This window comes from Megalops cyprinoides, chromosome 16 (genome assembly GCF_013368585.1).
Source record: "Megalops cyprinoides isolate fMegCyp1 chromosome 16, fMegCyp1.pri, whole genome shotgun sequence".
Taxonomy (NCBI): Eukaryota; Metazoa; Chordata; class Actinopteri; order Elopiformes; family Megalopidae; genus Megalops; species Megalops cyprinoides.
This window is the reverse complement of record NC_050598.1, coordinates 118,938-261,732: the sequence shown is the minus strand read 5'-3', so window position 1 is coordinate 261,732 and position 142,795 is coordinate 118,938. Positions and strand designations below refer to the sequence as shown.

The window sequence follows — 142,795 nt, the reverse complement described above, 5'->3', positions numbered from 1 at the left end:
GATATAAACTAACCAATCTACCGCAACTGCCTGGCCTGTTTGTCTATCGGAGCTGAGCTGCCAACCTGGACTACTCACTGTGGATCTATTGCGACTCTACCATCTACCACATCTGTGCAGATCCTCAGTGCTGTTAAATATTTTTATGAAACCCAATGGACTGCTGATGCCCTGCCCTGCCTAGCCCTGACCGTGTTTACACCTTCTCTGCCTACGGGTCTAACGGGGCTACTACCACCCCATGCTACAAACTGTGGATCTACTACGTCTCTGCTCCTGTTTCTGTGCGGATTAGATCGGGGACTGTTTGCTACCTAACGTGACGGTTTGCTGGTATGCTTACCCCCTGCCTGCCCTGTACTGTTATGTCCAAGCCCTCTCAAGGGTAGCCTACTCCATTGTGGCTGCTTAGCATTTGCTTAACTAGACTGATTGGCTGGCTCAGCCTGTTCCCCATCTCCATCCTCCTCAATGCGATCAACAGCCGTGTTGCTGCTCTGGCTCTTTGTCCATGAGCTTTGGCTGACGCACTGGTTTCGTCGTGAGCCCTGTCAACATCCGCACAGCAGTCAGAAAACCAGGGAAGCACAGCTAACAATACCAAAAAACCGGATCCAAAAACATGGTCAAGAAAACAGGCAAGAGATCAGTAAAACAGCAGGCAGGCAGAACAGGAAAAACGGCTTGTAGTGACACAGACGGACTGAGACAAACTAGCGACGAGACATGAAACAAACGGGGAATATATAGGGCAAGGCTGATGACAAGATGGGGTTCAGCTGTGCAGGTAGGCGGGTGAAACCAGTCAGGTGACCAGGTGGGCGGAGAGCAGGGCAGGGCTGGAACACAGGGAAAAACAAAAGCACATGGACAGGAAAACAAAAACAAAAACCTTGACCCTGGAGACATGGAAAGTTGGGTGGATGCGGCGGAGAGATGGTGGCAGTTTGACTGCGGCAGGACTGATGACCTTGGTGATGGGGAAGCGACCGATGAAACGTGGAGCCAGCTTGCGGGACTCTACTCGGAGAGGAAGGTCTCATGTGCAAAGCCACACCCACTGCCCCTGGACGTAGCGGGGAGCCTTGGACCGATGCCGGTCAGCTGCCCGCTTGATTCGGGCAGTTGCACGCAGAAGCGCGGTCCGGGTGCACTTCCAGGTCCGCCGACATCGGCTAACGAACACCTCCGCTGAAGAGATGCCAACCTCCTCTTCCTGAGCCGGGAACAGGGGGGGCTGGTAGCCGAGGCAGCACTGGAACGGGGACATGCCGGTGGAAGAAGATGGCAGGGAGTTGATGGAGTATTCCACCCAGGGCAGCAGCCAACTCCAGGAGCTGGGGTCTTGTGAGGCCAGGCAACGCAACACCGTCTCCAATTGCTGGTTAGCCCACTTGGTCTGGCCGTTGGTCTGCAGGTGGAAGCCTGAGGACAGACTCACAGATGCCCCCAACAATTTACAGAACGCCCTCCAAAAGTGTGAAGTGAACTGGGACTCCCTATCCGTCACCACATCAACTGGCAACCCGTGCAGCCTGAACATGTGGGTGATCATGAGCTCAGCAGTTTCTTTGGCTGTGGGCAGCTTTGGCAGCGCTACGAAGTGCACGGACTTAGAGAACCGATCAACCACTGAGAGGATGACAGTGTTACCGTTGGATGGGGGCAGACCAGTGACAAAGTCCAAGGCGATGTGGGACCAGGGTCTCTTGGGCACCGGCAGCGGACACAGCAACCCTGCAGGAGGGTGATTGGAGGGCTTGTTCTGGGCACAGACTGAGCAGGCGGAGACAAAGCTGTGTACATCCTCCTCCATAATGGGCCACCAGAAGCGTTGCTCGCTGAGGGCGGCAGTGCGTTTGACCTCTGGGTGACAGGCCAGCCTGGAGGAGTGTCCCCACTGCAGAACCTGCGAACGAACAGACTCGGGAACAAACAGATGGTTAGCAGGACATGCACTGGGACCAGCCTCACCCCGCTGGGCTGAGTGCACCAGGGACTCGATATCCCATGTTGCCGCGGCTAGCAAGCAGCGAGCGGGCAATATGGTGCTGGGTTCAGGCGGCTCCTCAGGTGAAGAGGACTGGCGAGAGAGAGCATCGGGCTTGCCGTTCTTAGAACCTGGGCGGTAGGAGAGGACAAAGTCAAACCTGGCAAAGAACAGAGACCAGCGAGCCTGACGGGGGTGAAGGCGTTTAGCTGCACGGAGATACTCCAGGTTTTTGTGGTCCGTCCACACCAGAAACGGGATACTAGCTCCCTCCAGCCAGTGCCTCCACTCCTCCAACGCCAGCTTGACCGCCAGCAGCTCTTGTCTCGATGTCGTAGTTGCGCTCGGACGCGGAGAGCCGGTGGGAAAAGAAGGCGCAGAGATGAAGCTTGTTGTCCTGCACCAACACCTGAGAGAGTACAGCCCCCACTCCCACCTCAGAGGTGTCCACCTCCACCACGAATTGTCAGGCAGGATCAGGCTGGATGAGCACAGGCGGAGTGAAATGCTTCTTGAGCTCCTGGAATGCTTCAGCGACAGCCGGAGTCCAGGAGAAGCGTCTGGCGGGGGAAGTCAGGGAGGTGAGAGGAGTGGCGACAGAGCTGTAATTCCGGATGAACCGCCGATAAAAATTTGCAAACCCCAGGAACCTCTGGAGCTCACGATGGGAGGTCGGCAGTGGCCACTCCTCAACTGCCTGAACCTTGCGTCGGTCCATCTGGACCCCCTCATCAGAGACAACACACCCCAAGAAGGAAACAGAGTTCCGGTGTAATTCACACTTCTCAGCCTTAACGAACAGATGGTTCTCCAATAGCCTCTGCAGCACTTGGCGGACATGGCGTGAGTGTTCGGCAGGCAACTGGGAGAAGATGAGAATGTCGTCCAAGTAAACAAACACAAACCAACCAAGCATGTCCCGGAGAACATCATTAACCAGGGCCTGAAAGACAGATGGGGCATTAGTTAGACTGAAGGGCATGACTAGATATTCGTAGTGCCCCGTCGGAGTGTTGAATGCAGTCTTCCACTCATCCCCCTCTCTGATGAGGACCAGGTGGTAGGCGTTGCGGAGGTCGAGCTTCATGAAGATCCTCGCTCCCTGCAGGGACTCGAATGCAGCGGACATCAGAGGAAAGGGGTAGCAAATCTTGTGATGCTGTTAAACCCTCGGTAGTCAATGCAGGGGCGGAGCAAGCCGTCCTTCTTGCCCACGAAGAAGAAACCCGCTCTGGCAGGAGAAGACGAAGGGCGAATAATGCCGGCGGCCAGCGACTCCCGGATATACTTATTCATGGCCTCCGTCTCCGGTGGCAACAGGGAATACAGGCGGCCCCGGGGCGGAGTGGTGCCGGGCAGGAGATCGATGACGCAGTTGTAGGGCCAATGAGGAGGCAAGGAGGTGGCGCGGGATTTGCTAAACACCCCCTTCAGATCCAGGTACTCGGGGGGCACCCCAGACAGGTCGGGGAACTCCTCTGCAGTGGAGAACAGAAGAGACAGGAACCGCAGCATCTTTGAGGCAGTGAGACGCGCAGAAGGAGCTCCACTCCAGCACCTTATTCTCCACCCAGTTTATCCAGGGGTTGTGCTTGCAGAGCCAGGGGTGTCCCAGTACCAGCGGTGCTTGCGGCGTCTCAATGATATGAAGTACGATGTCCTCACGGTGGTTGCCGGACAGCAGTAGATTCAGCGGGGGAGTGATGTGGGTGATCCTGACAAGGGGCCTCGGCTTTAAGGGGAGTCTGGAGCGGGACCTGAGGCAACCCGAGCTGCTGGACAAGGTCAGCGTCAATGAAGTTGCCGTCTGCTCCAGAGTCGATAAGAACTGCTACCACCTGAGGTTGACCATTCACAAGGAGAGAGGCAGACAACAGTGGGCGAGTAACTGGGGAGTCAGACAGAAGGGTTGCACTCACCTGTATCTCCCCGGCTACAGGTGAATGCTGGCTTTTAACAGGCAGTTGGCGACAAAGTGGCCAGGGTTGCCACAGTACAGGCAGGATCGGGTCTGGATCCATCTCTGGCACTCAGCTGGAGACAGGCACGTGCGGTCGATCTGCATCAGTTTTGTCGACAGACCTTGGGCAGCAGGGACTGAGGGCATTGCCACAGAGGGCGCAGGGGGCCCCTGGAACTCCTCCACTGATCTCCGGGACTCTTCTCACTCCCTGTGACGAGCAGACAGGTGGTGGTCAACACAGATGGCGAGGTCAACTAAGGTGTCGAAATTGGCAGGCAGATCCCGGGTGACAAGCTCGTCTTTGATCTTATCAGACAGCACATGGAGGAACGCGTCGTACAGGGCTTCTTGATTCCAGCCACTGGTCGCAGCGAGGGTCCGGAAGTCAATGGCGTAATCGGAGACTGATTCCACTCTCTGACAGATCTGCAACATCTCCCGAGCAGCCTCACAACCATGTTTGGAACGGTCGAACACCCGCTTCATCTCACAGAAGGTGGCGTAGGAGGAACACACAGGCAAGCGGGCATCCCAAACTGCCGTTCCCCACTCTCTGGCACGTCCAGTCAGCAGGATGATAATGTAGGCGATCCTTGCCCGATCAGCGGGGAAGGTCGACGGCTGGAGCTCGAACACCAACAAGCACTGGGACAAAAAGGAGCGGCAGGTTCTGGGCTCACCGGCATATGGCTCAGGAGGCGGCAGACGGGGCTCCCGTCCAGGCTGGAGGGCAAGAGGCTGCGGAGGAGGTGCAGGGGGATCTGCTGGGGAGTCTTGTGTGAGCTGGAGCTGCTGCAGTTGAGTGGAGAGGTTGTTCAGGCTAACCGCGAAGCTCTCCAGGGTCTTGCCAACCGACTCGAGCTGGTACTGATGTCGGCTGAGGAGAGCTCCCTGTCAGTCCAGCACCGATCGCAGCTGGCCACTGTCTGCTGAGTCCATTCTGGCTAGTTTGTACTGTCAGGGCTCAGGCAGGGACTCAGGCGCAGACAGCGGGATAGGGTGCACAAAGCGTGTAGTTTATTAAGCCAAAAAACGTAGTCAAAACAGGCAAAGTCAGAAAGCCAGGAAAGCACAGCTAACAATACCAAAAAACCGGATCCAAAAACGTGGTCAAGAAAACAGGCAAGAGATCAGTAAAACAGCAGGCAGGCAGAACAGGAAAAACGGCTTGTTGCGACACAGACGAACTGAGATGAACCAGCAACGAGACATGAAACAAATGGGGAATCAAATAGGGCAAGGCTGATGACAAGATGGGGTTCAGGTGTGCAGGTAGGTGGGTGGAGCCAGTCAGGTGACCAGGTGGGCGGAGACAGGGCAGAGAGCAGGGCAGGGCTGGAACACATGGAAAAACAAAAGCACATGGACAGGGAAAACAAAAACAAAAACAAACCCGGCTAAGGAGCCGCAGTCCCGACAAAAATATTCATCGGCGTGTCTCCACAGCTTGCGAAAGAACTTTTACAACCTTCCTGATGCCCTTAAAGCACACCAACACCTCAGCATACTGCGTCATCGCCCGAAATACAGCCACAGGGGCTCTCGTAGGAAGTTTGCCCGTTATCACCATCCAAACAACATTGACTCTCTCTGGAGCTGGACTCGAAACACAAATCAGAACGTTGTAGAGCGTACTGCTGACTTTAACAACCTGTGTTCCATAACGTTAACGAAAATCCCTCAAAATTATTTTGCTTCTAAGAATGCATCCTTTGCTCTACTCAATGTGCGATCTCTTAACAACAAAGCACCCTTCATTGATGATGTAATTACCGATGTTGACTTTGACTTTTTGTGTTTAACTGAAACCTGGCAGGTACCAAATGAGTTTATCACACTAAATGAAGCCACCCCACCTGGGTATGAATTTATTGATAAGCCACGCTTGACTGGGCGTGGGGGAGGACTTGCTGTGCTCTATCGCTCCTGTTTTAAGGTTGTGTGTGTGTCTCTGCAGGATTTTTCATCCTTTGAATGTCTTGCCTTGAAATTCATTGGTGGACTACCACTACTCCTTTTACTTATCTACAGGCCTCCTAAAGCATCTCCTGTTTTTGTAAATGAGTTTGCTGAGCTGCTATCCTCTGTCTGCCCTATGTATTCATCTATCTTGGTTCTGGGTGATTTTAATATACATATTGACTCAAACAACTGTAACTTTGCTGATAATTTTCTCAATATGCTAAACTGCTTTGATCTTACTCAGCATGTACACTTTCCCACCCACTCAAAAGGTCACATTCTAGATCTTGTCTGCACCTCTGGCATCTCTCCGTCTGACCTATGTCCTAAGGATCTTTCTGTCTCTGACCATAAAGCTGTTCTGTTTAATATCGTTGTTCCTGAGCCTCACCGTCGTCTCTGTGCCTCATGCTCCATCACCTATAGGAACACTAAGAACTAGCTCATGTCCTGATGATCTTGTCTTACTTTACAATTCTCACCTATCTAATATGTTAAATCATTTTGCCCTCCTGAAAACACACACAGTCTCCTTCCTACGCTCTGCTCCATGGTTTACACCTGAGCTGCGCAAAATGAAGGCTGCTGGCCGCCAACTGGAGCGACTTAGCAGAAAGATTGGCCTAACAGTCCACGCGCAGGCTTATAAAGATCATGTATTGGCCTACAAGGAGTCTCTTAATGAGGCTAAATCCCTGTATCATTCCACTATTATTGCCAGAGGTCAGCGAAACCCTAGAGCCCTTTTTTCCACAGTCAACAAGTTACTCCAGCCTGCCAAACCCTTCCCACTTACTCCCTCAACTGATCTCTGCTGTGTGTTTCTTAATTTTTTCCAGAGCAAAATTAATGCCATCTACAGACAGCTTCAATTACTCCCTACTGCTACTACCTTGAGTGACGTCCCCACTCCCCTTGCAGCTCAGTCCTTCTCTGCCTTTACACCTGTTGATGAGCACTTTGTCCATGACCTTGCCACTAAGGCTAGGTCCACCACCTGCCTCCTGGACCCTATGCCCACCCCACTAGTTAAGACCTGCCTGTCGGTTCTCTGCCCCCTCCTCGTTCATATTATAAATTCATCTCTTCTCACTGGTTCTGTCCCTCACTCTCTCAAAACTGCAGCCATCACTCCTCTTCTAAAAAAATGCCAACCTGCCATTTGTTGCCAAACTTCTTGAGCGCACTGTAGCCTCACAACTCCAGGAACACCTGACCCTATGGGAAGTGTTTCAGTCCGGTTTTAGGGCTAAGCACAGCACCGAGACGGCCCTGGTCAAGGTCGTAAATGACTTACTCATTGCTGCTGATACAGGCCATGTCAGTATTCTTTTACTGCTGGACCTCACAGCTGCCTTTGATACGGTCTGTCACAACACACTGCTCACCAGGTTGGAAACACTTTTGGGTATCACTGGCATCCCACTCTCCTGGTTTAGATCATATCTCACGGGTAGGGAACAGTTTGTCTCCATTGGTAATTTCAGGTCCCCCAGCTCACCCCTCTCACATGGTGTCCCCCAGGGTTCTGTCCTAGGTCCCCTGCTCTTCATCATCTACATCCTCCCCCTTGGTCACATTTTACGTCAGTATGGCTTAAACTTTCACTGCTATGCTGACAACACACAAATTCATATTCACACAAAGCCCTCCCACACACTGCCTCCCTCCAATCTGGTCACCTGTCTCAATGCCATCAGCAACTGGATGACACAGAATTTTCTTAAACTTAACCATGACAAGACAGAAGCCATCCTCATTGCCACACCAGTGGTACTGAAAAAGCTTAAACATTCACGTTCACATTCCATCCCTGGCTATTTCACCACTACTACCTCTGAAGTCAAAAACCTTGGTGTCATAATTGATTCTACCCTCTCATTTGATTCTCACATAAAATACAGCACTAAAACAGCCTTCTTCCACCTCAAAGACATTTCCAGACTCTGCCCCTCACTTAACTCCACCAATGCTGAGACCCTCATTCATGCTTTCATAACCTCCAGACTTGATTACTGTAATGCCCTGCTCTTTGGTGTCTCAGCAAAGAGAATAAACAGACTACAATACATACAAAATTCAGCCACAAGAGTTCTCACCCATACTAGGCCCTGGCAACATATCACTCCCATACTCCATCAATTACACTAGCTCCCTGTACAATACCGTATTCAATTCAAAATCATTCTGCTCGTTTTCAAAGCCCAACATAATCTAGCACCCTCTTATCTTTCAAACCTCTTAAGCCCATATCAACCAAACCACACCCTATGTTCCACTGATGCTCCTATCCACCCCCTCTGCCCATCTTCGTTCCATGGGTGACAGGGTGCCTGGCCCTAAACTCTGGAACACCCTCCCACTTGCACTACGTCAACTCGGCCCGGACCTCAATACCAGGCCTCACCTGCGCTCCAAAATAAAAAAACAAAACCCCAAAAGAAAAGGACGGAGTGCTGCTGGTGTTCTTGGTCCCAACTGCTGCCTCCAGACACTGACATTTGCTGCTTGCCCACTTCGCGCAGCTCTGGAGCAGGAACTTCGACCGCACTGGGGGGGAAGATTACACGCAGCACAGATCACCCTCTCTGGTAGTCTGGGCAGATTTAAAAAAAAAAAAAGGGCACACACACACACACCACTGTAGCACCGCCAGTCACGTCCCTTACTATGCAGGGACACCACCCCAATCCGCCTCCTGCCCAGCCTGGGGCTCTGCTGCTTGGCCGCTCTCACGCCTCTCTTCCCCTCTCCTTTCCCAGCCGGCCTCCGTTGTGTGACGCGCATGGTTCTCAGCAAAAACAGACAGTCAGGGGTGGGGCCAGAGGGGGGGCTTCGGGGGGCACGGGCCATCCTGGTTTGCCACCCAAAAATCGTAGTCTATGATTGGCCATCAACCAGGTCGAAGATGGGACTTTTCTTGATGTACTCGGTGGTTCAACAGCGAGGGAGTCGGGACTGACTTCAAAAATTTAAGTACACGTTTTGATATAGCCAGAAACAGCTAGAAACAGCAGTTCTATACGTGTAATTGGTTGTTAGTATGTGAATTAGTTTACAACACTATTGCTCTTGCTAGCAAGCAGTTATCTAGCTAGCTACAGTACCTATCTGCCTATCTAGCAAGGTAGCTAGCTAGCTAATCTAAATAGCTAGCTAGCTAGCTAACATTATTTAACTAGATAGCTAACATCACCTAGCTTGATAATGAACTACAAAGCTCACCAGGCAGCTAGCTAGTTAAATGTAAATCATTAATGTAAAAAAGCCTTGTAGGAGTAGAATCTTTTCATTATTTAGTTGGCATGTATTTGTTGATATGTATTTGAATTTCTTCAAATAAAAAAAATAATATGAGAATATGGTGTCTGTCCTTCTTTACAGTTTCATCCTCTGAATATGGTGTTCATATGGTTAGGTCATGGTTTATGGTTTAGCTCCTGTATTGCATTTGTGCTAATTTCACATCTTAGTGTTTGGGGGGCATTATAAATATTCGTTATCCACCTATTTCTGTTATTGTGGATGTTGCGTTATCCTCATGCCACCCTTGAATGAATCAGTGCTCCACTTGGGCCACGTGGCCAAGAAGTACAGATAACAATATAATAAAAATACAATGCAATAAAAAAATACAATAAAAATACAGTACAATAAATAAGCAATAATGTGTAATGTAGTAATAATAAACAATAAAGAACAACAATTAAGCAAACAACTGTACATGTAGTGCAAAAAAAGTATAGTGAACAGTAAAGGGCGGTTTGGAACAGTTTGGGGGGGGCAACTATGGAAGAGGCATTGGCTGGGGGGTCTTTGGCACTGTTGCACAGCCTGATGGCTGTCGGCACAAAATAGCACCTAAATCACTCCGACTTGCACTTGGGGGAGATGAGCCTGTGGCTCATCATAGAGGCGATGGGAGGGGTTGCCCAGGATGTTCCTGATTTTGTCCCTCATCCTCCTTTCCACCACTGCCTCCAGGCTATCCAGTTTTTGTCCAACAACAGAGCTGGCCTTCTTCACCAGCTTGTTGAGCCTGTTGGTCTCCCCAGTTATTCTCAGTGCTGTTCTGTGTATGATGTAGGTATCACTAGCATACATTTTCAAATGCTCACATAGATTTTCTGTAGTCTACTGTATTTCTTATGGCTTTACTCCTTTTCCCATTCTCATTCTATGTATGTGGATGATTGTCCGTTCATGTTTTCTAAAGGATTGCCATGTGTGTAATGGCCCTCATGTATCATGTCTCTTCTGTAGGACAGGTGTTCATCAGGCAAGTCAATTTCAATCAGTTCCTCCCTGCCTCACCAAAGGTATTTCAGAATGCTATACTGTCTTGGACATTGAAAATAATTTATAGTAATAAAGCCAAAGTAACCTTTGACCTCAGGAATCCTGTTTGTATCAGTGCATATACCTACAGTCTTCTTAAGGGAGATTCAGGTTCATGTAGCACAACATAGTGAGTGAACCTTTATGTTGATGCCTGTGTGTGATTGCTGCTTTATGTTTGGCCAGCACACTGAGTTACCTTGTCCCATGATGGTGCTACAACTCTCAATGCCACACAACTTCTTTCAGCCTCTGTCAGGGGTAAGTGAACACTCCAAGAGGAAAGTGATTACCTATGTATTTCATGTTTGAGTATTGTGTTAATGGAGCAAGCTAATAGAATTACTCACTTGTTCGTATACTCTCTCCTTTAGTCAAGTTGTTGAAACAGGGACCAGATGTCATTGCTGCATAAAGTAAACCTATGGCAAGTGAACTTGAATTAGAATGCAAAGAATGAACACCATATTTAGAATTGGCTGCAAATGATCATTGGTATCCCTCATACTTTTACCTGGTCTTCTCTCTGAGCAGCAAGGGGAGAGCACTCTTGCTGGAAGATGAGGAAAGCTTGCAGGAGAAATTCATGGCCAGGAGGCTGGAGAGGCTGAGGGCCTGAACGGAGTGCTGCGCAGGCCTAGATGTGTCCACTGCCAACTGTGCTGCTTTACTGGGGGGCTCGCATATATCATGGCGACAGCAGATCTTCATAACATGCATGGTGTCTTTTCTGCAATTGTTGTAGTTGCCTTAGCTGGGAGATTTTGATGTCATTCTTTCCCAACTTATGACAATTAGGTTCACTAAGGAAGAGCTGTGGTTGTCTATTCTGCAGTGTTGTGTCTCCTGAAGTGTAACTCTCTTAAAACACTCACCTTTTGATCGCATTTACCACTTTCATAATACCTGGAGCACATATTTGCATTGTGTGAGATTCTACAGTGAAGGCTTTGGTCTTCAATACAAAAAATGTTCACTTATGTAAATAGTGTTGCACATTATCCACTGATTGCCTTCGTACTTTGTTGCTAGCAAAGAATGAAAGACTAAATGATATTCGAAGTTCAGTGAAGTAAATTATTTATTAAAGTCCAATTAGTGTAGTTGGTGTTTGGTGTGAACAGAAATACTGCTTTTCTAACTGCTTTTTTAGAGCATATACATCTCTACAGATCTCTACAGATGTTTCTGCAGATGAGAAAATTCACTATTACATCCTACAGATCTATTGCCATACATTTGAGGTCTAAGACATATTGATAATGGAACTCCCAGCTTAAAGTTACTGTCTAATTCATATAAATATATTAACCATACTCAATGATTGTCATTCTCAGAACAATAATACCATAATGCACCATAGTAAAACCATGATAGTAACAATTACATGTTAAACTACCATGTTTTTACTATGGTACTTAATAGGTAATATGGGTGTTATGCTCTTACCCTTGTTACCACCTTGGTTTTAATATGGTACTTCATAGTTACTATGTGTTTGTTACACCCTAATACTACCATGGTTTGTACAGTGGTACTTAATGGCAACAAGTCATTATATTGCCATGTATCAAGATCTCTGACATGTAGGTGTGCTGTGAGGGTTCGGACCAGTGGTGAATTCACATGCTCTGGTTTATTATTTCATTTATGAAAACTGACTAAATATCCAGAGGTTTGTATATAGACATTTACACCACAACTTCAGAAAATTACCATGTATTAACAAAGTGGTAAATTGTACTTCTTAAAATAATGCAGGCTATTATTCATTAATAGGCTATAATTTATCCGTATACAAATTTATACAACATCTTTTTCAAACATTTTTATTTTATAAATGTTAATTCTCCATTTAAACCGACCAAAAAGTACGAATAAATTACGTTGCCGTTTCGTTGTGTGCTAGCTGGGACCCCAGTCAAAAAAGTTTAGAATCGCCACTGTAGACAGTGAAAACGATCTGTTGATAGTCATATTGATATCATACCAGCAACATTACACCACCTTTAGTTTCAATGTCTATATCTGCAGAATGTCACAGACATGAAAAAAATGTAACTCAACACTTCCTGTATCCGTTTAAAATTCTGTCTAAAGTAAATATAAATCAAATTTATAATGAAATCCAATCAAACATTATTGATGGCCATTATCAACGGCAAACTCAATGTGGAAAGATAGGGCTGGCAGTAGCAGCGCCGCAGCAGCAACGCTGGCGGTGTGGACAAACACACGCACTCGAGCCGCAGCGGTTAAGCGACGTAGCCATCACGCACACACGACGCAACTGATATCTATTTATTTTCTTTTTCATATATAATGTTACTTTAGATAGTTTTTTATTAGGCTACCTGTCTATTCGCATTTCCTAAATAATATTACCGTGGCTAATTCATTTTTTGGTTGGTTTTTAGTGCGAGTTATAGACAGAAGGAAAGCCATCGCGCTTTACCTTTTGCTCCGAAGGAGAAACCGGCGAAGAATGTGGGTTAGGAGGCAACTTGGAGCTTTTCACCATCTTGCTGCTGAACTGCGTGTTGATAAGGACAAACACCTTAAATATTTCATAATGAGCTCTGAGAAAATGGATCATCTTCTTTCCTTGACTATATAGTACACATGTAGCCTCCACTTTCCCCTTTAATAACATGCAGTAGGCGATTTGAGGCGGGGTGCTATCCTCCTTGTTAGCAAAATGACCAAAATGCATCCCCCTTTTAACCTGCCATCCCCCTCCTCTCCATCCCCTAGTAGGGTTTTGTTAAAAAACCGGGACACTTGGACGTGGACGAATTTTTTTTTTTTTTTTGGGGGGGGGGGGATTAAACCATATTTGCAAATATACTATGTTAACAGTTGTAGGACTCCCTGTTGCCTCTCTTACCTATATTTGTCCTGATGCAGTTGCACTCACTCTGGACTTTGTCTGCTACTGTCCCTTTCTACATTAAATAGATGTTTTACTTTAACGTGTAAACATATACTGTCTAATTATAATCTACTATAAAATCTAATCATATGTCCAAAGGTATAGGCCTACTCCCTTTAGAAATGAAAACATGATTAGATGTATTATAATAGATTACAAACAACTGTTTAACTTCATGAATTTGGGCAACCTAACACTGACATTTCTCACCTCTGTTTCGCACTTGCCACAATCTGTAGTTAAGCAGCTGTGGCCGTGAAGCACTCCGTGGTATACACTGCTAAGCTCTGCTATTGCTATCCTGTCTTCCTCTGGTGAACCTTTTTTGTCATAAAAGTTAAAATGAATAGGTTTTTTTACGTTTTACGTTTTTACGTTTGCTTAATACAAAACTGGTATACTGGTGCTTCTTTGTTATTGCATGATTTCCAGCGCTGTTTTTCCTTGATATTTAACTGAAATTTTGGCTCAGGTGGCGGAGAACGGGTCTCCTTGGGTGGGCCTTACCCATTCAGAAAAGTTTTCCGTTTTCAACCAGTCTGAGTTGTAGCCTACTGTCAGTGCTCCCGCCCCCTAGCTGTTGTGTTTTTGTTTTTCCCTGTCCATGTGCTTTTGTTTTCCTTGTGGTCTAGCCCTGCCCCGCTCTCCACCCTGTCTCCGCCCACCTGATCATCTCCACCTGCCTGCCTGCACACCTGCTTCCCATCACCTCATCAGCCCAGCCCTATATCAACCCTGCTTGTCTCTGTCATGTTTGCCAGATCGTTACAGTGTTTCTGCCTGTCTCGGTCTTGCCTGTGTTTTCTTGTTTGGATTTTCTGGTTTTGCCTTGCCTGCTCCTCGACACCGTCTTTGCCTGCCGTTCTGCCCTGATTGCCTGATCTGCCTGTCTGCCTTCTCGGTTTGACCCTGCATGTTCTGGTTTTGATCCTTGTTCTGCCCTTGGACTCCCTGCCTGGTAATTTGACCCTGCCTACTTGTTTGACTATCCTGTAAATAAACGCCTGGAATCTGAGCACTCGTGGTCCACGTCTGAGTCCGTGCCTGAGCCCTGATACCTACGTTGTAAATGGTTTATTCTTTGACGCTGGTGGCTCGTCCGATTCTGTTTTGTTGTCCTCCTCGTCCGTCGCCGCCCCCCCCCCTTTCACAAAACCGACATGATGAATAGAAAGTTAATAACGTTACTTCTAGCTAGCAACTGAACTCGTGGATGTCAATGCGCGCGGCAGACCGACAGCCCGGACAGTTGCTAGGCAATAAGGTAAGCTTTCGTATTTCCGCTACCAATCAATTAAAAGTAGTGGCTAATCGTCGCTGTGTTTTACCCGTTTACGGGCACAGGATTGGGTGTATAAACATGACTAGGAAGAAAACGGAATAGCAGTAGAAGGAAGCCAAATGAGGTTTTGAAACTGAAATTCTAAATTAGAAGTACATTTTTACGAAAAAACGGGACAAGTTCCGGGACAGTCGCTCAAAAAAGGACAGTCCAGGCAAATCCGGGACAGGTGCCAACCCTTATCCCCTAGTTAGTAGCAGAGAGTGATGTGCATCTGCCATCATTTCCCATTGTGCAGTACAATGAATTGTGTGCCAAATGGTGGATAGGAGCAAGTTCACTGACAAACTCAAATAAAATCACATTGTGATTGGAGGAATACAACATAGTGCTGTGATTGGATAGGTGACATCATTATGTAACATCATCTTGCAGTATGAGAGATTTTAGAGCGGTTTTAGAAGAAAACCACCTTATCTGTTTCCCAGTGGCTGGACCACTCGTTCATGAGCAGCAAGCAGAGAACACAGAAGAGAGGAAATCTGTTATTGAAAATAATTCATCTGTAGTGTGTGTGAAAATCAACTACACATGAAATACCCGTGCAAAATTAATATGGTTCAGTTTTCATAATGCATTTTATTTTAAAAATAATACCAATAAGGATTTTGCTGTCCTAATGGGGAAATCATGACTAGTGGAAATACAACTATTGTGAATGGGGCTGTTGTGAATGCTCCCGCTGTGAATGCAACAAATGTGATTGTGCCTGTTGTGAAAGCGATAACTGTGAATGTCCCTGCCACATGTTTTTCAAACAGTACTGTGTACATCACGTCCTGTTTCAAGTAGAGCAATAAGACACATTTAAATCAAAGCTGTCAAACCTACCTGCAAATATCCCCTGAACACCACTGACAGTACACAGGCATCTTAATTTTAACCGCAAGTGCATCACTGTGGATTTACTCTAACACTGCCTGTCTGTCACCCTCAGATGTTCCCCTGGTTAGCCATGTTCTACCTGGAGACCAAGATACCAGGCCAGCGTTCCCCCCAGGAGCTGGTCACCAACACCCTTATGCTGGAGCTGGGGGCTCTTATGAAGTGCAGAGCAACTTTGCCAGCAGAGGATGGTAGAGATGCAGTGCTGCAGCTCCGGTGTAGACTGCTGCCCTATGAGCTTACCCCAGGGGAGGTTCTATGTCTGTGGGAGCTCTGCTCAAGGATCCCGCCCTCCCGGTGTGGCTCAATCATCTTGAGGTGGGTGGACTCACACATATTCAGCTCCTGAGTTCCTTTCGTCTTCCACACTCACATGTCTATGAGGCTCACAGAGGTTGTCTGTGTTACTATGCACACTGAGGACATTCTGTCTTTGACAACACTTCTTCAAGAATATTCATGATGGCAAATCATAACACTTTTAGCCTCAACAATGGCAGAGGTGGAATTTTGGTGCTCTCACCATGCAGTGGAACATCTGCTCAGTACATAGAGTATCAAGGAGTTGTTCATTCAGATTATTGTGCTCAGGGGTAAGGATGTAAAGTGTTGGGGATAGCAATGCATTTGATGCACAAGAATAAATACAGCATTACACATTTAGACCTCCAATGGCACATTTGGGAGTATTTTGGTAGTACTTTGTCATAGTACAATCATACAGGCCAGCAGTAAACTGCTGTTATGATACTTCTCACTCATTGGTGTCTGAGCAAACTACTGCAGACTGCATGACTTCACTTCTGCCCATACAACACTGAATGCAGTCACTGTTTAGAGCCAGCAGTTAGTACCATTCTCTGCAAGGCCTAGAATGCAAATATCCCAGTGCACACACGCTTTGCTGATCATTTATAGCAATTTCTTAATTTAAGTCTGATAGTTGGATATATAGTTGTATAGATTCATTTTCCTTTTTCACTTAATGTCCACGCTGTATGCATTTTGAAACTTTCAGAAAAAGGTGTCTTTTACATACATAAATGTTAGACTTCAGCCTGATCCATAGCAAGTATGTTGCCTTGCAAAGTTCCTGCCTCACAGAAAGACCTCACTGTCCGATAACTTACTGTGTGGTCATAACTTACTGCATGATATCAATGGCTCACCGTGTGATAAAAACACTGTCGTAACAATTACTGTTATTACAATGATTCACTGTGCGGTAATGATAATCTACAGTGTGATAACAACTCACCATGTGCTAACAATGACACACTCTGTGATTACAACTTGTAACTATGACTCTCTGTACACCGAGTCACCGTGTGTGAACAGTAACTCACTTTGTGATAACAGTAACTCACCCTGTGGTAACAGTAACAGGTAACAGTAACTCATAGTGTGGTAACTAACTCCCTGTGGTCACAGTAACTCATAGTAAGATAACAGTACCTCATAGCAGTAACTCAGTATGATAACATTAACTCACAGTGTGGTGACAGTAACTGAGTCTAATAACAGTAATTGATTAACTCTGTAATTCATTAGCTATGTAGTCCTTCCATTCATTTTCACATTTTATTAATCAGCTGCGCAGCAGATGTAAATCCACAGCTGTCCCAGCTGAACTGTGTTCCCTCCAGGTTCTGGAAGTTGGTGACAGAGTTTGAACCAGAGGTCCATGAGGTGCCATGCCTGTTCTGTTCACTGCTGTGGAACTGCGTGGACAAGGAAGAGGAGGGTGACATCAGCGAAGAGCAGATGAAGGTGTGGGTGAGCCTCTGCTTCGACACCTTCTGCTCCAAGCTCCGCCTCACCCCCTTCAGGGGTGGGGCTAGCAGGGCGTCTGGTGACAGCATGGCCAAGGAGGAGGTGTGGTCTGAAGAGGAGGAGGAAGAGGGGTTTGTAGGGCTAGTGGGAGGGGTGGAGAGGGGGAGTGGCAATAGCATGCCAGACATCACCCCCTTGAGCAAATGGCAGAGAGCTGAATGAATGCAGGGGAGAGGAGGGCAGTTTAGAAGAACAGATGACATACTGGGTATACAGAAAGGAAGAAAGTGACAGATTTACATGTTCATTTATCAAAATGAAGCCATTTTCTGTTATGGCCCCTGTGCAGTTATGGCACCACCCCTGGGCCAATAAACATGCAGCATACACGCTGCAGGAACACATCAGGCCACACCTCTACATTTTTTGTCCTCAAAATAGCATGGGCTTCTTGAATGTACAAATCCAAAATATGAGTAAAACAGAGCACACATTTTCAGCACAGTGAGAAAACACGGCCATGTGCACCATGCAGTTTAACACTTGGGAGACCATAAGCCATGCTAAGTTGTACTTTAAACAGAGGAACTTTACAAGCAAATTGTAAACTGGATAATAAAAGATCTGTAATATTGGTGTGGTACATCTACCATTCTTGCTTTCCATTCTAGGGTGTATATGTGCATCATTTATATATTTCTATATATTATATATTTATCCTGTTAATATTCAAGCATACAAATGTGTGAGAACTGATGTGTGTCTGTAATGCAACTTCAAGTATGTATAACTAATCATGACATTATATTACAACCTATATAATAACTGTAGGACTTTTGGAACTAACTGTAGGAATATTAAATACATGGTTACTGCTGTTAAAATGGCACTTGACTCATCTATCAAAAAAGGTTCACAGTCTGTATTTTGTTACATTGACAGTTCATTTTTTAATATTCACTTCTCAAAACATTTGCAATTTATACAATAGAAGCATTGGGCTAGAAAGACAGAAAAAGGAGTTTATGATAAAGTGTCAACAGACACACCATCCTGTAAGGTTTACGCCATTCTCTTCTTCACATTAGTTCTTCAAAGAGGGAGAGGTAGAGACAATGGTGGAAAGAGTGGCAGAGAGGGACTAAGCCAAAGTGTGAGTGACAGCTGGCAGGGCGGGACTGACAGCATGGCTAGAGGAGACAGAGGACAGAGTCTCTAAGCTCCACTCCCACCTTCCGCTCATAAAGCAGGCGACTTGAAACAATTTTTCAAGGCATGTGGGGAATCGTAGGAGTTTGCAAAAAAACATGCAGTGACCAAAAACGAGGACATGGGGCCACATAGACACCCCCCCCCAAAGCATCCTATTTGGCACTGAACCCCACCCCCCCACACCTCATTGAGGAAAAAGAATTTTCTTTCACTGTTATCCAGACATCAAGTACGCCCACCCTTTTAGATCACCTGACCAATAAGCCTAACATTCAGTCCTTCCACTTGATGGGAATATTTTTATATATTTACATTTCTCTTATGGTGAATTTGGCAGTCCAAGTCATGGGGCACAAAAAATTCAAATTCAATCTTCAGTCAAACACTACCTTGCATGTGTGATGTCGAGAGGAGAAATACTTAAGAGTGGGACTGGGACACAAGAATTTTACTTCTTTTACAATAATTGCCCAAAACTATTAGTAACACTGGGCATGTGTCATAGAGGCCACACACTTATTTCTGACAGGAGTTACTATAAGCAGTTATGACGCAACTGTTACAGAGGAAGAACAGAGAAGATTAGAAAAGCTTCAAGCTGTGAAAAAGGAAGAATCGGCTTTTATTGCACTTGAGCAGGAGTGAGGTCATAGGTCATTATCTGGTATGATGGGTAAAATAAATAACTAAAAAGAAACTCTGCTGTCACTCAGGCAGAAGAACCACCAGCAAACATTGATCCCCATTCCATTCAAAATTATTTGAGTGCCCTGCATAGGGTGTCAGATCACTTTAACCGGTTCAGGAAAATCAGCTGCTGATTGGCAGGTGTACCACCAATCTACTGGAATGCACACCACTGGCCCCAGAGGATTCAGGGTGAAGACCCAAGGCAGCAGAGTTGAAGCGGGGAACTCTCAAAACCCTAAAATCGAGTGTCACAAAATGCGAACACTTGCACATGTGTCTGTTCACAGAATGGAGAAAGTACTTGTACACACAAAGCATCTTATTCAGGTAGCTTCTCATTAAGGGCAAAGTCAGGTGCCAATGCCAGAATCACCTTTTCTCGCTCTCTCCTCCTCTTCCACTCTCTCCACAGTCTCACTTTCTTTGACAAAGCAGGGATGTTTCTTAATACAAAAAATGATTAAATAAAAAATCATCTGTATTAACCATCTTGTCAACAGATTCAATCACACCTGGGTTGTTTCTCCATTCTTTTTTCTAATAAAACCGACCTGTTTAAGAACTCAGTTAAAAAATGATATTCTCAGATCAGCTGTCGGAAAAGTAAAACATTTTTTGCATTTTTACCTCAAGACCAAATGATGCCCTCAAACAGACCTTCCTTTCACTCAAGTCAGATGGAGGATGGGAATAAGCTGGAAAGTCCTTAAAAAGACACTGCTGAGTTTGTGTCATCGTGGACAGATAATGCTATTGATGGAGGTGCACAAGATAAGCCAGTAGTCATTGTGAGCTCACATGACTACTCTGATCTGCACCAGCTTCCACTGTCCCTCTCAGGAGGGGGTGGAGGGGCTAATCAATTAAGGTAAAAAACAAATTAAAAAGGGATCAGGCAGGGATTACCTCCATCACCCATGCCACAAAGTTCATATTGACTGTAATCACTTGTGACATATCTGGTCAGGAAGAACTGGGAAGGACTGGGAGACTGCAAGGCTTGGCAAACTGCTCTGCTGATGACTTTTAAAAAGAACTGGTCAAAAGATGACATTTTCACACCCTGTGTTCCACTCTCTAACCAGACCTTGGTTTCAGAAAAACATATTCACTTCGCAGAAAAGCTTTTTTATCCAAAGCCAGCATAAAATGTGGTCCCTGTCACAGTGTCATGCTGAATATTTTAAACAGAGCTTTGCACTGCATACTGAAGATGAGTATAAATCTGGGACAAGGCCAAACTAAACATCAAAATAGGACTTCCTTTCAGAGGTTTCAATGAGGCCTCTCTGCAGCTCTCCTTAAAACACGCCCCTCAGTAGAGAGACAACCTTGAAGAACAGCAGGGAAAAAACTGAACTGGCAGTTTTGACATTTTGTAACCTCTAAATACAGATGTTTGACAGCTGTGATCACTGCTGTCGCTCCAATCTTCAGTAACAATGTATGTGTCTAAGAAAAAGTACTACACTGTATCAAATGACTTTAAATATGAGAATTTCACTTCTTTTTCAGCATGCCATTAATGGCATACAAGGGCTTGTAAAGTGGTAACAACAACCAGACTCAGGCTGTGCAACTTGTGTCCCCAAAATAGTTGCATATAAATAAATAAATGCAACCTTTGCCTTTAACACACACACAAACGCACTCATACGCACACACATGCACGCATACACGCATAGACACACACACACACACACAAACACCCACTCTAAGGGGTTTACTCCTACTCCACTCATCAACCACACCCCTAGGCCTGTCTGCTCGTCTGGCTGTCTCTCCATCTCTCCTACAAGACCAACCTCTGCCCCTCCTCTTCCTCAGTCTCCAGTCCGTGCTCAGGCAAGGAAAACAACAAAGACAATGAAGAAGACTATGAGGATGAGGAATATCTTCACCAGCAGCCAACGGTGCGAGGAGACAGCCTGGAAGTACTTGAGGATCTCTGCATGTGCAGCCTCCACATTCAGCTGTGTGTCCTCCACGTTAGCATCGATCCTGAGGGGAGGGCAGGAGGCCGTCAGAGCTCAGCTCACTCATCTTACACACAGCATTACCCATTCACATCCCTGGATTACTACCAAACTTAATCACATTAAGCACCTTGCCTGACAACAACACTCCAGCCTGAGCAAACTGTGATAACACGGTGAGTGGAAAACGCATTCAATAGTGTGTTTATTCCTTAGTCTGAGAACTGGCTTGGAGTATTTTGTGCCATTTCTAGACTTCAGATAAACCCATTAATGGAAGCCAAGCACAGAGTGAAACACAACACTAGGCCAAACAAACAGAAACTTGACGGAATGAATGAAAAGCTTCACACAATACCACCGAGTTCAATATGTTCCTTTCTTTGCTCTCCTGTTTCTGTCAGTGGCACAATGAGGTGTGAAATGCAGACAGCTTGGTATCTATGAAAGCAGTAGCATGAAAAACACTGCTCATTTCTCTTCACCCTCTGTCTGCCCCTCTCCTCTTTCTCTGTCCCACTACCCTCCTTCTCTCGATCCCTTTTTCCATCTCTGTCCCACTATCCCTCTCCTCTCTCAGTCCTTCTGCCCCCCTCCTCTCTCTGTCCCTCTGCCCCCTCCTCTCTCACCTCTGCACAGTCTCCTCCTGCTCCTTCACCATGTGAGCCAACTGTTGGAATATGGAGCCCAGCTCCACAATGGTTGACTCAATGTTCTGCATGGTGTCTGCGCGGCTCTGGATGTAGGAGTCCTTAGGAAAAACAGATGGACAACAAATACCATCAGTAACCATTTAAACTGTTCAGCACCATAACTGAGTCTACTATATATCCTATCACTAACCAAGGAAATTATAAAGCACTGTTTATGAGACAATTGTACATAACATCACTACCCAAGTAAACTATAAAGCACCATAACTGAGACTATTGTAAATACCGCCAGTAACCAAGTAAACATACAATTCTTTTACATGAAAACACACATATTAGCAAAACTGATACTTGTGTGTGGGTCTTTGTGCCAGGTAAGGATCACAGTGAAGAGCATCACCTGTTCGTCTACCAGCTGCAGCTGCTGACTGGTGCGGGAGTCCATGTCTATGGAGATGTCGGCTGACCTCCTCGACTCATCCTGCATCAGCACAGAGCTCTCTGAGGGATTGGAGAAACACATTACCCATGATCCCCTATACCCAGCATCACCATGTAAGCTCAGCCTTTGTGAGCTGGGAGGCAGACAGGAGCTGACAATGACAGGGGACAGGGACAAAGGGAGTGCAATCGCAGGAGTGGGGGGCGTCTTACTGAAGTTGTTTGTGTGTAGAGGAGAGGTGTGGGTGGGAGCCTGGGAGAACTGCTCTCTTCGAGTACGCTGCTGCTTCAGGTTCTACGGGGAACAAAAACAACACCAAGTCTCAGATCAGCCCATCAATGAGAGAGCCCACTGCGTGATGTGCCACATGCCGATGAGAGAACAGTTGGAGCAGACGGCTCTCTGGGAGACGCAAGCAGCTAATAATGACAGATATACCTGCAGGTCTGGAATGGGTAGGTGACCAGTGGTGTGATGTGAGAATAACTCAAACACTGAAATTCCGAGCATTATTAGATGCACGCCCCCTCTGAGCCTTACCTCTGTCCTCACTTCTAATACCGATTTGAAATTGTTTGACATTGATGCCAGCTTGGACTGCGAAAGAAGAGAGAATACATTTTCAGTGAATGGATTCACCTCAGACAAAACGCAAACGCAAAACAAAGACATGTTTGGAAAACTCAAAGTAGAGAGCAGATAAGCAAATACATCTCAGCATCCAAGGAACGGTAATGCTCTGAAGGAACAGGGCCAGTCTACCTGTGAGGAAGGGTTTGCGGTCATCACCGCACTCACGCACCTGCAGGGAGACGACGATGGTGTTGGAATGTGTCTGCTCATGTCTGCCGTTTTGACCACTCCGTGACCGCACCAGCTCCTGGAGCTGAGCAATCTGCTTATTCAGGCTGTTAATGTCCTGAAAGAGACATTAAGAAAGAAAAATACAACCTTAAAAATGTATTTAGGCACACTGTGCTGACAGACACCCACCACACACAGGTGCACAATGTTACCTGCCTGCTGGTCTACCTGTTGGTCACAGTCAGTCCCAGTAAGGTAGACTGGGACTAAGTCCCTTTGTGAGGGTGATATTAAGACTCTGGCCACCCTAGGGTGAGCATGAATATATTTGGTTTTGTCTCTTCACAACCAAAATGACACATGTATAGTGTCATAAATGCACACACATTCACTCAAAAGCATGTGTACTGCACACACTGGACACACAGAGAAAACCAAAGTTTCACCTGCTTAATAATGTAGGTTAACTCTTCAATCTCCACTGCTTTGTCATCAAATAGGGATTTCCTTTTGGCAACTGTAAGTAAAGATGGAAAGGCACTGTTATATTTTCTGTGGACCTCCAGCCCACAGACCCTTGCTGATTAACTGCAACACCAGTCAACGCTGGGAGACGGAACTCTTACGTATTGTGAGCTTTTCCAGTTTGGTGAAAGTGTTACTCAAGTCTTTTCCAATTCTCCTGTGTGAAGAGGAAACAGACACAAGGTGAGAGGGGACATGCCGGAAAAAGCTGTTCCACCCCTATTAAATACATAATATTTCAAACATATACTACACTGTATGTTGAATAGTATACTAGATAATAAAAGGAAGTTTTATTTAAGACACACTTACACCAACCATTAACCATGATTAACATACTGCAACTATTAACCATGGTTTACATGCAATAACCATTAATCAAAGTTGGCACACAGTAAGCAATAACCATGGCTAATATGCAGTAACTGTTAACTGTGACAGAGTAATCAAAGCAGGGACTGACTTTGCCATAAGTGTGAAGTCACTGCGTTGACGTAGAACATTGAGAGCTGGCATATTGGTCTGGATCCCATTCTGCAGAGTGAGAGAGAGAGGGAGACAGACATCATTTATCATGCCACTCCTGCTGTACGGTCTTCTCGCAGCTTACGAGCTAAAACACACACATTTATTCACATGTGCTTTTATTCGTTATTAGCCTGCACCATTTTGTTCCATTATTATGTTTTGAGAAGCACTAATTTATTTTTCAGAAACATATGCCGACATAACACTGTGCATTCTACTAAAATGACAAATCCAGGAGAATTCTGTGTCTATCGGTGCATAACAGGTGGGGCAGATTTCGGTGTGCGAACAATCCGTAGCAGGAGAGGCACTATGCTGAACCGTGCTATACCTGCCCCATTCGTCTCTCACCTGACTCCCCTGCAGGGACTTGCAAGCTGACAGGAATTCCTGGGTGCGGTCTCGGCACGACATGTCACTGATATCAACTGGTGGAGGGAAAATGAGAGGTGGGGGCACTGCTGCAAGGGGGGTGTCTTGCAGAGGGATCAGCTGCGACTGGGTCTGGGAGGGCCCAAGGTACACCCCCTGCTGACTGCTTCTAGGACCGTGGCGGCGGCGCGTGTTCATGGAGACTGCAACACATCACCTAAAAGGGGAGCAGAAGACCGCTACAAAAAGTCCCTATCTAAGAGGGGGAGTGTTATAGAGCACCCTCACCTGCAGGGGAGAACACAGTGTTACAGCAAGCCCCTACCTGAGAAGGGAAGAGAAGATGATTATAGAGCATCCTCAAGTACCAAAAAACCGTAATCAAAGCAAAAGGGTGAGGCCAAAAGCATAAGCCTAAACTTAACCATTGATACTACATGTGTAATAAATTAACATATGACAATTATGAGTATCACAAGGTATCATCTCAACAGAAACCTACAGCATGCTACAGTGAGACGGTTCTGCTACTTTCCTTTATAATTCAAAAGGCAACATTTCTGGCCTTATTTTCCTTTTTGTTGGCCGTTTGATGAATGAAAACAACACAGATAAATGCAGGGTATCATCACAAAGCTGGAGATGAATATGACTATCAGGAGACAGGATGGGATTGTGATTGCTTGTATCTGAGACTTGAGCTCCTCCTAGTAAATGACCTACAGGGAAAGAGTCGTCTTATTAAATGTGCAAAATATTTTCTGTTCCTCATGTTTTGAAGAATTTGGTTATAAATTCAAACTTAAGCAAAGCACAGAAGTACTGATCGGCAACAGTGTGACACAGGCACACATTATTGCAGTGCAGGCTGAGCCCTATGGCCCAGGCTCGAAACTGGCTGCATCATTTGTGAACAACAAGCAGGAGAGACAGGTTTAGCTCTGCTTGGGATAGGGGTGGCATAGGGTGGCCAGGATCTCTCCACTCTTGACACCCTGAGACTCACGTGGGTGCCTATAAATTACTCAGATAGCATCAGCTGGATGAGCCTAAAAAAAGTGTTTGCCTTGTAGCATGTATCGGAGGATACTCCTATGTGGATGCAGTGGTTGTTGTTGCAGGGGTGACAAGTTTAAACTGGCAACTACTACAGATGAATGAAAAAGCAACCAAAAAAAAAGCACCATCTCTAGAACTACTAACACAACAGAGGCACATACTGTTGAGCATGTATTCTTGCTGGAAGTGTTTCTGAATATCTCCTCTGAATCAATCACTTAAATAGTATTCCCACTTTTGGAAATAATCTTCAATATGTACAATATAGCCAATTCCACATGCTGCATTATACATGCTAAAGACACCCTGAGAGAATTAATCATATTTCGGCCCTGAACAACACTGGTGCAATGTTCCAAATATATGTACCAAATATGTACGAAAATGTGAACAGGACGAGACGACAGAACCAAATGTGAAATTTTACAAAGCGAAAGCAAAGCACTGAATCGCAACTGCACGCACGATATGTAATACTGCAGCCAAGCAAGAGTAAATTATTACCAATCAAAGACGGATTTATAAAGCTAAAGTGAAACGTACAAATAAAATCCTCGAGAAGAAAGGGGAGGAGTGTTTAGGTGACTAAACCTTTAGAATCGTAATCAATAACTAGCTATTACAGCTGTTGCATGCGTACCTAAAGTAAAGATAGCTATGCTAGAAATATAACTCACGATAATGTTAGTTAATGCATCAGTTTTAGCGCAGCCAGATTGTAAAATGTACTCATAATCTGCGAATACAAAGCGTGAGAGATGTTCACAATTTCTGTACCTTTCAGTCCAAATTGTGATTCGGCCCTAGAGTACAACGCCACAACGGCTAACTAGCTAGGTCGCTTGCTGTACGTAAAACTTAGAAATGAACAACCTACGCACGCCGCCTATTCTATACTGCCTTTTGTCTCGCCCTTACTTTAATCCTCTGTTTCCTATAGGACGACAACATAAACTCTTCAATATTGGGCTTCGTATCCTTATTTTATTGGCTACTTACTCCATCAATCGGCAATTACCGGCTTCCTTCTTCTATTACCTGATTAGATGAATTGCACGTCAATCACATATTCGCAACCTGATACTAACTTCACATTGGTGGAATGAGCCATCAACAACAATTGTCTACGTCCCGTTGAAGCTTGAAAACGTATTTAAAGCACGTCTATAGATGACAGAATAGAAAAGAATAGAAAATCGTAGTTTTTTGTTAAGTCGATTAACAAGCATAACAATATATGCATAAAGTAGCAACCTTCAATCAATTATAATGAATTTAGAACTAGCTAAAGATGCTGTTAAATCAGCTAGTTAGCTACCTAGCCGAAGCTAGTCATTGCTATTATTCGACGCCATTAACTGATCGAATAAATTTCGTAATCCCACCTTCATCGTGCCACCCGCTATATTCCTACCAGTACTCCTTTGTAGGCCTATGTCTGTTCTTACCGGCAATCCGTATCTTTCTATCCGATCTTCCTCATAGCCTCTCAGGCCGTCTGTTTGAGGTTTCGATCCGGGTCATTCCCCTGACGCAGACGTAGGCGCCACGTCTCCCAATCCGCACACCCTTTACGTCCTTACGCATCATGACGTTTCCATGATGCGATAACGTAGAGGTGCGGCCAGGAAGGCCGAGGCAAGTGCATTGTTGAAAATAATTCACTCCCAAGCCATACATCACGACAGTTTACCTGTTTACCTGTTTATCTAATTAGTGATGTGAGTATTTAATGGGGTAAAATACTGCAATAACTTTATTTGTATTAGGCCGCTAACTATTATGTCATTCATTAAGGTGAGACAAGGTTGCTTGAGTTTTTCTATTTTGTTCTTTGCCTTTGAAGCATGTCCTTCCTCTGTGAAAGTGTGAAAGCAGCAAAATATTAATTAATGTTTTGAAAGTTTCGTAGACCTTATCAAAAGTAGGTGTATATCATTCTAATTCACATTTTCTTTTTTCTAAAACCACTTTTACATGGTATTGAGAGAAATGTCTTAAGCATTATCACCAGAACAGATAAAAATGAAGAGTGATTTTTGTATGTGTTCAGCAGATAATTGCAATTATTGATATTTATTTCCTCATCAGGATATTGTTTTTTAAACTAATATGCTATAAAAATGTTTGGTGGTAGATACATGTGCATGACTGTTTAATGGAAATAAATGTTTGTTCTACATATTCAAGTGCTTGTGTAAAAGCTAAAATGGTTTTGTTGAATCAAAATATACAAAATATTTTGAAAATGGGTCTTCATCAGATATTTAGAATTCAAATGATCCCAATTGGATTAGATTTATATAATTTACATACCTATCTGTCTGACAAAAAAGTGTCTGCAAAAATGTTTGACTCTTAAACTGAATTAAATTGATTTGGTGAAATCACTTCATCAAAGTGATTTGGTCTTAAATATTCCTCAAATCATAACTTACTGTTTAGCTACATAACAAAAGTGTTTTAAGGCAGCTTGGACTTACTTGGAGAGACAGTGGTAAATGGCCTTTTAAATTATGTATGTGAACATTTATTATGGAGGGATTCTCTTTGAGTCCCTCCACTGGATCAAGTTCAACGTTTACAGGACTTAATGGATCAGCCCCCACCCCCCGATGTATACAGGACATGATCAAGGCCTACAAGCCAGTAAGAGTGCTGTGCTCTGCTACCTCAGGTCACCTCTGTGTCTGGAAATACAAGGGCAGTGTCTCTTGGACCAGCCTCCTCTCAGAACTTGCTCCACACTGGTGGAACGAGCTTCCTGCTGATATTCATACAACAGACTCCCTGTGTGCCTTCAAGAGAAGCTGAAAACTCGTCTTTTCAAGCTGTATCTCTAGTCTACCTTCCTCTCTATCTATCTATCCCTATTTTCTATTTTAAAAAAGCACTCCACTAGTTTAGCACTCAAGTCAGTATCTTACTGACCTCTTGTAATACTTCTCGATAAGTACTGGTAGCATAGTGATGCACTTATGTGGAAGTCGCTCTGGGTAAGAGCGTCTGCTAAGTGAGGTAATGTAACTATGGGAGACGGTAAACGACGAAAAAACATAAATTTAGACATCTCATTAATAACGGCCACCAGATGTCACCATTTTGTATATTTGTATGTTTTGTATATACTGTATATCAAGAGGGTGTCATGGTTTAGTTTTCCAACTACAGTACTGTTGTTCTGAACAAGAACTTACATACTTTATATGGTGCACAATCGTATGTGTTCATGTTAATCAGCCTCCATTCAGTGTGAAGGGTTATTAGCCAAAATGATAGTGTACCCCTACTGTCTTCAGGATTAGCTGATGTAACATTAAAAAATATGATTTTGAAGAAAACTATTGCTCTGTACAGGGCTGTTGGGCGACGGTCATGTAATAAAAGGCTAGACAGACACATGAAATAGCCAGAAAGAAAACAGCCGAAGAGAGGCCAAGCGAGAGGAGACACAACCTCAAAATACCAGACCCACTCCCTGTGATTCCCTGATACAAACTTACCAGCACTGGCATCCCCCAGCCCAGCAAGAGCTGGCATGTTCAGCTGGGAACCCCCACCCACCCCTCTCCTCTCCATCTTGAAGTCTAGAACCTTCTCCAGCCCACTCTCTTTCTATCTCCTGCAGCTGTCGCCTTACTGTGTGGGGAAACAGAGACACCCTGGTACACTGATGGAGCTGATCATGGCCATACATCTATTGGTATTCACATTGCCAAGACCTCCCATCTGACACAGTACTTTTTTATTACTGTCATCTCCAGTCAGACAGTAAAAAAAGCAGAAATACATGGGCATTTTTATGACAGTACCGTTTGTTTTGAGCTTTTCTCAAACTCAGAAAACCTTATATCAACACTGATTTTCCACCTGGATCGTAATACCTGTCTATTATCACCATGCATACACTCTCCCTCACCTCTTCCTCTCTTTTTCTCTCTCTCTCTCTGTGGTAGATACCATCGCATACACACACATTTATGCTGCCTGATGGCATCAAACACATACACAGCTGCTCCAACAAAAGGCAGAGGGGGAAGGGAAAAAACAGACCTGGAGTTTTTATCATCAGAAAAACATGACACTTCACACAGATAGTGGGAGCAAACATGGGGCAGTGTTAACAAATGGAAATGAAAGGAACAGGAGAAAAAGATGTCTGTAGAGAGAGATACAGACAGAGGAATGGTGATGGGGGAGGCAGGGAAAACAACTGAGGTATTCAGCTAAAAGAGAGGAAATATATCCCTGTTTGCACAAGTATTTCATAATTTTTTCTAATGCATCTCAAAACTTTTCAGTTGCATATGTAATATGTTTGGATCACTGTGACCAGGAGCTCTTTATGCCAGAGAGAATTGTCATTTTTCTTTGTTTTTCTCCAGGCCTCTGTGCTCTCCTGCTCTGATCCCTAATCTTGCGTCAGCCACTATATTTAGCCCTGGCAGAATGCCCTGAATTCACAACAAACAGGTAGGATCGCACATGCTCAGTCACAGTCGCAGTCAGCCCTTCAGTGCAGAAGCACACACGCACACACACACACACACACACACACTCTGTATTTCTCAGACATTGATTCAGCACTGTAAAAGTATGGGGAGCAGTGACAGTATTATTTTTCATTTCATCACATTTGTCAGCCCTGCCCATCCCTCACTCCCTGTGAGCTTAGTTGATTGCCTTGTTTGTCTTTCATTACAGCTAAAAGTGCTGAGAGAGTGAGGGATGGAGAGGGAGGATGAAGGAGTGAGGTAGTGGTTGTAGTGTGACACACAAGAGGTGAAGGGAGGAGGACCCAGAAAGTGCAAGGACTCAGCACAGCACAGGGCAGAAACAACTCTACCGCTTTAAAAATAATCTGTTTCCTTTAATAACACGTAGGACCTTGTGTCACTGTCTAATATTAACATCACCATTACCTATGGATCAACAACAATAATGTTCTCATTCACATTCACATTGAAATGATTAATATCACCATCATAATGTAACAATATAACTGACAAACACAATTTTTACACTTGCAAGGACAACAGATAGGGCACAGATGGTGTAGCAGCAGTAATATTAATCATCATTTTACACATATATATATACTGAATATACAGACTGGAGTTTTGGGGTAATTGAAACTGAGCTAGACAGACATCATCTAAAACCTGTTCTACTCAACACTTCTATATCAGGGGTGGGTAGTAAGACTCACAGTATACAAAGATTGAATTTAATCTACGTCAACTGGATACTAAGCCATTGGGTGCTGGATATATGCTACATTGATCCACATTTTAAAATGGGAGGCAAAGGAGTGATCAGTACGTTCATATTATGAAGCCTTTGTCCTCATTTCTCAGCACAGTTCTTCCCGCGATGGTAATCCACTGTGAGCTGTAGACCGACGCACTGCATAAGGACAGTGTTGGGCAAGGGACGCACTTATGGTGACAGAGGGACAACGTCAATGCGTTCCACACATTCGAATGTACTTGACCACCATATGCATGCGAACTCTGCACTGTCATGTGTACCTATATCAAATGTTGCATGTAGATTTATCCAAATTATTTCTAACAGGTCAGACTTAGTGACTGACAGAACATTTTATGCTGCTCTTCAGGAACAACGTGGTTTTTCTGAGGCTCTGGAACAAAAAATAAACAAAAAACAAAAGTTTTGCTGAGCAAATGAATGAAATAAATAATTGTAATACATAGATGGCTCATCCACCCCAACACTGGTATAAAAACACACCTTTCTTAAGTTAATATAGACCCCTGATCCACCCTGATGCTGCTTGCGGAAGTGACTCTCTCTCTCTCCCTCTGTGAAGTTAAGGCTCAGAGCAGAGGGCCACGAAGCATAAGTCAAACAGACACCCTATAGTGCTACCTTAAAGCCAGCTGCTTGGACTCGGATTAGAACTTTAGCCAGATTAATAAATTATGATGTAGAAGGTGGGTTAAAATGATGATGCAAATCGCCTGCTCCTTGTTTATTCTGGTGGTGGAGGAGATGTTTAGCAGTCCCGCAGATGGATGCAGAAATGGGGTTCAGGGTGGGAAGAGGAGGCCAGCAGATGAGATACTAGGAATGAGGGAAGAGACAAAGCCGCTAAAAAGAGGTCCCTCGGGTTACTGTGAAGAACCTCGGAACAGTGGATCAATGCGGGACGGACAGGAGTGAACAAACAAAGAAGGGATCAGGGCTAACATCTGGCCACCTCTTCTGTTTAATCTTGCAAAGGTCGGGAGGCAGGGATGGAGACACAACACAAGGGCTCATCTTCACACAGAATTCCCAGGTCACAGCACCACCTGCCCTGAGACTCCTGTTGATTGAACAAATTTCCTCTAATTAGATCTTAGAGAGTGAGCCTCTGGCCTTGTTTTCTCAGTGCTCAGAACATGCTGGTTATCGATGAGTGTATTGCTGGTCCAATGTGGCCTGAGCTGAAACTCAAAGTGTATCATTACACATGAGGGCAGTGGCAGGTAGAACACTGGACTCTGGACACAGGCAGCAGGAGCTGCAATCCTAGCTGGGTCACTGGATAGATACTGTGTCTCTATTGCTCCAGTAAAAATCCTGCAGCAGAAATGGATTACAGAGGGTTTAAGCATTAAGAGTTGCCCTGGATATGGAAAACGGCTTGGTGTTAAGGTGTAAACGCAGGCGTGCAGGAGTGCAGCACCAGTGCTGCTGAGCGTCTTGAGTTTTATCACCTATATTTCTCCCAGAAACTCCACCTCAGGGGGTGCAAAGGGAACCAAATCAGGTGTCTTGTTTTTCAAATTAGTTTACTTCAGTGAATGGGTTCCTACTTCCATTATTAACCATTTCTTTTATGCACATGGGTTACTACCAGTATGACATACTCCTGCATGGCTGTGTAAATATGCGTGCGCATGTGTGCTTGTGTGTGGTCATGTTATAAAAGTAGAAGTTCATGGGAAGGGCCCCATGATCAGTTGAAACAGTCTGTCACACATCGTGTATTAAACACATAGTGTATTAAACAGGAGGCTGTTTTTTCACAGCTGTTGCCAGAATACCTTAAGTTTCTTCAAAGAAACTTTAAGTCCACGCCTAAAATTATCAGTGCAAGAACACAATTACCCTGCACAACCCTGAGTTGCAAACCATTACTGCCATGTGTCTTTACAGGCCCTTATCAGGTTCTGGTAGCTGACCCCTCTGCACCTTGCTGACACAAGGATCAAAGAAAAGCTCCTATTGTTGCAGGCCACACAGGGGCATATTGCAATAGCTACGAGTTACATTTCTACAGGCTAACTGGGAGTTTTTCCATCTCTACCTGAACCTGCTTGCTCTCCCAATGAGGTGTACAGGTGGCAGCGTTCAGTGAGATGCTCCATCCTCAAATGGATTGCCTGTGTTTAATCAACCAAAACTCATATCTCTCTGTGAAAACACACACACACACACACACACACACACACATATATATATTCTCCAATGAGAAAAAAGCTTCTGGTTGTCTGTATGCTGTGTTTTTTTTTGTCACAGTGTTTCCAAGTCATAGACAGAGGTCCTGAAAGTAAAATGGCTTTCATTTCAGTAACTGAGAAAGATGCTGTGTTTCTTTGTATTTGCCCCACTCGGAATTTCTTCATTTATCATAACAGGAGTTTAAATACAATGAGTCAATGAGAGAGTCAATGGGAGAAGGAGCCATATTGCTGTGTACACGTGTCTCTGTGAGTGAGTGTAAGTTAATGTGTGTGTGTGTGTGTGTATGCGTGCGTGTGTGAGTGGAAGGCAGCCAGTCTCCCTCACCATTGGCATTCCTCTCACCGCTCAGGCGAAGTAAAAAGTTCTTTCACTGGCACAGGGAGGAACAAAGAGACAAAACCAAAATCAAACAAACCCCAAACAGAGATTCATTGATAGACTTTGTGGCCATTTTGATGGAGTCATGCATAGTGACAAAAAGAATGAGGGGGCAGTGCACACTGTGGGAGCCATGCAGATGCCTGCTTGGATCCTGATGATGCAATCTGTGCATGACTATGAGCATATGAATGTGTGCGCCAATGGCATATCTATACACTACAGACAGGGCATTTCCTTTTTTAAACATCAGTTTTTGTTTCTCATTATAAGACCTGCATTGGGGCTCTCTGCTGGAGTGAGACTGCTCATGCAGTACTTTTCTCATGCCATTAACTGTGCCTCCATAAGCAATTATAGACACGTTTCCAGAATGAGGGGGCAGTGCATACTGTGGGAGCCACGCAGATGCCTGCTTGGATCCTGATGATGCAATCTGTGCATGACTATGAGCATATGAATGTGTGCGCCAATGGCATATCTATACACTACAGACAGGGCTTTTCCTTTTTTAAACATCAGTTTTTGTTTCTCATTATAAGACCTGCATTGGGGCACTCTACTGGAGTGAGACTGCTCATGCAGTACTCTTCTCATGCCATTAACTGTGCCTCCATAAGCAATTATAGACACGTTTCCAGCATCCCCCTCCTCCCCCCCCCCCCCCCCCCCCCCCCCCACACACACACACACACACCACACACTCCAATAACTCTCACTTTCCCAACAAGATGAGACCATCTAGTAAAAGAGGGTTGGGCTGAGATTGACTTACTTTTGGTTCCCAAATTAAAAGGAAGCATTTTTGCCCTTCTGACATCTGGCCCAAGACTTCAGTGCAGTGGAAAGAAGGGCCTTTTCCCACTCAGACTGAAGAATACCATCCCCAGCGCTCATAATTCTCCTGACAGATTGTCATACTGCTACTGCAGGGTTATAGAGTTCTCTCTGCCATTTCTGCTTTGTGTATGCATTTTTCAACACGCCTCCTTCCAGTTAGACAGCACAATCAGGTTAAATGTTGATCTGACCTCCTGACACAGTGCTTGACCTGACTTGGCGAGAGCCTTTCCTTCACTTGCACACTTGCTTATTCGGGTAATGTTGCTACACTCTCTCAGATTGGGGCGTCCACCTGGGTCAAGACTCAACTGTGGCAACTCAGTTTCAGGGACAGCCTCCTCTGTCATCAGGTTACCATGCCCTACACCTGTCCCAACAGTGCATTGCCCACACCCCCCCGCACTCCTCCCAGGAGCTGGCCAGAGACACCCAGGATATGACAGGGGAGCCAGGATCTGTGGGGGGCAGAAGGGTACAGAGGATTTTCACACAGCAGGATGTGGCGTGACATGAGCTTCTTCTCAGCGTTCCCTCGGTGTCCGGTCTGCTGGTGATCTCATGGTCCCACTCCCCAAAACCCCTCAATTGCACCTCATGTTCCATCCTTCCATCCACACTCAAGAGAAAGGGGCACAGTTTAGCAGCAAAATGCTTAGAAAGCTTTGTGATGAGTGTAGGTAACGTACACATATATATTTATGTAGGACTACTTGTAGATGATGTTTCAGAGTGGGAGGAGGGGGCAAGAGAGGGACGCAGCCCGTCTTGCTCTGGGCACACAAAACCCTCCCCCCCAGCCTTCCTCATCAGTCTTCTCCTTCATCACTAATCCCCACCTCCATCATAGAACAGTCATCTCCCTGCCTCCTCGAGACCATCATGCGTGCGAGATGGGAGAGAGGGCTCATCACTGCCTCATTGACTCGCATCTGAGAGAGAAAGCATAAGCAAGGCAGGAATTACTGATCTCTGCTCAGTGCTTAGAGCACACGCCAATCACATCGTACAGCCAGCCACTAGCAGCACACTGATCTGAGTTCAGGACTGGGACACTACAGGAAAAGGGTGACTGGAATATACCCTTAGTGTATTCAGCCCTGAATCAGGAGAGTGTGTGCATCGGCATTAGTGTGGTAAAAGGGCTAGCAGAGCGGAGAGGGACGCTGCTGTTCTCCCCTAGACTATCACACTTAACCTAGACTACTTCAGTAAATATCCAGATAAAATGCAGATACCACGGCCAGTGAAGGGGTCTTGGGGTTGGCAGGATGGAGCTGGGGGCCCTCACCTGCAGCTGTGCTGGTTCAAGTGCCTCCCTCTCTGTCTGCAGCTCTCCTGGCTTTGGCTGCAGCTGCACTGGCAGGATTTGGGGTCCACCACCCTCCTTCGCCCGGGACAGGGGGGACACTGTGGCCTCGGTGTGGGGGCAGGGGGCCTGAAGGGGAGAGAGAAGAGGAGAGAGATGGAATTAAGACACGGAGCTGTGCATTCCTGAGAGACATGGAGCTTGACAGTTCTGTGGAAGCCTCTGGCTTGCTGGGGAGGGAGAGCACAACCTTTTTGTTCCCCCAATTTGGAAGTCAAGTAAAAGTAGGCTCTGAAAGGGAGACTGTGGCCAAGTGACTTAATTGGGTGGAGAATCATTCTTTGCCTGGGCAGAAGTGTCTGCTCTTGGAGATGACAAACAGTGACTTTTGGACCAAATTACCCTGATTTCACACCTAGGAACCACTTCAGTTGGGGCACCAACAAGTGATGGATGGGAGGCAAGCAATATGCCATCTGAAGAGAGTCACTTCTGTTGGGACTGTCTCAGAATTAGCTACAGAATGAGCTACAGAATGCCACAGACAAAGGACTTGAATTCTCTCATTCAGCCACTTGGACGGGGATCAAAACAGGCAAGACCATTGCGCAACCGCACATACTCAACATTTGGAATTCAAAATATTCAAAAATCACTTGGGGAAGAAGGACAAAAAGACTGATACTACTGTTAGAAATGGGTGTGCAGAGCATCGATAAAGCACAGATTCATGTTTCAGAAGATAGATGGTGTGTGATGGTGTGAAAATTGTATGTCACAGTAACGTCACAGTAACGTCACAGCAATGCTGAGAGAATGTTATGTGTCAGCTGGGTGAACACATCGAGCATGAGAAACACACAGGAGAGGACATGCATGATTAATTATTCAGACAAGGCGAGGGCTGCTGACTTTTCACCATCATTTCTAGTTCAGCACTGTAAAATGACATGACCAAACAGGATATGTGATGAGACATTTTAAGAGCTTTTAAGTGCTTTATGCAACCTTATTTTTGGAATAGCCTGTAGTTTACTAAGGTCATCTCACTGCAATAACATCTGCACTCGCATAGTTGAACTGAAGTGAGAGAAACACAGTCCGCCAATACACTCACTTGTAGCCAACGGCTGTTTTCAGGACAAGTCACACAGTGCTCTACAGTGGAGCAGGCGCCCACTGGGGGACAGGCATAACTCCACAGATAAGCTGCAGGATTCATGATCGAAGTGAACCTGCTCACCCCTATCCCCCTATCCCCTGGTGGAACTAAACCAGTTTTTCCCACCACTGGCTCCTGGATAAAAAACATTACATTACATTATTGTCGTTTAGCAGACAGTCTTATCCAGAGTGACTTACATAGGTTACAGTTTTTTTTCAGATGTTGTCCATTTATACAGCTGGATATTTACTGAGGCAGCTCTGGGATAAGTAGCATGTCCAAGGATACAGTAGCAGTGCCTCAGTGAGGAATGGAACCAGCAACCTTTCAGTTACAAGCCGTGCTACTTACCACCATGCTGCATTGCCGCCCCTCATTATCAGTTCACAACACAGCCACAGTTGAACCCGGGCTGTCAACCTGAAACCCGCACTGAAGGCAAAAGCCTTAAACACTGAGCTGCTCAGGAGCCCTTCCATGGCTTGTTAAACTTGAATAACATATTTTACCACAGGCATCAGCTTCTTGTCTTTAATTCCCTGGAATGTGAAAGTGAGCAGCCCCCTCTGTCTTACTAAGGTATTGAGATCACCGTACAAGGGTTTGATTTTTCCACTTTTCTTTTGTTTGGGTTTGTCTCTCTCCCTCTGTCGCCCTCTCCTCTCTGGTCTTTCCTCCTGTCTTTGAGACAGAAACACTCCCTCAGTGATCTCTCCATCCCTCTCTCCAACCAGATGTTCTTTGCCATTTTTCACTCCAAACACTGCTTCTGAGCCTCTAAATACATTTCCGGAAGTAAGGAGCCCATCAATGCAAATCTGAGGAAATTAGACTCTCACTGCATTAAGTGTTTAAGTGTTTCTGGACTTTGCTGCTACAACCAAACTTTGATCTTGGAAATGGCTTCATAGCACAAAGCTCACAATGCTAACCCTATTGCAAGAGGCAAACATGCAACTTATATATAGCACTTACAGAATTCTTTGACAAATTGACTGTGATATCTTTTGGTCATATTTTTCATTTTATCTTAGGTGGTTCAGAGGATCTGTTCACTTCCTGTAGGCTTCACACAAAGTCCCTTGACGTCTGCCTGAAAACTCTGGTGTTGAGCAATAAATATGGAAAAACAAGTAGGAAACTCATTCCCACACACACACTCTCCAGCATCATCGTCACACACACTCCCTTGGACAGAGCACATACCTGCCAGCTGCTACCTTAAGGTCTTTCTTTAGTCTGCAAGGAGAGAGAGCAAGAGACAAAAACAGAGTGAGAGAGTGTGGGAGAGAGAAAAACAGAGCTAGAGCACTTGAACAACAGACCCATAAAGGGATGCATGCCCAGGGCATAGCCAGCCTGCTTAAGAGCAAAGAATGCTGTGACATGCCCTCACAGGTAAACAGCAGCATGTGAGTGTGTAAACATCGTTGCTCTGAACATCTGATAGGAGCTGATATTGCTATATGACATTCTAATGCTGTATGACATTCTATAATGGATGTCATCCCACCATCTGAAGCTGAACCTCAGAAAAACAACTGCTCTTCATCCCAGCCGGCCCTTCCCCCCTGCAAGACCTCTCCATCACCGTCGATGGCACCACAATACTATCCTCTCAGTCAGCAAAGAGCTTGGGCGTCATCCTCGACAGCAACCTGGACTTCAAGGAGTACGTTGCTCGCACGTCACAGGCCTGCCGATTCCTCCTCCACAACATCAGGAGGATTCGTCCGTTCCTGACAACATACACGACACAGCTCCTTATCCGGGCCACAGTGCTCCCTCACCTGGACTACTGCAACGCTCTCCTCGCAGGCCTCCCAGGCTGTACCACCCAGCCTCTGCAGCTCATCCAGAACACAGCTGCCCGACTAATCTTCAACCTCCCCAAATTCTCCCATGTTACTCCCCTGTTTAAATCCCTCCACTGGCTTCCTGTCGCTGCCAGGATCAGATTCAAGACCCTGACCCTCGCCTTCTCTGCAATCAACAGGACAGCCCCTACCTACCTCCAAGAACTCATCCAGCCCTACACACCAGCCCGACCCCTGCGCTCAGCAGCAACTGGACACCTCGCTCCTTGCATGGTCAAGGCAGGAGGTGTTCGTTCTGCCAGACATCAGCGTTTCACCTACATCGCTCCCCAGTGGTGGAATGAACTCCCTGTCCTGCTACGGACAGCTCCATCATCCCATTCCTTCACACGGGGTCTGAACACGCACCTCTTCAGACTCTACCCGGACTGACCCAGCACACAATTGCTGCCCCCCCCCCCCCAATCAGTGCTGTTGTAAATTGCTGTGTGCTTTTTGAATTGTTTCTTGTCGCCGCCTTTACTCTGACACTCATTGCGCTGTTTGAAGTTGTTGAAGTCTGCTGTTTGAAGTTTGAAGGTGTATCGTATTAGTTGCCCTATATGCTGTAGTTGTACAAATCAGATAGTACTGTGTCCTCAAACAGACCTTGCTCTCAGCTGAGAACTACTGTCTCATTGTGGAACTGTACACATCCTGTCCCCATACTGTGGACTATACTTACTGTATGCACTTTTGTATGTCGCTTTGGATAAAAGCGTCTGCTAAATAAATAAATGTAAAATGTAAATGTATAATGGGGCCCAATACAACAATGCTGCACAGAAGCAGAGAGTATGTGTATGTGTGTGTGTGTGTGTATGTGTGTGTGTGTGTGCGCATGCTCACCTGCACTCACACTGGCTGTGCTCAGTGAAGGGGAGCTGGACCAGCTCGTGCTTCATGTAGGAGGTCCTCATCAGCTGCAGGGGATAGACGGGGACATGGGGGCTGTTACAGCATCCTACGACATGGCACAAATTATGGGCAGACTGAAGCTGGCTGGTGCTCGCGGGAAGAGCGTGAACCATGATTCAGCAAACCGACTTCCCCTCACGGGCACCACTGTGTGAGAGGAGATAAGACCAGCGCTCTTCCGCTTCCTGCCCATCCCTTTCCCGCTATTCAATGACAACAGCGTGTGTGAGCATACCGTGAGGGGATGTGTGTGTGTACCTCCACAGTAAGGGTGTGTGTGTGTACCTCTACAGTGAGGGTGTGTGTGTGTGTCTGTGTATACTTCTACAGTGAGGATGTGTGTGTGTACCACTACAGTGAGTGTGTGTGTATGTGCATGTGTGGTGCACCTCTACAGTGAGGGTGTGTATGTGTGTGTGGGTGGGTGTGTGTGTGTCTCTATAGTGAGGATGTAGGTTTGTGTGTTACATTCACAATGAGGGTGTAGGTGCGTGAGCGTGTGTACTTCCGCAGTAAGGGTGTAGGTGTGTAAGTGCGTGCACCTCCACAGTGAGGGTGTATGTGTGGGTATTATCACAGTGAGAGTGTAGGAATGTGAGTATGTGTACCTCAACTGTGAGGGTGCAGGTGCATGAGTGTGTGTACCTCCACAATGAGGGTGTAGGTATGTGAAGGTATGTACTGCCACAGTGAGAGTGTAGGTGTGTATGTGTGTGTACCTCCACACTGAGGGTGCAGGGGTGCAAATGTGTATGCCTCCATGGTGAGGGTGTAGGTGTGTGTGTGTGTGTGTACCTTCACAGTTAAAGTGTAGGTATGTGAATAAGTGGACCTCCACAGTGAGGGTGGAAGTGCGTGAGCGTGTATACCTCCAAAGTGAGGGTGTAGGTGTGTGAGGGCACACACTCCAGTGCCTCATCGGAGCAGCAGCCCCCACAGCGGCGCAAGGCAACACAGGAGGGCAGGAAGAGGTGTTGTGTCTCCCGGGGGAACTCCCTCCATACCTCCACCAGAGTCTCTCTTGGCTGGCACCCACTCAGACTGTACACCTCCAGCCACTTCAGCACTGAGGGAGAGAGAGCTGTTACACACTTCACTAAAACACATACTCACTCTCTCTCACACACACACACACACACACACACACAGCTATTACACACTACACACCGCACAATAGTAGTCCAAGAGTTGTGCATGACTCAAAGATTTTAAGTCAACTGATAAAGCTACATAAACAGCATGGAAAGCACATATACAACACTTTTGGTTTCATTTCCATTGAGATGGCCAGCACTAACTAACCTGGTTGCTTGCTAATCATTTTATCATTTTGCTTGATAAATTTGCTCATTTGCTGTTACCCTTCATGTTCTTTCATTATACAATCTTACCTGACCTTCTCCCAGTCATCAGGTCCCTGATCAACACCTCAGCTACCCACCCTTTGTGATTCCTCTACCTTCAAGCAAGGCCCATGTCACACCCTTCCTCAAGGAACCAACTACCACCCAGTCTCCCTGCCCTCTTTTCTCTCTAAAACCCTTAAACATGCCCTTTCCTATCATTTGTGCCAGTTCCTCTGGCCTCAGGGTTCCCAACTTGTTGAAAGCAGTTCTTCTGTAGGCCTTTATGCAGCCTTCAACACAGTGAGGCATCATGTCCTTCTGTCTACCCTGGCAACCACGGCCATCTCAGGCACTGTTCTCAGCTGGATGTGATCCTACCTCTCTGGACACTCCTACCAGGTAGCCTGAAGAAGGGTCAAATCAACCCCTTGAAGTCTTTTAGCAAGAGTCCTGAAGGGCTCTGTGCTTGGCACCCTTATGTATATGAGATTGTTTGATTCTGTTATTTCTTTGCAGGGTTTCTCATATCACTCATATCATCTCATATCTCATATCACTGTTATGCTGATGATACCCAGCTGTGTCTCTCTTCCCTCCATCTAATGGTCATGCATTTTAGCTTGTCGAGCTAGAGTCTAATCATGGATGTGTTATCATCACCTGGAGTCACAAAGACATGGAGCCTCTCCATATCCCTGTCAAATCCTCTTTTCCAGGACCTGTCCATCATATGATGTCAGCCTTTTGGATAGCTGACAGCCTTTGGGTGACACTTCACAGTAGGCTGACTGCAGAACCTTCCTCTACAACATCCAAAGAATCCATCCCTTCCTCTACACTAATATAACCCAGCTCCTGGTCCAGACCCTGGTACTCTCTCATCTGAGCTACTGCAATTCCCTCCTTGCTGGTTTCCCTCCATGTGAAATCAGACCCCCCTGCAGCTCATCCAGAGTGCTGCTGCTGGACTGAATCACCATCCAGCCACATACTTGCATCTCCTGATCTCCCTCCACTTCCTACTTGGTAATGGCTCAAATCAGTTTCAAAATAGTTTCATGAGACTGATGGCCAGCGAGGGGAGTGGATCCCCTTTATCTTCAGTTGTTCATCAGACCCAGGTCATCCAGGTCACTCCATTCTGCAGTCCCTCCATACCTGGAAAATCCTAGCACTTAAAACTTTATCATATGGAAAGAAAATAGAACTGGGGAAGCAACAGTGATAAATGCAAACACTTCCAGACTAAACTATCCTCAAATATTATACCGCTCTAGTTGGGACTGGGATGCCAAATCTGAATATTCTCAATCTTTTTTTTTTCTGAAAGCCAAGCAACAAGTGGAACATAATGAGCTCTCCAGCTCCTTTCTGCCTCATTGGTTTGATGCTCAGATATACCAGTGCATTGCTGTATATCACATTTCCCCTCCTGTAATCCTTCTGTTCCACAACCTCATCAAACTCACAGAGAGAGGGCATTCTCTGCCACATGCACACAGGCACTCCATTCAGAATATACATACACACACAGATTCAAACTTTACACTAACATAGAACATATGGCTCTAACATAGCACAGCCTGCTCTAACATACTACACTATACTAATGTAGCATACACTGCTCTAATGTAGCACACTGCTCTATCAAAGTACATTATGCTTTAATGTAGTACACTGTTCTAATGTAGTGCACTAATGCTCTAATGTAGTATACTATGATCTAACATAGCACACTCTGCTCTAATATAGTACTCTCAGTTATTCATTATTCATTAAATATCCACACATATATACACTGCTCAACACAAACACACACACCTGTGCACACTGTCTATACTCACTACTCAACACATACATACACTATGCACTCATACATGTGCATACTCTTACTACTCAACATATACATGCACACATAATCTCTCTCTCACTCATGTACAGACATGCTCACTACACAAGAAAAACATACACACTTGGTCCTGCACCCTCTCTGTAACACTCATTATGTGAATGTAGAATTCAACACACACACACACACACACACACACACACACATACACACACATAGAGTACTGCAAACACAGTGAGGAGAAGACCAGCACCTTCTCTGGATCTGTGATTTTCGGCAGGCTGCCAGTGAGCCAGCTGGAAGAGGGCAGAGAGGAGAAGTCAAGTACGGTGGTGGGGGATGCACAAAAACAGCACACAGTCAAGGCAGTAATGACAGTATGGAACTGACAGAGAAGATGGAAGTTGTCTGTTTGAGATAAAGGGCTGTGATCTTGCAGAGGCCTGCCAACATCAAGGTGACAACTGCAGGCAGTGAGAGGCAGCATTACAGAAAGACATAAAGCTATCATAGTGAGGTTTTTTTGCAAAGCAGCTCATTTGGAAGGATTGGTGACATTGACATATGCATATGTTCATCTGTGTGGGGGGAGTCATGGCAGAAACAGGAATGAAAAGGACAGAGAGTGTCAAGCTGAGGATACACACAGGACAATGGGTACCCTGCCTTAAAATCTACTTCAAAAATTGGACTGATGGCTGTGATGTCAGTTCTGATTAAAAATAATGAGCAGATGAATTTCAGTAACCAAGAGGCAGAAGGAGGTAAGGAGGGACATATGAGCTAAAGTAGGTGAGAAGATGGGACAGAGCCATGGAGCTGAAAGAGGCCTTATGTATGCCGACGGTGACGTTCCTCAACGCATGTGAGTCCGAGTTCAAATTTCTTGCCAACAGACGCGCAGCCCAAAAATAAACTGCAAAAACAGGCACCTGAAGCAAAAATAACGCTGCATTTGGGTTTCGTCACCATGGGATCTCACAGAATGGGGATGGGCTGTCAGTCCACTGTGTCAAACCAGGGTTTAGTCTTTGTGTCTTATTGTCTACAGCAATATCCATATTTTGACTGTGCTCTGTGTTCGCACAGGCACAATGCCCTTACAATTACGAATACATGCATGCACATGCACAGACACACACACACAAACACACACACACGGTTAAGTCCAGTCTTTGGCACAGGGAAACCATCTAGAGAATGTAGACTTTGCCCTTTTTCTCTCCTCCTCTCTGCTCGTTTCTGGCTTTGCCCAGTTCCTCTGTGAGCAAATGTGTGTGGTCTTCTGCATGCATGTAAAAGTGCGGGTGAGAACAGACCATTTTCAGCCTCTTGCGATATACTCTTGCCTGTTGGTGTGTGTGCATATATGTGTATGTGTGCGTTGTGTGGGTTTAAATAAACATTATTTGTAGGTATTTGTGTCAAATTCTGCCTATCACCCTTGACAAGGACTGCAGCTAAATAACAGATGACACTGTATCAGGTGTCACAATAGATGGAAAGTGCTCATTTAGACAGTACACAGCTTTTTCTCTGGTGCAGACTGTGTGTGAGTCTGTTTGTGGCGAGCGGTTTATGGTTTGCACGTCCCTTGGCAAGGATGCATGCCACGGCGGGTCATCTCTCCTGCTCTGACCGCATGGCACTTTCCCCAGTTAGGAGCAGAAACCTCCCTCCCTATCAATTGCTGCAGATGACACCTCTCTTCCTGGAAAAAGACATAACAAAAAACTAAAAAAAACATGAGAGCAACACAGATGGCTGGCTAAAGGGACAGACCCTGCCTGGTCCTCTGCTTCCTAAGCACTGTTCTCAAGTGAGACGCCGAGACGGGGCTGGGAGTTGCTTTTAATGGTCACCTGAGTGTGTGTGTGTGTGTGTGTGTGTGTGTGTAAAAGTTAGTTTTCTAAACATTTGAACATGCTTTCAAATTCCTCTTATTTGGAAACTTCTGCATTTGGACAGTCAGTAGAGTTTCCCCAACTGTGTTCAGCCTCCAGGTGTACTTGGGTCATTATAGAGTCACGTGCTGTTAACAACCTGGTCTTCACCTTGGCCCTTATCTGATGAAATTGGCAGGAATGTACCCCCCTGTCTCCATCACCAGACACACACAGACATACACACACACGCACGTACACACACGCACGCACGCACACCCACACAAACAGGTATGCAGCAGAGCCTTATAGACCATACCTAGACATGGATGGATACACAAACACACAAGAAAGACAGAGGATAGCACATTCAGCCCCAGCTGCATGAAAATCCAGGAGGAACTGTGACACGGGGTAACTACCATGACAGCAGGGGTGCAGTGGGGGAGAATTCACTTCTCCAAAAAATTACATTAACTAATAACTCAATCCAATGCTGCACAAACCAAATCAACGTGCCTGGGAACAAAACTGGTCACTGCTAACCAGTGTACATATCCCAAAGTGGATCTATTAGGATATACTTCATTACTGAGATATTATCATACGCTATGACCAGGTCCAGCTCAGATTCCCCTTTAGATATGCCCGGTGATGTAAACATGACCTCCAATGATGCACTGCAGTGACGTATGCTCTCACCTATGCATGATCTTAACCATGTTCTGTGAATGCTGGTGTCCGTGCATTTGAAGCCCCACTTTATATGTGTGTGTGTGTTTGTGTGTTTGTGTGTGTGTGCATACAAAGGAAGTGCCCAAAGGTTACCGCACCCATGTCAACACAGCAGGGTCGGCACATATCTAAGTGTGTGTGTCCTGGTGGCCAGTGCGGTCAGTAACACGGCCCCGCTCACTGTTTTGCAATGTGAGTGAAGAGTCAACAACTCCCCCTCCTCTCACTCAGCACCAGGGCTGTTGTGCAACAACCCCCACCCCAACAACTCCCACCACACCCCACCAAGACTGCAACACAACTCCTAACATTAAGCCAGAGAAACTGGCACTGCCACACACAGAAACCCACATACACATTCCATTACATTGTTGTCATTTGGCAGACGCTAGAGCAACTTACATAGGTTACATTTTGTACATGTTACCCATTTATACAGCTGCATATTCACTGAGGCAATTCTGGGTTATGTACCTTGCTCAAGGGTACAACAGCAGTGTCCCAGAAGGAAATCGAACCAGCAACCTTTCAGTTACAAGCCCTGCTCCTTACCACTATTCTACACTGCCAACTCATCTTTAAAAGCAGAGCCTGCACACACACACACACACACATATATACACACACACACACACAGACACACACACACACACACACACACACACACACACATACACATATACTCAGATTCCTTCATCTGCTTCAGCTGCATCTGAAGTAGACCTACACAACTGCACTGGGTCCAATCATCCAGGCGCATGGCTTCTCCTACCACTGCTATACCGTTGACACCCAGCTCTCCCTCTCGTTTCAACCTGATGACCTCACTGTCTCAGTGCAGATCTCTGCCTGTCTTTCAGATATCCCAGTCTGGATGAAGGAGTGCTACCTTCAACTCAACATATCCAAGACTGAGCCCCTAGTCATCCCAGCCAGCCCATCGATCCAGCACGACTTCACCGTTCAGCTCAGCTCAACAACACTGACTGCATCTAGGTCAGCAAGGAACCTGTGGGTAGTGATTGATGACCAGTTAAAATTTATTGACCACATCGCTACGACTACCAGATCATGCAGATTTGCCCTGTACAACATCAGGAAAATCAGACCCTACCTATCCGAGCATGCCGCGCTGCTCCTTGTCCAGGCACTGGTAATCTCAAGACTGGACTACTGCAATGCTCTTTTGGCCAGCCTACCTGCATGCACTATTAAACCTCTGCAGTTGATACAGAATGCGGCTGCATGTCTGATTTTCAGCCAACCAAAAAGGGCTCATGTTACACCTTTCTTGGTTGCACTCCACTGGCTCCCTGTAGCTGCCTGGATTTTGTTAAAGGCCTTGATGCTCACGTACAGAGTGACCAGCAAAACTGCACCTAAGTACCTGAATTCACTAGCTGCAACCCTATGTTCCCTCCTGACTCCTACGCTGTGCCACCAAACAGTGCCTGGTGGTCCCATTGCATTGTAGCGCTAAATCACTATCCAGGACTTTTTCCGCTGTTGTCCCCCGGTGGTGGAATGAACTTCCACGCCTCATCTGTTTTGCTGAGTCCCTCTCTGTCTTCAAGAATCATCTGAAGACACAGCTCTTCTGCTGTCACCTGAGCACCTGAAACACTTCCCCCCTAAAGGAACTTCTCATGACTAAAACTATCTCCTTCTAAACTATAAAATAAATTTTAATAAATAAATAAACAAATTGTAATGGTTTAACAGACTCATTAGCTTTACCTGCTAGTTTGTACCTTGCCCGGCCAACCTTTGGAACTTTGTCATGAAGTGCTTCTAATATTGTTGGCTCTGTATGTTTTTTTCACTTGTGTTGTATTGTACCTCACTGGTAAGTCACTTTGGATGAAAGCGTCTGCCAAATGAATAAATGTAAATGTAATGTACATGTGAAGTCTACCATGCTGGAGAGCACAGTTGTGTGAGGGATAACAGAATTATGGCTGAAAAACCAGGTCCCTCCGACTTTGGATGCTGTGCTTGCACTCCCATCCTGAAGCTCTGAGTCTCCTCCAACCTCAGTGCCCGGTGTGCTGACATATAACCCCATCTTTCATACATGTACCCAGCGTTCTTCTATCCCACTCATACATTGTTAATGTCATTATCTCTTTAGACATACTACACACTTCTGCTCATGAGTGAAGGATGACTAAATCTGTACTGAATGGGCCATGCTGCCATCTGCCCACCCAGGGCTTGTTTTTCCTGTGCAAGTGTGTCTGCACCAGCGCCACTCCCTCAGCTGAGCTGAGGGACACGTCCACACACAGCCTCCATAATTATCTCTAATGAGTGACTGGCCTTACACGCTGCCAGCCCAGATGCTGGTGTGTGGATGGTGGAGGGGCTGGAATGGTTCAACTCCTACACCCTAAAGGAATGGGTGGCAGTGTAGCATAGCAGAGAGAAGGACTTGTGACCAAAGGGTTTCTGATTTGATTCCACAGCTGCCATACCCTTGGACAAGGTACTTCACCCAAAATTGCCTCAGAAAATATTCAGCTTTATAAATGGATAACATGTAAAAACTGTAACCTATGTACGTCACTCTGGATAAGAGTGCCTGCTAAAGATAATAACGTAATGTAATGTACTCCTAGAGCAAAGCTCCACTAAAACACTGCCACGTAGGGCTGGGCAGTATATTGACTTTTTAAGGTATATCGATATACTTTCAAACGAGATATAGGATAAGACAATACCGTTTCTATTGATATAGTTTGATGTTGCGTTACATAACCCGTTCCTTCCATAAAGCTGTGCCAGTGTTTGCATCTCTCCTCTCTCACACTCTCCACGCAACCCTGCCCCCACTCTCCCTCTGCATCTGTGTGCAAACCCGGTGTTCTGTCGATTTGTCCTACCTTATGGAAATGTCCCACTGTAGTGTAGATTGATAGTCATATCTATTGATATTGGCTACCCTATCGGGAAATACTACTGCAAGTAGGTTGTACTACCTTAGAATCCAAAAAAGTTGGTCATTCTTTTTTACCTTATCAGAAAATGGTTCTAAGCTAATTACATTATTGTTTTCATTAATTCATCCAACAGCAATTTCAAAAATGCCGTCAAGTAAATTTTAATAATAGGCATAGCCTAGTTACAGTTTATGTGATGGATAAATTGTATGTATTTCAATAGTCTAGTTTACATGCTGACGTGTAATTTTGTAGTCTAGTTCGTCCATCAACACACTCTAATCAATACCCATGTAAAACTTTAAGTAGCATATTTTGATATTCTAAACCTTGCCAGAAAAGACAACCAGGATATAACAATGTTTTGTTATGTTCTGAATGTTCTGATAGTCTGAATTACCTTATCAGAAAGTGCTACCAACATAAACCTATTTTTATTTAATATATGCTATTTATTTTAGATATTTTTTCATTTACATGTTGATATATTGTGCAGCTGTATATTTTCAAACAGGGTAGGCCTGTTGTTATTTTTTGTTCGGTTTACATTTTTATTGTTATTTGCACAGCTGTGTGTTTTGTTAAGCAGGATAGAAAAACCTGTAATTCACTGCCCATATTAAATAAAAATAGGCCTATTTATTTTATATAATTTTTCATTTACATGTTTTGCAGTTGTATATTTTCAAACTGGGAAGGAAACCCTGTCTTTGCATTTTATTTTGATCACAGTCTGTTTTAATAAAAGTGCTTGTGACATCTCACATGTGGCTTTGACTTACTACTGAACATTTAGCCCACTTCATAGACAATACCAAGATATATATCGTGTATTGCCATTCAGCCTATAAATACCGAGATATGATTTTTGGTCCATATTGCCCAGTCCTACTGCCACGTGATCACACTTAACAAGCTGCAATATGCTGATAATACAGTACACCATTATATTTTCTGTGTCACAAATCAAGAGCCAGCCATAACATCTGTCAAATGCGGTGCACAGTCGAATTAGACTCCATTGCATTTTGTGCTATATTTCAGTACATGGCTCAAGCCAGGCTTGGCAGATCCAGTCCTTGAGAGTGTCCTTCAATAGCAGCCAAGACCTGGAGTTTTCAAAAATGATGAAAAAACCAACACACGCTCTAATCCTGACTCAAATTATGACATCACCACCCAGGACTGGTGGTATGGGGGTGCTTAGGGGTGCATTGCACCCCCAGACAGACATTTACATTTATTCATTTAGCAGACGCTTTTTATCCAAAGCGACTTACATCGGTTACAGTTCTTACAATGTTATCCATTTATACAGCCGGATATTTACTGAGGCAATCGTGGGTTAAGTACCTTGCCCAAGGGTACAGCAGCAGTGTCCCAACGGGGATCGAACCGGCAACCTTTCGGTTACAAGTCCTGCTCCTTAACCACTATGCTACACTGCCGCCCCAGACCTCAGTGCTCCCTCAGTAGTCTCTTTATATATGGATTGCAATTTCACCCCTCTGTATTTTCACCTGGGGCCAGGCCTGTCACCACCATGCTTTGAATGAAATGGGGGTGAAGGCAGACAGTGCTACAGTCATAGAGGAAAACAGGTTTTGCTGGAAGAGCATTGGGGTAAATGTGGTCACCTCTTGGGGATGGGTGGTGTTGGGAAGATGATTTGTCCTGGTGGAATGAAAGGCAAGACCCATACTTTGTGGGTCTTGTCCTCAAAGACAGCTATGCGCAGATGCCAGCCTAGATCCCCCAGTGCAGCTCAACGGTGGACTGCAGATTGGGCAACAGGAAGTGACGTAAAGCCCATCCTGCAATATGCCCAACATCTTTCACAGCCTTACATACACCTGCCAGGCAAATGAGATGTCTGGACTACAACCAGGTACCAGATGGTCAGCATTGTGCCGTGTGGAGTGCTGACTAAGACCAAAGTCTGCAGGGGCCACATGTGTACCATGCGAGAAACTGCTGCTGCCCTCTGCAAAACTGTACTGTTATACAAATGGGAGGAGTTCCCTGTGCTACCCAGAACACATGTATTTGCTAAACAAATGCATCCTGATGGTAATCAACAAACCAGTGGGGGGTAAAATCAATGAGTTAAAAATGCTCCTTTAACAGGATTCATAAAGCAACAATCCTTCGTTTGAAGCAAAGAGCTACTCTCAATAGAAACAAATGGAACTCCGTTTTCACAGCAGCCCTTAGCCAAATACTTTAATAATACGAAAAATTCCTAACCCTCGCTTCGTTGTTACTCAGATTGAGTGACCGGTTAACTATGTCGAGTGAAAACAAACATCCATGGCTCTTTGCAGGGCACTGCCGAGAGGGTGTGGGGGAGTAAACAGTGGCCGGGCGGAGTTTGCCGGCCGTGAAAAGTTTTCGGGTGATGACACGCGCGCGCGATGTAAGGGAGAGAGCAGAAGCGTCCTTCCGCCACCCTGCATCAATCACAGTTAACACGTAGCCCGGCACAACCATTTTCCTGAGAACATTACACCTACTCAGCCTCCCACCGAGCCGCGATGCACAAGATGAGCAGAGAGATTTCTTCGCAGCATCATCCGGTAGTCAAACCTGAGGCGTGCAGGAATTCTTTAACCGGTCACCCAAACAAATACTTATACTGCAGATATATGCACCTACACAGTGACACCTTGGGTGACGCAAGGACAAACAAAACACTAGAGACGGCAGTCTAGACACACTAGACAAAGTTTGAATCGGCTACATTATCCACACATACAGATATTGGTAAAGCAGCGTTTTAAAAAGACGTTTATGCACACGTATGACAGCTGTGAAGGCAGTTTACTTATGTAACCATACTAAGGAATTATAACATCATTTCAAAGATCGCTACACACAGACTAAACAAAGAAAGTCAAGGGTGGCAGTAGTTAAAAAAGGAAAATATCCCCGGGTCGCAGATGAGTAATCACCGTCTAAACGCATTTTTCGATTTGGCCTAATTCTTACGGTGCCAAAGGGGATAATCCACGACCAAACAGTACTACGCGTTCTTGGAAGAAAGACGGTAAACGTAAATAAAATGTTCAACTTGGTATGTGAATTTAGCGACTGTCTGGTGAGGCATAATAGGGTTTAGCTATCACTGTGCAGTCACGTACACCACCGGCTCGAATCAGCGATTAAACGAAGTACCTGCCAGTCACTTGCGGCGATAGTATTGTGTCCGAATTTAACATGATAATAAAGGCGTTTTCCAAAGACGATGTAGCACTGCACTGTTGCAGAAGGAATGGCCTACTGTATTTATGATGAGAAATGTCAGTGACTGCAAAGGTAAATAAACGCGAAAATCGTAAACGCTGAACGACGTTAACGCACCGTGTACAATGTGACATTCACTTCATGAGAGGACTGTGCTTTACGAGGTAGCAGGTAATTGTTCCCGAAGTTGCCAACATAAGCACGGCATTAAAAAAACAGTCCCGCATCCAGCGTTGCTAGTCCTAGCTGTTTTTGAAAACCGCAAATATATGCAAGCCAAAACTGTACATTCATATTTCTTTTTACATACCTTGGCATAAGACGTGGGCATTCTGGTAACCAAGACGAACTGAAACATTCCTAGAATAACTTGAAGCTTAATCCCCATTGTTAAGGTTTCCAAAAGGGACACAAAGTCCAAACCTTTCTGTAAATTAACTTATTTGTTGAATTTCCTTTCTTCTTTTATCTTCTTCTTTGTATTTTAACAATTACTGGATATGTTTAAATCCATAATATCCATCGCCTGAGGCGATTAGCCGAAACCGAGGTACAGGATAATATTTCGAAACCACACAGTGTAATCGCAGCTCCTGTCAGTCCACATCGCACTAACACACGAAAATGAAGTGAATACAGAAATCTGTTTAATTCACAAATGAGTTCAGATACGTGAGTTCAAACACGCTGCTAATTCCTTTCAACCAGCTATTAAAACTAACCCAACATACAAGATTATTTCCGTGTATACCGATTCAAAATATTAAAGATTACAGCCAGCTATCTTAAAGTCAACAGGGTCATTAAACTATTTAGAGCAGATATACATTGTCCCGCTGCCTTCCCACTTTGCTAGATGAAAAATAAAAATTTCGGGGTCTGTGGGTATCGTTTTATAGTATAGGCTCGCCAGCTCTGTGAAAATTACCGAGAACGCGTCAAAAGTCCTTGAACAGACAGCGGGAGTGAGAGGTTTATTTTGTCAATACAGGTCCATTCAAAATCCGTGGGAATAGTTGGTAACGTTGCAGGTTATCCTGAAATGTGCATGTAAGGACACATTTTCCTTCTTTCCAATTGACCGGTTCCGGCTTTTAATCCCCTCCGGGTAGTACGTTTAATCGTAAGTAGGAGTTTAAACCGTTTATTGTCGCCTTAGAATTGAATAGCGAAATACACTAATTACATTAAATTCATATTTTGGAAGAAAAATTTTTCAGAGCAGGGAGCTGGCATTTTACGTTTCGACAGCCGATGAATTAAGCATTAAATGGAGATTGGTTCTTCATTTAGCTTGTCCCTTCTTATTTTCCTTGTCCTTGAAAACAAAATAAATACGGGCGCAACTCTAAATCCACGTAACCGTTTCGTTGTCAACTTTGATTTTTTTGTGGAGAGAAGCACGTTTGCGCACAGGAACAGTTACAGGTGTAATATCCCCCTCAAAGCGTCAGTCAGTCAATCATTTACTCTCACTTTCTTTAACTGCTCTGTCTCTCCGTCTTCCCTTAATTAGCCGATTTAGAAAGGGGAGGAGATAGAAGGGGCGGTTAATGCCTCTTTAAAACGGTTTGTTGCTGCTGGTTCACAGCTTTCCACTCCCACCACACACACAGGTCTGGCGATACAGCTTTTCTCCTTCGTAACATAAACAAACCTCTCAAACATCAAACAGTAACTCGATTAAACTCAATTTATTTACAAAGTGTTACACACATGCGTAAAATACAATGTTACAACATTAAAGGCCAGAATGTTGCAATATGAATCTAGTGCTACCCCGTCCTATTCTCACTCCAGTCACTGGAAACAAATAGCAGTGGGAATACTTAAATATCTAAAAACAATATTGCAAATTTGTAACCTGGAAACTTCTCTGTACAGATTCTGAAGTAATGAGGTGACACGTTTAGATAAGGTCATGTTAACAGTGTCCATGTTAAGCCTTCTTGAGGTCTGAAGTGGGAAATGCTTTTTAACTGCTGAGATGAACAGAGCTTCAATCGTAAATACATTAAATATATTTCCTAACAGTCTGACTGAGACACTCTCAGTAAAGTTGCACACAATGTCACAAACACCAAATCTTTCATAGAGCAGAATCCAGACGAAACTAGGTTTTCACATTCAAAAATGTATGAAGGGAAAGGGGAAGAAGTGCTGTGATTTAATGACTTAGTGTGTGAGTTTGAGAGACAATGAACCCCTGAAAAGGCACTTCTTTCAAAAGATTTTAGTTTTTCTTCAGAAATGTGATCAGTTGTGACATCCTTGAGCTGAAATGACACGGTCATTAAACATTTCATGGTCAAATGACGTGACCGTTAGCAACCCGTACACTGGAGAATACAAAGAAATACCGCAAGTTCTGGGCCATATTAATATTTGTACAAGCAACAATATTAGGCTGAAACTACATTCTAATTAGATTCTGAAGCATGAATTCCAGAATTCCCTTTGTTTTATAAGTCCATGTTCCAAATTATTCACTTTTATAGAATGCTATCAGCTTTAATGTTTGAAAGAATGAGAATTCTTATAACCAATAAAAACTCCAAAAAATCATGTCACCACAATAAGAAAATGAAATCTACGTGCTTCTCTAGAAGTGTGATTCCTGACTCAGCAAAGGCATTATGGTATTTTGGCAGTCAGTTCTAAAATTCCTGATAAGAAAGATAAGATGAAAACCAAAAACTGATTCTGAGGTGTCAAATATTTGATTTTTTCCAAAATAGTTTTTCATACTGTTTCTTTAATTGATCAGAGAATGCAAAGAAAAATCAATGACTGGGCCAGGAAGACCCCCCCCCCCCCCCCCCCCAAAAAAACACACACACACACGGAAGGTCTGCTGTGTTGCAGTTCTGTAATGCTGTCCTTCAGAGTTTTTCAGAGGTATTATATTCATGAGATTTGTCAACTCCCTCAACATGTCCTCCTCTCTGCTATCTAACAAATTCTGGCACAATCTCTCTCTTTCTCTCACTCTCAATCACTCACACAACCATTTAACACAACTCTTTTTTTGTGTTATCTCCACCCCCTCCCCCATTCTCAACACTGGCTTCCTGTCTTCCTGTTCCCTTTCCTTCCACCTGTTGACCCTCTCTTGCCCTGTCTTTGCCTCTACTTGTCGTCCCCAGAGTTACGCAGTCTATACTTTTCGATAAATTCGGCATGCTTCTGCCTCAGGATCTCCGTCTGCTTCTTGAAACCGTTCACTCTGTGAATAAATCAGGCAAAAAAACATGATGATGTTAGCTGTACCATCATCACTCACATGAGCTGCTTGCAAGGGATCAACACACCCTCTCCCAGTTGCATTCTGTCAATGGAAGCTCAAGGTGATGGCAAAAGGAGGTTTGTGTGTGTGTGCACGTATGTTAGTTTCACTATTCCACCTGCATGGTGCTACTTTCTGTCTCACCTGGCTCGTTCCTTGGACTCATTGTAAATCTCTGTGATCACCCTGTCTTTATTATCCATGAAGTTGTTGTGGACCTCCTCCAGTTTTCTGTAAAGGGATGAGATGAATAGAGAAAACAAACACAATGACAAATCATGAACATGATCACTCTCTTTCTGCCTCACACACACACACAAAATTAGAGAGGAAGCAAGGTTAAAAAGCCGATCTCTTCCCTCTTTCCCAAAACACACTGGCTCACTCCCTTAATGACAACGTGATTGGGACGGCAGTACAGCATAGTGGTTAAGGAGCAGGACTTGTAACCGAAACAGTGCTGGCTCGATCCCCGCTGGGACACTGCTGCTGTACCCTTGGGCAAGGTACTTACCCCACAATTGCCTCAGTAAATAGCCAACTGTACAAATGGATAACATTGTAAAGAACTATAACCTATGTAAGTCGCTCTAGGTAAGAGCGTCTGCTAAATAATGTAATGTAACAACATTCTCACCACAGACAGCAGATGGGCTGGGTCCTTCAATTTAATTACTGGCAATTAATTTTAACACAGCTGACCCCTGTCTCCTTATGCTGTTCACAGCCCATATCAATGAATCCCCCCAGCGTTTAGTGGCTGGCAATAAAAAATCGAGACACATCTGCAACATAAGTATTTTACAGCTGTCTCCTTGACATTTGTGCTGCAATTTTCATAAAGCCATCCAGAGTGCTATTTGTTATTGAATCCACTATCTAAAATGAAGGGGTGTGTGTCAATCCTTTTACTAATTCCTTCTTCAAACAAAGAGAAGCCACTAAGTCTTTGCATGGCCAAAATAATCCGGAGATTCAAACATGAACAAACATTGGTAATGCTATCATTCTCCCACATGCGCAAAAGCATGCATACGTGTTCAGAACGATGTATACATATTAATACAAAATACAGGCAAGCACACCAAAACTACTCTTCAATCAGTGTTAATCCAAAATCACACTTGAATTGTACAGTTAAAATGCATGAATACGGTCCTGTGCATTGAACTGTACTGAACTGAACTGTAGTCAGGAGACTAGGGTAATTATATTAAGGGTAGTGAGTCACAATTAAGAGTCTGTCCTTCAGCGATAGAAAGGCGATTCCTCTGCAACGTCTGCCCAGGTGACTTTCTCTCAATGCAGCTTTAGCACTATAGCATGTCCATAACATAGCTTCAGCTTTCCAGGAATGCAGAGAAAATTTTGCACTGACATGCAGATTAAGTTATGAACCCTGCATCCATCAACATAAACAAAGTAAATGCAATGTGCAAACACTATAACAGACACAGAGATGAAGCAGTAGCGATTATTTTGATAAACTGACCACCAAAACACTCTTATCTCATCTTTATTAGTTATTCTGTACTTTGAAACATGTTTTCATGTGTCCGTCCTTTCAATAATTGAGTCAAAAAACAGCAGGTGAAAATACTATCCAGAACCCCAATCAGCAACTCCAATGACTCTACTGCAATGTGTAAAAACACTTATTATCTAATAATAACAGCCCTGTCTGCCTCTCCCTGTCACAGTGAGCTACACACACCTGTGTGCGTGCGTCACTGGGTCCTGGACAGCCCTGGCAAGACAGTAAAACACCAGGAGTTTCCCAAAGATAAAGTTCAGAGTTTGTCGCTGTGTCAAAGAGAATCGCATGCACCGTTCTCTGTGGCATACTGTGGCCATGTTAGGAAAGTGGATGAACTAATAGTGAACGTATGGAAACCACTGAGATCGAATGTAACATGCGAACAAGGAACAAAGAGGTTTCAAAGATCTCACAAGGCCTGGATTTGGTGTGTGTGCGACTGTATGTGTGTATGTATTCAAGTGCATTTAAACTAATCATTGTGAGTATATGCTAACTTTATGCCACTGCATGCAATGTGTGTAATGCCTCAGTGACCACTGGTGATGGACCTCTGGCTCCGGGCCCAGCGGAAGGCCCAAAGGCCCCCCTTACCCCTTCACCCTTCACCTTTACCTGAAGCCGAAATAGTGGGCAACAATGCTCGCCACCATGGCCACCAGGCAGTACCCCACCAGGCGCATGTTCCTCCTCTTTTTCTGCTCCCACTGCTCAGCTGTGTACTCCTGTGGTGGGGCATGGTGGAACTGCTCCCAGTAGCGCCTCCTCTCTACTGTGTCCGCACTGGGGAGAGAGTGGCGCATCAGAGCAGCAGCATGGAAAAATGTTAGCTTAGTGGACACCATCATCCAGAGCACCACGCTATTCATTCACATAGCTGGATATTTACTGAAGCCATTCAGGTTAACTACCTTGACCAAAGCAGCAGTGCCCCTACGAAGGAACTGGCAATTTGGGTTATGAGCCCCAATCCTTAACCACTATGCACTGCAATGGCCCAGTAAAACTTAATGTTGTAATGTACTTGCCAGCAATCAGCATAGAGATGAGATGAGTTGATTATGGTCCCTCTAGCTGACTGGCTATTGTGGGAAGTATAAGTAGTAACCAGCCTGACTCCTACTGCTCCAGCACATTAAAAAAATGTGTTTAATTTTGAGGAAAGGGCAGCTTAGGTGCAGAGCACAGACACGAAAGCCAGAGCCAGGAAGGGGCACAACAAACACCTGCTGGCTTATTTACCTGGAGGGCTGCCTGTAGGTGTAGCCAGATGCTGAGTTGAAGGCCTGGCTGCCGTAGTAGGGCTGCTGGAGGCGCCGGTCATACTCCCTCCGTGACCCCTCACGGCTCAGCACTCGATAGGCCTCATTCAGGGCCACAAACTGGCTGTGGAGGCCTGGGTTGCTTGGGTCACTGTCGGGGTGCAGCTGCAGGAGAACAGGGGGTGGGCGGTCAGATGGGTGACACAAGACCATCGGCTCTCTGCTGCCGAGATGGTCGAAGCACTGCAAGTTTTCCAGAGTTTTAGCAATATAGATCCATACATGCCTAGGCGGCAATATGAGGGTCCAGCAGGTGAAAGAGAAGGGGGGGGGGGGCATTTACAAAAGACAAGACCCCCACAGAAAGAAGAACCTGGCCTGAAGTGATACCTGGCTAAAATATGATGGTTGGGGCCAGAATCTGAAAATATCGCTTCCAACACTTCATTGGATCAGACATGTATTTCCAAATGCACCACAGCATCCACAAACAGAAAGTTAGAATCATGTTGAATGTGTATTAAAAACACTGACAAAGTTAAAATAAATTCTTTTTTTCCCTTTAAGGTTTAATGTTCTAACTACATAGTGTGTGACCTCTGCAGGTAGTGCAGAACCGTAGCATTTCCAGATGAGAACAAGTGAGTGCTGTAGACAGGGGTGGTGATATGGAACGAATATGTACACAAAAGTGACATAAATGGGAAAAGAAATACAACAACACTCAATGACTCTGTGAAGAGACATTCTGGTAGACTGCCAGCTAGACACAAGCAAAAAGACACAGAGGTTGATGGACAAGAGGAGAGTAACACACACTGATAAGGTAGCATGGATTCACATAAAAAGTAATACAGCTAATATGATAAACCTTCAAACAGAAACACTACTCAAAAAAAGGAATCTCTCTGGCACACAATCCTTCAATCCCCTACTCTCACTCTCCTCTCTGAGGGTTTTATCTCAAAGTCTTCATGGGTGCTGTCCCCACACACACACACACACACACACACACACACACACACAGAGACACAGACACAGACACTTCCACTCTGCCAGTCCAGAGATTTCCCACTTGAACAGACATTGCTGTCTCTTAGCAACACTACAAACGCGCCCTCATGTGGACATATGGCATTTCTCAACAGGTCAGGCTCATGTGTGCAATCTCCTTTTCTATAACAGCTAACCCCAAAAATTTACCTGACACTAACGGTTAGCTGTACTTATGCAAGATCAGCAGCTGTTGCTCTGATGCATGGAGGAGAACAGAAACCTGAAATTGTTTTAGTGGAAGGCACACCAAAATGGAACAATTTATGGTCTTTTTATTTCACTTTCCCTTACAAGTTCTTGACAAGGCATTTACCAACATGTTGAACAATCATGCCATGGTCTTTTTATGGAATAAAATCAATAAGTAAATATATCAATCATTCATTCTGGAGTACCTCCCATTGACTCATTTCATGTTACTTCTTTCTTTTTTTTTACTTCAATGTCACATTGCTCATCACTCCAGTCAGGTGAGTGAAATGACCCTTCACACATCATGCGTTTCAGCTGCCACAGTCAGGCAGCAGAGGGAAGTTTGAACTTTTTGTCCAGACAGGGATCTAGAAATTATACCTTTTTCGATTTGACGAAAAATGCATTCTTAATTTGTTCCACCGAGGCATCGGGCTTAACTCCTAAAAGGTCATAGTAATTCTCACAAGATCTGCAAATATATAAAGAAATGAATTAAAGTAGGGTGTTAGACAGCTGTACATTGACATTAGCACTATTCACTGTCGTTGTCCACGTATAAGGTTTAAGTCACCAAGCATATGGCATTACAACACAATCGGAACTATACATACTTAATTATACAGTTAACTTAAATATAAGCAAATGTATCTAGTGTTTCTAAAGCAAATATGTCTGTCTATTTCTAATTTCACACAATTCACAATGAACACATAATGCAAAACACAACCCTAGAGCTGACAGTTGTAGGCGGCTTGTTACCAAAAGGTTGCAGGTCTGATTCCCTGCTGTGCGCTGTTACCCTTGGATGAGTCTGGAAAAGAGTGTCTGCTAAATGATAATAATTTAATGTAACGTAATGACAGGTGTCTGTAAAGTTACAGATGTGGTTTATGTGCCTTTCCTGTAATTTGGCCCTGTGTTTTTCATACTGTCATTACTTACATGCTTAGCACCACTGTTATATATAATTTCTTTATGCAGCTGGGTACTTACTGAAACAATTCAGGATAAACACTTCACCTCAGGGGGAAACAGCAGTAAGACAGCAGGGAACACAGCTTTGCCAGTTCCCAGTGTCACTATGCCACACTGCTGTTTGGCAATATAACCTCAGTAAGAATTGCATCATTCATTCTCAATTCTCAATTACACATGGATTGAATATAATATGTGCTTACATGACTCTCCAGTGCTTCAGGAAAAAAGAACATTAAAGTAGTATACAATGAAGTTTTTCACAAAGGACTAACTCAAGGCTGAATGCACCTGTTCAAACCATAGTGGTGCTTTTCCATGCTATTGCTGGACAGCAACATCAACTTACCCACAGCTGACCTTCATTGTTGGTCAGCCCTAAAACTGGCCTGATTACAGCTTTGTTCTCAGTGTTATGCACCAAGTACTGGGTTCTGGACAGCAAAACAAAGAGCTCCTCTCTGTGCTGTGTTAACTGCTAACAGAATTCCCAGCCCCCACTACTCCAGCAGACTTTTCTCAGAACCCCCCTGGCAGGTATCCACAGTTCCAACCAGGACTGTACATGGCTGGGACCAAAAATTTGACCTTTTAAAAAAATATATTTTGTGAGAGCTAAATTTTATTATCGTTTATTTCTGACTTCCAAAAAGTGAGCCTAAAATGACAGTGTTTATTTTACATATTGAATTTGCTTTTTGATATTCCCAATACAAAGATTCTAAATGATAATGATTACAGTGCTATATCTGATTATTGATTTGTGCTTTATTCAATTATTTTCACATTGTGCTTGTATGAATTGTGCTGTGAAGTACTTTGGACTGAATTTCATTGCACAAAAGGTACTCTACAAATATAACTTAAAATATAAATATATATAATATATATAACTATTGTAGTTATATATATTATAGAATACAACTATTACAACTGCGTCTAATGCAATTATACCTGTACACAGTACTGAGAGAGAACATGCGTAGTCCAATTCTGTAGCACCCCAAGCAGCTCTGACACAGGCGCAGGTGTGCTTCCAGGGGCATGGTGGGTTACAAATGACAAGCCTAGCTGGGCAGAGAGGCCTGCTGATGTGATGACACTTCTTATACCCTTATATGGTAGCACCTGTGGCCGCCTTTTAGAACCGGACACCTAAAAAAGACCAAAGAGATACACACTTCAAAGCTGAAGCTGAGAGAGACAAACAGACATTACACACAGTTGGGAAAAGTAACACACAGAGAATACTAGCCACCAGCTTGATAAGACATGTATGGTCAAATGCAATGATATCTAAATGCATCTTAGCCATTTAATTTGTATATACTATACTCCCTACACTGCAGTGAATATTTAAATTGGGTACATATATTACATATATTTCAAATTGAACTATAAAATTACAGTGAGATGTGCTCCAAAATGTTCAATTGCCTATATAAAAGTTGAAATGTGTAATATAAGATTTCATTCATAAATATATATATCTACCTAACGTGATTATATTATAGCCCTCCGCTTACAAAATGTGTTTACAATATCACCTTGACTTAAACTGCGTAGTCACCTCAGCAGATGATAGGTACGTACATCAATGTTTAACGTGCGTGTTACTTTCCATGAAATTATTCACAAATGATTTTGTTGCCACGTCGGAGGAACTCACTGACGTTTTCCTAAATGACAGGGGATTGTAATAACCGTAGATACACAGTAATGTTACTTAACATGGCTACAGTACAGACAACTAGACAAAGACCTGCCTCCACCAAAAGCTACTGACGAACATAGCAGAGGGGACGCACAAAAGCAAAGTGCAAATTTAAAAAACTTCCAAAAGCCACATCGCAAAGTTCAGTGACGTAAGCTAGCTAGCTAACAGGTTTTCACGAATTTGTATCGCAGCTAACTACCTAGCTAGGTAGCTAGCAAGCCAACAAGCTACAAATATAGCTGCTGAAATATCACCAAATGAAGATGAGTTGAGGCGAGGACTCTTACCGTTCCGTATCGACAATATTATGTGGTTAGTCATATAAACATTTTCCCGACTCGCTGGACAAAGCACTGAACAAACTAGCCGCAAATGGTGACACGATCAAGTCAGGAAATCGCCCGGCTTTGGCGAGACCCATCAATGGAACAGGCCGAGTCACCTTAAAACATGAGAACAAACAAACAAACCCTTTCCAAACAGAACGACACAAACGCGCAAAGTATTTGTGTTTACTTAGTTAGATATATCTTGTCATTTAAAATGACCAACGTATGTTATACTCACTTATTTCATGACCAACGTATGGTATTACATAAGTGTCACTAAGATCTAGTTTGCGTGCTTTTGCTATGGGTTTGCAGCCCATTGGCTGCAGCAGTGAGCTGTAAAGGAAAATGCGTGTCTGCTTCATGTGATCAGGGTCACGCCGACACACAACAAACGGACCACCTGTGCCTGTTCTGTATGTCTTTATCAATTTTGTCCGCTGTTGCTGTAGAGGTTTTTCCACAAAATATTTTCACCAGGATCTCCACTCCCAGTTTGATTACGACTTGTGCATTCAGATTTTTGTTGGATTCTTCTTCCATATCAAAGAAAGGCTTGTCATTCAGCCTTAATACCGAATCGACGTCATCGTTTATCCCAAAACAAAATAAACTGAAAAAACATGACGTTCCATGGCTAATATGAAAGCCAGACACTAAAGAACGTTCGCTTTGGGAAAAAGTCCAATCTGCCACCTGGCTTCCCTCAATGAACTTGTCTGTAAGGATATGACTTTTTGCTAAGGAAGTAGTCGCAAGCATCAATAATCAGTATAAGTATTTTTATCTGTAATGCACTTTTCATTGTCATACGTTTTGCATTACACGGGTCAGTAGTTTTATTTTTTAAATTTACTATCAGCAATATTTTCATCGAAACATCACTGTAGTCTCGTATTTCACCATATAGCCTGATTTAAAACACCATACATTAGTCGTTAGGTTAAATAATAAAAGGTGAGATGACAAAGTGGTAGTTATGATTTATTTTAGAATTTTGACGGTAAAAAAATGTCAATAGACAACTAGTATGTTTGTAAATTAAAACGTGATTAATAAAAACATTAACATTGTGCCTGTTGTAACCTTCACAGGAGCTTAAACCACTATGATTGTTTCCACATCCTGGTCCTGAGGGCCCCTTGTGATTGGTGGTTTTCATTCCAGGCGAGCTCTCACTTTAAGGGTGTTTTCACACTTGGTCCCTTTCAGCCCTCAAAACGAACTCACAGCGATTAGTCAGCATTTTTTGCGCATACGTGAACACTCCAAACGAACTCGGGCGGTGGTCTCAGTTCGGTTCGCTTCAAGTCCGCGTTGCGGTTCGCTTGTGACCTCAGAATTGTGAAAACAGAGCGCTGTAGGTTCGCTTCGCCTTTTGCCTCTGTACTTTAGCCCTCTAGGCTTTCCGTAGACAGATCACATGCTATTGCTCTGGGACACTCGTAAAAACAAATGGAACTAGGGCTGCTCGCAAAAATCATAATCACGATTATTTAACACGATGATTCATTAACAGTGAATTTTCTTGAACTTTAATCCTTTCGCGGTACGGTCACCGCTGTGATTTGCCGTTTAGCGCGTATGCTAAAACCGGTGCGATTAGAACACTAGATTGTAAAAATTCTAGCTAATTTTAGTTTTGAAATATATATATATATATATATATAAAGTGGCGGCTGGTGAGCTGGAAACAGGGGAAGCTGAAACATTACCTCTAAATCATTACTTTAAACCTGTTCCCCTTTATTTTCCTGGATTAACAATAAAACAAATAATAGACAGAATAATTGACACCAATGGAGTAAATGATTATGCTCGCGAAACAGCGCAGATTGTCTGTAGTTTGTGTGCTTGCGAAAGCTACAACGTGAAATTGTTTAATTAACAAGGATGGCATTTATCGATTTAAATTACATTAAATGCTCATGACACATCACATCTTTTGTGAGGTCTGTGTTCTAAACGTTACTGTTCATTGCACTCAACCTAACCTAAGTTCATTCTCAGTAATTTAAATCGATCTAACTAAATTTAGCTCCTTTTGTAATTTGAATTTTGTAACACAAGAAAGCTATAGGCTAATGTGAAGCATTTAAGAGAAAGCTTTGGGATTACTTGCCATTTAATTGTTCAAATTGCCATCCTTGTTAATTAAACAACCTCATGCTGTAGCTTTCGCAATAGCGCACAATTGATTATAAAACGACAGATCGTAATTGTATGTGAAGAACTTCGTTTCGACCATTCATGTAAACGATGCCAAAAACTTTGCCAGGGTTGTTAAATTACAACATCACCTCAAGCTATCTTCGGCTGTATCCGGTTTTCGGATATCTTCGGAAACCTGCTAGGAATCACGGGAATTCTCGCAAACATATTTGCATATATGAGTCGGCCCTCCAATGGGAATATGCGTTTCTGTACTCTACCGCTTGCAAGAACATGGGCAGTGCGATCTACTCTCGTCAATGCGAACAACAACTAAATTGTGAGGAAGTGTGTCTGACGGTAACCGTATGGTTTTTTTTAAATCGCTATCCTGTTCTTGGTAACGTTAACGACGTAAAGATGCTGTCTGCTGTTGATTGCAAATTAGGTATATTACGGGCTAAATGAAAGTTCGATATATTTTTGGTGGGTTTTCTTATCGGTCGTTTTGTTATTGATGGCCCAGAAATTTCACTAAAACTTAGCTGCTTAGATAGCCACACAAAGTGCGACACGTTACCTGAAGAATGCGTTACATGTCTACCTGTGCTCTTTTATCCCGAAGCTCAGATAACAGTAAAGTGTTTTCAAAAGCAGAACTAATGTATCGTTAGAAAATTTAGCAAGTAATCGCTTCTCATTCGTTTCTGAGTGTCAGTAAATTACGATAACATTGTTTACTGACAAAGTAAGTGCAGGATATATAATCAAGTTTTTGTGTTTTTGTCCTAGCACAGGGGCACATCGATACTCTTTAGTATGTTGTCAGCCAGTCACACCTTAATGCGTCAGACTAAAAATACTCGAGACAATACTGTACACGCACCCACTAACATCATTGCGAAAGGGGGAAACACCTTAATATTAAATTATAATTATGGGATTAACAAATCTCTTACCGCTTGAGTGAATTTACTTTCCGTGATCTAAAACAGTTTCTCGGGTATAATTCCGCGAAAGTATGATGTATCCACGCGATTTTTCGGGGTTCTGGTAAGTGTTGCATGCTGTAAATGCTGACGCAGTCAGGCATATCAGGCTTGTATGGGCACGGAGAAAATCGCTGTGTTACTTTCGTCACGTGTTACTTTCGTACCAGCTGTCGTACATGTTTCAGATGATAAGTCATGTTTGAGGTAGCCGAATGATAGGCGAATCTTTGCATGCAGACTTTGCATGTCACCTTCTTGGGTCGTCCTTTACACGCTGGAAATGATCCCACACTTTGGGTGATTTCCTGCCCGACATAGTCTAATAACTTTTTAATGACAAGGCGCAGCTCCCGAATGGAGTTTGAGGGGTTTTTTTCTGCGACTTACCGACCAATGAAAACTTGGTCGACTAAGACTCTTCTCATCGACTAACGTTCAGTCAACTATTAAGGGGCAGCCCTATAAATGTATGTCCTCATTGTCAGCAGTTTATTTTTGAATGTAAATGTTTAGACATAAACAGAAGCACCACCACACCAAACTAATCAAACAATACAAACTGGAAAATATAGGCTAGTGAGCTAACATCAGAAATCTAATTTAGCTCATTCTGTGCTTGCAGAAGCTATTGCATTACTTAGCTGATAGCAATTTCTTGGAATAATTTATCACATTATCAGTGAACTCATGAGTGACTAAAACACGTTATAGAAGTTAAATCAAAGGTAGCTATCATTCGTGTGAGCCGTGATCTTTGTATCACATTCAGTCTGAAAAACATTTAATCATAGTTCAGTATCTTAATTTAAATATTCTTCTTAAAAAAAACCCCAGGGTTTACAGTCTGTGAAGGAAATTGGCACAATGAAAGTTAAAAACCAATCGAAACCTTTCATGCACCTACCATGGTTTGAGGGCAGTCACGGGAGCTGGGATCTGTGTTGAGATCGATCGATGAGACCTGTAAACAACTGTATAAGGGCAGGTATGTGGGCAGGGCTCGCTTAATTCACCATTCTTGCACACTCTGACTCATCAGTCATGTGCAGTTTGCCCAGATGTCAGTGAGTCCAGCAGACATTATCTTGAGGGATGATAGTGCTCACCTTGCAGTTCCAGCAGAGGGGTGTATAAAGGAGGAAAAGAAAAAAATCTATGACATTTAATGTTCATTAAATACTGGTATTCAGTATATATGTAGTGTAAAAGTAAAAATGTGATAAATGTATCTTTATATATACATGATAATCTTTAATGGTGACCCAGAGACAAAGCAGGAACATGTGACAGGACTGTACTGCAGCACCATGCACCATGCATCACTATACAGTCACAATGAGCATGAGCTGGTCATGAGATAAGCAGCAGTCTCATGTCTTCCATGTGATTAATTATTAAAAATAAACCTATTTATAGTACCTAAAAGTTGCTTGGCAGATGATTTACTTCTTTTATTTATTTACTTTTATTAAAGCACTCTGGTGCCTTTTTTAATGTGGATTTTGTTTTATCTAGTATATTTACGGTATCCATGACACTGGATAAAATTGGACCCCCTGCCTGTTCCAAGCTGGGAAATGATCCCAGTCATTGGCTGGTTGTAATTGGGATAAGTCTGTGAGAGTTCTTGCATTAAAGACATGGTTAAAGTGACATCAAGGATGTTTATTGACTAAAATCTGAGGTATGTCAATTGCTCCAGTCCCTCCACATTTCCAGAGTGGAGTGCTTAGTTAAGTCACTGCTGTTGTATGGGTAGTTCATGTTGGGGAATCCTTCTCTGTCCTATCAGTTCACTGATCTTGGTCCATCCAGCTAAGACTTTAATGAAGACCCTCAACAGTATGAATCAGTGAGCATGGTCAGAGTGAGGCAAGTGTCTGAGCTGTACCGCCCTCTCCCTGCAGGATGTCAGAGTGCGGTGGGTGTCTGAGCTGTACCTCCCCTTCTCCTGCAGGAGGTCAGAGTGAGGCGGGTGTCTGAGCTGTACCTCCCCTCCTCCTGCAGGAGGTCAGAGTGAGGCGGATGTCTGAGCTGCACCTCCCCTCCTCCTGCAGGAGGTCAGAGTGAGGCGGGTGTCTGAGCTGTACCTCCCCTCCTCCTGCAGGAGGTCAGAGTGAGGCGAGTGTCTGAGCTGCACCTCCCCTCCTCCTGCAGGAGGTCAGAGTGAGGCAAGTGTCTGAGCTGTACCTCCCCTCCTCCTGCAGGAGGTCAGAGTGAGGCGGGTGTCTGAGCTGTACCGCCCTCTCCCTGCAGGATGTCAGAGTGCGGTGGGTGTCTGAGCTGTACCTCCCCTTCTCCTGCAGGAGGTCAGAGTGAGGCGGGTGTCTGAGCTGTACCTCCCCTCCTCCTGCAGGAGGTCAGAGTGAGGCGGATGTCTGAGCTGCACCTCCCCTCCTCCTGCAGGAGGTCAGAGTGAGGCGGGTGTCTGAGCTGTACCTCCCCTCCTCCTGCAGGAGGTCAGAGTGAGGCGAGTGTCTGAGCTGCACCTCCCCTCCTCCTGCAGGAGGTCAGAGTGAGGCGAGTGTCTGAGTTGTACCTCCCCTCCTCCTGCAGGAAGTCAGTGTAAGGCAAGTGTCTGAGCTGCGCCCCCCCTCCTGCAGGAGGTCAGAGTGAGGCAGGTGTCTGAGCTGTACCTCCCTCCTTCCTTCCGGCAGACTGTGTGTCAGGGTGTCAGTGAGGACTGCATCCAGGTGGAGCAGTTGGTGGAGAGGGCTGTGGTCAGAGAGCTCTTCTCTTCCGTCAGTGCCGAGATCAGAGACAAGGTAGGGTGATTTCCCTTCTGCATCCGAGATGTCATGCACCACCTCTCACAGGTGAACATTCCCCTCAGTTCTCTGAGCAAACCAGTATTGTTGGGAATCGCCCTCAACCACACCAGTGCAGGCAGACCTAGCGCTGAGTTCTACATAAGGTACCAGAATTGAACCCTACATATATGTCTTCATCTGTGATGCTGCTAGTCTCTAGCGAGTCTTCACTGTCGTGACTCTTCAGTTCTTCTTCTGTCCAGTTACTCTCTGTCCTCCAGAGAAGTGAAGGACTTCTACTGGCGGGGGGGACCGGAGGCCCATTAATCCACAGACATTGTATTTCTGAGCCAAGAGGTAAGAAGAGGACATTGTAAATCACATATCACTTTGTAGTTGTAGTTTTTTTGTTGTACATTGTACATGTCAAGGTAGTTGCAGTTCGTAAAGTGTTTGTGAGCAGAGGATGTGCCTTATTTGCTGATGGTATTGTTCAGTGGATGTGTGGAATTTGCCATGCCATAGTTTGTTACTGCTCTATCTATATATGGATTTTGAACTCATGTGTTACTAGTTTCTATGTGAGGATCTGTCAAAAATGACAGGTCTCTTGGGCAGTACTGCTCAGGCTAAAATCATCTATTAAGATGACAAGTTAGTACCCAAACCATATTAGTGTCTTCAAGTCAAATAACCCATTTTGCAATATCGTCAGTGCACACATGTGTTTGCATTGAAGGAGGTGATGCAACTGGATGAGAGCGCCTCCTTGTGGACAGAGTTGTACCCCTCTGCCAAGGGAGCAGTGATGCTGTACCGCCTTGTTCTGCCCGATAAAGATGAGGAGGGAATGTGTTCAGTGACAAATGCAAAATCCATCTAAGCACAAGTCTGCCATAATTTTAAGTGTGAATGTTGTATGTGTATGTTTCAGTAATTCAGATTTTACATTCAAAAACATGTACCAGCAAGTGGTGTTCAAAGGTTATAGGGAGAGCAGCATGGTAAGCGGACTCAAAAAGTGGACTCAGGAACTTTATCCAGTCTACACTAAGGCAGGGTCATAAATTTTACAAGCACAAAATACTGTATATTCAGTCCATTGTTTTGTAAAGATGTTTATATCAATAGATATTTCTGTTTACAAGGAAAAAATATTAACTTTATTAAAATTATTTTTTATGAGTGCCATTTTTGATGGAATATTACACCTGTATTTGTGATACTTTGCTTACCTAGTATTGACTGTTTCTTGAACCTTCAGATATGGGTAATCAGTTCTGATACACAGATCAGGATTGGAGGATTGATTCTTTTATACCAAAATATGATTTTTTCAACCATGAGTAGGAGTATACTATAGTGTACTAGCATACTATGAACTGTGAGATTTCATTAATGAAATGCATTTGAAGGCACAGCAGTATTTAGTCAAAACTAAATGGAAATTATATATTACCAAACGTAAGGGTATGGACCATTGGTTGAAAAGCAGTTTGTCAAAACAGTGGTGGTGAGGGTCATCAGTGGCAGGTATTGGTTTGCTGCAGCTGTATACTGTAGGGGTGGCAGTAGGCATCAGTGGGAAGCTACAGCCCAATTCCACAGGGTTAGCAGCTGGTCTCAATAGCCACCTGCAGTCATATTCCACCTGTAAGCATCCTTTAGTAATGCGAGTGGGGAATCTGAGTAGTGTGGCACAGCAGTAGTCTATACCGTTATTTCTTTGGATCGTATGTACCGAGCTTATCTGTGTCAGTAACATGTTGCCCACATCTTATAAATGTAATCTGTGTAAAAACTGGCTCCAGGTTGCCTTTAATTTTACAAGTAATATACTGAATTAATCATCCTTCAGCTTGTATGTCCATAATTCGAAATGACTGATGGTGGTTGAATCACCTACTCTTCACATTAAAAATCTCTGAGATCTGTGAAAGGGGCTACAAAAAGGCCCAAATATTGGGGAGTAATGCTTGTTTAGAAGTGAAGTTACTGTTATGAACATTTTTATAAAACAGACGTCTATTCCATGTGCACAAACCGAAAATCCAAAACCGAAAGGGAAATGAACAGGGAAGAGGCCACAGGCATAGTGTTAGTCAAAGTCCGGAACACAAACACAAAAAGTGTTTCGTTATGACAAGAAGCAGATTCGATGTTCATAGCAAAAGACAGGAAGGTTTATTAGCACAGCCGGCCGTGGGAACATCAGCATTGAGCAGAAGTTCAACAGGTATAGAATTCAGTTCATTTTTTATACAGTTAATAGCAGTCACATTTGCATATGAGTTATGATAACCAGCAGGGGTGCTGTTTCTGATTGGTCTTGTGGAGCTGTGCATAGCTAAACAGCTCCCTCTCTAATTGGGTATTTCATGAGCCCTGTAATCTAATTGGCTCCATAGGGTTCACAAGAGGCGCCATTTGGCTCCGGTCAGATGTAGCGACATTGCTTTGTATTCAAATACACATCGCTTGCCTCCAGCGTTTGTATTCGAATACACATCACGTGTCTCCGGAACAAACGCCATGCCATTCCACAAAACTGTCTCCTAATAATAGTAAAGGGCAATACTGGTGTCAAAGGTGGCTCAACTGCTTCCTGCTACAGATTTAGTGTGTGTAAACAGGGTCAATGCAAAGAATTCTAGGAAGGCGCACACCTTCCACGCATAGCTCATTTCACTGTGCAAGATAACTGAAACGGCACATGGCTCCTTCTGAAGAGCTGACTGTGACTGTAGTGCTATAGTGCAGACACCACAAAACCAAAAACAGATAAGAATGTAATTCATGACTATCCACAAATTTATCAACAAATTAAATTTCTTGCCATCTTGCACATAAATCAGGTTATCTGGGCCACAAAGAACATGATACCCGGATCATTGCTGCACCACCACTCTCAGGATGGTTCCCACTCATAACCTGACTGAGGCCAACGTTTTGATCCCACCACCTCACTGGCTAAGAAAAGGAACTGTTCTGATAAAGTGATGCCTGATGTGTTATGCCAATGTTATCCTTTTAGCTATTGTTTTCCAGGAGTCTCTGAAACACCTTTTTCCAGAGTCAGGGAATAATTTTCCATTTTTTCCCCAGTTGGCCTGGGTTTTGTTTTTTTTCCCCCTCTCAAAAATGCAGTATGTTATATGTACAGTACTTTGTGACAATTGTGATAGTAAAAATGCACTATAACAAAATTTATTAGATACATTGTATGGACAAAAGTATTTGGACGCCTGACCATTACACCAACAGGGACTGTAATGACATTGTATTCAAATACGTATACTTTGATATGGAGTTGTCCCCCTTTTGCAGCTATAACAGCTTCCAATCTTCTTGGAAGGCTTTCCACAAGATTTTGGAGTGTTTCTTTGGGAATTTGTGCCCATTCATTCTGTAGAGCATTTATGAGGTCAGGCACTGATGTTGGACAAGAAGGTGTGGCTCACATTCTCCGTTCCAGTTCATCCCAAAGGTGCTCGATGGGGTTGAGGTCAGGGCTCTGTGCGGGCCAGTCAAGTTCTTCCGACACCAAACCCATCAAACCATGTCTTTATAGTCCTTGCTTTGTGCACTGGGGCACAGTCATGTTGGAATAGAAAAGGGCCTTCCCCAAACTGTTGCCACAAAGTTGGAAGCATAGCATGGTCCACAATGTCTTGGTATGCTGAAGCGTTAAGATTGCCCTTCACTGGAGATAAGGGGCCTAGCCCAAACCCCGAAAAACAGGTGTGGCCAAATACTTTTGTCCATATAGTGTGTCTCAGAATGCATTTTCAAATATTTAAAAAATGGATGTTTAATGACTGGATATAAAAAGCAATGAAAGTTCCTCAACAGCAGGTGCAGCAAGTTCTGTCAGAGCTCTAACACTGCAGTTCAGGCTCTCCTGAGTGATGAGACAGCATTTGGAAATACCCAGCTCTGAGCAGCACACGGCCTGGAGGATCAAGGTACACCACACAGAAAGGTTGCTTTTTGAAATGTACGTTTATTAGCAGCCAGGGAGGGTGCAAAGAAAGTGAGTCCATTCGGTCGGTCACTCCATCCCGGTTGCCAAGAGGAATTCTTCGGTGACCTGTGGCCCTGCAGTACAGTGCACACGCCAGCTGCATGCTTTTACGGCTGATCTCTTAAGAAAAATACAATCAATCCAATCCCTTTTTTGCAAACCACACAGCATCTTCCATTCTCGCGGTCCCCACAAGCGTGCTTCCAAAGGTAAGCCGACACTCCAGTGTGCTGCAAATTCAACTGTAACTTCTACGTAAACATAAAAGATTATACATTTACCATATTACATTTACATGGAGAGTTACACAGTACTAGGGATAAGCTGAAATTCTGACTAACTGGAAAACTGTGGTTAAATTATTAATAAAAAATTATTAAAATGCCTAATTTGGCAAAACACTGAATAACAGATTGATTTAGGAATATTAAAGTGTCAGTGGGGGGGGGGGGTTCAAATGAGCAGAGAAATCAGGAATGCTGGAAATAGCAACAGCAGGATGAAACAGATACTTCATCAAAGTGATCATATGATTGGCTGAAATGAGTACTTGATTATAATTCTGAATAGAAGAGATGGCTGAGATGCCACAGAGTGGGTCCCTCCTACCCAAATATTGTGTGTTAAACTGGTGTTAAGCTACTCTGTTAATTTTCTGACTGAGACAGATCCACTCAGAAAACCCAGGGACAGGCCTCTCATTCTGGGCCTGCTCCGGATACCATGTCCCAAAAACCCATGCTGGGGGGGGGCACAGAACCCGGAACCTGACTGCCTTGTCCAATCAAAACAGCTTGATCATGCTCTCTCGGGACTTGCCCACACCAACCCATTTCACTGTGGGGGGAAGAGAGGGAGAGAGGGAAACAAACATATAACAAAGAAATCATTTCATTATCGAAACTGACACAGTAGAACACAAGTCATCCTCACAAGTCACCTGCAGACATATCAAAATCTCTATGAATAACACAAATGGACTTTTGTAGAATATGGTTCCAAAATCCACATCCATAAAAGTGATGTGGACAATCAATATATAATGGATAAATGATCAGACACCCACCAACCTGTATACATGTACTTCTATCTCTACACATATGCATACACAAACACACACAGTAAAACCATTCTTAATCTGTCTTCCAGTTTGTCAGTATAAACCCATCAGTCCAGCAGGACAAGGGTAATTCTTCCACATATTGTTGCTTGGACCCACTCCTGCTGTAGACATGCCCGTCTTTTAGGATACTTCTGTTGTGTGTACACAGCACCTTTGGGGAGTCTGTCACTCTGAACTCACCAGGCACTTGCAGGAAGTCCTCAATAAAGCGGATATACCGTTGAGCCTGCAGGGGGAGCTCCTTGAAACTGCGCACCCCCTCCGTGCTGCAGCACCACCCTGGCACCGTCTCGTACTGCACCGACACTTTCGTCAGCACATCCATGTTGGCTGCATACACAGAGAAAGGTTCACATAGAAAAACATGGCTTCCTGACGTGCAGAGGCTTTGCTCTCAACTTCGCTTTCGCTCCCTGACAAAGTGCCACCTACTCACAAAATGGGAAAAATACCATGAAATCAGAGAAAACTATTACCCCAGAGTAAAACAAATATGCAGAACTTCTTAAAATGGAACATACATAGCAAACCTTCCTGTTTTACTAGTTGAGCTGAGCATGTACAATGACCACAGCACTATATACCACAGTGTGACAAGTGAGGGACAAGGAATAAATAACCATTTCACTTAAAGCATGTTTATTATGTGTTCAAATGAGTTATTGTTCTATAATAACACTATTCAAAATGTTTCTCATGATCAGTATAAGTGTTCCTGTGTATAAAATTATTTTGTATATTCTGAACTGTTAGTGAACAGCATTTATGTTATTGTTCTCATGATGAATTTTGTGCAATCCCGCTTTCACACTACAAATGTGTGTACATTTGTCATGCCAACAGAACACATTACACAAGCGGTCTCCAACCTTTTTTCATCTGAGAGCTACTTTGAAAAAATGAAAGTGGCTGAGAGCTACTCATGTCTTATATTACTCACACTTATACATATAACGCATCAAAACACTCACATTAACCAGCTGAATTAAGCTACTTTTTGTATATACATGTATCAAATGTCAATATCCAAAGCTCACATTTTATATCAAAAGTATCTTAAATTCACATCAATAGCTTGTCAAATGTACGTTCTGTATTCGTATGTTTCAAATTTCAATGTGTCAAGCTCACTGTAGCGAAAGGCGAGAGCAGTCACCCCACCCGGCCTCGAACCCGGGTCTACGGGATACCAAACTGCAGCTTTGACCGCGACGCCAAAGAGCCAGGCTCATTGGTGTGGTAGTCAGAGCACATTCTCAACCGTAGTGACAGCACTCTGTCACACACATAATATATGAAAACATCTTAAATTCACATTAAAGTCATCGAAGACATTACTACGTGTTTATGACGTGAGATGTCAGACAAATTTGGTGATCACTGGACGCTATTTTGGGACATTAAGCCACGTTAAGCCTTTTCCTTATAATGGATGTCAATAGAGAGGAAAATGCTTAATGTAAGATAACGTCCATACTCATAGGATTTCAGTTTTTATTTTTGACAGGTGAAAGTGTTTATGACAAGACAAGACAATGTCCGAGTGACAAGACAAGACAATGTCCGAGAGAAATTTGGTGATCATTGATTGCTGTTTTGGAGCATTAAGCTATGTTAAGCCTTTTCACGTTAAGAGCTTTAGAATGTTCCTGAAGAAGCGCTGAACGTTGCATCTTTTACTGACTGAAACTCTGGTACCGCAGATGAGGCACACACACTTGTCCTTCACATTCGTGGGAAAAAAAAAAAAAAACGCATTTCCATTCCTCATGAAAATAGCATGTTTTTGTTGGCCTGGCCACTTTCTTTGTTCATCATAAATCTGCCTATTTTATAAGCTAAACCGGCTTGCTAACACCAATGAACTCCTTGCTTTAGCTCAGTAGCTACCTCAGTAGCTAGCCTACAGGGTAACTGACGTGACAACGTGTTTGCAAACTTGACAGTAGCCTAATTTATTTGATTGACAGCTGATATCATTTTGTGTTGGAGGGGGGCGGGACATCTGTGTAATTGATAGGACTGAAATGGGAAGAGGTTTCCAGGGTGCATTTATTTGTTGTCGGATTTTTTTGTACATAATCTTTGAACCTTTTAGCGAGCTACTCAAAAACAGGCAGCAAGCTACCGGTAGCTCGCAAGCAACGTGTTGGAGACCTCTGCATTACACATTGAACAGAACAGGAGTAAGCAGGAAGGGCATGCTGTGACCATTCAGCACCACATTGCCATGGCAAACTCACCAGGGAAGCTGGGGAGGGGCTGTCCGTCCACTGTGTATGCCACGCCCACCTTTATCTCAGGTAACGTGTCCAGGATGTCCAGCTTGGTGAGAGCGAGGCTGGGGAGAGAGGTGCCAGTCAGATCGGTCGTTTCACACAAAAACTTGACCCTGACAGGACACGCTCAGAGGACATGAACAGGAGTGTATGTATGCACACAGACACACACACACACACACACACACACACACACTACTACACACAATATACACACACATTTTGTAGCAAACAAAAATTGAACAGGAGGAGCTCTTACGCAGTGAAACCATTGATCATGTGGGCGTAACGAACCAGGACCAGGTCCAGCCAGCCACAGCGCCTTTTCCGGCCTGTTGTTACCCCAAATTCCCTTCCCCGTGACTGCAGTAGGGCCCCAATGTCCTGGAACAGAGAACTGTGACCATCAACTACACAGAACCCTGAACGACAACCACAAGGAACCCCTGAACCTTGTCTTTGAACTCAGAGGGCCCTGAGGACAGAAGTCAGAGTCAGAAGTAAACAGTATAGTAATCCAAACTATTCACAAGACAATGATGATGCAGCCTTCAGACTGAAAAAGTAATTCAGTCAAAATCTTACTTTAAAGGCTGCCCTCATTTGGAAACTCAGCAATACCTTATGTCCCCAACAAAAATGGGGGCAACATCCACCACAGGTTTTGTGTGTCATTGTTACATGTAACCTACAGTTTCATGGGGACAGAAACGTAAATGTGATGTTTCCAGTGTGAAATCAGAACATTTTTTTTCTTCAAACTAGCCCACATTAATAAAGACAACTAAACTCCATGTAATTGTTTTTAAAATTAACCAATTTTCCAAGTATGGCAGTACTGAAATTTCAGCAGTTGAAAAGCATGCTTCCAGGAACAAGGCTCTCACTCCAATGTCTTGTAATAAATGAGGGTTTGTACAGCTTTTCGTGCTATGCCATTCATTCACTCTGGTTAAGAGGGGCTGGTAAATGACCAAAACTGAAATGTGGATGTACTCCTAAAGGTCCTAGGAAGTAGACACCAGTCACCCACAAGTTTTGGCAATGGGCTTAATGTATAAGCCAGCAAACTAGCCAGTGTGTTTTGAACATCAACTTGCATCAAAGCGGCAAGCTTGCAAAGATGATGGCCGTACTTCACTTGCTGTAAAAGAAAAATGAACTTCCACCAACTTTCCAAGGACAGCAGCCCATGAATTTTCCAGGAATGCTTTCAAGGACCACACAAACCCTGCAAAGACTTTAATGACAAGCACAAACACATAAAACAGACATGTGATTGGCAAAGAACAAAAAGCCAGGAAAATATAGAGTGCAGAGCACGGTGTGGCTGCATCTCCAAGCCCCCCCCCCCCCCCCCCCCCCCATCATCCCCGCCCTCACAGTGACATCCTCTTCCAGAAATCTACTAGGGCCACAAGTTTGCTCCATAGTGCTGGTCCAGATTCTGTCCTTACAAACACTTAGGATCAAACTGGTGACGGCTCTACTATAGCATATGGATGGTAAGGTATGACCCATGACATCAGCCCACCCAATTAATTTGGAAAAAAAAAAATCATTTAAATTTATTTTTATATTTTTTACATTTTATATTAACTCAGCAGAAGCAACACGCAACATCTAACTTTTCAATTCAAAAGAAGGCCTCAAAATACAAATACGTGGCAGGACTTTCACTTTCTGAAGCCGGGGTGTCTACCTCTGCTAATAATAAACAACATTTAAAACATATTTTGTAGAAACTTTTAACCCTTTTGCGCGTACGGTCACACCGGTGCGATTAGCTGTTTAGCACGTATGCCAAAACCGGTGCGATTAAAAAACTAGATTGGAAAATTTCGATCTTATTTTAGCTTTGAAGAAACAGCGATTTAACATTTAAAATTATCATTTCCTTTCATGTACAACATTTCTGGAATGACAATAAAAACATTCTTATCCTTAATGGCAACCGCAAATCCACGTTTCGGTGCCTGGATTCCAGTTGTTTCTGCGAATTGCAGCGATCCATTTGCTTCTCTTTTCTTTAGCTTTCAGCAGTCTGTAAAAAGAGAGCTCCGATTTCTTGTTGAATCTAGATTTGTACAGTCAGTCAATCGCACAGCAGCTCTTTCCTATTTTAGACTGTCGAGTCATTGTCGGGACGACTGTAACAGTTGTTTCTTTCGTCCCTCTACAATAACAACTATCCCAATTATATTATTATACCGAAGTCGTTCCACATCTGTCAACACCAGGTGCTATTTTGTACAAAACACACACGTGAGTTGTTGATCACAACGAAAATTAGCTTCTGTCTGTAACGTTATCTTTTAAAATTACGTTTATCTGGAAAAGTGTTACTTCCATCCCGGCTCTCCCCTAAACGGCTAATCACACTGGTGTGACCGTAAGCGCGAAAGGGTCATTTCCATTATGCTAAATAATTAATGGCCTAATTAACATTAACGAATTGCAAAGTTAAGGCTATATGCAGCTAAATAAATATATTGACATATGCGCTATTAGGCTTATCCCATGTGTTCGTGGGGACTGGGGAAGTTAATTAGCCTACCTCACTTACTGCATGTTTAACTTCATGTTCTGTTTTTTATTTATCATTTGTTTTATAAGTTATTGTGTTGGTATTACAAGTTTATAAGTTATATTATGTTATACTGTGTTGAAATAAATTAACAAAATGTTCAGTCTCCTTGCTGGTTGCTCCGACACATCCAGAATCATTACCGCTTTTGCCGTTAGCATTGTCATTAACAGGCGGCTCGCTTCGTGCTTGCGCTTGTAAAATTTATATTTTAAAGGCTCATTATTACGGTTTTGTATTCCTCTGTAACGTAGCATAGTGTTAACAATGCTACTTATAACATTCTTCCTCAGCCCTGGAACTCAAACTATTTTCAGATGCCCCAAAAATATATATAGCCTATTTAAATAATTTTAGGAATAATAATAAGGAAGGACAATGAGGGGCACTACTGCGGTCTACTCGCAAGCTACCCTGTGGTTGGTTTTTCTCCCAGTCTTTGTGCTCTGGTTGTTGTGTTGCTTTTCGGGTTCATTCGTCTATTTTGTTTATCTCCTGAGTTTGTGCTACTAACACCTATTGTTCTGCATTGTCTTGTCCCTCTCCCACACATGCACTAATCATGTGCCATCTACCCATTCCTGTCCGAATCTCCCCTCCCAATCTTCGCAGGCGGCAACCTCGCAGTTGTAACCTGTCTAACCTTATTCATCCACCTCGTTCTACTGATATTACTGTTGTCATTTCCGGTGGCCTCTGGAACTGCCAGTCAGCAGTACAGAAGGCCGACTTCATCTCTGCTCATGCTGTCCCTACACTTCCTAGTCCTCTCTGAGGCATGGATCACACCGGAGAACACCACCCCCGCTGCTCTCCCCACTGCCTTCACCTTCTCCCACTCCCCCAGACCCTCGGGGAGGGGTGGAGGAACTGGTTTCCTGATCTCCCCCTCATGGAGTTTCCGTGTCGCCTCCCCCCCTTCCATCTCCCCCACCTCTTTTGAATTTTACGCTGTTACTGTTTATTCCCCTTGTAAACTGCACATGACTGTTCTCTATCATCCACCACGCCCTCTGCAGTTGTTTTTAGACGAACTGGACACCCTCCTCAGCTCCTTCCCTGAGGACAGCACTCCCATCCTACTGCTTGGGGACTTCAGTCTTCCGCTTAACTCCACTCAGTCTGCTGGTCTCCTCCCCCTCCTCCAGTCCTTTGACTTCACACTAGTGGAGTCCCCACCAACACACAAGGCTAACATCCAGCTGGACCTTATCTTCAAGAGGCTGCCCTGCTCCTGATCTCACAGTCACACCTCTCCACACCTCTGATCACTACTTCCTATCCTTCTCCCTTCCACTCATATCCTTCCCTAAATCCTCTGCTCCCACCCCATTAGTGTCAGTTTGACGCAACCTTTGCACCCTCCCCACGTGCCTTCTCTTCTACTGTGTGCTCTTTCCCTTCTGCTGAATCCTTGTCACTTCTCTCTGTTGAGGAGAAATCCTCTACTGTCCTCTCTACACTGTCCTCCTCCCTGGACACCCTCTGTCCCCTGTTATCAAACCAGCTCGCTTGTCCCCTCCCAGTCCCTGGCTGACTGACTGCATTCATGCAGACAGAGCCAAACTTCATGCAGCTAAAAGGAGATGGCGGAAATAAAAATCTTCAGATGACGTATCCCATTTCCACTCTCTTCTCATTTCCTTCTCATCTACTCTATCCTGTCTGCCTTCTTCCACTCCAGGATCCGCTCTGCCTCCTCTTACCCTCACAAACTCTTCTCCACATTCTCCTCCCTCCTCTCCCCTCCTCCTCCTCCCTCATCCCTTTCTGCTGATGACTTTGTCTCCTCCTTCGAGAAGAAGGTAAAAGACATCTGCGACTCTCTATTTCCCCTCGTCTTCTCTCATTTCAGATCCCGCACCCTGTCACTGTCACTCCCACTACCTTCTCCTCCTTCCCCCCCCCCAACAGACTCAACTACAACTAATAAAATCCCACCATCCCACTGCCTGTCCTCTTGATCCTATCCCTTCTTATCTCTTTCAGTCCATCTCTGAGGACATTCTTACCTTTATTTCTTCCTAAATCAACAGCTCCCTGTCTATTGGTGTAGTTCCCTCTGCTCTGAAGAGGGCACGAGTCATGCCACTGCTAAAGAAACCCACTTTAAATCCAGCTGATGTCAGAAGCTACTGTCCAGTATCTCTTCTACCATTTCTCTCCAAAACCCTTTCCCCCTCCAAAACTTTCTCCCCATCTCCTCCAGAATAACTTCCTGGACCAGGGCCGTGGGAAGTAGGGGTGCTGCAGGTGCTGTAACACCCCCTGTTGGAAAAGGCAGACATCACAGGCACAGCACTCTCTGCCAGATAGACGTACTAAAATAGGTAAATAACAGAAAAAATATTTTAAATAAGAACTTAATGCTTGAAGTTTTGAGAAATAATTAGCAATGCTGAATAATTATTAATTATTAAAATAACATCAAGCATCATGGTCAACGGACATCACAACGACGTCACATAGCCTAGTCATCCGGACATTCTAAAACACTTAACGTGAAAAGGCTTAACGTGGCTTAATGTTCTAAAATAGCGTCCAATGATCACCAAATTTGGGTTCCAATGGAGAAAACTTCAATGAAAACGTCAGTGTTTATATTGAACCCATTGGGTCGTCATATTGCTTTTTGAACGTCATGATCAGAAATGTGTTAGAGAAGTGCAGTCATGATACGTTGCCGTTTTGGTTCATAATGCTATGTTAAGATTTTCCCTTATAATGGGGGTCAATGGAGAAGAAACGGCTTAACGCAAGATAGTTACCCCTTTCACTGGATGACAGTTTTGCTTTTTTGACAGGAGTTAGAGTTTACTTTATGACATGTGAGAGTCAGACAGATTTGGTGGTTATTGGTCGCTGTTTTAGGATATTAAGCCACATTAAGCATTTTCCTTATAATGGGCGTCAATGGAGAGGAAAACGCATAAAGTGAGATAACGACCATACTCCTGGGATTTCGGTTTTGATGTTTTGACAGATGGAAGTGTTTCTGACAAGAGATGTCCGAGAGAAATTTGGTGATCATTGATCGCAATTTTGGAACATTAAGTCATGTTAAGCGTTTTAGAATGTCCCTAGTCATCTAGTAGCTACTAATGTTGCATCATTCAAGGTAGCTATCACAATGGCACAGAAACAAATTTTGGATTTCTTTGGTAAACCACCAGCTTCTAAAAAGAGCACAACGGAAGACCAGCGGATCCAGGAAAGCATCCCGACACCGACCTGTGTTGTTGTGCTGTTAAAATATTGTGTGTATGTGGATATATTCTTGTCCGCTGTGCGTGATAGCCTTTTGGACCTGTTTAACTATGTCTTGGCTATTTGTATATTCTTGTCTCCTGTGTGCAACGGGGTCTGGTAGCTGCAAGACTGGCATATGTTTGATTCATATTATAGTAGTGTATGTTATATTAGAATGTGATGTTAAGAATGAAATTTTCACTAAAAAAAGCTTTCACTGAAACTCGTTAAATAAAAATTCATTTATGTGTATGAAGTAGCCTATAGCCTATTCATCGCGAATGCTAATCTTACCCCCCCGGCTGGACACGCAAAAAATGCACCTCCCACTACAGCACCCCCAACTTAAAGCCTCTTCCCACGGCCCTGTCCTGGACCCGAACCAGTCGGGATTCAAAGCCGGCCACTCAACTGAGACTGCCCTCCTTGCAGTCACAGAAGTGCTTCACTTGGCCAGAGCGAAGTCACTCAGCACTGTCCTCATACTACTTGACCTCTCTGCAGCATTCAACACTGTGAACCACCAGATTCTTCTCTCGTCCCTTGCGGGGGCGTCTCCTTCCCCCGCCCTTTCCAGACCTGGGTCCCACAAGGTTCCGTACTTGGCCCACTCCTTTTCTCCCTTTACACTAAATCACTTGGACAGGTTATCTTTGTCCGCGGTCTTTCCTACCACTGCTATGCAGATGACACACAGTTGTTCGTCTCTTTCTCCCCTTCCGACTCTCAGGTTCAGCCACTCATTGCAGCCTGCCTAGCCGACATTGCCTCCTGGATGTCCGCTAACCATCTTAAACTCAATCTGGAGAAGACTGAGCTTCTCTTTTTTCCAGCAAAGAACACCCCAACGATCAACGCTCCGATCACCATTGAGGTGATCCCCTGGGCGTGACCCTGGAAGACCAGCTAACCTTCTCAAGCCACATCACAGCGGTCACCCAGTCTTGCAGATTCTCCCTCTACAACATCAGGAGGATCCGCCCTTTCCTTACCCAACAAGCAACCCAGCTCCTAGTTCAAGCAATAGTCATCTCCCGCCTTAACTACTGCAACACCTCACTAGCTGGCTTACCGGCCTGCGCTATCAGGTTACCTCAGCTGGTTCAGAATGCTGCTGCACGCCTGGTATTCAACCTCCCAAAACACACTCATGTCACTCCGCAACTCACTGCACTTCACGGGCTTCCGGGAGCAGCCCGCATCCAGTTTAAGACACTGGTACTGGCTTACCATGCCACAAGAGGCTCTGCCCCGTCCTACCTTCAGTGTCTGATCACTCCATACACTCCAACCAGATCTCTCCGCTCAACCTCCTCTGGGCAGCTGGCGGTCCCCTCACTTGGGGAACCTAGCAGCCGTTCTGCTCAGCCATGTCTTTTTTCTGCCCTCGTTCCGCGGTGGTGGAATGACCTTCCTCACATCAGAACGGTGGAATCACTCGCCATCTTCCACAGGATCCTGAAAACCCCACCTTTTCAGAATCCACCTGTCCCCTACTGTGTAACCTTTCTGTTATGTATCTATGTGCCATGGTATAAAATGAAAAAAAAAAATAATTCTGTACTAACCCTGCCTCTACGTTGCAGGTTTTGTTTGCAGATTTCTGTTTTATTGTTGCAGGATATCAGGAGCATGGTACTGTAAATTCATTTGCATTCCTACTGCGATCTTTTGCCTATGAGGAAGTCAGCTAAACCTGAAATGCACTAATTGTAAGTCGCTTTGGTTTAAAAGAGTCTGCGAAATGCCAAATTGTAAATTGTAAATTGTAATTTAATGTCATAAATGTGCGATGACTAGTCGACTAATGGCTTGAACTAACGACTACTGGTCGACTAGGAAAATCTTTGGTCGGGGGCAGCCCTAATTCAAAGGACAGACTGTTTTCACGCTGCTGTCATGTGTTCCCCACACTCAGGCCTTAAACAATGCACAGGGTTTTTTATGGGGCTGAAAATTGGTGTCCTACGGCTAGGGACTAAAAACGAATAATAGGATGCAACAAGGCTGATGAATGAGATCCAGTGGTCACTCACATTGTCCTGCTCCGTGGGGAAGGCTCCCACTCCCACTCGTGTGGTATAGGCCTTGACCACGCCATAGATGCGCCCAACGTGGGAGGGCGGCACACCCAGCCCTGTGCACACACCACCCACGGTGCAGTTTGATGAGGTCACGAACGGGTAGGTCCCTGAAAATGACAGAGGAAGACATGTCTGGGGCTGCCACCACCATTTACCATGAACCCCGACTAACAAAAGCCCTGGAAAGATACTAACAAAGGCTTTAAAATGCCAGGAGGCCATTCTCTCTGCCACACTTACACATGAAGAGCACTGTGTGTGCTGACACAAATTCCAGGGCAAGTGCATGTGGCATGGAACTTCAATGCTTAAGTCACTCTTTCTTGCTCACCAAAGTCAATATCCAGCAGGGCAGCATTGGCCCCCTCCACCAGGATTTTCCTGCTGGGGCCAGTGAGGGCCTTATGCATAAAGTACACACCATCGGTCACCAGGGGGCGCAGTCTATCCGCATAGCCCTGAGAGACAGAGGAGGGAAAAGTTCAGCAGTGCTTGAGAATCTGGGAAGCTTTTGATAAAAGGTGATGTTAAGGGACTTTATCACTGAACAAAAAATAGACATCTGATTGGTGAAATTTGCTTTTTGTATTCACAAATTTGTTTGGGAGTTTGCTGAAAAGACCACAACCCACAATCCGATACCATGACCTTGTGAGAATGACTGATAATTCACTGTTAAGAACAACAAAAAAAAATCATCAGAAGGATTTGGTTATGCAGCATTAAGATGGACTTTGACAGCCTGTAATTCACAGGCTGGTCAGTACAGTAAAAGCAGAGCATAAAACCATTCTGTTACACCCAAAGACTCTACAGACCACTCCAAAGCGAGGACAAGGCTTATGGCTCCTCCAAACACAACACTTGTAATGCTGAGTAACGGTTTGCCAATGAAACACACAATGAATATATCATAGAAGAGCAGGAAATCCAAGCTACATGTTAATATAAACAGGAAAAAAATCAGTATTAATAATTAACACAATTAACAATACAGTAATGTAGCTGAGATTTTAAATAATAACTGACCACCTTGTGTGACCACTGTTGATAGCTCTTGGAATAGCTACATGCTTTTTATGGGGTGTCCATGTTTAAGTCACCTTGAGTTGCTGGAGCTCAGCATCTACGTCAATATTGAGGGTGGGGTACATGGTCTGAAAATATCCTGCCAGGACTCGGAACCTGCAGGAGGCAACATCCATTTAAGCAATCAGGGGAACAACAAAAAACTCCACCAGCCAGTAGGCAATAAAATAAACCAAGTCAACCAATCATTGATCATAACTGGAACACAGGGCCAACACCACCATCATTCACCCTATGGAGTGAATTGCTAACAGATGTAGTGCTGAGTTCAGTTTTGTAAACGTTATAGAGCTGTGTAGCTGACCACACATAAGCTTAGCAGAAACATACATATTAGCAACAGAAACAAATGGTAATGATGTAGAGACATGCCAAATTAAAGGTTAGGTAGTTAGCCAGCATCAATTCCATTAGGTAGTATATGAGCTAATATATGCTTATGCAGAAAAAAATAACCTTTACCTTACCTATATGCACATTCAAATATATTGTATAAACTTAATGTGCAGAGAGTTTAAGAGCAAATGCTATGCCATCAAGCTGGAGCTCTTACTGAGGGCTTAAGCCCCCCCCCCAGGTTGATGCAACCAGCATACATACATACATACACACACACACACACACACACACAGAGACAAAGAGAAACGTGCAGATACAGTCACACAGATACATAAAGTGAGATTCTTGAATATGAAGTTGAAGCTGACACAAACTTTTGCTGGAAGATGGAGAAGTCGGAGACCAGGTCACACACTCGCAAGCCGTTGCGGGCGGCTTTGGAGGAGTAGGCAGGGCCGATGCCCTTCTTGGTGGTGCCCAGGCTGCAGGAGAAAGAGAAGAAGGGGAAGGAACGTTATAGTGTAAAGATGGGAAGAGAGAGAAGGGTGTGCGAACACTGAAACTGCCACACACAGCCCATCTGTACAACATGAGAGGCACAGATAAGACATGTCAGTATGTCACTACAGAAAGATAAACACTCCCGCACTGTCCCTGGCAGATGCGGAGGGTAGAGGACGTGCAGGGGAGTGGGGCGCAGAGGGGCAGAACTCACTTCTTCCCAGCCTGCTGCTGTCTCTGCTGTTCCTGTATGCCGTCGACGGCCTGGTGGAAGTTGAACACTGCAGAAAAACAACAAAAACATGTCAGACAGCCGTCCAGCCAGGGGGAAACATGCAACCAGTAGCATGCTCATGCATTCCCGCACATGTGAATAACCCACGGCCAGCAGACACTGACACATAACTGCAGGTGCATGGAACATCAGACAAATATTTACCAATGTGTGCACGGTCAGAAATCTTTAGCCTCTCCTCCCAGCCTTGGAGTCCTTTGGTAAGACAAAAAAAGACATTGTGACATTCAGGTACTAAAGCTAGGTAGCAATCACACATGGTAACTGTTGACAGCCCTATTATCTGTGTATGTCTATCCCTTGGTCACCTGCTCCCCCCTGCCTTCAAAGCTCACCTTTGCCCTTCTGAAGGTTTTTCTCAGCTTCCTCGAACAGTCCTGGCAGATGGACCACAACCCCATTCCCTGAGGAAGAGATGAGAAGTTTAAAGCTCAAGGATGATACAAGGTACAACTGTAGGGTTTCCCCTGCATAACTCAGGCGGCTGTCCAGACATACCGATGAACGAGACTGCATTTTTGTTGAGAACGCCACTTGGCAGCAGGTGGAAATCGTATTCCACTGAATCCACCACCACAGTGTGTCCTGCGTTGTTACCTCCCTGAAAACACAAAAGGTGTTCCAATCTAAGCAACACTTTCCTTGAATGTCACTTTATACACAAACCTTCAAACCTATTTTAAGGCAGACTTCAACACACATTTATTGATTTTTATTTATTTATTGATACCACTAATTCCACTTCTGCCCAAATAATAAATCATGACAGATGTGTGCAGCATGTATTGCTTCACATTACAGGATTTTGTCATATTTCACAATTCAACATACAACATTAACATATTGCAAAAAGAACATTTTGCACAGGGTAGTATAATTATCAGAACATGGAAACTGCTCGTGCAAAGTTATTAACACAGATTACAACCCGACAACACTACACAACCTAAACTGGAGCAAATTTGCATCATTTTCAACTGTACTTGAGCCTTGGACCTACACACAAAATGGTCCCAGGCATGCAAATAAAACATATGACATAATCTGATCTACAGTTCTCAAAACTTATTCGACGAACGTTCATAGTTAAAACAGAATTCCATTCAAAATCACAACTTTAAACTCAAAGATCTAATGTTAAATGTGCCAGGTGTTATTCACTGAATTATCGTTAACGTTCAAGTAATAGAAAACGCTGTGTAGTTTGAGTTTGTGACATTGTCTTAACTGTTATAATCTGCCAAGATCTGCTTTTCAGTAAAAAACGGTCTAGCTCCTAAACAGATTGTTTACACTGGTTATCCACAATGTCTAGCTTTGTCCAACTAGATAACGAGGTAATGTTATCTTCCTAGTGAGTGATATCTATATCTTGGGGGCTGGTTAATCCGTCATCCTTATTCAACATGGCACCTCTAAGTAATCCGTAATGCTTGTTCAGTTAGATAGTTAGCAAGTTCGCGACCTCCCATGATGTATTAGAGCACTTTGGCAGCGTTGTCCCACCCGCAGGACTAAGGTGACTCATTAACGTTACCTGACACCTGCACACAATATCCGCGTCCATGGCAAGGAGGTCCACCACCTTCCCCTTCCCCTCGTCCCCCCATTGCGCTCCGAGCACAACCGTCACTTTATTCTGTGGCTCCGGCTTCGATACCCGGCAGACTGAATAGGCTTCTTCGCATTCCCGGGCTCGTTTGACTGACGGTTCGCCGTTCAAGGACGCCGTTTCCCCGCCGTTAGCCACCGTACTCTCCGCTGCCATGCCGCTAGCGCGTGTATGTGTGCGACAGTCCGGAAGCTGAAAAAAGCGGTTAGCAGGCCGGAAAGAGGAAGTGGCGTCATATATTTAAAAAAAACTGACGATCGCCTGCTCAGGGAAATGCGTCACAAGCTGATCCTTGGTCAGAGTGAAAATGGAAGACATATGGCTTGATGTCGGGATGTAGGGTTGCCCTCAGCCTAACAAGTAGCTATGCCTTAGTTAGTTAAACATTACAGATGTAGGTTGTTGAATTTTTTTTGTTTTGTTATGGAGCGATACAGGGGAAGATTGTTTCTGAAAGTCATTTGGCTTAATTGTGGGTCCTTAAACGGGAAGGCAATATGGATAGATATTTTCTGTAAAGTTTAAATTTTATTGATTAAAAGTTAATTCCTTGCTCTGACAGCTGAATTGCAGTCTCTTATAGAGGGTGTGAGGAACATAGGCCTAAGTGAACAACTCATTAAGCTTGATTGAGATGGTGGCACCAGGTTTTCGAGTGTTGCTTATTGAACAATATACACAATTATCTAATCAGCCAATCGTGTGGCAGCAGTGCAGTTCATAAAATCATGCAGATACAGGTCAGGAGCTTCAGTTAATGTTCACATCAACCATCAGATGGGGAAAAAATGTGATCCCAGTGATTTTGACCGTGGCATGATTGTTTGTACTAGATGGGCTGGTTTGAGTATTTCTGTAACTGCTGATCTCTGGGGATTTTCATGCACAACAGTCTTTACAGTTTACTCAGAATGGTGCCAAAAACAAAAAACATCCAGTAAGTGGCAGTTCTGCGGACAGAAACGCCTTTTTGATGAGAGAGGTCAATGGAGAATGGCCAGACTGGTTCGAGCTGACAGAAAGGCTACAGTAACTCGGATAACCACTTGTAAGTTGATAATCTTGTGGAATCCATGCTGCAAAGAATTGAGGCTGTTTTGAGAGTGAAGGGAGGCCCTACCCAGTATTAGTATAGTGTTCCTAATAAACTGCTCAGTGAGTGTAAATCTTTATAATAATAGCACAAACACACTTCCAACAGTACACATCTTTTACCAGTTATTTATAGGATATTACATGAAGAGGTTGCAAATTAAACACAGTATTTAGATAACAGTTCTTCCCTAAGTAATTGAGTCTTCACATGGAATAAAACCGTACACTTGTGAGGGCTAATGTCTCCAATGCACCTGACACACAGGGCCATTACAAACTGTGGAGTTACCTACATAAGGAAGTCTTTTCTAGATTTCACATTTAATGTGTCGTTAAGGATGTGCACGCATCATAGGCTGATTTATACTAGAAAAAGTAAACGCAAACAGCAAACAATAGATTTTTTATTTTTGTTCTGATTATTTGTAAATAAGACAGACATGTATTAAGAAACGCCCTGGAATGATTTTGATAAATACTTGAAAAATAAAATATTGTAATTGTTTGCCATTACATTTAGATTTCCTCATTCAGTAGACATTCTTCATTCAGAGTGACTTTCACAAGTGCATACAAAAAAGGTGGACGGGGCAGAGATGATCCTAAATCATGTGTCACAACCAATGAGTCATTACATAAGCTTTCCTCTAAGTGGAAATGGTAGGTGTTAGAGTTCGCTTGGTGATATAATGCTTTTAATTAGCAAATATATTTGCGGATAAAGGATAAATGATCGGATTGGCTATTAGGAACACAATTCTATTTGAGGAAAACATAATGCCTGAACTCTTGCCACTTGTTTAAAATATTTATTTTTCATAAGATTCTCTGATCATTCGTTGGCCTTCTTGGATTTTGTGCAATACCACAGCAGCAGATCAGGAAACATATAGAATCCCCACAGGGTGGATTTTGGGCCATCATATTTTAAACACTAGTAGGGTAAAGAACAAAGACTCGTCATTCTCCATACACGTCCTTGCAACACGTTCAGGAAACTTCCACGGAAGAAAGGCTCAAAAGTTCATGTGGTAACCCTGCAGTCCACGGTCCATTTATTAAGATTGCTGTTGCCACACCCTCATCTAACGGCACAGATGCGCAGGTACCTTCCCCTGAATGTAATGTCTGAACATTTCCCTGCTTCCTCATCCATTCCCCATCTGTTTGATGATGACTTGAATCAATTTGTCAGTGCTCACCTTGCTTTGGAGACATACATAAAAAGGGTGAATTCAAAATACATTTTCATTTACTGTTAAACTAATACCGAAATACAGTAAATTCCACAGAAAAAGAAGTAAATGCCTATAAATTCATTCAAACGCCTTTGAAAATCCTTTGTCTCTGGCTGTGTGGAAATGGTAGGACTATATACCTCAATACAATTTGTGTCTTTTTAAGATGGGGAAAGTGTAAAGTGTACATTAGTGCAAACAAACTGATTGATGTGTAATCTGTAATGTGCCACACACAGTGCAGTCAGCATCAGACAAGAAAAAAGAGAAAACAAGGAAAAACAAAAGAAAAACACGTTTAAGTCAGTAAAATGCATCGCTTTATTGACTTTTGTCAAAATAGCCCCCATACTATTAAAAAAAATCAATATTCATGTAGCCATACAGTTTCTGTTAAATTAAAGCTCTACAGTCCCATTTTTTTCACCAAAACAAATTCCAAATCATCAAAGCATGATATGGGAAACTGAATATTTCTTCAAAATAATCTTTCACCCAGTTGTGCAAACAGCAGTTGTAATGTAAAATCTTTATACGTCTTATGTAAAAATTTCCCTCAGGTTTTCTTAAAAATATGGAAGGAACAATCACAAGTGAAGCAAAATAAGACTTTTTTCCCAAGTTTACAATCAAGTTTTTAATACAGTGTAGGACAGCCAGTCACAACCAATGAGGGAAGTGGTGGCTGTTGAAGGCAGATGCGTGCATTGCATCTTTGGATGTCATGATGTTAAAATCTATCAAATAACTAAACTCTGACTCCATTTTATGCCAACTTATATTTTAGTTCCCCAATTCCCAATTCTACTTAGCAACCCAGGAATTCTCAATTCGCTTTGGTTTGTAGGTGATCAGGCCACATAGTCCATGACGTAGGATACCGTACCAGCACATTTAATATAACTCACTGCCAGTTAGGCGGCCCATCTAGGGACTGCAGGCTTGTCAGAATAGTGCAATACTTAAGACTGACCAAGTATCAATGGGTTTCGAGCAGTACGGCAAGAACTTACAGAAAAACCTCAAATCCTGCTACATGCGTCGTTAGAAATGGTCAAAAGAGAAATCACAAACGAAGGTTAAGGCTAATATCTTTATTAACCAAAATTGTCCCAATCAGTTAGAAACTCCAATAACAGCAAGCAGTATGGTATAGTGCAAGTGATGATAAATACACATAGCCTACCTATACAGAGTCACGTGGCTACACACTTGGTGTGCAGGAGTTCATGCTGACGGTGCTCCTCGAGAGCAGAAATCTTTCCCTTTATATACCTGAACATCAAAGAGTTGATTGGCATGTGAGATGGGGTCATGGAAAAGTCCAAAATAGGTTTTGTCCTTATCTGGTAATTAATTAGTGGTGGTGTTTATTCTTGTCCTGTTCTCTGGGGCATTTGTGTCCAACCTTTTAGCTTTCTGAGCCAATTTTCAGAACAATGGTTAGGAGACCTCCTACTAGAACTATCACCCCTTTGCTACTCGCATTGTATGGATCAAAATGAGACCAAACAAGACACGTGTACCTTGAACCAAATAGAATATACAGACATAATAGTTGATCGCTGAGGATTGGGATTTCACCACTGGTCAGGAGGAAGGGTTTCTGAAGGATTTGGGGTCATCAAGATCCTGTGCCCTCTGACTCTCCCTACCCCCTGGTGACCCACCCTGTCATACAGTTCCTTGGTGTGGAGGAGCGGGGACACATTCCTCAGCTGGGTGGCTGTTGTTTATGGCCCAAGAATGCTTACTTGAGCAACAGTCCTTTATTTGGTGTGCCACAGTCCATATGTTGTCAGGCGTCTTCCGTTTCCACCTTACAACAGTATGCTCTTTCTGGATGGAAAAATCTAACAAATATTAATGAGGCAAGCATGTGATTATCTGCATTTGGATGGATGAAACACTGAAGAATATTCAGCAGTGGTGGGTTGCTCAGTAGTTCCACAATTCTGCTAAAAAGTGAATGTGGGGAGAAGGTCACCCAGACATATTTTGCCTCCAAAAGATGAAAAATATTCAAATACCAAGTATGTTTCTGTTTAGGAATTGTGACAATATGTCAAAGTGAATTTATCAATGATTACCAAAACCCCACATAGATTTTAAAGTTCAGTCAGCTGGTCAAAAAAATATACATTTCAAGTAGAACTCTTTTGGTGTTCTGAAGAACAATACTTTTTTTCTTGAGTAAGAAAAGACAATACACCCTCATTGAGAGCAACGTGTGCTGCTAAACTAAAGCTCACCACAGGGCACTTATGCAATCCCTGTTAAGTTTTAAGCTTTGACTGAATTCTAGGACTCAATACTGTAATTTGGGGGGAGGGGGACAGATCTTTCCCCTTTTTGTGTTTTAAACACAACTTAAACATCATCCTAAAACATCCTGCTCGTCAACACAGTGCAACTTTATAATAACAACATACACATCTCTCAGCATCCAGAACATGTTCAGCAACAGCATTTGGGGTAATAGTTCTCAAATTACCAAACAAGCTCTAACTACATAAACGCATAACATAGTGCAAATCAAGCTGCTTTCCAACCTTAATCATTTGTATTATTGCAAGTGTTATTAAAAAAACAACAACTATATTAAAAATAGCTCAACAAGACTTCCCAGCATCCAATTGTATGTTCACTTCCAGCAAATTCTGGAGAAAATTCCCTTAACTGTGTCAACCTGTGAGATGGAATCTCTTTCCCCCATCCTGACCCTTGTAGCCCTTTCAATTTTTAAGTGAATGGAATGCTCATTTTATTTGCCAGTCACTGCTATTTGATAGACAGCTCAATAGCACTCACAGGACTTTTTGTGAACCCTTCATTTAATAATAAGACCTCTGCCTTATTATTTTTTGTCATTAAAATCAATCATCTGGTATCCCAGATACAATCTATCCAACCAAGAACCTGAAAAGTCATTACAAAATAAATGCGACCTCACACCATTAAAATTTCTGTTCATGACTGGCAAACACTATCTGGCTGAAGAAATCACTTGGACATGAAATTATGTAAAACTGTCTGGCAAGCAGAGAGAGCTGGGTCATTTCACATGGGTTGAGAGAACTCCCTTGGACTGATGAACCCTGACAGTTAGAAGAAGCATTTGTTTTTTTTTTTTAGTGCAATGGCAAAATACAATTAACGATGATTGTTACCTTATCAAGAATAAAATAAAGAAAAAGCAGAATATACACTGAAATAATTTTATCTAGTAATCCCATTTATGGGCATCAGTCAAACAAGCCACTGAGAATAGGGAGGTGTGTAAATGAGTGTGCAGAGGACACATGCTCAGGGCCAAACCAAAAGCTTGATGAAATTCAGGGAAATATATCAAATGATCTGAAGAAAGCACTACTTATAGGCATGCGTAAATATGAAAGAAAAAATACAGTGTATCATAACCATAACCTAGAAGATAAGTGTTCATTTTCAATAAAAGTAATATCTGATGTTTACCAAAAAGGAGCTAAATGGCCAAAAAGGTTTGGTTTCTTGCATTCTGCACATTCAGACAAGGCTTTTTCTTCTTCCTTTTTTAAAAAACTAGTGCTTCCTTTAAACACCTTCCCCTTCCCAAAAGTAATGACTAACTTTAGTGTACTTACAGTATTCATCTTATCTGGCCTGAAAAAAGTGTCAGCTGACAATGGCAGGATTGACTGTGTGTGACGAGACATCTCATCTGGACCGTTTGAGTGTGTTGTTTTCTTGCTTCTGTGTGTGTCTGTACAGGTGCATGTGCATACATATGTGTGTGCATACATATCTATTTTATTTAGTATGTGTGCATGTGTATATGTGCATGCATATACTATATATATATATATATATACACACACACACACACATATACATATGTGTATGTGTGCATGTATGTTTGAGCATGTGTGTGTGTGTGTGTGTATGTGTATGTGTGTGTATACAGTGCTCCTGCATTAGGAAGCTGATGCAATCCATCCATGGGATGCCATGTTACAGAGAGCACACAGAGAAAAGTTCGGGCTCACTAGGGGAAGCACAACCTCTCAGCGCTCAAGCAAATATAAAAAGGAAGAATTGTGGATTCATCAAGCAGACGTTTGATGCATAAAACATATTTACACCGTATAAGACATCCAGAAAAATTTGGAAGACCCTTTTTTGTTTGTAAAAATTAAGACCCCAAGTTCAATTAGTCCAATTTACTTCACTTGTCTCTCTCTCTCAAAAATAATTAAATAAAATTCATTTCTGACTGTTGCAGAATGATTATAAAAGAAGATTTTCCAAGAGAAAAGTCACAAAAATTTATGAAAAGAAAAACATTTACATTTACCTGCCATTGGGATTTTACACAACAAACATAGATCTTTTTCATTTAGTCATCAGTGCTGGTTATTTCCAAATGAAAAAATAATACAACACTCAACTTCCCTGGAAGATGGAACAGAATTTGCTCTATTTTCATTTTATTTTCTGACTGATTTAAAAAAAATGGAGGTCAAAAAAGGGAGGAGAAATTATTTTAGCTGCGCTGTTAAGAGAGAAATCCTTTTTGATTCACCGATAACCCCGGTAGCTGCTATAACCATAGCTCTTGTTGCCATAGTGACCCTGGTCTTGGTAATACTGATTCCACTAAGGAGAGAGAAGAAAGAGAAGGAGGGAAGGTATCACAACACTGTGAAATGTTCAATTCATGACTATGATTGTCTGATAGCTTTTAGCAGGTTACACATCAGTGTGCATCTATTGCATTGCATCTGTGTGTGTACGTCCGTTTCCTCACCTCTCTGGTGTACTGGCGATAGTTATCTCTGTATCTTTGTGGGTCGTAATTGTAGCCGTAGAAAGGGTCAAATTCAGTGCGGTAGTTACTGTAGTATGGCTGGTAATCCTATTACAGAGGAGTGAAACACTTTAACTCAACTTCACTTGCTACAGCAGTTGTATCAAATATGAAGCAGGTAATATAATGCACTAATATGGACAGCGGGTGAATGTCCAGAACCCCAGAGTGTCAGAATGGATGTGTGCATGACCCCTGGCACTGCCAACTCCTTGCTGTGTCCTACCAGTACTTCCCCAAACTTTCTTTCAAAGCTCACTGACTCACAGGACCCAATTTGCTGTGGCCCTTACATTTAATTGAAAGTTACGTACATGTACAATTATTTTCAAGATATGGCTAACTGAAGTAGTCATTTTTTGCCAACCCAGGTGTCATCTGAGATCCTGTCATTTTCATATGTCCAAGATATGGTCAAAATCAATGCCAATTTATTGTGGCATTCACAGTGTTAATGTCAGCCCCATTTAACACTGAGTGACCAATCTGAGTGACCTGAGTCTTTTCAGAGACCTTAAAAATGATGTTAATCAGAGAGGCCATGTGAGGTGTCTCAATTTAAGCCCTGTGTCAGTGTGAACGTAGATTATGTTGTGTGCTGTTTACATTATTGTCATTTAGCAGATGCTCTTATCCAGGGCGACTTACAGGTTACAATTTTTACAAGTTACCCATTTATACAGTTGGATATTTACTGAGGCAATTCTGGGTTAAGTACCTTGCCCAATGGTATACCACCAGTGCCCCATCAGAGAACTGGACCAGCAACCTTTTGGTTAGGAGCCCTGCTTCTTTCCACTTTCCGCATTTTTCACCGTTTTGTTGTCTGCTCTCACCTCTCTGCGCTGTGGCCCCCAGTAAGGATGATGTCCAAATCCTCTTGGATGGTACCCTCCTCTGGGCCCTCCTGCACAGACACACACACATATGAGAGAGCAGCTGCTGCATGCACCAATGCTGGAGACCTATTACATGTTTGGAGAACAGCTTAGTCCACTCAGAACCATGTTGTTTTTTTCCATCAAGCTCACAGTGTGTTGTGGGAGGAATTCATTGGCTCAAATGAGAGCTTACTGTGACAATATGAGTGGGATTACCACGGCAACAAAGCTCTCGCACAGGATTTACCATAGCCCCATTCTCGGTGGTTGCGCCCACGGTGGCCAAGAGCGTGGGGGGGGGGCTTATTCCGTCGACTGCGGTGTTTCTTGCGTTTGGGCGGGGAAGGGAGCAGGCGGCGAGCCTCTTCCTTATATGCGCTCAGCAGTTTCTCTGTCTCTTCACGGGGCAGCTCCGGGAACAGCACTTCATCCAGGTAGTCCCCCTGCTCTGGCAAAGTGAAGCTCACTGCAGTGCCAGGAGGGAAGAGAGAGTCAGGGAGTGATCATTATTTCCTTACTCCTGCTGCTTCTCCACAACATCTCTATGCTTTTGACCTCCTCCTTCCTGACTGATCCTCCCTTCCTACTCTTCCCACCCTGCCCTCTCACCCTTGACTTTGAGGAGGGACATTTCGGGCACCTCCTCTCCTTCCTGGCGCTGATGTGCCTCCAGCCGTGCCTTCCAGTCCTCATCAGAGGGGCACACCACAACTGCCCTACGCTGGAAGCCCCCAAATCGCAGAAGCTTCCGCCTCTGTGCAGAGGAATACACATTCGCCTGGGGAACAGCAGAAACAGGACAGTGTTATGAAGGACAGCGATATAAAGGGGAGAGGGGAATTAGAGCAAAAGGTGAACACACAATTTTGACATGGAACGCTGTTACCCTCCTACTCTGTGTCCTGCAGTCTTCTCCCATATCCACCAATAAATCGCCCTCCTCTTTCCCTACCCCCTCCACCTACCCTTCCACCTCTCACCCCTTCTCTCTTACCTGGTCCAGGATGTAATTGCGACGTCTCCTTGCCGCTATCCTGATCAACTGGCTGAGGCACTGTGTCGCCTGTTGAATGGCCTGTTCCTTCTTCCCAGGTCCAGAAGCACACTGCACAAAGCACCAGATACAGCACTCACACAAAGCACCAGCAACAGATAGGGAGGAGATAAAGAGCGTACAGCGGGAACTGAAGGAGAAGATAAGGCAAGGTAAAGACAGCTACAGGAGGCAGCTGGAGCTAAAACTCCAGCGGAACAATGTGAGGGAGGATTGATTGGATTGAGGAGCATCACAGGCTACAAACAGACCAGGAGCCTGGAAAGAGAGGACAGCTTGGATGGGGCCAATTAGTTAAACCTGTTCTTCAACAGGTTTGATGAGGGGGTTTCAAATCACGCTCCCCCTGCTCCCCTGATGACTCCTCCACTCAACCTTCCTATCCTACCCCTTCCTCTTCTTCTTGAACTTTGTTAGAAAGCCTGTTCTGTACCCGTTTTTGCTGACTCTGCCTGCCTTGGATTACCCTTTTGCCTACTGCCCTGGATTTTTGCTGACCTGTTTGCCTGTATCGACCCTGATTCTTGCCTGCCGTTTGCCTGTCCCAATTGCCCGTCTGTCTTCCCAGTAACGCACTCTGCCTATAATCAAGATTCTGATTTTTGGCTGCCGTTTTGTATGTTGTCTGTTGTTTACTACTGGATTTTTCACTATTGACTTGGACTATTCTCTGACTTCGATTAAGCTTGTGATTATTTTGACTTGTCAACAAAGAATAGCCATTTTGTACTGCCTTTATTGTCTGTACCTGGGTCCTTTCCTCACAAACCCTGACAGACACTGCAAAGGCTGGTCCTGACTCACCTGTGGCCCTCGGTGAGGGCATCCCTAGACCCCTGCAGTTTGCCTGCAAAACAAAAGGTGGGTGTGGAGGATGCCATCATCTACCTGCTAAATTGTTCCTATGCTCACCTGAATTGGCCAGGCAACACAGTGAGAATCATGTTCTTTGATTTGTTGTCAGGGCACAGGCATGGACTCAAATGCAGACCAGGCGCATTCAGGTTCCAAGTGGTTTATTCAGAATCACAGGGCAAGTTCGTGGTGGCAGAACAGGCAGGGTCAAAATCCAGGAAGGCAATCCAAAGCAGAGCAAACAAGGAGCAGGGATCAAAATGGGAACAGGCTAGGTCAAAACCAGGCAGGCAGGCAGGCAGGGATGAGGTAGGCAGTCAGGCAGAAGTCAGCACAGCAACACGCGTAATCAGGCGGGTACGCAACAGAGAAAACACTGAGACGAATTGGCAACAACACAGAGACAAGCAGGATATATAAAGGGCTGGGCTGATGAGGAGATGGGATGCAGGTGGGCAGGCAAGCAGGTGGAGGTGGTCCAGAAATCAGGTGGGCGGGGACAGGGCGGAGAGCAGGGCAGGGCTGGAACACAAGGGAACTGTAAACAAAAGCACATGGATGACACTGACAGACAGAGAGAAACACAAAAACAACAGCTAGGGGGCCGAAGTACTGACATTTGTCCTGTGCATTCAACAATATCCAGCCTGCACTGCTGGGGAACAAACTGGTGATGATGCAGGTAGATGCCCCCCTGGCTTCTTGGATTATGGACCACCTGACGGGCCGGCCGCAGTATGTGCAACCTCAGAACTGCATGTCGGAGATGGTGGTCAGTAATACAGGCACCCCACAGAGGACAGTACCGTCACACTTCCTGTTCATCCTCTACACTTCTGACTTTTGCTACAACTCTGGAAGCTGCCACTTGCAGAAGTTCTCAGATGTCTCTGTAATTGTGGGCTGCATCAGCAGAGGGGAGGAAGCAGAGCACAGGAGTGTAGCGAACAACTTTGTTGAGTGATGTGAGCTGAATCACCTTCAGCTCAACATGAAAAAGACAAAGGAGTTGGTTGTGGACTTCAGAAGACGCAGATCAACCCTGACCTCTGTCTCCATCCAAGGCGTGAACGTGGAGGTAGTGGAGGAGTACAAATACCTCAATGTGTATCTGGACAACAAGTTCGACTGGTCCAGAAACACTGAGGCATTGTACAAGAATGGATGGAGTCGCCTGTATTTCCTCAGATGGTTCCACTCCTTTAATGTCTGCAGGAAAATGATGCACATTTTCTATCAGACTGTGGTGGCCAAGACAATCTTTTATGCTGTGGTGTGCTGGAGCAGCAGCGTGAGAACAGCTGATGTCAACAGAAACAACAAGCTCCTAAGTCAGGCTGGCGCCATCCTGGGAGCAGGGCTGGATTCTCTACTGAAGGTCTTGGAGAGGAGGATGCCCCACAAGCTGCTGAGTATCATGGACAATCCAGATCACCCCCTCCATGGCACACTGGCTCTCCAAAGGAGCACCTTCAGCATAGAGCTGGGCGATTTTCCCGATTTTCTTGATTAATTCAATTTATTTTTTAAAAAGCAGGAAAATCGTTCAAATCAATTAAAAAAAACTGAACTTGATAAACGTTCTCTAAGTAAACAGCAGCACCGTTTTTATTTCATTCAACGATTCATTTATTGGCTGGGGTGGGAGGCGGTGTTCTACTCGTCTGTCAGTCACACTACATCTTGAGTCTGTCGCGCGTGAATACAAAATCCCAGCACAGCAAGATGGAGGCAGGTAGCAGTTTACATCTGGTAGCAAAGAAAGGTGGAAATAAGGGCTGCCCCCAACTTAAGATTTTCCTAGTCGACTAGTAGTCGTTAGTTCAAGCCATTAGTCGACTAGTTGCCGCACGTTTATGATATTAATTTAATTATTTAAATATATATTTTTGGGCCATCTGAAAATAGTTTGAGTTCCAAGACTGAGGAAGAATGTTATAAGTAACATTGTCAACACTGTGCTACATTACAGAGAAATACAAAACCGTAATAATGAGCCTTTAAAATATAAATTTTACAAGCGCACACACAAAGCGAGCCGCCTGTTAATGACAATGCTAACGGCAAAAGCGGTAATGATTCTGAATGTGTCGGAACAAACAGCAAGGAGAATAAACATTTTGTTAATTTATTTCAACACAGTATAAGATAATACAACTTATGAACTTGTAACACCAACACAATAACTTATAAAACAAATGATATATAAAAAACAGCACATGAAGTTAAACATGCAGTAAGTGTGGGGACTGGGGAAGTTAATTAGCCTACCTCAAACACTTGGATAAGCCTAATAGCGCATATGCCAATATACTTATTTAGCTGCATATAGCCTTAACTTTGCAATTTGTTAATGTTAATTAGACCATTAATTATTTAGCATAATGGAATAACCCTTTTGCCGTAACAGCGAACAGTCACACTGGTGTGATTAGCCATTTAGCGCGTATGCTAAAACCGGTGCGATTAGAAAAGATCGGAAAAATTCTAGCTGATTTTAGCTTTGAGGAAACGTTAACGTTAAAATACATAGCAAATGCTAACTGAAAACTATGAGAAGCTTAATCACGCTAATGAAAACATAGCGAACCATGTAACGTAACAGCATGCTATATTGCATAAAAATAAATTATGTGCGAAAGGGATAATAACGTTAGGCTACTTAGGGGAGAGCCGGGACAGAAGTAACACTTTTCAGATAAATGCCATTTTAAAAGACAAAGTTACAGACAGAAACTAATTTTCGTTGTGATCAACAACTCACATGTGTGTTCTATCAATACCAGGTGCTATTTTGTACAAATGTCGAACGACTTTAGTATAATAATATAATTGGTACAGTTGTTATTGTAGAGGGATGAAAGAAACAACTGTTACAATCGTCCCGACAATGACTCCTGACAGTTAAACCTGACTTGCTTCTAAACTCTGACATGGAAAACTTCAGGATACAGTAGCCTACTAATTAATCTGTCAAATGATCATGACTATGACACATGAAACAATAGACACAACTTGTCATTCAAAAAAAATTACCACAGAGTTCTGCCTCACGCAGTGGACAGTGTGTGTGTGTGTGTGTGTGTACTGTGTAAGAGTTCTTACTCTCATGCAGCTGAGGATGGTGTGCGTGCCCAGGAGATTGTAGCGTTTCTCTGGATGCTCAGCCATGCGTGCCTGGGCCCAATGGGTCTTTCCAGCACCAGGCATACCCACCATCATCAACACCTAGCAACAGGAGAGCAGAGAGAGAGGGAGACAAAGACAGAGAGGAAGACAGCAGGTGAGAAAGAGAGGGAGAAGGAGAAAGAGAAGGAAAGAATCAGAATGAGAGAGTCACAGATTTAGCCACGAAATCAATTAACCCTTCAAAGGAACAGTGGACTCTTGGAAAAGTGGTGGGTGAGCTCCCTCACCTCACACTGCTGCTTGGAGACGGGGGGTAGTGGGGCACGCATGCGCAGCTCTGGAGGCAGGGATGGGAGCGGGGTGCACCCGCTGGGCCCAGGGTGCCAAGGTGGACCAGTTGGGTTCAGGTTGAGGCTCACACGGCAGTTCAGACACAGCACATGGGGGTGCAGCGCGTGGCCAGCCAGTGCACCCTGGCTCACATGGAACGCTATGCCCAAGGGGGTGCCATTCCGCTGGAAGGAGAGTTCCACCCCACTGTCTGAGAACACCTGGGGGAGGGGACAGACCAAGTCACAGCATATCAATGCAATCAAAAGTCAGAGGGCGATCTGAGTGATTCATGCTTGCTCCAAATGTCAAACAATGTGTATGGCTGCTGTCTCTACAGTATTCAGCTACCAATGCAGAAGTGTCACTGTGTCTTTAGAACACTGACTTTAAAGTGATAGAGGAAAGATGTGGCCTGGATGGGGATAAGTGACTGTAGAGTCAACAGGAACTGGATCAGTACCGGATGTGTCAGATAGCCTTTCCCCTAGCTCAGTCCTGTCAGAGCCTTCGCAGTAAGGCAATTGGGTTACGATTCGGGAAAACAGATGAAAACACAAGCCTTTGGTGCACCACCAACCCCCGGTTCACATCTCAAACAGGTTCTCCCCCCTCAGTAACACACCTGCTGAGAAACCTGTTAAAAGAGCCCTGATAATTGGTGATTCTATTTTGAGAAAGCGAATGTAGAGACTCCAACGACCATAGTTAATTGCATTCCCAGGGCCAGAGCATCTGACACTGAAGCAAATCTGAAAATGCTGGCTAAAGGTAAAAGTAAATTCTCTAAAATTATTATTCATGTGGGCACTAACAATGTCCATGTGAGACAATCAGAAATAAATAAGTTAACAATTAAATCGGTGTGTAAGTCCACAAAACATACGTTGGAGTTGGTAACTTTCTCCGGTCCCATCCCTATGAGGTGGGGTGATGAGATCTACAGCAGATGTCACTAAATTGTTGCCTGTCTAAGTGGTGCCCCTCCAATACTGTAGGCTTCATAGACAATTGGCGCACTTATTGGTGGAGGCCTGGTCTTTTAAAAAGAGCTGGCATCCATCCCTCGAGGGAGGGCGCAGCTCTTCTCTCTAGAAATTTGGCCTATAGCCTAAACATCTCAAAACTCTGACTCATCAGGGCCAAGACCAGGCAGCAGACTTTCTGTTTTAAACAGGTCTATGCTTCGTCCCTTGAACCACCACTTAAATTTAGTTCCATAGAGATGGTGTAAGTCCCCCGATCTTTGGTCCCATACTGTTTAAAGAAATCCATTAGAGACAACTTGAGGAAAATTAAAACAAATGGTCCTTGGATTGGTTTAATAAATATAAGGTCATTAAGACCTAAATCAATGCTAGTAAATGAATTGATTACTGACCATAAATTTGACATCCTATGTCTGACTGAATCTTGGCTTAAACCAAATGAATTTATTGCTTTAAATGAATCAACGCCTACCAGTAACAGTAGCTACCAGGTCCCTCGATCATCTGGTAGAGGTGGTGGTGCTGCTGCTGTATATAGCTCTAATCTTTGTGCCACTTTTAAATCTGGCTATAACTTTAATTCATTTGAATTGCTACTACTTAGCTTTGCACATCCTGACAAGACTGCATCTCAGGTGTTTATCCTTGTAATAGTTTACAGGCCACCTGGCCCTTTTACTGCTTTCTTATCCGAATTTGCAGATTCTTTCCAACCTGGTTGTCAACACAGAAGAGGTTGTGGTAGCAGCAATTTCAACATTCATATGGACAATGAACATGATCCATCTAGAGCAGCATTTTGTCCATTATCAACTTCATTGGATCCTCTCAATTTGTGTATAAACCCACACATTGCTGCAACCATACGCTGGATCTGGCCCTCACTTATGGCACTGAAATTAACAATGTAGTAACTGTGCAACAGAATCCCGTACTGTCGGACCATTATCTTGTGACTTTCAACCTTCCTTTAGCTCCTTATATGAACTCAGAGTCCATATTTTCTCTTAGGTGCACCATCTATTCTGCTACTACTAAAGCCTTTGTTGATGAGCTCCCTGCATCACACAGTCTGCACAATGAAGAATATTTAAACTTATGCCCCTAGTTTGGTTAAAATAAATCAACTCACCGAAAATACTGAGTCCACACTACATAATACCCCAGATGCTGTCGCACCCCTTAAAAAGAGGAAAGTCCCGGACAAAAAGCTTACACCTTGGTACAATGACCAGCCTGTGCTATCAAACAAACTGCACGGAAACTTGACAGAAAATGGCGCTCCACAAAATTACAGGTCTTTCTCCTGGCTTGGAAAGATAGTCTTCTAAGCTACAAGCATGACCTCACAGCTGAGAGATCTGTATATTTTCTACCCTAATAGAGAAAAACAAGGACAATCCCAGGTTCAGCTCTGTCGCCAGACTAAGAGCCCTGCATCAGCCAACCCTGCATAGCAATTCCCAGCCAATGAAGCAATTCATAGTAGCGATGACTTTTTTGACAGCAAAATCATAAAGATATTAGTGCTGACGGATAAATCGCATTTTCATCGTCATCGCGTTATGAACATGCGCGACAAACACATCGCAAAAGACTGCCTGAAACGCGATGAATAAGAAAAATCATTTTGTTTACACTCGCCATGCATTCACGCTCAGCATGCGAACATTTGACCTATCACAGGGCCGCCAATTTCGCTCCCTTTGTTTTGGCCAGCCATGAGCTATGCGCTCCCACCGCCACGTTCTTCTGGGTAACATGACGCGCTCCTTAAAACTGATGTTCCACCAATGAGCGGAAAGGAGCAGGGGCGTAGCGAGCGCTGGTTGAATAGGAAATAAAATGCACTAAAGAAGCGTGTCTGTGATAAACTACATTCGGCCTTTTCTACAGGGTTGCCAGTCTGATTTCAAGTGACGTCACATAAAAAGCTGAAATCGTGTTACACGCTATCAAAACCGATTCCCGACAAGGTTCGCTTTTGAAAAAGTACTAAAGCACCACTCTGCCAAGTGTTTACTTACAATAAACTGATAACCGTGGAAACAATCCGTGGCTAATTCTGCGCAGGAACGGGTGTTGAAATTGATGGCTAAAGTGCATGTTTCATTTTGTTAAGTTCGCGATCTCAGTAAGGAAACCAATGCTCCCAAAAAGAAGCATATGGATGTTTTATATTTTTGACAACCTTCTCTGCAAATTAATAAAATTACTATTAAGCAGATACAAGAGTAATGTCATAATACTTTTATTATTTTGAAATTTTATTTTAGATTTAGAATGTAAATTTTCTATAAAATATAATAGTTTAATGTAATGTAATTTCACATCCATCCAGATTTATTTTTGGCCCTTCATAGGAAAGAATTTGGGCACCTCTGGTTTAAAAGAAAACAGTTGGTTCAAAATGCAGCTGCTCATATTCTACCAGAACAAAGCGCTTTGAGTACATCACCCCAGTATTAGCCTCTCTCCAGTGGCTAACTATCAAATACCGCATTGATTTCAAAATACTTCCCCTTACATTTAAAGCTTTAAATGGGCTTGCCCCATTTAAAGCTTTAAATGTAAGGAGAAATATTTTGCCCCTTGCCCCTCCCTTCCCTTCATCTTAAGGACCTTCTTCACCCATATTCTCCAAAACGAACTCTACGTTCCCAAAGCGTGAGACTTCTCATTGTTCCAAGAGTGGGTAAAAGTACTATAGGCGGTACAGCTTTTTCTTATCGAGCCCCTCTTTTGTGGAACAATTTACCCACCAAGGTTCGGGGTGCACACTCTATCTCTCCACCTTTAAGTCTAGGCTAAAAACTTACTTTCAAATCTTTTCGTTAAGGGACGCGGCAAGGTGCTGACATTGATCGTAAAGTCTCTGGTGGACTAAGTGGTCATTGCTGTCACTACATCATGGCATGGTTACTCTGTGTTCAGCTGATCCAGCTGTGGTCTGGTGTTGACTGCCTTAGGGTGGTCCTCATGATTGTGCTGGCCCCTTGCCTCTCATCCCCTAGGTATGCTGCCATAGTGCTTATCTGCCAGGATTTTTCCTTATTACACACTTATCTTCCCTCCTCTGCTCCCCCCTGTCTTTATGCCTTTATGTTTTTCATTCTTGCAATTAACATCCACTAATCACTGTTTCCTGTCCCTGCTCCGGGTTCCTGCCTGGAGCTGTAGCTCAAGCACCACATCCCGATTTCCAGTTCAGCTACCTTGCTGCTCTGCTTATCAAGCCAACTGTGTGCCAAGAACCAGACATTCTAGGATTACATTTGATAATTACTCTGTTGTTAATTACTACTGTGTATCTAATTCAAATGTCTTAAAGTACATTATACAACTTCTGTAATTCTCTGTAATTCTATATGCCCAGTGCCAGCCAGCAGCAGATGGGCTCCCCCTCTGACCCAGGTTCTGCTCAAGGTTTCTTCTTGTTAATTAGGGTGTTTTTCCTTGCGACTGTTGCCTTGCTCTCAGGGGGTCTCAGGCCTGGGAACAATGTAAAGCTGCTTTGTTTACAATAGAAAGAAACAAAGAATAGAGGTGGATGGAGTTGGGGAAAGGAAGAGAGAGAGACAGTTTTCCATGGAGAAAGGAAGCAAAAGAGGGATAGCTTTGTGAGAGGAAAGGAAGAGGGACAACTTCCTGTGGGGGAAGGAAGAGAGGGGGAGACAACTTCCAGTGGGGAAAGGAAGATAGAGAGGACAATTTCTTGTGGGGAAAGGAAGAGAGAGGGGGGACAGCTTCTGCAAACTTCAAGATCAATGTGCTACTGGAATTTGCTGACCAAAATCACCCCCTTATCAAACACAACTTACAGCATAACAGCCAATGACATCACCCTCTGAGAAATGTTCTCCAAATTCCTCTTCCTTCCCAGCTGTCACCTTCCTACTCCTGCTGTCATAACCATAGGACAGCTCAACTTCGCCTTACAGATAGAGGAGAGAATGTTTAAACAAATACAGCTTAAGCAGTAAAAGACAAAAGACAAACAACTACTGAGCAAAATGTTAGCATGAGGTGCTATGTTTATCAATACCTGAAAATCCAAGAATGTGGGATTCTGGTTCAGCCAATAATACCCCTTTTCCACCAACGCAAACTACGTGCTAGTTCTGGGCTTGTGCTAGTGCCAGTTTGGAGCTGCTTTGGCGTTTGCTTGCAAACCTTCTAAGAACGGGTTTGCTTTTCCACGGGCAGAGAGCCACCATAGAGCCACGTCATTACGTTACACATCTGTATATGTCTCCGCTTTCCCGCTAGCGCCAAGCTAGCAGTGGTGGCTGGTGAGCTGGAAACAGGGGAAGTCGAAAAAAAACTACCTTTAAATCTATAATTACTTCAGCCTGTTCCCCTTTATCCTCCTTGATTAACAATAAAACAAATAATTCACAGAATAGTCGACACCAATCGCGAGAATAAAGTAAACGATTATGCTCGTGAAACAGGGCAGATTGTCTGTAGTTTGTGTGCTTGCGAAAGCTACAACGTGAGATTTATTAACAAGGATGGCAGCATTTATCAATTTAAATTCCGTTAAATGCTCATGACACATCACAGCTTTTGTGAGGTGTGTGTTCTAAATGTTACTGTTCATTGCACTCAGCCTAACCTAAAAGTTTATTCTCAGTAATTTAAATCGATTTAACTAAATTTAGCTCCATTCTGCAATTAGAATTTTGTAACACAAGAAAGCTATAATGCGACACATTTAATAGAAAACATTGGGATTACTTGCCTCTTAATTATTCAAATTGCCATCCTTGTTAAACAATCTCATGCTGTAGCTTTCGCAATAGCACACAAATTTCAGACAATCTGCGGTGTTTCGCGAGCATGTTTAGCGAACACAGTGTTTTGTTAGCTTGCAGCTGCCACTGCAAGCTAGCGGGAACAAACAACAACAATAAAAACAAGAGAACAGTGCTTTAAAAAAACTATACTTTATACTGTTTTTATTGTCCACTACACTTTTTAGCCTTTTGTGAAGCCAAATGTTAAGTGACATTGGTAGGTGAGGCAATGTTAGAAAGTGGAATGCTAAAGTTAGCTACTGTTACCAAGGTTACGGTAGCTGGCTAGCTAGCTGTTGGTCAGCAAACATTACCCAAGCAAGCATAGCTACTAATTTCTCATATTAATGATACGAAAGTCGAACGTAACATTGATATGAGAAATTAGTAGCTATGCTTGCTTGGCTAATGTTAGCTGACCAACAGCTAGCTAGCTAGCCATCAATGTTACGTTCATAACATCGATGTGAGAAATCAGTAGCTGCTAGGAAAGATATAGCTGGCTGGCAACAAGGCGAAACGCTAGACGCTACACTAGCTCTGGTTTTTTAAAATGGCGGTCACAAGGTTTTAGTTGGTCACGATAATCCCACCCCCAGCCCCTGACGTAGCTGTTCTTTGTTCCAGACCAGCAAAGAGTTAGTTCCGCTCTCGAACCAGTTTTCCTGACCGAGACCCGGTTCTTTGGCTGTCAAAATGCAAAGAACTGGTTGAAGATTACGCACCGGCTCCGAACCGGCCCTTGTTCCCCTGTTGGTGGAAAAGGGGCATCAGTGGCACAAGTTTGGCCTGGTGTTTGGTGCCCATTGTCAAAGAAACACTTGATAATCATAATGCTCACTTCCGCATAATATTTGGGTCTTCAGTGCCTAACATATTCAATCTTAACAAGCTGATGAATGCATTGATTTGCAGTGAATTCCCCTCTTAATGTATTGGTTTTATATTATCATAATGAATCATAATGAAAGTTTGTCTCCTGCTACCAAAGCACCAGTCCAGTGACTTCAGTGCTGAAGCCTCCCTGTTATGTATGCCCTGGCTAAAATTCTGGCTTTCCCTCATAGTCTGACTTCCACTCTTGCTCTACTCACCGAGCTGGAAGCTGGAGTTGTCCACAGACCAGCCCACTCTCAGAACATGAGTGTCCAGATCATCTGCCTTTAAGTCCGTTACTGGCAGCTTCTTCACGAACTACAGGAGGGAGAAATACAGGAATCAATACAGACAAAAACACATTGCTCATTTTAATGTTCAGTTACACCTCAGCACTTGTGACAATATCAAAGAAAAAAGCTGGGTCAACAGTAACACACATTCTTAGAAGATTGTTGAAGTTGAAGTTGTTTTTAGAATTCAAGAGGTTCTTTTTAAAAAAAGGTTGTAAACATAAAAAGAGGTTTGTTCCTGGCAGCAGTACTGGTGTAACCCTAAGTATGTGGACCACCAACCAACAATTAGTGCTTAATTATACTATCAGAGTAGAGGACACAGGTTAATTTTAGGGGACAATTTGTTTTAGGGGGAAGTTGTGTTTTTACAAGAGCAAATATATGTTACAGCCACCACAAACTTGCTGCAATTTGCTTACAGAGTGATTACATAGGTCATTTCTTAATGAATAAAATGCTATGGGAGATTCAACTCTAGTGTAAAGCAACACTCCAGAACAGTCAAGAGTACCAAGATCTGAAAAACAGCACTGCTTAGACAACTGTTCCAAAGCCAGTCCAACCTCCAGCTCTGTGTAAGGGCACCCTTCAAACACCACCACATACGTGATTATTCCCACAACGAAAGCTTGCTTTAAGTCTTTGGTGCTTTTATAGCGGCAGGTCACATGGTCACGAGTGGGGCGAAAAGCAGCAGGCAAGGTGAAAGAGCAAAAGGGTAGAGATGAAGAGATGGGGCCCGTACCTTAGCCTCAAAGCCAACATTTCCCCGGTCGACGCCGTGCGTCAGACGACATCCTGACCACAAGAGGGGAAACTTCTCTGAAAACACAGGCTGGCCACTGCAGCCATCTGGGTCCACCTCAAAGTGCAGGTCACAGTTATCTGCCATGATAAACATCAAAGGTCATAGTAATGGATAAAGACAAATAAAATGTGCATGATGTGTGCTTCCTGTGTTTAATATGAAGAATATGTGTATGTATCATACATCCAATGGGACAAAATGAAGGAACTCACATGCATCGAGTTGCACCAGCCCTTCATCCACATCCTCCTCATCCTCCCCCTCTGGTTCAGGCTCCGGGGACTTTGCCCTGTGGAGAGACATGTGGTGTGAATGAGACAGGCAGACTCACGCCCACCTGTTCACCACAAAGAAACCTGCCATTCTGAGGACCTTGCTGACTAAAACAACTCTCCCCACAGAGCTCCATGTACAACTGCTGACAGCCACAGTGCAGACCAGTTTAAGCTACTTGTAGTTAAACAATGTTAACTAAAATGGACTGAGGTGGGTGGGTCAAAGAGAGAGAGAAGCAGTGTGATGCAAACATTTCTAAAAAATAGGTAAAGAAGCAGCAGGTGCAACATGGAAATACAGAAATAAGAAAACAAAGAAAACATGGACTCAAAGCAAGGCCCCATGCTCCGTACCTGTTGTAGTTGATCTCCTCCTTGAATTCATAGTAACCCCTACCCCTCTCTCCATGTGACCTCTTCAATCCCCGCTGCTCTCGCTCCTCCACCTTCCCCTCTGGCTCTGACCCTTTGGACACTACAGCCAGACAGAAAGTCCGAGAGAAAGACCCAAAATAAATAAAACCTGAGCTAAACTGTTTCCACCCATCAAATATAGTAGGTGTTACATATAGCTGTCTTACAGATAACTCACAAGAGGGATTAAACGCTCAAGCAAACACTAAAGGAGCCACAGAAAACCAACGCATGAAAACGCGACGTGTTTATCACCAGTTCTCCCTCAGTCATAGCGCAAAAGTGTTTTATAGAACGCTGACGCAAGCTATTTGTCAGCCAACATACAAAAATCTAGCATGAAAAATGTAGCTGTACTGTTCATCAGGCCTGAGTCAGACGCATGTGTGGTTTTACATACAAGAACAACTCCGATACACTGACAATAGTTGCGAGGAGGAGAGGGGGACACAGTTCCATGGCGATTTCACAGGACTGCACGTCACATTCGGATTACACATTAAAGTCCTGAAAGGAGGTTCGACCGTTCGCCCAATTTAACTACATTATTCTTAGAATATATTGATACCTTTGCTGTCATTTCACATTAAGAGAAATGCTGTTCACAAAATTTAATCGTAATCACTGGTTTTGAATCTTAAGTGATTAAACCATAGACATGTGAATAATGCACAGCTGAAGAAGAGTGAGCAAGTCTCTCTCACGGCCGTTTAAACGTGTTTATGACACGTCCATTCCATGGGAAGCAACTCCGCGCAATGCCGTTTAAACAGCTTAGTTAGCCAACATTAGAAAATCGGTTAGTTTTACTCTCTCATTTCAGTAAATTAGCGGCATATTTTCAGTAAACACATAAAAATAAACACGGTAGAATCAAGACCTTGTATGCAAGGTTCACCTGAGCTCTCGCTGGGTTGACCCTCCCTCTCCGGTTCAGACCCCGTCTCATCGTCGCTGCCTTTCTCAGCCACCATAGACCAGTCCACCGCAGCCCCGTTGTCGCTTATTGCCCCGGAATGGCTTTGTTTCCCTGTGCCTCCGCTGAAGTCTTTTTTCCCCTCCTCTGTATCTTGCATTAAGACGATCGTCTTTGGTTTGGCTACGCTTGCTCGGTTACCGATGAGGCTGGCCGAAGTCTTCTCATCTGATTTGGCCTGCGGAAGTTCTCTCTTAGCCGGCGAAGCCCCCGCCCCAGTTCCTGGTTCGGAGGCCTGCTTGATAAAAGCCGGAGCTGAATTTTGCGGAGACTGTGCACTGCTATGTTGACTATGTGATTTTGGTTGTTGCACCTGCCCGAACTTTGTTTCCGCCAATGTGCTCTCGGGCCGCAGTACTGACCCAGCTCTTCTCCAGACTTCTCGGGAAAGCGAAGACGACTCTCCAGCTGAGATGGGTTTCGTTGTCGCTGCTGCTTCCACTCGATCAGGCTTACAGGGGCTGCTGTCAGCTGGTGTTTCCAGCAAGCACCGGGCTGCATCGTTTTTCACCTGCGTTAACCCTGGAAACTTAGGAAAGTCAGCTTCTAATTCTGCTATTGCCGGCGCCCTCGCAGGTAACGACTGTTTGGTATGACCTAAGCTGGCTATGGGTGTCCCGCGTACCTGTGCGGAATCTGTTCCAACAGCGTTAGCTTCCACTTTCTTGGTAACTTCCACTGCCCCCGCTGGCGCCGAACGATTCGCTGCTGTCAGTGTGTCCGCCACCAGTACAGAGAGAACGTGGTCATCCTGCGGTTGTTTCACCTCGTTACCCCTGATTGGGCCCTCGTCATCCCCGACCTCGGGCGACTCCGCAGACTGGGTTTCGGCCTCGATGGCAAACATCAACCGCTCCACAAGCTCGGCCTTCAGCCCTTTCGTGTCCAGGCCTCTCTGTTGGAGCCTGGCCCGTAATTCAGCCACTTTCATCTTTTTCACTTCGGCCAAATTCATTTTCAGGAAAATATGTTTCCCTTAATTTCTTCCGATGTATCCAGTTCCCCCCTCCCCGGAATTAAAATGTTATCACTGTAGAAGTCCGTTACACTTCGTAAATAATACGTCGCCTGATGGCACACTGTAATAGTAAGCGTTTTTTTTCTACTTTGTGATTGGTTTAGCCTCCGGTCATCCCGCCTAAACGTTCAAAAAACTTGGTTTACTATTGGCGCAAAATTAGAAACTCCGCCCTTCGACATGCTCTGCCTTCAAACTGGTAAGATCAGTCAACAATTTTTTAACCGAGAATATGGGACACAGACCATGTTACATGATGTAGCGTCGTTAGGCCTGGGCGTCCGAGGCTACAGCCCAAAATGTTTTATGAATAGCCCCGGATCTCAATTATGATAATAATAATAATTATTATTATTTACAAAAATAAGAATAATAAAAAATAGCCCCGGATCTCTTCACCTGTCATTCCGGTCATGAATTAAAGCCCTCGAAAATAATATGATATCGTTGATCAAAAACGCAAGTACGTTTTGGGTCCTCTGTGTGTCATTCAAGCAACAGATCTACTTCACACTACTTGGCACGCGCGCATTTTGTGTGAGCACGAGACAGACTGTTGCAGTAGCAGCAGATGAGTCAGGACGTGAGAGTGCCACTGCCTCATCTACAAGCTGAGGTTGGTGAAGAAGAGGGCTCTTTAGCTAGCTAGCTAGTCTAGCTCAGTGGTTCTCAAACGTTTTTGTCATAAGGCACATCATTTATGAAAACAAGTATTTCCAAGGCACACCTTTACATATGATTATAGCTATGTAAATAATCGTAAATAAGACCAGTAGGTGATTTGTTAATTTTTAACAGGGGAGATGGCAGATGCACACACAGCACTCTCTCTGCTATTACCTAGGGGATGGAGAGGGGGGATGGCAGGTTAACAAGGGGGATGCATTTTGGTCACTTTGCTAACAAGGGGGATAGCATCCCCCCTCAAATCGCCTACTGAATAAGACTAATTCCAAGGCACACCTGGCCAGCTCCCAAGGCACACATAGTTTGAGAACCAAGTTGGTTTAGCTAGCCTGCACTCACTATGACATTAATGAGGAACATGGGCTAAGCATAGAAAGAAAGTGGGATGACCTTACTTAGCCTTTGTAAAATCCAATTGATAAGTCTTCAAGCCATAATTCATTTCCCCTGACGCATATGTATGAAGCATATGCATCTCTGCAACTGATTTGGCGATTGAAATATGTATTCCACTCAGATGGATAGCTAACTGGGTAGCTACCAGGCTACCGTAGTTTAACGAAGTTGAATGAGAACTCAGGTTGCACTCATTTTGTTTATTTTGATTTAATGTTGTGAAAGCCAGCCTACGCACCTGACCGGAACCTTTTGGTAGAGCACAATATCTCACATCTTATATTCATTTTACTCTGAAATAACTTGACACTGGTGCATTTAGCTCCCGAGTGGTTCAGTCAGTAAAAGCACACTAATTTAAAATATAGACTGAACGCTACGACCCGGGTTCGATCGCAGCCGTGTCACTAGCCGACAATGAGCACATTGGCTTTGTTCCACCGGGGATAGGGGTGGGTACGTCGGCTGGGGCCTTGGTCCCATTAGCAACAGCGACCCCGAACACGAGCAATAACTGCTATGAGACAGGGTCTGGGACCGGACCTAGATTAAAGTGTTTAAGTATTTGATTCACAGAGGCTGTGTGGTATATGGTATGTGGTAATTTGCTTTGCACTGTTCTCTGAAATTATGCTACAAGCACTTAGTCCCCCTGGATGAGGGTACTAAGTAAATAAAAAGTAATCATTGCATGGTGCACCAAAGCATTCCAAGATGGCTTCTGTTTTTGCACTAAAAGCAGTAAAAACAATAATATACACTGGACAGTCTCTATAGCATAGGTGTACTGGGATGGCTGGTGTACTGTACACCATATGACTAGAGGGGCATATCCCATACCTATACAGCACAGAAAATTGGGTCCTTTTGGCATTTCCTACAGCTTACAGGAAAAAAAAAACAAAAACAAAACAGAGTTGCACATTGGCACTAATATCTATACATCTACCCTCTTCCAACAAAAGCCTGCCTGTTGTGTGTTATTTTCTGTTTGGGTCTGTGGTGTGGGTGAGTTGTACATGCATATGTATACTGTAACTGTTAGATGAAGACGCTAGGTGCCTCCTGTGGGTGCAGGTGGGGGTGTGGGTGTGGCAGGGTGTGTTTTGGCGGGGAGCACCCTAGCAGCAGCTCCTTTTCTCTGGACAAGCATGGGCCCCTGATCTGCTGGCTGTGGGAGTGGTAGAGGCGGAGGAAGGACAGGATGGCATGAGCCAGCCAAAGCACCGTCACACACCAGAGAGAAGCCTACAGAGAGAAATGAGAGATTGAGCTGCATGCTAGTAGACATGCACCTCAACTTTGTGCATAGTAGCAAATTAAAAATCCAGTTTGGGGAGAGGACAGAAAGACATCTCAGATGTCATCATGCTGACGTTAACTTCTTGTTGCTGCGATGCTGTAGAACTTGCCAAACAATAACATGCATGGAAATGTATCAATGTGTTACAGAGTGCAAAACTGAACAATGATAGGTTTTAACAGCAGACATACCTGTGCACACGTGAGTTCAGTGTAGAAAGAAGAAGTGTCCACATCCAAGTACATGGGAACAGACTGGACCTCTCCACAACTGGTGAGTGGGATAGAACAGAATAAATTATGAGTATCCATATCAGTGTGATACATAATATATATGATAGTCCTACCTGTGATATTTACTACAAATAGTAAGAATTTCTTTCTGGACATACAGAAAAAAATGATAAAAGCTTAACTTATAAAAGTTAAACGAATAAAAGCCATGAACTTGAGGAACCCAAAACAATTCATGACTTAATTTATCCATCTCGCAAACTCCCCCTAAATTATATTTGATGTCTGGAGGCTGTTTCTGGAATGTAGGTGTGCAACTATCAGCGTGAATTTAGTGTGTACGGCATTGTAGTATTTAGCTACCTGTATAACCGCCTGTTATTTTCGGTGACGGTACGGCACCATGAGAGCAGACCCAGGCTGAGGGAGACGCTTGTGCCACCGGAGAGAAACAACACACACAGACTCAGCAGTAGCGTCAAGAACGCTGAGAACAGGGTGCTAACGGGAAAAAAAACGACGTTAAGTTGTTTCCGTACTTTAATAGGCATAGTTAATGTAATTATGTTAGAATTTTCCCATTATCAATCAGTTACTCACTCGTCATGCCGTCGATGCAGGTAAAACAGGCTCCGCCAACCCTGCGCCGCGCAGTAGATCACCGTGAACACCCCGACAAATGTAGCGAACTGGCATGCGGCAGGCGGCCCCCACTCCTGCACAACCAACCGCGCCACTCCTTCTGAGTCCTCCCCGACGCTGGTACGATTCTCCAACCGCCAGAACCCTTGCGTAAATAGCGCGCACCGCCCTTTGAAGTCCGATCCGTTCAGAGCGAGCGGGATCACCACCATTAACCCAGCGAGGACGGAAAGTGTGTAGACAGTGCAGTGAGCTAGCAACAGTCGCCGATCTAGCTCCATAGCAGCGTCTGTCAGAAGCTGAAAGCACGTTAAAATTTATTAAAAAATACAGAGACTCTGTATCGATCTTAAGATATTAAAGATAATAGGAGGTATCTTGATTATGTTTCCAAACAAGGATACTTCAAGCTATGCCTGGGTCGCCTGGAGTTTATACGCGATTCCGTTAAATAAGGTGCCACTATGCTGTAACGGTACATAGACTGACTACCACATATTTGGCTGTGACGCACTCAACACATCACACATGTAGCAAGCAAGTCTAGGTGTTCTAGATTAGTCCGTGAACCCATTCCTGTACATTCGTGATCAAATTAGAAATTCGGTTATTCGCAGCTCTCAACATTTTCTTCGACAATTTGCCTGTAAGTATCAGTTCTATTAACTCGCAAAAATATGCCATAAAGTAGACCACAGAAGGGCGGAGTTACTTCGCGGAGAAAATCCCAAATCTGAAGGCAGATGTGACACGCCCGCCCGTCGCCTGTGGTTAGTTACCCAGTAGAAGTTATTCAGTAGAACAGTCACGCTTTGCATGAATGTTGTCACGTTCGGTTTAAAACAAGGAAACCATTCAATTTTAGATTCACTCACTTGGCATTTGATATTGCTGCTTCAATATTACTGTTTCAACAATACAAAGAATAGTTTTTTATTCTGTTGTCAGTGCTCAGTGAAATAGCTGTGACGTTTGGGTAATCTCAAAAGCGGGACAAGCGGGGAACGTAATTAGTTTTGCATATAAACCACATGCAGACTATTCCTATTCGTAAGAATCCTTATCATTTTCTTACTTCCTTATTTTTCTAGGAAGTATGGGTGGAAGGGAGGACAGTCACTGCTTTTTGCTTCCCAGCATATGTTATTCTTCCCTGGTAGAAATATGTGAGGAGATGTACCCGTACAGACCAAATACAGTGGTGTGAAAAAGTATTTTCCCCTTCCTGATTTCCTCTTTTATTGCATGTTTCTCTCACTGAATGATTTCATATCATCAAATAAAATTTTATATTAGACAAGGGAAACCTGAGAAAACACAAAACATAGTGTAAAAATCATTATTTTATACATTTAATAGAAAAAGCCACCAATTACGGTCCTTATTGGTCCTTTGAAAAAGTAATTGCCCCCTTAGTTCTAAAACAAAGAAATCAACAAAATTTTAGTTGCTAATTACACAGCCAGGCTTGCTCAAACCTTACCATCAGAGAGAAGTAGTCACCGCAAAGCTTCTATAGGCACATGATCAAAGGAAATTCCTGCTGAGGAAAAAACTGCTGAGGAAAGAAGTTATTGAGATATATCAGTCTGGAAAGGGTTACAGAGCCATTTCTAAGGTTCTTGGACTCCACCAAACCACAGTGCAAACCATTATCTCCAAATGGAGAAGACTTGCAGTAGTGGTGAATATTCCCAGTCTACGACCTCACTTTTCAGATGTAATTTCTTAAGTAGAAAAAAAAACACTGTCTAACATTCAGGCCAATATGAAAAGTCCAAGTGTTTCTTCAACAGTATTTAGTGTGTTAGTTGTGGCAATAGGTCAAAAGGTGCAGGAGAAAGTTCTACTTTAAGTGCTACAAACTGACTGTATCTTAGCAGCCATGCCATTTGGACATTGAACTATGTGTTCATTTTCCAGTTAGGACCTGATATGTAATGATGTAATGACCTTCAAAAAATTGGTCGCAATATCTGCTTTTCTTTGTGTGGTCTGTGCCTTGTGATGTCCATTAGCACAAAATGTCATTAAAATCTAAGTACATGGACACATGGGTGTTTAAACCTGTTTTTCAGTATAGCACCAAAGTGGCCAAATTTCATTAAACTTAGTGTGTGCCACCCAGGCCTAATTGTAAGCATGTCTATCGACTTTTAAGCCAATGAACAAAAGCATTGCAGAGATATGGCCACTGTGGGTACACTGCAGCCACATTGTTCAACCTGGCAACTATCCTTTAACAACTGTTAAAGACAATGGTCCAAAGAGGTAATACACAAAGCCTCATTGTGCCATAACTCTAGGAGGAGGTGGTTAAATGTGTTTTTGACAAAATCAAAGATGGATGAAACACAAAATGGCTGATGTGGAGGTTTCATAAGTTCCCAGATAGGATCCTTAACTTTGATGAAGCACAAGAAATTTAGTTTAGATATCTGCTTGTCTGCCCGAGTAATGGGTATTTTAATGATTTTTAATGGTATAGCGTCCCCAAGTGGCCAAATTTCATGAAACTTGGTGCATGCCCAGTGTTGCTAATACCAACAAAGTTTACCAAGTTTGACATCACTCCAACAAAGCATTGAGATATGACTCGCTTCCTGCTTTGGTGTCTTCACCATGGAATTTCATTGGATGACAGCGGCCGTATCATTTGCCCTAGCAAAATTCTTTGAATAACTTTTGGTCAGAATCCTCTGTAGATAGTACGGACCAAATTTGGTGGTGATAGGATCAACGGTCTAGGACTAGTTCGCAAAAGTAGGTTTTTCGTAAAATTGAAAATATGATTTTTTTTTCAAAAATCCATTACAGTGGATGAGTCTATTCAATTCATCATGATCGAGGGATTCAGTGGAAATAAGGGTCTCAACTCTAGGACAAACGGTTCAAAACTAATAAGCAAAAATGTATTCTGAAATTTGGCCTGTTGGTGGCGCTACTGATGGATTGACTCCAAATTTGGTGCCTGGATACCATGGACTGTGCTCTATGAGGGTGCCGGATTCCACCAACATCCACCTAGGGTTTCTATGGCCTGCCATAGAAAACCATTGAAAAAATGATAATACCAAGATGGCTCCAGAGACCTCCAGAATGAGTTCATCTGCGACCGTTGCCGACTTGTTGAGCACTTGGAGAACAAGATTCTTGATCTCGAGGCCCAACTAGCTGGACTCCACAGTAATTCTGAATTGTTAGAGTTCCAGGAACTGATTAGTACACCCTATAGAGAGACAGTGTGCTCATCCAAGCTGGGTAGGGGGGAAGATACCAGATAGGGCGAGAGAGCTGGGTTCCAAGAGGGGCAGCATCTCCAGAGATCTCCAGATCTCCAGTGACCAACCGTTTCGCATCACTGCAGGACGAGTTGACCCACGATCCTGAGAGTGGGAGGACTGAAGAGCCCCAGGGCACCCAGGTGGCCTCATCCTCCAAGAAAAGGGAGCTGGTGATAGTGGGGGATTCAGTCATTAGAGGGGTAGATAGCATAGTGCAGGGGTGTCAAACTCATTTTCACTGAGGGCCACATCACTAAATTTCTAGGTCATCGAGGGCCAAATAATCGTTGACCATCCATTCAAAAAGGGCAACCATGAAATCTGCATGGCAGTACGATTCGTTTTTTCAAGACAGTTTGAACACCGTTTCATTGGGAATCAGTAAAACAACTACTAGGCTAATTTCCCATTTATTTTATTTGATTCCATTTCAATACATTTCCAACTTTTTTGTTTCATATCTTTTAACATAAAAAATATTACAGATTGGCGGTGATTGAGCCCTTTGGCTCGAATGAAGTTGACAGTTCTGATGACAACAGCCATGACATTGTCCATTTTCAGTGTTTTACAACAGAGTGCCTCTCTGTGGAGTATACAATGAAAATTCCAAAACTCACCCCCTCCAAACTGCTACACTTCCTCTCGAAGTCTGGCCACAACTCCAGCTTTCACACCGATCATTGATGGTGCGCCATCAGTCGCAAGACTAACGTATGGCGTCAGATTTATGTCAAAAGTCGCGAGCGCAGAAAACATTCTCGCGAGCGCAAGAAACATGCTCGCTTGGCCAGCGCAAAGCAGAAATTCTCTCGCGCGTGGTGGCTGCTTTGTGCGTGAGAATGTTTTCTGCGCTCGCAGCATGTTTCGTGTGCTCGCAAGTATATTTTCTGCGCTCGCGACTTTTGACATAAATCTGACGCCATACTTACGGCACGGGCCCAGTCTACTCCCAATTTATCCAATGATGCAGCGAGACTACTGAAGATGTCGCTAGCCGTAGTAGTGTCAGTCATGGGTACCAGTTCTACGAATTCCTCTGTGATGTTACAAGTAGAGTCAACACCTCTAATAAAAATCGCCGGCTGTGCCACATCCGTTATATCTGTACTTTCGTCAATTGCGACGGAAAAAGCAACAAATCCCTGAACTTTTTGAATGAGCTTTTGTGTCAGCTGTCCAGCGATGTCCTCAATCCATGCTAATGTAGCCACCAACTCCTTCACTTTCTCCTCCTGCAACTGGCTGGTGTAGCGATCATACTTCTCAGCGTGAGTAGTCTGGTAATGCCATCTAATATTATACTCCTTTGGAACAGCTACTTGCTGTGAGCAAACTAAACAGATACACTTACTGTTAACATCCCCAAAGAGGTGGGCGTTTGTCCATTTTTCCTGAAAGGCCAGACACTCTTTATCAACTTTTCTTATCTTTGACACCATTTTCTTGCCAGCAAGTAGCTAGCTCGCGATCTTTCTTTAGTCATGAAAGATGACTAGCTGATCAGTTGAAATTGGTGGTTGTTGCCACCTAGTGGATGGATGACGAATTACGTTTTGTGGTAATGGTAAAGAGTTGACGGAAATAGTAGGGCCTGTATTACATCCTCTGGTTGATGTGCGGGCCGTTTTGAATCTTTGTGCGGGCCGGATGTGGCCCGCGGGTCGTATGTTTGACACCCCTGGTCTAGTGGGAACCTTAATGATTGGCACCGCACGAGCAGTTGCGTCCGGGTTTCTATTGGGACGGCCCTCGGCTCTCCCCTCAGATCAAACTTGCATAATTCATTTCAATTCAATTCATTTTTATTTGCATAGCGCTTTTTACAACACAGGTTGTCACAGAGCAGCTTTACATTGTTCCCAGGCCTGAGACCCCCTGAGAGCAAGCCTAAGGCAACAGTGGCAAGGAAAAACTGCCTATCAGGAAGAAACCTTGAGCAGAACCCGGCTCAGAGGGGGGGCCCCATCTGCTTCTGGCCGGCACTGGGCAGATAGAGTTAAAGACAAGTTATACAATGTGCTTTAAGACATTTAAGATTGATAGACGATAGTAATTAACAGCAGAGCGACTATAAGAATGTCTCGTAGGATGTCCGGTTCTTGGAACGCAGTTGGCTTTAAGCATAAAGGATAAGCAACGGAACAGCAGCCTGTGCCATCTCTGTTTCTTTCACCTGTTTTACAGGTTAGTAATGGATAAACTTTCTCCTGATGTCTGTTTTGTAACTGATTACATTGTTTTATTGACTATTTAAGAAGAAAAGCGAAACTAGAAAGTTTGTCATTGACTGAGGCGGGTAGCTGAGACAGTGTAAACCGTTAGCTACCGTCTCGCGAACTAGCTGCGGCGGCAAACTACAGAAACGTTTAGCTTCTCATAGCTAATTGGATTAGTGGTGTCCTATTGATTTACCGAGTTAACTGTTAGCATAGTGTTTTGGGCTCCCACACTCTGCTTTTAGACGGTTGTTTTACGAAGTTTAATGAGTATAAATAAGTAACAACACACTGGTTTTAAGAAAATGATTATTTTGACAAGTTTAATGAGTGTAAATAAGATAAGACACAGGCTCAAAAAAACAGTTATTTTGTCAGGTGTAATGAGTATAAAATAAGTTTTAGACACTGTAAATGATTTCATTCCAAAGCACACTGATGGTTTATATGTTAGGAAAGTATAGTAATGGTTTTGGTTAAAAGTCATTGTTTTCTTGTATATGTAGCTTATTTAAACTATCATGTTTTATGGCGATGAATTATGACTATTATGGCCATGGTGGCCTTGCATCGCTTATGTGGAGGTGAGAAATATTTTGCTATTATTGCTATTTTCTGTATAATGTTATTTTGTGAAAATTTTAATGTAATTTTGAGAAATTACTATATATGTATTTTAAGAGATAAAAAGAATACAAGTGCAATTACATTTATCAGCATAGTTACAAATGTTATTTATTGTAAACTAATATACAGATGTTATTAATTGTAAACGAATAAACGGATCAAACTTGGATAAGCAACGGAACAGCAGCCTGTGCCATCTCTGTTTCTTTCACCTGTTTTACAGGAATCTAAATTTGTTATTGCAGTCCTGGCTACCTGGGATCTGTAACATGTATATATTTGTCTATCTTCCTATGTATCTGTCTACCTTTCTATCTGTTTATCTGACTGTGTAACTAACCCCCCCTCTCTCTCTCTCTCTCTCTCTCTCTCTTTGTCTATCCATTGTTTAGGCGCAGTGTTTCTCAATCCTACTCCTGGAGCTCCCCTGTCCTGCATATCTTCTATCTATCCTTGCTCCAAACACACCTGATTGAAATTAGTGTGATGCTCTTGATTAAATCAGGTGTGCACAACTGATCAAAAGTGCCACTGATGAGTTCAGTCAGGTAGGTAGAGCAGGGGAAGATGGAAAACGTGCGGAGCAGGGGAGGCCCAGGAGCAGGATTGAGAATCAGTGGTTTAGGGTACACTCAAGGTTCACAGCGGCTTGCTTGATGAGGGTGCCGAAAGATTCATTCATGGGCATTTTCTGCAGTTATGTTACTTGTTAACTTGTTTACTTGTTTGTTAAAATAAATTCTTATAACAGATATTCATGGTGTCATTTTAACTGAACAAGTAGCACATGTATGGGTGTTATGGGGGTAGGCGTGGGGTAATGCAGGGGTGGGGAGGGAATGCCACGAAAAAAAGATCAGTTATTGTTACTTCACTTGGATGTTTGAGCTTCACTGTGCAGAATGATGTTCAGTATGTGCAGAGTTTGACACAGGCTGTTTTCACATTCATCTGCTAAGTGTGATGTGGAAATTTGAAGCCTCCAGGTCACATACACTGAGAATAGACTTCTCAGTGAAGTAGGAGACAAATTGCATCCAGCAGTTAAACTTTTGAAATGAAAAATATTTGCATATTCATAGATTCTGGATTTTTCAATGAGGGACAAAGTAGTAGATGTAATTTTAAGAAATATGTGAGTAATTGAACTTTTTTTGTGGAAAAAACATATTAGACAAATTATTCAAAACAGTATTTTTATATATCATAAATCATGTCTGGAGGGGATCTTTAATGAATAAAACATACATTGTGCACTTCACAATAATTTTGGTAGTTTGAAATTTAGAAATCGTTCATGTTTAATAAAATGAATAATTTGTGTTCACTCTAAATGTAAAAAGCAAATCATTACAACTAGTTTCAGTGTTATGCTGAACACAAAAAATGTTTTAAATTCTGTTACATTAAGTATACTCAGTTTGACAAATAAGCTAGTATTGCATTGGTAAAGGGAAGGGCCCTTATTGTTTTTATTAAATATATGTGGTTATGTATTACTAATCAAACATTTCCTAGTTCCTTGCAATATACAAGGTCAGTCATATGCAGATATTGGGGCAGCTCTGGCAGAATACTGGGTCAGTCATCACTTTTTACAGGCTGTCAACTGGATTATATATGGGGCCAGTTCTGGCAAAGCCGGCATCCGGAATTGGGCCAATTTGTATGGGTCAGTTCTGGCAGTTTTGTCGGGGTGATTGCAGCCCAATGCTGGCAGTGTCGGTTAGGTTTTGGCACCCAGACTCGGACCAGTATAAGCTAGGTCTGCCATTTTTGTTGGGGTGATTGTGGCTATATGATGGCAGTGCTGGTTCAGTTTCAGCAGCCGGACCCGGACCAGTGTACTAGGGCCGATTCTGGGACGTCATTCAAACTGGGTTTGGCAAGAGTCTGGCAACAGTACTTGGGCCGAGTTATTTCTTCTGGCCTGCCGGATTTGGGCCATTATGGGACCAAACCATTTTGGCTACTTGGGTAGCAGGATCACTCATAGTCAATGTATAAGATGACTGATATCAGTAAGGATATTTTATTCTCATACTTTCCTATACACATAATACAGTACACAGCATATTCACCTTTAGCTTTGAAGCTACTTATGCTATTTTTGCTAAGCCTTTACAGGCTTTATAGTGCTAAATTACAGGTTTGTGGGGCAGTGTACTGGCATACCCACACAATTACACCTAATAAATGGTCCTAGGGTGTGATGTATATGTCGAACTAACCTCATTTGAACACAAAGAATGAAGATACATTTTTTATGATCTAAACGTATACTGAGCCTATAGCAACATTTATTCATTGTAGCCAATTTAAATTAGCTGTATCCTTCAGCCTGCAAAAATGTAAAGGCACAGTTATAGGCAGTGGGAGTGTTTTGCAATGGTAAATTCAATGGGTTTTCAGTATTTCTAATTGCATTGATGACAAGGGAATTTTATTAGTATGCTTGTCTGAAAGATATCAACTAAATGAAGTTGTGGATGAGTAATCTGCAATTAATTTAATTTAAGATTGCTGAGTGGGTGGGATGGAGGGGGCAGTTAAACATACAAAACTGATGTGAAAAAACTAAAATGCATTTACAAATATTACTCTGCTCACTCGTGCTGCTTCATCTAAACTCGTTTTATTTCTTTCCTTTCGTATGCCTGATACCTGGCTGTCAATTTGTCAGCAGTCCATGGCAACCGTAACCCGTGAGGTTATTTTAATTAATTTCACCATATTGCTGTTTTGAAACGTATAACAGCCAACGTTCAACAAATGCTCTCGGGCAAGCTGGTGTCGTATTGAAATCAATACTTTGAGTAGCAGGCCTATCTTTACCAGTATGTATGTACTGATTTATTGAGAAATGTAAAACGTTATTTTAGAGAGATCAGTACTGTAAAAGGCAGAGCTATGGCTGTGTGTATTCTGCTATGTAGCGGCTAATTTATTGATTTACTTACGGTAACATGGTATTTACTGTTGAGAAATGGTACACAACACGTATACGATACGTTTATCTGTGAGGATTGCCCTTTTCTCTGATAAGAGGTAAATCCGATTTCACCACAGAGACAGATTACCATAGTTTAACCGTCCGTCGTACTTTAATGGTCAAAGCGCGACAGCTCTTGCCGCCGATGACGTGTTTCCCCTCAAATGCTTCACCAGCTTCCGGGTCACGTTAGGGTGGGGACGGAAGCAGCGTGCTGAGTGAGTTGACGTTTGGTTTGCAGCGTTGACAGGGCGCTGGAAGAATAGAGGAGCAAACACTGTCCATCACCTTGGATATTTTACAAGATGGACAAAAAGGTGAATTTAAACTCCTTTCTCGAATGCTTTCAGTCATTTGCAAAACAAAGCTCGCGTTATTGCTTTCCTATTACGATGGCAGTCGTCGCACGCTAATGGAAATTCAGTGAAATAATTTATCCGGCTAAATCACCCTAGCGACCTAAATCACAGCTGCCGTGCTAACGCATATGAACACATAGGTTGCAGAGGTAGCTAACGAGTTAACGTACCATGCAAGAAATAAGAGGCAGATGTTACGTTAGCTAACAGGCTAGCCATACAAGCTAGAAATGTAGCCGTGATTGTCTTTTGGTATCTGCAGTACTTGCTTGCTGTATGTTTTTTTTTTTGCCATATTAGCCACCTTGTAATATAACTAACGCTAGTTAGACAATATTGTCTACCAGTCGCAATGTAAGATGCTTCCATCCACAGGTCGGCATTCATGTGCTGCGCTAAAAGCTTTGGTGAGATGTTTCGTAGCATCCGTTCCAGTTCTGTTAGATAGCTAATAAGCTAGGAATAGGCCTGAGAAGGAAAATTGCATAAACTTGCTTTACCTATCTGACTTCGCGCGTGGATGAATTCCCAGTGTAATCCTTTGATTTAAGTTCTTTCGCCCTTTACCGTTGTCTGTGTAGCAACAGTGGGCATGGGAGCCATTATACACCAACATTATCGTGGGATTTTAAGTCCCTCTGTTGACTTCTTGGTGGCTACAGCTGCTGTGGCAATTTAATATATCTTATTTTTGACAACTGTAGATAAGAACGAGTCAAAATCATAATTGTAGTTAGCTACTGTCGTGCAAAAATTAGATAAACAAAAGTTAATGAGAACAAAAGGGAAGCCATGTTTAGATGTTATGTCCACAGGGTGGAGGTTTCAGTTTATGATATGGGCCTGTAGTTGAGTACCCTTGAACAAAAGTACAAATCCAGATGTATAGGTAGAAATTAATAGACAAAATCACAGTGTTGGCCTATATGGCCTTTGACATGCAAAACTATGTGAGTGTAATGGACAATGGAAAAGGTGCTGTATCTGTTATATATCTGATAAACAGGAGCTGGAGTCAGTGATAACTGAAGAGGGACCAGCTCAAGAGAGTACCAATTCCATGCCTAGCTGCTCTGCCTCAATCGCAGGAGAACTTGGAGCTGTGGGGGGTGTCGGGTCAAAAGTGGATGCTCTGCTCCAGGACGCAATGCGGCTTAAATTGGAGGGGAACACTTGCTACCGCGAGAAGCGCGTCCGTGCTGCCATTGGACGATATCATCGTGCGCTTCTCCTCCTGCGGGGAATGGACTCTGAGGTGACAGCAGCGGTGAAGGGCTTCGGTCCCCAGGGGCCAGCTGTGACATCCGATCAGGAGGAGCTATTGAGAAACACACAAGTGGATTGTTATAATAACCTAGCAGGTATTACATTTTGGCCATTGTTGGAAGTTTGAATAGTTGTTCACTGGCTAAGATTGTGACAGGTTTTCAAACCCAGCAAAGCACATGAGGGTGAATAAAATGGCCCTTGGGACCTGATTTTGGGAATCAGTTAGCCAACTGATTGCTTTAGAGTGAAGGAACCTGACATAGCTGTACACCACCTAGACTGGGAGCCATGACAGGATCACCTCCAGTCAGTCTCTGTAATGTTGAATGTGAAGATGTGGGAATCTTTATTGGTATGAACTGAAACAGACAGAAAAAATTGTCAAGGGGGAAGACTCACCTTAAATGGGTCATCCAGACTCCATGGCCTTCCATTGCAAACATTTGCTTTGGATGTCACCACAAGGAATCTGCATGTGTTACAGGCTTTAATAGAAAGGTTTCAGCCTTAGTTACAGAAGTTATTGTTTTGTCTGTATGGGTTTGTAAAATTCATTATGAATTTTGTTGTTTTTGTGTGTTGTATTTTACCTGCACACTTGTTGTTCTGAAATATTTGTTGTTCTGCTTAGCAAATATACACTCCAATTGGGGAGCAACTAAAGTGTGCTGGTAACATTCTTACTCCTACTTTCCCATTTGCTGTACATGCAAGATACATTTGGATGTGCACATAATCCCTGTGCTCTGAGCTTATGTTGTGTATTATTATGTCATTTACCTTGATCTTAAATTCTGTAGAGAGTTAGTGGGACACACTATATAAACCGTTTTCTTCCTCTCAGCGTGCCTCCTGCAGAGGGAATGTGTCGACTACACTCGGGTTCAGGAGTACAGCCTGCGGGTGCTACAGTGGCGACCAGGCGATGTCAAAGCACTGTACCGAGCTGGAGTGGCCACACTGGAGCTGGGCGACGCACACAGTGCCCAGCACTACCTCACTCAGGCCAGCAGAGGGCAGCCTAATGGTAACTTGCTCGTCAAACATTGTGTACTGGCTTTGAAGTTGGGTGGGCGCTCTCTTAAAACCCTCCTCTCTCTCCCTCTTCTTTTTTCAGATGCAAATGTGAAGCGTTACTTGCGGCAGGCAGAGGAGAGGTTGACCAGTGACTACCAAAGGGAGAAAGCGTTATACATGGGCATGTTTGCCAAGCAGAGAGGGGAGGCTGCTGCGGATGTGTTGAAGACGGGGAGCAGGACAGCACATGAACAAGTATAATGTGAAAGAGTTTTCAGTTCTGGCTGAGAAAAAGACATGGGCTCATGCCAAAATTAAGGCAACAGTTAATGGAAGAAATGCTGGACAAGAGAAAACAGACTGTGGGTATTGGAAGTTAGAAATTAGATAATGAGAAGCTATTTTCAAAAATTTGGGGGGAGAGAGAGCTAAAAGAAAAAAATGGAAACACAGAGAAAGTAAAGAAAGCAGATAGTGACAGAAAGTGAAAAAGGAGCAATGCATAGCATGAAGTGTCTCATTATTGTTTATCTAAAAAACATTTGATGAAAACACTTCTGAGCTCAGGCCGTTTGTCTGATTCTTCACTTCGGTTGAACTCCACCCATGCGTCTCCAGAAGCGATATCATGTTATCATTTCTTACAACTGAATAAATATTTTTGAAAATACCATTGGTCACATTTTTTTGCATTCTGCTACATGCCTTTTTATGGTTCTGTACAGGCTTACAGGATATAAGCTTCCAGACACTCATTGATTATTAGTACAAAAAATAATTCATAGCTATTGTGCTTTCACACAAAGTAATTCAAGAAGTATCTGTTCAGTTGAAGATAATTGCTCCAAAAGTGTGTGTACATTTTGTATGTAAAATATAATTTGTATGCTTTTAATCCTCATGTGCAAAGACACAGAAGAAAAATGCAAATCTACACTAAGCAATTACAGCAATAACACTACAATGACACGTTTTGGTCAGAGCGATATTTTGGAGGCTTGGATAACAGGATCATGACACCTGTTGCTATGCTGGGAATGTGGAGGTGTAGTCTGAGAAAAGAACTGAGGTTTTGAGCCAGCAATTGCTTTCGTCCCACTTTAGTCCAGCTGAATTCCTTTATCTTGTTTTAATTATTATTTTTTTAAGTAGTTCTTTTTGACCACTGGAGTATTAAAAACAATGTTAAACAGCCTCTTTGAAATCAATATTCGTTTATTACAGTACAGTACAGTTTTATTAAACATGCTTAACATTTCTAGATATGAAAATAAATTCATGACCATTTTTTTCATGACATATCTTTATTAAGATTATTGTCCTTTCAAGTCACAACAACAACATTATTGTTTTAATTACATTCCTTCAAAAAAAACCACGACCCTGGCTTGGTCTGAATATCTTTGTTTCTCATCTGAACCTCTTTTGTTAGCTTTATCTCCAAATAGATTAGTTTCTGAATATGTATCTACCAGGTAAAGTACATACAGTAACAGAAAAGCACATGGACACACCTCGATTGATACACAGTGCACACGCACACGCACACCCACAGATCCACAGCACTGCATGCAGAGGCTACAACATTGGCGCAATGCGAGCCAAAGGAACACAAGCCAGATGGCTGGAAACCTGGCTGAACCTCCAAGCTGCCACAAGATGCACCACAGCCTAATAAGCATGGTTTCAATGCAGAGAATGAAGGAAATTGATTGGTGGATAACCACAGACATGCAATGTTTGAAATGCTTCTTGAAAGTGATTGTGCTTCGCGAGACATCGGCTCACTTCCTCAGACTCTGGGTTTTGAAAGTGAAAGGCTTGACAGAGCTGAAGACCCTTTTCCCTAGGTCGCGGAAGGAACGTGTGCGGTGGATGTGGGTCGGGGGTGGAGGGGGCGAGAGGGATGGAGAGGAAAGTGGAGACAGGGAGAGACAGCTGCCCTCCGGGCTCTGAGACCGGGAGAGGTGGAAGAGGCTGGCTGTGGAGGACAGGCGCTCGTCTTCACCTCCTCCCCCGAAAGCTTGGGCCTCATCCAGGCTCAGGACATGCGAACTGTGTCCTAGCCCTGCTCGGGTGATCTCTAGGGAGGACACCCACTGCTGCCGGCGCTCCCTGGCATCTTGCTTGGTCGACCGATGGTCCAACACTCCCTGGGACTCGCTGCGAAACAGCACACCTGGTCGGTGGCTGCCCCAACCTTTCCCCTTCTGTTTTGAGGGGTTGGCCTTCTCACCCTCGTCCTCCATCCTTCCCTTTCTCACTTTGCCGGAGGATTTTTCTGGCTGACTGCTCCACTTCCCTCCATCTTTCTCACTGCCACTGGCCCGGTCCTTTTCTTTACCCCCAAACAGCCCTTCAAGCCTCTTGCAAAAACTTGGCCCTCGTTTTGGGGCATCCTTGAAGCTGCCTTCTCTGTGATCCTCCCACCTGCTGCAGTTCTCTTTCTCTGCAAAGCTGCTTACTGTCGACGCTCTCACCAGCTCCCGGGATGCATGCTTGCCTTGGTACAGCCTCTCGCCCTCTGCCCTCTGCCACCCACAGCCTCCTGACCCCCATCCTGCTCCTGGCTCCTGCCTCAGGGACCCACCCCTCAGCCTCCAGTCCCCCTCCAGGGGGGACCTGTGCACATGGAAACGTGGGAGGGAAGACTGGAAGGGGGAATTGCGGTGGAAGACGGAGAGGGCAGCCAGCTTGAATGGAGAATGGGAGTGCAGGGGAGACACCGAGTGGGTTGTGGACTCGGGTGAAGGCTTAGAGCAATGGGAATCGGTGAGGGAGTTGGGGGGAGGTTGGGTTTGGAGGTGAAAGAGGGTGTGGGGTATAGGATGAGCCAGGGCAGAAGGGTGACAGTCAAAATGGGTAGTGGGCGTGCCCTGTCTGGTGTAGGTGGGGCCACAGGAATGAATTTTGTGTGTGGTCTGGCCTTCTGAGAGCACTGGGGGGCTGAACAGGGGTAGATGGGAGTCCAGTTCTGACTGTGGGCAATGGACAGAACTGGCCTGCAGCGAGACATTCGAGTGGGAAGCAGACCGATCTGACTCCGGTGGGTGGGAGTGGGAATGGGAAGATGGGCTCGGAACCAGCGCCCCCTCTGATGTAGCCCCGCCCCTCTCCTCCTCGGTCTGGAAGCAGTCTTCATCCAACTCCACTCCTTCCTCCAGCAGCCCCACCACGACTGACCGCGGCAGCCCGGAAACCCGTGATATCTCACAAATCTTGGCTGAATCCTCATTAACTTTAGGAGACCCCTCACAAACTTTGGCCAGGGTTTCCGCCGCCTCCTCTTGCGAAACACTGCTCCAGTCCAGGGAGTGCGAAAAGCCCTGTGGGCTGAATCTGGTTCCCTTTATCTCCAGTGATCCACGGTGATTCACCGGACAGGTAGATATCCTCTTCCTGCCCCTCCAAGCCGACGACATCGAGAGGGAGGTAGAAGAGGTGGGGGGACGAGGAGTAGGGGTTAGGGGATCATTGTCCTGGTAGTCACATGACCCCATCGCTTCCTTCGAATTGCTGGAGTTCAAACTTGTATTTGTATTCAAATTTGGACTTAAATTCAACTTCAAATTCAAGTGAAAACTTAAATTCAAATTTTCTCCATTCAGGGAGGGCAAGTTACCCAGATTGATGGAGTTCCTGCAGTTGCCTCCTCTCTTCCCCATCCCGCTCATGCTAACACCCCCAGAGTTTCCAAAGAGAGACTGGCGGTGTGTCACACTACTCGCTGTCAAAGTGGAGGATGTACTGTGGCTGTCAAAAGATGTCAATGATTGGCTAGAGCCGTGTACAGCACCTGAGCTCCATTTCCAAGAACCTTGCCTGGAACTTGAGTCTGTGGTGGACCTGGAATGGTACTGGAGAACCAGCTTGGAAATGTACTGATCCAGTTGCGAGGGCCTGGAGGAGGCTGGTGGTCGTGTCAGGGTGGGTTCTTGGGTTTTGGGGGCATCAGTTTGGGGCTCATCATCCTGGATTACTTCTGAGCTGGAGGGCAGGTTTGAGAGTGGGGGGGGGGGGTCCTGAGACAAAGTGAAGAGAGGGCTTTGAAGGGCCACAGCATGCAGTGGACTGGGGTAGGCGTACACCTCTTTAGTCTTGCGGGACACCAAGTTGGAGCAGAATTTGGGGTCCAGTTGAAGTGAGGAGTAAAGGGAATCATCAGGCAGAGGGTATGACGACCCCTGCTGTGACTCATTCTGGCCAGGGCAAAGGCCAGACAAGAACAGGAGGCCATTGACTTCGAGGTCCCCTGTAAAAGTTAAGAGCAAGGGTTAAACTGTATGGTTTGACATGAACAGCCAACAAGAGATCCAAGCCCCTGCTGATGCATGGACATACATACAGTGTTTTTCATGTTTATTAATACTCCTAAACAAAATCACAAAAATGTATGTAATGGATTTTTTTCTGCTTAATTTTTTAAAAAAATTATTATTACTTTATGTCTCCCCCACGCCCTTTTGGAATTGGTAACTATACTAATTTTTAAAAACAGCGGTGAAGTGAGACAAACGAAATCCTCTGATACATTCATACACAGCCAAATGCTATTTTTCACTACAATAGTCCATAGTACTCAGTACAACAGATCAAACACTCACTGCAGAATAGGCTGATTCCACTGATGTCAGCTGAGTGTTAGCATGGCAGATCGCAATTCATATTCTTTACAATGGATTTTATTCCAGAAAATATGAGGGTCACCCTGCTTTTTAGAAGTTTAGTGGAATGATGAGTGATGCAAAGGCATCTGAAGGCTTCCTCTTTCTCCGAGGAATACGAGAAGGCACACAGAGCAGATTCATTAGTACCATGCATTATCATTCTCAATGTTTGACACAAAACCCAAAATAACTAACATACATAACGGTGGACTAAACAGAACCACATTGGAAAGTTGCCTGACAGAAAAAAGATTTGATTAACCAAGGGTCCTTGAATGAAGCATATTAATGTGACCAAAACACAGAAGGAAAAATTCTGTTTATCATGAAACCCTGAAATTCCAACTTGCCAACTGAATACCATTTAAGTGTTAACTGTGTTTCAGTGCCTAAAAGCAAAAATGAACAGTCTACATCTAGAAGAAATAGGTCTGTAATAAGACCCCAATTCCACCAGTAGAAATAAATTTAAAAAGAAATTATGCAATTTCAGTAGTATTGGGTAAGAGCATCTGTTAACTTAATGGAAAATGTGAAGCAAGCTCTCACTGAAATCCCTCACCTGTAGAGACAGGTCTCCTCTCTCCCTTCTCTGTCACTGTGTTCTGGCTTGGCAGCTGTCTGCCCTCCTGCCACTGAGAGATGCTGTGATCTGCAGAGCGAGGCCGGCAATCCCAGGGTCCCCAGGTGCCCCTGACCCCGGCAGGCCCCCCCGCTGTCCCCTGTGCCCCTTCACTGCAAACGGAGCAGCAGGAGTCTGACAGGGAGCTCCCACTCACCGAGTAGAAACCTGCAGGACAGAGAAAGAGGGAGGCAGGAGCGCAGAGAAAGAAGGGAAAGAGGAAAACAAAGGCATTGGGGCAGGGGAGAGAGGGGGAGGAAAAAAAAGGAATCAGAGAGTAGAGGAAGGGGGGCAAGGGAAGGGTTAATGTTCACAGGACATTGAACAGAGAAAGATGAGTCAGTGTGAGAGCACGACTGGCAGCAAGCGTAGGCCTGCTGAACAGCCCTAAGTATCACAGCATGTGAGGAATGTTGCAGGCATACTGACATGCTGCAGTTGCACAGAAAGGTCGCAGTTGCACAAACGTTGCAGCTGCACAGAAATGTTGCAGCATTCAAGAAAGATCACAGTCACACAAATCATGCTCATACAGACAACACTGGGACCCATACCTGAGCTGGGCCTAGAGTCACAGTCCAGCTGGGGTGCAACTGACAGTTCAGGGGTCGGGGGAGACAGTGGGTCCGACAGGATGTCCCAAGACAGGGTGGACCAGCGGGACTCCAAGCCATCACCGAGACCCTTCAGACAGGGCAGTGCAGACTTGGAGGGAGACAGAATCTGGGGGCAGACAACAGGGACGTTTATCCACCATTACCAGCCAGTGTAGTCATCAGCTGCCTTGGCGTCTAGGCTGCTCACAATGCCAAGCAAGTATCTCAGTGGTGATTCACATGAAGAAACACTGAGGCTGTATTCAAAACCGCCTACTGCATACTGTGTACTGTGTACTACACAAGTATATACTACATACTGCATGCTATTTTTCAGTGTAGTACCCAGTATGTGACCATTAGTGATTACATTTGTAGTATGTTACATTGTTGCATGAAATCATTGTGAGTTTAGAAATGTCCAGATTTCCTTGTGGTGTTTTCCAGTTTGACGCCACTAGCATTCTCACGAGTGAAAAGTATTGACAAGTTCACGAAAAGTATTTGCGAGTTGTTGTATTTTCAGGTTTTTTCTTTTCAATGTCTTACCTTTCGGTGGTACAGGCACATAATGTGGCACAGAGGACAAGAAGGGCTGCTACAGAAAAAAAAAAAAAACATTTTGGCCGTGATATTTGAGTATGAATACAATTTAAGCAGCCTACACTGCTAGCTTGCAAGTTTAACTTTTTATGGTGTTACACCTGTTAGGCTATATGTCGTCAGATAAGTAAAAAGGTAAAAATGTATATGAAACTTCATGAATAATTAGGAATAAAAATGTTTTTTTATGAATAAAAAGATTTTCTGTTTAAAAACAATTGATAGTTTAATTACAGATGTCATACAGTTTTTTAGTCATTTACATGCAATGGAATTACAAAGGATCATAATCAAGTCAATCAATTATAAGTGAATACATAAAGTATGAATATATTATAAATATATACAAATAAATATATGCCTATATAAATACAGCCGTCTTGTTGTCCGCCATGTTTTTCAACTTTTTACCCTCAAAATTACCTGAGACGTCTACAGCCGCACTTCCTTATGGGATATAGCAGGCAAGGTAGACTGGTCTGATGCACAATGGCAATATTTTTCCAAATCAGTATGTCATCCGGGTATCTTTGGCGTACTGGAAATTTCATTTTGTTTGCGTACTGTATACTACATACTACATTTGGTCAAAATCAGTATACACTGGTAGTATAGTATGCGGTTTCGAATACAGCCTGAGTAACTATTTCAACAACCAGAACCAACTCAGCTCAGGTCCTCCAAAATGTGTCCCTAACCCCACCAACAACCAACCAACTCACTCACCCACTCACCCACTCACCCACTCACCCACTCACTCACTCACTCACTCACTCACTCACTCACTCACTCACTCACTCACTCACTCACTCACTCCGCACCCCCAAATTAACTGGAAGGCAAGCCAGTTCCTGTGAGACAGGATTAATCCTCAGCAAGCACAGAGAGACAATACAGGTGACTCATGTTGTTTTAATGAAAGGAGGTGGGGGGGAGGGTGGTTTGAAGAAGAAGGGGAAAGGAGTTGACAGAATGCTTTCTGCTTTTTCTCTGACAGATGGAAGACAAAGACAGTGGGGGATGGATAGAGAGACAGAGAGAGAGAGCGGGGGGGGGGACTGCCCAGTTAGAGGAACCACAGGGAGAATGCAAGTCAAAGACCCCCCACTCCAGAAAATAACTGCCGCCCCCAATCCCTCTCTCTTTCTCTCTCCTCTCTCTCACACATCGCCCACACGCTGAATCTCCAGGAGAGAAGCTCTAATCTCATATTCAGTATGTACACACATACACACAAATGCACATTAACACAAACTTACTAACACCTACACCTGTACACACATCTACACACACACAGATGTACCGTGTGCCTACACATACAGTTCAATAACTGCCACGCACATACAGTACACATACTCCTCCCTACACACAGCCCCCCAACACAACCTAATAAAACAGCACCACACCATCCTCCATTCTGATATGTTTCCATATCTGTTTATTCCATGTTATCTGCACTGCCATGTGGTCCTGTGTATTTTTTATTACATCTGGGTGTATGGAATAAATTGACAAACTGTTTACAAATAGTTAAAGTCTGTCCCAGACGAATTATGAAAAATAAAAATATGAAAAACACAAGCCCCGTCATGAGCAAGTGAAATGCAAAATAGCCAAACACTCCACAAATGCCATCAATATTCATTCATGGATTAATGGTAACCTATGCAAATCAACTTGGATGACTAAAATACAAATAAATAAATGAATAAATAATACTCACGGTAGAAGCCGAAACAATAGTCATGTAAAAATGACTGCTTTGAACAAGAGCTGTAAGATTTGAATAGCTACTATAGCTTGTCAGCTGTATAACAGATTTGGTTAGCATTACTAATCTATTGCCTATAAACCAGAGGACTGGTTTTGATCTTAGGCTATATGATGGATGAAGAGTTCACTGAACAGTCTCAGCTGAAAGGGCTGCAGTTGAGTCCATCCAAGCCATCAGGGTATGTGTCATGAATAAGCCCTGTATTTTGAGGCACCGGTGGAAAATGGTTACAATCAACTCCAAGTCATGAAAGCCCATGTAATTTCTGCATGGAAGTCCCCCTGCACAGATATGAAGGGTGCTTCCATCTTAATGTTCACTACTAGGTATGTTTTATTATGTGATTGCACTACATATTGCATAATTGTGCATGATTTGTATATTTATCAGGTTTATGATAGATGCTGTGAGTAAAAAAGGATGGACTGGCAAATACATATTGGATGGATGGATGATTATTATTGTTATTAATGGTACTAGCTGTAGTTGCAATAGCAGTAGTAGTATCATTACCATTGTTACTACTAACAACAATAATACTTGATAATGATGACAAAGGGCTCCTGCCTTCAATGTCTAACCCAAAATCAAACACATGAAAGCACAACATGAACCCAGCATACACAGAACAGGTCAAAGCTAGGGCTGGGCAGTATATCGACTTTTTAAGGTACATAGATATCTAACAAGATATAGGATGAGACAATACTGTTTATATCGATATAGTTTGATGTTACGTTACATAATCCGTTTCTTCTGTAAAGCCGTGTTTGCATCTCTCCTCTCTCACACTCTCTGTGCAACCCCGCCCCCACTTTGCGTCTGTGTGCAAACCCGGTGTTCTGTCGATTTGTCCTACCTTATGGAAATGTCCTACTGTAGTATAGATTGATAGTCATATCTATCGATCTTTACTACCCTATCGGGAAATACTACCGCAAGTAGGTTGTGCTACCTTAGAAGCCAAAAAAGTCAGTCATTCTTTTTTTTACCTTATCAGAAAATGGTTCTAAGCTAATTACATTATGGCTTTCATTAATTCATCCAAAAGCAATTTCGAAAATGCTGTCAAGTAAATTTTAATAATAGGCATAGCCTAGTTACAGTTTATGTGATGGATAAATTGTATGTATTTCGACAGTCTAGTTTACATGCTGAAATGTAAATCTGTAGTCTAGTTTGTCCATCAACACACTCTAATCAATACCAACGTAAAACTTTAAGTAGCATATTTTGATATTCTAAACCTTGTCAGAAAAGACTACCAGGATATAACTATGTTTTGTTATATTCTGAATGTTCTGATAGTCTGAATTACCTTATCAGAAAGTGCTACCAACATAAACCTATTTTTATTTAATATATGCTATTTATTTTAGATATTTTTTCATTTACAGACAGGGTAGGCCTGTTGTTATTTTTTGTTCGGTTTACATTTTTATTGTTATTTGCACAGCTGTGTGTTTTTTTAAGCAGGAGAGGAAAACCTGTAATTGTACTCTATTTTAATCAGTCTGTTATTGTTGTTGAAAACAACTGAAGGAGCATTCTCAGAGATAGCCTATATTAAATAAGAATAGCCCTATTTATTTTATATAATTTTTCATTTACATGTTTTGCAGCTGTATATTTTCAAACTGGGAAGGAAACCCTGTCTTTGCATTTTATTTTGATCACAGTCTGTTTTGATAAAAGACTGTGGCTGTGACTTACAACTGAACATTTAGCCCACTGCGTAGAAAGTACAGATATATATATTGTGTATCGCCATTCAGCCTAAAAATACAGAGATATGATTTTTGGTCCATATTGCCCAGCCCTAATACAACCACGTCCAAAGAAATGAGCATTTCTCTCTCACTAAAACAGCCCCTTATATTCATTCAGTGGTTCACTACATTTCAATTGTGGCAACTTCCTGAGGAGGGAGCGAGTGTGAAAACAGACAGCGGTATGCTCTCCTGCAGTACCGGCAATGATTCCTACAAAGTCTTTATTACATTGTTTAGGTATATTCAGACTGAAACATGGATGAGTTATGGTGACTAACCAATTCTTTCTCTCCTGGAACAACCTTCTTGGCCCTTTTCAGTCTGGCCTAAAGCTTAACCTGGCTTAGGGTGTACTCACACTAGGCAATCCCTACCGTGCCCGAGCACGTTAGATAGCTAACGTTAGCATCGGTTATGCAACGCAGCGATTTTCAGTTAATCGTGCTGCACGTATAACAAGATTTTTACGGAGGCAGCTGACGTTGAGGGAGGAATTTGGAGCTGCTTTACTTGCAGACTATAATTCACGTTCATCAATAAGGTGAGAACCAGACCCGTTATTAACCCAAATATTCTCGAATGAATTGAAAAGTGTATACTATCCAAGCAGTGATAGAAGATGCTTGTTGTTGCAATGATGACAGTAGCGCACACACAAGTAGTAGCCCTAACTGGTTAACATTAGCTAACATTATTGTGATTAGACTACTGTAATCTCACACAAAATATTGGTCTGTCCCTTAGCATAATGACTGAAACGTCAGCTACCTCTGTAAAAATCTTCTTGTATGTGCAGCACGATTAAATGAAAATCGCTGCGTTGCATAATCAATAAATCTATAAGGCATGTGAGAGGGCCGTGTCTCACTCCAAATAAAAGCTACAAAATAAGTATGTGACGGAGTGCCGTCACTACGGTTGAGTATGTGCTCTGACTGCCATACCAACGAGCCTGGCTCTTTGGCGTCGCGGTCAAAGTCGCATGTTTGGTACCCCGTAGACCCGGGTTCAAGGCCGGGCGGGGTGACTGCTCTTGCCCTTTGCGACAAATGGTGTCAGAAGTGGGATGGCTGGCTGTGAGGCCATCGGAGGTGTGCCCAGTGTGTGAGCTGTATGAGGGACCCCCGGTGTGAAGGACCCTAGAGATGGGTGAAGCACGGTGTGAGAGACCCCAGAGACGGGTGAAGCACTGGTGAGTGGGGCAGCCTGGGATGGGAGAAGTATGGCAAGAGAATGCGTGAGGGATGCCATGGTGCGTGAAGCGCATGGGCGCGCTTCCCGAAGGGGAGGGCAGTGTGATGGAGCGCCATCACTAAGGTTGAGTATGTGCTCTGACTGAGCCTGGCTCTTTGGCGTCACGGTCAAAGTCGCATGTTTGGTACCCCGTAGACCCGGGTTCAAGGCCGGGCGGGGTGACTGCTCTTGCCCTTCGCTACAAAGTACAATCATGAACTCCATTGTGCTGTGCAAGAGCGCTTTTATTCAACACAAAAAGTTGCATCGTGATGACGTAAGCATGCTCGGGCCCGGAACCTTAAGGGCAATGTGAGCGCAGGCCAATTGTGCTCAGGCACGGTACAAGGCAACCGGGCCTAGTGTGAGTACGCCCTAAGACCAAGATGCTTTTCATCCCATTCAGGTCCTCCCTGTTTCAAGACCTCTCCCTCAGCCTAGAGTCTACAAGCCTTATCAGCCTCAGACCCCACCTCTTCAGACTGCATTCTTTTCTACCTCAATCCCTGCCCCTAACACCTGTTGTTTGTAGTACTTGCTGTTTACTTTACATATAGTATTATAGTATGTGTTTTGGATTCTGTGATCTTGTGACTGATGTATGGGAGTATACCAGGCTTCCCTTTCCCAGTCAGGTTGCACAAGTTAATTTAGGGTGGGGCTTGAATAGTGTTATGCTTACACTCACTGCTCTGGGAGTGTTTAGCCTGGTATGACACTGTTTCTCATTCAACTTGAATGGATACACTTATGTTCTGTTGTGCTGGAATTCGCTCTGGATAAGACTGTCTGCTCTGAAAGATTCTGAAATTAAATCAAATGAAATGAAATAACCTCAGACATCTCAGTCACAAAGAGTGATACCTGATATGAAATATTATATAGCAAGCATTGCAGCCATTCATGACCCCTGTTGCATCGGGCTTATGGAACTGAATCTTTATTGCTAAAATTCAGTTGCAAAGAGGGGAAATTTTTCAAGGGTGTCAGAGGAAAAAAATAGTAAGTGCTAACTCCTATCACCCAGGTGTTGCTGCAAATGGCAGGTGAGGGAGGTGAATTCAACCCTTTGGTTGAAACACTTTGGAATCCTTCAATGAAAATGTACTGTACTGATGGCTGTCATTATCTGGCACATCTTCTCTGCGGTAATGCCCTCAGCCTGTGAACATCAAACAGTTAAGCCGTGAACACACAGAAACGTTTATTTCATTGTGGCAGAGAGTAGCACCACAGGGGCAGGGGGAGGTAGAATGACAGCTGAGGGAGACAGATACAGAGACAGAAACCAGGATGGAAAAAATATATGGAGGGGAGTGGGCCTTATGTGAAAAGCAGCCTCTCAATTTAGGCACAATACCGATTTAATTGAGTGTTACTTAAGTTGCATTACATTACATTATTGGCATTTAGCAGACATTCTTACCCAGAGCAACTTACATCAGTAACAATGTTATCCATTTATACAGCTGGGTATTTACTGAGGCAATTTGGGGAGAAGTACCTTGCCCAAGGGTACAACAGCAGTGCCCCAGCAGGGAATGAAACCAGCAACCTTTTGGTCATGAGTCCTGCTCCTTAATCGCTATGCTACATTGCTGCCCAGTTTTTCCAGTATAGTTCCTACGTTCCAAGTTTCACTGTTATGAACTCGCACATGCACACAAAAGCACACATGTACACACTTACTAATATATGTAGGTGTAGGTGCAGTGGGTTTGCTGTAAAAATAAGGCTGAAAAACAAATGACTCATTCTGATTTCAGAAGCCAGCTGCTCAACTCGGGCGCTTTAGGTTGTAATTCATATGCAGAGAGATAAAAGAGATGTAAGAGAGACATTCACCTTATGCGCCACATTATATTTTTGTCCTCTCATATTTACATTCCCAAAATTCACATTGCCAAAAGTTGGTCCCAGTTATCACAGATCCAGAAGAGCAGAGATGGATTATTTAAACCCATCTACGTAAGTGTAATTTTTGAAGCAATTAAAGCAACTGCCAAGTCTCAAGAGGTTAAATTAGGTCTTTCAAAGGTATCACAATGAGTTTTTTGTAAATTCAGTTGGATTTTGTTTATAAAATTAATTTAAGGCCGAAACAGCATTTTAGGTATGCAATACTGACATGACAAATGCATAAAGCATACTAAAATTACATGTTACCTTTTCAGATGAATGACTATATGCATGTAAAAGAGTGTTAAACTACCCCCAAAAAAGCTAACTGACAGTGTCTCAGTCACATCACCTTGATTAGCTCCTGGGTAAAACTTTGAAAAGATTTTCATTCTGCGTAAAAGTCAAGTGGATTCGTTTGACTGCCTTGACATCATCTGCAATGACGAAGAGCGCAAAAGCACAAACCCAGAAACAAAACACAACTTGTCTTGTACAGGATGGTAGGTACACTAAAACAGTGTAGCAAATCTGACACTTTCAAGCACCCTGTAAAGTGTTGAACCACAGCCTGCAGTACATTGCTGTTAGACTCTTCCAGGCGCCTGAGTGGGCAGCTGTAGTTGTGACATCATTAACACCAGGCGACGGCTTCTTCGGTCGTTGTGTAACAGGATCACATGCAAATCAGGAAAGTGTTAGCAGGAAGGTGTTTCGGATGTTACATAACGTCTTCTACCACAGGGATTTGTGTGCCTTACCCTATTCCTCTTTACAGCAACCAGAAAAGACAGATTTATCTAGGAATTCTTGCAGGGCTGCCCCCGACTAAAGATTTCCCTAGTCAACTAGTAATCGTTAGTTCAAGCCATTAGTCGACTAGTCGCTGCACGTTTATGATATTAATTTAATTATTTAAATATATATTGATTATTTTTTGGGGCATCAGAAAATGGTTTAAGTTCCAGGGCTGAGAAAGAATTTTATAAGTAACATTGTTAACACTGTGCTACCTTACAGAGAAATACAAAACCGTAATAACGAGCCTTTAAAATATAAATTTTACAAGCGCAAGCACACAGTGAGCCGTCTGTTAACGACGATGCTAATGGCAAAAATGGTAATAATTCTGAATGTGTCGGAACAACCAGCAAGGAGACTGAACAAGGCTGGGAGAAAATCGCTGTGTTACTTTCGCCACGTGTTACTTTTGTACCGGCTCTCCCCTACATGTTTCAGATGATAAGTCATGTTTGAGGTAGGTTAAATACCAGTGGCACACCTTTAGGACATGTATTAAGTAACCAGGGTGTTGTGACATTTAGCTATGACATTTCTAGCATGATGTATAACATTTCCTCTGTGAAGTGTTTACAATGCTTTCTGGGCAGTGGCTTTTGCTTTGTAAGGACTGGGAGGTATTTGATACTCCAGATATTTGAATAGATGGAACAATGGCTTTAAGAGTAGACTCTGCTCAACTGCTCAATCTGCAGTTGAGCTCATTTCATAGGTCTCGCCATGTCTGTTCCTGCTCAAGTGACATATGAAGAAAGGGGATTTGATCCAATGTAACAAGATAAATGAACCTAATTTAGAATTTATCAGGTAAATTGCTCAAATTAGGCAGCTGAAGACAATGGTGCACACTAGTGCTGAAACTAATGACTATTTTGATAGTCGAATAATCTATCGATTATTGAAATGAATAATCGACTATTTTGATTATGAATCGCACAATTACTTAATGGCTCATTTATCTATTGGCTTTTGAATTTAGCTTCAGGCTGTTTTAGGCACATGCTAACTAACAATGAAGACAATAAAGATGAGAACTTCGTTCAAAAATACGTCTTTTAATGAATGGTTACTAGGACTAATTCAGTGAGGGCAGTTGCTTGCTGGGGAGTACAAGTCTGCTTCTTTTGAAGAAAGCCATCCATGGTAGCATTATGAGATCCAAAAAACCCATAACTCGTTTGAATTAATTTGAATGCAACCCACACTGGGCATGCACGCATAGACATGAGTTGTAGAAATCTTTCGTGATTTAGAAAGTATCAAATTCTCCGGTGTTCTCTAAACTTGTGTACTCAGCACCAACACTCCAGCCATAAACGTCGCCATGACAACAATGCTACATTTAAGCAGAGAATTTCTAAATAGCAGACAGGCTCTGGTTTAACATTGTAAAGTTAGGCACATTTGGAATGTGAACAGGATTGTTGTGAATAATAGGTTATTATTTGCTACACTGTATGTTGAATGTCATTAATAATTTATTGATCAAGAGAAAATGTATTTCAAAATAGAAAACGTTACAGCTCATAATGTGAAGTAACATGGCTTTTAACATTAACATTAGCTATACTAGCTAGCTAACTAACGAGACGAGTCTTCATCCAGAGAGCCAACGTGTTACCTCTTCAGATGCTTGAGTATAACTGATGCGCTCCCATGCCAGGCAAGGTAAGGTTTGCAAATGTTGCAGTTCACAACCTTCTTGGCAGAGTTAACCCTTTCACGTTTAGCACGTATGCTAAAACCAGTGTGATTAGAAAACTAGATTGGAAAAATTCTAGCTAATTTTAGCGGAAACAGCAATTTAACATTAAAAAATATAGCAAATGCTAACTGAAAACTATGAGAAGCTTAATAACACTAATGAAAACATAACAAACCATGTAACATAACTCATGCGCTACATAGCATAAAAAACAAGTTACGTGCGAAAGGGTAGAGAGTGAAATGCTGCCACACTTTTGAGGTCTTTGGTCGTGAAAGGTGTTGCCTTCTCTATTGTTCACTCCAGTAAAGCAACATAGCTTAGGCTACATGTCTGAGCATTCCGAGTCAACACGAAAAACACACGCGATGTCACCAACTAATCGACAATTAAATTCATTGGCAACTATCGATTTTAGTCGACTATGTTGATTATTCATTGCACCCCTAGTGCACACCACAAAAAATCAGGCTGATCAAGATTTGTGGCATTTTGCACAATTTGCCACCAAAGAAATATTCATTAAAAGTGCTCCCAGATGATGCAGGATCAGTGATCTGCAGATTAACAGTTCATGTCACATACTGAGCAGAGACCAGTGGGGGTACAGAGTAGTAAACAAGGGGGTAGATATCAGTTCAGATCAGGCTTGACGGGTTGTCATTTCATCAGAACCTTTCATCCTGTCATCATTACACCTGACCAGCATCAATCATCACATTTGAAGGACATTCTTGAGGAAGTGGAGGCTCCAGAAACAGGCTCCCCACCTCCTGGTATAAACATCAGGGAAGAAATACAACTCTACCTGCTATCTCCACTGGTCCTCTGGTGATGAGCAGAGTACGGCATTTTACTCTAGTGCATGCCCTCATTTTGAGTCACAGATCGATTGACCCCAGTCCAGGGGTTTATTCAGCAATCTTCATATCAACGGCACTCCCAGAACTATGAATGCAGATTACATGGTGCCCTTAAAAATGATATATATACATATAAATCATATCTAAGAATTGAATGGTTACTTACTCTGTTGTGATTACAAATGACTCTCTTAGAGCTGAGAAGCCATGATTGGGAGAACTAGTTGTACACACACACACACACACACACACACACACACACAGTAAGGTAAGGCCGTGCTATTCAGGGTTCATTCACCAAGGTTCATGGAGCTGGGCCATCCCTGACACCGTGATTAAATCATCTGTGAAATGAAATTATAGATTCTGAGTGGGCTCACATCTTGGAGGACATTACACAGATCCACATGAAGGTGTGCATGCCCTAATACAAGGGGTCCAGCTGGGGTCTTCACTGATCAGGCCTACACCAAACAGTCAACTAACAATCATGTGGCAGCAGGGCAACATGTTTTTGGTGTGTGCCTGTCCATGAGTG

General features: G+C 43.7%; 9 protein-coding genes and 1 pseudogene across 22 annotated transcripts in view; 3 read left to right on the top strand and 7 right to left on the bottom strand.

The window, feature by feature from the left end:
- The first annotated feature begins 14,386 nt into the window (after positions 1-14,386).
- Positions 14,387-17,738, top strand: zgc:162144 (RD3 domain-containing protein). Its single transcript, XM_036547542.1, has 3 exons — positions 14,387-14,449; positions 15,465-15,730; positions 17,059-17,738. Exons 1-3 carry the CDS (start codon positions 14,399-14,401, stop codon positions 17,405-17,407), a joined length of 666 nt encoding a protein of 221 aa, XP_036403435.1. The 5' UTR covers positions 14,387-14,398; the 3' UTR covers positions 17,408-17,738.
- Positions 17,739-18,132: 394 nt separating this feature from the next.
- stx5a (syntaxin 5A) lies at positions 18,133-26,988 on the bottom strand. 6 transcript variants are annotated; one of them, XM_036548303.1, is made up of 11 exons: positions 26,895-26,988; positions 24,676-24,712; positions 24,367-24,604; positions 23,951-24,021; positions 23,589-23,644; positions 23,409-23,479; positions 22,961-23,077; positions 22,699-22,755; positions 22,117-22,452; positions 21,693-21,814; positions 18,133-21,088 (listed from the first exon to the last, which is right to left on the bottom strand). In XM_036548303.1, exons 3-11 carry the CDS (start codon positions 24,583-24,585, stop codon positions 20,929-20,931), a joined length of 1,209 nt encoding a protein of 402 aa, XP_036404196.1. In that variant the 5' UTR covers positions 24,586-24,604; positions 24,676-24,712; positions 26,895-26,988; the 3' UTR covers positions 18,133-20,928. The 6 variants fall into 6 exon arrangements, with proteins under 6 accessions (XP_036404196.1, XP_036404197.1, XP_036404195.1 ...); XM_036548304.1 differs by lacking the exon at positions 24,676-24,712 and having other exon boundaries at positions 22,117-22,217; positions 22,371-22,452; XM_036548302.1 differs by lacking the exon at positions 26,895-26,988 and adding an exon at positions 26,224-26,760.
- A 7,991-nt stretch (positions 26,989-34,979) lies between these two features.
- On the bottom strand, positions 34,980-51,844 carry vegfba (vascular endothelial growth factor Ba). 2 transcript variants are annotated; one of them, XM_036549129.1, is made up of 8 exons: positions 51,694-51,844; positions 42,837-42,879; positions 40,258-40,454; positions 39,320-39,393; positions 37,821-37,853; positions 37,212-37,295; positions 35,432-35,578; positions 34,980-35,072 (listed from the first exon to the last, which is right to left on the bottom strand). In XM_036549129.1, exons 1-8 carry the CDS (start codon positions 51,769-51,771, stop codon positions 35,051-35,053), a joined length of 678 nt encoding a protein of 225 aa, XP_036405022.1. In that variant the 5' UTR covers positions 51,772-51,844; the 3' UTR covers positions 34,980-35,050. The 2 variants fall into 2 exon arrangements, with proteins under 2 accessions (XP_036405022.1, XP_036405023.1); XM_036549130.1 differs by lacking the exon at positions 37,212-37,295.
- A 2,391-nt stretch (positions 51,845-54,235) lies between these two features.
- On the bottom strand, positions 54,236-65,014 carry dnajc4 (DnaJ (Hsp40) homolog, subfamily C, member 4). Of its 7 annotated transcripts, none has more exons than XM_036547981.1 (9): positions 61,979-62,130; positions 61,699-61,853; positions 61,265-61,373; positions 60,649-60,849; positions 59,098-59,188; positions 57,449-57,633; positions 56,822-56,989; positions 54,814-54,900; positions 54,236-54,609 (listed from the first exon to the last, which is right to left on the bottom strand). In XM_036547981.1, the coding sequence occupies exons 4-9, from the start codon at positions 60,738-60,740 to the stop codon at positions 54,513-54,515; spliced, it is 720 nt and encodes a 239-aa protein (XP_036403874.1). In that variant the 5' UTR covers positions 60,741-60,849; positions 61,265-61,373; positions 61,699-61,853; positions 61,979-62,130; the 3' UTR covers positions 54,236-54,512. The 7 variants fall into 7 exon arrangements, with proteins under 7 accessions (XP_036403874.1, XP_036403873.1, XP_036403875.1 ...); XM_036547980.1 differs by having other exon boundaries at positions 61,288-61,373; XM_036547982.1 differs by lacking the exon at positions 61,265-61,373.
- Positions 65,015-67,657: 2,643 nt separating this feature from the next.
- On the top strand, positions 67,658-68,815 carry LOC118791101 (annotated as a pseudogene).
- Positions 68,816-72,101: 3,286 nt separating this feature from the next.
- On the bottom strand, positions 72,102-87,020 carry adssl (adenylosuccinate synthase, like). 2 transcript variants are annotated; one of them, XM_036547764.1, is made up of 13 exons: positions 86,741-87,020; positions 85,702-85,804; positions 85,539-85,607; positions 85,348-85,398; positions 85,123-85,189; positions 84,782-84,889; positions 84,083-84,164; positions 83,311-83,437; positions 82,932-83,086; positions 75,319-75,443; positions 75,024-75,121; positions 72,961-73,110; positions 72,102-72,494 (listed from the first exon to the last, which is right to left on the bottom strand). In XM_036547764.1, exons 1-13 carry the CDS (start codon positions 86,969-86,971, stop codon positions 72,442-72,444), a joined length of 1,419 nt encoding a protein of 472 aa, XP_036403657.1. In that variant the 5' UTR covers positions 86,972-87,020; the 3' UTR covers positions 72,102-72,441. The 2 variants fall into 2 exon arrangements, with proteins under 2 accessions (XP_036403657.1, XP_036403656.1); XM_036547763.1 differs by lacking the exon at positions 72,102-72,494 and having other exon boundaries at positions 72,504-73,110.
- A 6,016-nt stretch (positions 87,021-93,036) lies between these two features.
- si:ch211-107m4.1 (heterogeneous nuclear ribonucleoprotein U-like protein 2) lies at positions 93,037-111,459 on the bottom strand. Its single transcript, XM_036547757.1, has 14 exons — positions 109,599-111,459; positions 108,641-108,761; positions 108,224-108,300; positions 107,949-108,088; positions 107,126-107,225; positions 105,054-105,166; positions 100,201-100,464; positions 99,890-100,012; positions 95,870-95,980; positions 95,485-95,653; positions 95,123-95,341; positions 94,831-94,901; positions 93,935-94,042; positions 93,037-93,783 (listed from the first exon to the last, which is right to left on the bottom strand). Exons 1-14 carry the CDS (start codon positions 110,629-110,631, stop codon positions 93,706-93,708), a joined length of 2,727 nt encoding a protein of 908 aa, XP_036403650.1. The 5' UTR covers positions 110,632-111,459; the 3' UTR covers positions 93,037-93,705.
- Positions 111,460-111,549: 90 nt separating this feature from the next.
- zgc:153018 (uncharacterized protein LOC767701 homolog) lies at positions 111,550-114,868 on the bottom strand. The gene is made up of 4 exons (XM_036548711.1): positions 113,914-114,868; positions 113,677-113,814; positions 113,272-113,350; positions 111,550-113,025 (listed from the first exon to the last, which is right to left on the bottom strand). Exons 1-4 carry the CDS (start codon positions 114,234-114,236, stop codon positions 112,819-112,821), a joined length of 747 nt encoding a protein of 248 aa, XP_036404604.1. The 5' UTR covers positions 114,237-114,868; the 3' UTR covers positions 111,550-112,818.
- Positions 114,869-123,286: 8,418 nt separating this feature from the next.
- On the top strand, positions 123,287-126,339 carry ttc9c (tetratricopeptide repeat domain 9C). Its single transcript, XM_036548555.1, has 4 exons — positions 123,287-123,394; positions 124,443-124,797; positions 125,550-125,732; positions 125,823-126,339. The coding sequence occupies exons 1-4, from the start codon at positions 123,383-123,385 to the stop codon at positions 125,981-125,983; spliced, it is 711 nt and encodes a 236-aa protein (XP_036404448.1). The 5' UTR covers positions 123,287-123,382; the 3' UTR covers positions 125,984-126,339.
- A 765-nt stretch (positions 126,340-127,104) lies between these two features.
- si:ch211-168f7.5 overlaps positions 127,105-142,795 on the bottom strand; it is a 16,649-nt gene continuing 958 nt past the window's right edge. The window contains exons 2-4 of the mRNA XM_036548554.1: positions 131,566-131,734; positions 130,952-131,179; positions 127,105-129,974 (exon numbers count right to left, since the gene is read on the bottom strand). Coding sequence (XP_036404447.1) covers positions 127,507-129,974; positions 130,952-131,179; positions 131,566-131,734 — 2,865 coding nt within the window. The 3' untranslated portion in view covers positions 127,105-127,506. The remainder of the gene's footprint in view (positions 129,975-130,951; positions 131,180-131,565; positions 131,735-142,795) is intronic.

Coding starts and splice junctions, on each gene's coding strand:
- adssl (XM_036547763.1), bottom strand. CDS start 86,971: ATGGCAGCGGAGAGTACGGTGGCTAACGGCGGGGAAACGGCGTCCTTG. Junction 84,890..85,122: donor CAGCAGCAGGCTGGGAAGAA/GTGAGTTCTGCC, acceptor TTTCTCCTGCAG/CCTGGGCACCACCAAGAAGG. Junction 83,087..83,310: donor CCTGCTGGATATTGACTTTG/GTGAGCAAGAAA, acceptor TGTCATTTTCAG/GGACCTACCCGTTCGTGACC.
- zgc:162144 (XM_036547542.1), top strand. CDS start 14,399: ATGTCAATGCGCGCGGCAGACCGACAGCCCGGACAGTTGCTAGGCAAT. Junction 14,450..15,464: donor GACAGTTGCTAGGCAATAAG/GTAAGCTTTCGT, acceptor TGTCACCCTCAG/ATGTTCCCCTGGTTAGCCAT. Junction 15,731..17,058: donor TGTGGCTCAATCATCTTGAG/GTGGGTGGACTC, acceptor TGTTCCCTCCAG/GTTCTGGAAGTTGGTGACAG.
- zgc:153018 (XM_036548711.1), bottom strand. CDS start 114,236: ATGGAGCTAGATCGGCGACTGTTGCTAGCTCACTGCACTGTCTACACA. Junction 113,815..113,913: donor CTGCATCGACGGCATGACGA/GTGAGTAACTGA, acceptor TTTTCCCGTTAG/CACCCTGTTCTCAGCGTTCT. Junction 113,351..113,676: donor AATAACAGGCGGTTATACAG/GTAGCTAAATAC, acceptor CCCACTCACCAG/TTGTGGAGAGGTCCAGTCTG.
- ttc9c (XM_036548555.1), top strand. Junction 124,798..125,549: donor TTGTTATAATAACCTAGCAG/GTATTACATTTT, acceptor TCTTCCTCTCAG/CGTGCCTCCTGCAGAGGGAA. Junction 125,733..125,822: donor CAGCAGAGGGCAGCCTAATG/GTAACTTGCTCG, acceptor TTCTTTTTTCAG/ATGCAAATGTGAAGCGTTAC.
- stx5a (XM_036548303.1), bottom strand. CDS start 24,585: ATGAACACGCGCCGCCGCCACGGTCCTAGAAGCAGTCAGCAGGGGGTG. Junction 23,480..23,588: donor ACTGGAAAAGCTCACAATAC/GTAAGAGTTCCG, acceptor CTTTACTTACAG/TTGCCAAAAGGAAATCCCTA. Junction 21,089..21,692: donor CAGGAGGAGACTGTGCAGAG/GTGAGAGAGGAG, acceptor CCCTCCCCTCAG/GATCGATGCTAACGTGGAGG.
- vegfba (XM_036549129.1), bottom strand. CDS start 51,771: ATGGGGATTAAGCTTCAAGTTATTCTAGGAATGTTTCAGTTCGTCTTG. Junction 37,854..39,319: donor CACAGCCAGTGTGAGTGCAG/GTGAGCATGCGC, acceptor CTCTCCTTGCAG/ACTAAAGAAAGACCTTAAGG. Junction 37,296..37,820: donor CTTAAGGTAGCAGCTGGCAG/GTATGTGCTCTG, acceptor TCTGTCTCAAAG/ACAGGAGGAAAGACCAGAGA.
- si:ch211-107m4.1 (XM_036547757.1), bottom strand. CDS start 110,631: ATGAATTTGGCCGAAGTGAAAAAGATGAAAGTGGCTGAATTACGGGCC. Junction 105,167..107,125: donor CAACTCCAGCTTCCAGCTCG/GTGAGTAGAGCA, acceptor TCTATCTGTAAG/GCGAAGTTGAGCTGTCCTAT. Junction 95,981..99,889: donor CCATCCTCAGCTGCATGAGA/GTAAGAACTCTT, acceptor TGCTTTGTGCAG/TGTGCTTCTGGACCTGGGAA.
- dnajc4 (XM_036547984.1), bottom strand. CDS start 60,740: ATGCCCCTGGAAGCACACCTGCGCCTGTGTCAGAGCTGCTTGGGGTGC. Junction 59,189..60,648: donor TCTCTCAGTACTGTGTACAG/GTATAATTGCAT, acceptor ATATATTTGCAG/ATCTTGTGAGAATTACTATG. Junction 54,901..56,821: donor GCCCACTATTTCGGCTTCAG/GTAAAGGTGAAG, acceptor ATCCCTTTACAG/AAAACTGGAGGAGGTCCACA.